This window comes from Phoenix dactylifera, chromosome 4 (assembly GCF_009389715.1).
Source record: "Phoenix dactylifera cultivar Barhee BC4 chromosome 4, palm_55x_up_171113_PBpolish2nd_filt_p, whole genome shotgun sequence".
Lineage (NCBI taxonomy): Eukaryota > Viridiplantae > Streptophyta > Magnoliopsida > Arecales > Arecaceae > Phoenix > Phoenix dactylifera.
Window position 1 is genome coordinate 1,342,719 of NC_052395.1, and position 144,179 is coordinate 1,486,897.

The following is a 144,179-nucleotide window of genomic DNA, read 5'->3' on the forward strand; positions in this document are numbered from 1 at the left end:
AAAGAAGCAGCATCGGTCTAAAAAGTAGCCAAGTGCTGACAACTCCCAGCTGGTTTCTTCCTTTGAGGACCCTTGGGTTGCATATCCACCTACAGCTCTTGCAATTCTCGTGCATCAGATTGTAGCATACTGAACGTCTTCCGTTTGCTGGGTGCAAAAATTGGCGAAGAAAGTTTCAGGGATCCTTTTTCATGTTTACGCCTCTCTCTCTATATATATCTGAAAGATAAAATATATCTGGTGGTTTCTTCACAGTTCCTTTTAACTAGAATACGTTATTGCGGTATATGTTTGGCGACCGTGCTTCATGCCTCCAGTCAAAAAAGAAATTCTTCTTTATTGATCCAAATTTCATGCCACGTCACTCTATATGCATGACAGGGTGCCAACCGGTCCAACCCACTCCACAACGTTGGCTCCTTGCTGTAGGCTTGCGGTCCGACGATGTAATGTGTGCCTTTTATCTTAATATTATTGCATATTGAAAGATTTTTTCGAGCGGAGCTCAATGGAATTTGGGTGGACTTCGGGCCCTTTTAAGCAGACTTAGGCCCGGCCCAGCCCTACCTAGATCCACCTGGCCCAGCGCGGACGACCGATTCGCCCCTTCGGGCCTCTCATCGATTCACTGCTGGACTCAGGCTGCTCACCTGGTTGGCTCAGCCCTTCGTCCATCTCCTCAGTCGAGCCACCCACAACCGTCTTCTCCGGCGACTTTCGTCTAGCCATCTTGGCTTTTGCCAACCTTCCAAGTTCGTTGGAGACACAGACAGTCGTGACCCTCCTTCTCCATCGCCTGGAGCCACGACCACCGGTGCCAAGTCCGTACTGTTGCTCGTCTTGGTTGACTTCATCTTCCCACTCCCCCCTCTGGGAGCCCCGATGCCAGTTCATGGGAGCCAAGGTCCATGGATCAATGGCTCCTCCGATTCCCTTGGTGCCTTCCCTTTGTTTGGGTGTTGAGCGTTGCTTCTCGCTCCCACCTCCATTCCTATCGTCGCTGGGGAAGAAAACACACAGGCCGCCTCCCTGTGATCGATACGGCTGCATCATAAAGACCTTCCTCTCCAATCCCTCCTTAGCTCCCTTCATAAAGATTCCCGGTTTTAGAGGAATTCTTATATCGAGCTCCACTTTCACCCTTGCAAAGCCCCTCTTTCTCCCTTGGTCAGTGCCTGTGTCCAAAGCCAAAGGTTTCCCAGCCGTCGCTGCAATTTGGAGTAGTGTCTCCTTTGCCCAGAAGTCCAACGACAGTCGTGGGAGGCGCAACCAAACTACCACCCGTCCAGTACCATCGGAGTCGGTAATGAAATTCGGCCTCCAGCGTTCCATTGTGAAGTGCTAACCGGCCACTAAGCACGATCCTCTCAACAACATTTCCTCTCGATTTTTCTCACAGGCGAAGCGGACCACCAGTACCTCATCAGCCATGATAACGACCTCAATATTATAGTCTAGGTTCCCCATCCGTCGCAGCTCCCGCCCTACCCACTTCGCCAGCACCTTCCGCCCCACGCTCTGCATAAACACAGAGGTACTCCGCCACTCCTTCTTGGTCATCTCCAACGTCTCCTCTGGGACCTCCAGGACCTCCGTGATGTGATTCTGTAAAGCTCCCAGCTCCCGCTCCGAGATTTGGTGGCGAGTCCATCTCCTCTGACGAGCCCCTAGCCCCTAGCCACCGCCAGCTCCCGCTCCGAGATTTGGTGCCCCAGCCCATCGGATTTCCCTACCTTCCTAGTCCCCCTCTCTTGAGCACCCGTGTCGGCCATTGATCCCCCAACAACCGTTCCTAAACAGGGGAGTCGGGACTTCGTCCGTCAACGGCCCGCCTGCGACATCCGAAGCGGGATCTCCCTCCTCGGGGAGATGGGTTCCGCTTGGTCGAAGGAGCCCACAGGTGCAGCAAAAGTTCGCTGCCACCCCTTGTGGCGGCGGACACGTCCACGCTGGGGCAGGTGGAGGAAGGAGGTGGCCGGCAGTCTGGGGCAAACACCATATCTCGGCGGGGGCTGGCAAGAGCGGCGTCGGTTGCGGCGGAGTTGTTGGCGGCGGTGACCGGTACGCCGGCGGCAGGTGAAGCTGGGCCGACGATGCCGGCGGAAGCGGGGGAAGCTGGCGAACATGAGGAGGTGAGCCGAGTCGATGAGGGAAGCACCATCCTCACGGTGAGCTCAGTGGGAGGGGACAGTGACAAGGCGTGCCGGTTGGCATGCCAACACAGTAATAGGACCTGTGCTGGGGGCTTTCTCTCTTCCGATTCGGCTCTAGTGGGTAGCATGGCTGATGGCCCAGGTAGGAAGGATATGGTACACCATGGTGATGGCCATGAGGAAGGATCACAGCATAATCGGGTTATGAATTCAGAGGAGGCAGTGTGCCAAATGGCATAATTGCAAAGTGGGTCACACAAGGATGTTCTGCAGCGACTCATGGCTTCTGCTAAGGGGGTGAAGCACAGTGAGTTGGAGAAGGAAGGAGATTTGGGGAGCGGTGAGGAGTTGGAATTGGAATCAAGATGCGGCAGCGGCCCGAAGGATGTGAGTTGTGCCGACGCCCCATGTGCATCATGAGAGCCCTCCTTTGAAATTGTCGGGGTGCAGTGAAGCCCTCTTTTGCCCCAGCTTTTCGTAGGTTGGTGCACTTGCACAAACCTGATATTTGTGTTTTGTTTGAGACCCGGCTATCCGGGCGGAGCCTTCAGAAGGCTAGAGCGGCAGTTCCGAGTTCTTGGGGGTTCCATGCAGTGGAATCTCAAGAATTATCCGGTGGTATTATTGTGACTTGGGCACAGGGGGACTATGAACTTGATGTCTTCAATGTTTGCAAACAAGAGGTCATCCTAGTGATATCGGAGGTTAATCGAAGCCTGTGGGTACTAGCAGTTGTGTATGCCAGTACAGATTATAGAGAGTGAAGGCGGTTGTGGGCGGAGGCGACTCAGCTTATCAATCAGGGCTATCCTATGTTGGTGGCAAGTGATTTCAATTATATTGTTGATCCCTAGGAGAAGATGGAGGGGAGGGCCTTTACTTATAAAAGGGAAATCAGGGAGTTCCAGGAATTTATTATGTCAAATGGATTGATAGATTTGAGGTTTTCGGGCCCAAAATTCACATGGTGCAACAATCAGCAGGGGCAAGCCCGGGTTTGGGAGAGATTGGATAGAGTCTATGCCACACCTGGGTGGGTTCAGTGTTCCTCTGACTATCAGGTCCGTCACTTGCCGAGGGTTGCGTCCGACCACTGCCCCTTACTGGTTAATACTGATGCAGTTGTCTCATTTCGCTCCCCCTTTAGATTTGAGAAGTTTTGGACATGTTATCCACGGTCTTGGAAGATTGTGAGGGAGGCATGGGGCGTACCGGTGAGAGGGGATGCTATGTATCGTGTGTCTTGCTGACTGGAGCTGACGAAAAGAAGGTTGCGAAGGTGGAACCGTGAGGAGGTAGGGAATATTTTCAGGAGGATTGAGGAGTCTGAGGAGGCCATTGCCAAGTTATAGGCTCAGGAGGCCGTGGAGGGAGGTTTGGCAGATGAGGAGATGGGGGAGCTTAGGTCACTCCTAGCCCTGCATGATTCCCTTTTGAGACAGCAGGAGATCTTGTGGAGACAGAAATCGAAGGTACAGTGGATCCAGGAGGGGGACCACCAGGCGGCAGTGATCAAGAGGCATCAGAGCAGGATCAGGGCGATCATGGATGAGGATGGGCAGTTAGTGGAGGACCCAGATATGATTCGGAGGGTGTTGGAGGGCTTTTTCAGGGCCAGATGGTCTGAGCAGACGGGCACCGTGACTTCAGAGGGTATTGTACCACCACTAATACGGGTGGCGGAGGAGGATATTGCAGCACTGATTAGGCCGATATCGGAGAGGGAGATTCAGGAGGTGATGTGGTCCCTTGAGGGGGACAAGGCGCCGGATCCAGATGGCTTTCCACCGTTATTTTTTCGGAGGTACTGGATGATTGTGGGACAGAGTGTGACGGCTACCATACAGCAGTATTTCAGCACAGTCGTGATGTCTACAGGTTGGCAGAGGACCCTAGTCACCCTGATACCGAAGCGACAGGATGCTTCCGAGCCTAGTCACTTTCGTCCGATCAGTCTGTGTACTACCTTATACAAGGCGACGGTGAAGTTACTAGCCTTGAGATTGAGGGATATTCTACCGAGACTGATCAGCCCGGAGTAGGGGGCTTTTGTGGGAGGGCGGAGTATTACAGATAATGTCCTTATTGCCCAGAAATTTATGTTTGATCTTGGTAGGGCCTCGAGTAGGAGGAGTTTAATGGGAATCAAGTTTGACATGGAAGGGCCTATAATAGGATGAGATGGGATTTTGTGCAGCAGTCTTTGCAGGGGTTTGGATTTCCTGAGGTATGGATCAGATGGGTTATGGGATGTATCAGATCCCCCTCCTTTGCTATCCTGGTAAATGGAACGCCATCATGGTATTTTGTGCCTTCTGGTAGATTGCGTCAGGGCTGCCCCCTCTCTCCATTACTATTTATTATATGTGCAGATGCACTTTTCCAGGCCCTTCGGCATGCAGTGATCTCCCAGGAGCTGGAGGTTTATAGGCCGGTGTCGGAGGCCACACCGATTTCTCATTTGCTCTTCGCCAATGATTGCCTCTTGTTAGCCCGAGCGACTAGGCAGGCTGCATGGATTATTTGGAGGATTCTTCAAGACTATTGTTCTATGTCTGGTCAACGGGTCAACTTATCTAAGTCAGCAATTATTTTTAGCCCGAAGTCCAAACTGGCTGTGAAGACCTCCATATTGGAGATTCTGGGAGTGGGCGAGCAGGAGGGCACGTTGAGGTATTTGGGAGTGCCGATCTCCGGTCAGCGTCTATGCAGCAGTGATTGCTCTTCCCTCGAGATCAGTATCAGACACAGGCTGGAGGGCTGACAGATACATTCACTCTCCATGATGGGCAGGATTATTCTGGTACGGTCAGTTCTTTCCTCGATCCCTGTCTACCTACTATCTAATTTCCTTATCCCAGTAGCGACAGTAAGGAAAATTGAATAGATCTACAAGAACTTTATTTGGGGGAGGAACGGAGGCAGGGGGCATTCCTCTTATGGCATGGGAGGTTGTATGTCAGCCAACGAGATATGGTGGTTTGGGGGTGCAGTCCTTGGTGGTGAGACGGGAGGTCCTAGCGGCACGGCATACCGCTAGAGTTGTGTTGAAGCCTAGTGGCATGTAGTCCTCACTGATGAAGGCTAAGTATGGCGTCCTAGTGCCTGGGGCCCATGCTAGACGTCGTCATTCACCAGTCTGGAGGGAGATTTGTGCTAGAGCAGGGTTGGTGCTTCCCGCGATTAGATGGGCTATTGGTGATGGTCGGTCCATTGATGTGTTGGAGGATTGCTGGGTGACGGAGCAGCCTATCAGTAGATTATCGGTTATGGCGGATACGTCGAGGTTAGCCGGCCTCAGGGTCAGAGATTTGATGGGGCCCGGGGGCGATCGTTGGAGGGTGGAGTTGATCAGAGAGACTTTTGAGGAGCAGTTGGCAGAGATGATCCTGGCCCTACATGTCCCTGCCTGAGAGGGGCCGGATAGACTAGTCTGGATGCTGTCAGGGCGATTGCAGGTGCGAGTCAGGGATATTCACACGTTCTTGAGCCAAGAGCCAGCCCGACAGATAGAAGAGGGATGGATTTGGAGGATGCGGATTCACCCGAGGGTGGCGCTCTTCATCTGGAAGGTGGCATGGGGCTGCCTACCGACCAGGAGCTTGCTAGTACGGCGAGGCATGAGGATCACTCAGTGTTGTGAGGAGTGTACGGAGATCGAGGAGACGATTGATCATGCTCTTTTGCAGTGTCCCAGAGCTAGGAAGATTTGGCGCCTATCACCATCCTTATTACCCAACTCAGTTGAGTCGACACAGGATTTGATTCACTGGCTGAGGGTTTCCATGAGGAGGCCTAGCACTGTTGAGGCCGGCATTTGCTGGGTATACTTGGCTTATTCTATTTGGTTGGATATGAATGCTGGCCTCTTTGAGGGCAGGCGGTTACCCCTGCGGAGGGTGGTGGACAGAGCCATGCTTTATGCGAGGGAGGTTACTACAACTGCCATTAGTTTCTCTTCTGAGATAGCCAGGGACACCTGGGGTACTCTTTCCGCTGTCACAGCGCCCAGGTTCTCTCTAGTTTCTTGGGTACCCTCACCCCTTGGTCATCTTAAAGTGAATTTTGATGGTAGTATGTCGGTGGACGGGGTGTCAGGAGGAGCTGACTTTGTCATCAGAGACCATCTGGGTAGGCTGATAGCTGCTGGTGGGCGCTGTACGCCGGGACTTACTGCAGTTGGGGCAGGGTTGCAGGCAGCCTAGGAGGGTATAGCCTATGCGAGGCGGGTACTCCGTGCTGAGCATATATGTCTTGAGGGAGATTCCTCTGTGGTGATCGATTGGATTCGGGGAGTGGAGAGATATGGTGATGGTCACCCCCTCATTCGTGAGATTCGGCGATTGGCTCAGGAGCTGAGCGATTTACAGGTTTCACATGTTTTTCGAGAGGCGAACAGTGTGGCAGACTGGGTTGCCTCATTTGTTGCCGGCACTCCAGGGAGATCATATGGACATCTGTAGGAGATATTCCTCCCACCTTTTACTCTTTGCTTTTTTTTGATATGGCTGGATGTATTCAGGTTAGAGCTATATGAAATGCCGTTTTCATCAAAAAAAAAAAAAAAAAAAGAAAAAAAAGAAAAGAAAAAGATTTTTTCGAGCTAAATTGTGGATTTGCTGCTGCTGCGGACTGCGGTCTATATCTAATTTGCTGCTGTTTATGCCCGTTCTCAAAATGTCGTGGCCCCATGTAGGAATAAATTCCGTGCAATCCTAGCTGGTGGACAGGCCCGACATTTGGACCGCATAACGCACACCGGCGCGAGTTCAAGGCATGTCCGGATTGAACTTTATTTATACGTGTCTCTGGACCGCTGGAAATTTGAGTCCCAACTCAAGTCGATATACTCCTGATGGTTCTCTAGCCTATTTGTACTGATTTCTCTTTTTCCAAATGATTTCTCATTTCTTCATCTTGTTATTCTTATGGTTAACTTCAGCCATGAGGAGGTTTAATTAAACAGTAAGCCGGAAATAATGAATGTGGCTGCATGTTGCTTCTCTGGTTTACAAAAGCCCACTCAAAAAAACATCGTTTGGTATCACTTTTTGTTTTTTATTTTAAGAAAGTAAAAAATATTTTTAAATTTAAAAATATTAATATGTTTGCCGTAGCTGATTATTCTAAGAAAATGTAAATATTGTGATGGTAGTAGTAATAAAGATGGTGGAGGTGCAACTGGTGTTGGTAGCGGTTGAGAGAGGGAGGAGATGGGTGGGGCATTATGCTAACGGTGATGGAGGTTGGTGACAACGATGGTGATGAAGGCACCATTGACGTCATAGAGATAATAATAATGAAGGCAATTGGTGTGGGGTGAAGATGGTAGTGATGGTGAAAGTATCGGCGATGTGATAAAGGTGACGGTGATGATAGCAAGATGATGGTGGCAAGGTGTAGTGGATGGTGGTGAAGGCAGCATTGATGGAGGCAATAAATAATTGGCGATGAGATGCTAATTGTAGCGGCGGAGATGGTATTAGTGATTGTGGTAAAAAATATTATTTTTAAAAAATATTAAGGATAAAACTTTCTTATTTTTATCTTTGAATCATAAAAAATTTAAAAATCAATAATAATAATAATAATAATAATAATTATTATTATTTATAAAAACCCACTCAAAATAGAAAAAAATCACTTGGTATCACTTTTTGTTTTTTATTTTTAAAAAGTAAAAAATATTTTTTTAAATTTAGAAATATAAATATGTTTGTTGTAACTGATTATTCTAAGAAAATGCTAATATTGTGATGGTAGTAGTAATAAAGATAGTGGACGTGCTATTGGTATTGATAGCGGCTGAGAGAGGGAGAGGATGGGTGGGGCAGTATGGTGAAGGTAACGGTGATGGAAGTAGCAACAACGATGGTAGTGAGGACATTGTTGATGTCATAAAGATAACAATAATGAAGGCGGTGGCCATGATGGTAAAAATATTAGTTATGTGATAAAGGTGATAGCAAAATGGTCGTGGCAATAGTGGTGAAGATAGCGTTGATGGAGATGATAAGTGCTTGGTGATGAGACGTCGATTATAGTGGCAGAGATGGTGTCAGCGATTATGGTAAAAAATATTATTCTTTAAAAAATATTAAGGATAAGACTATCTTATTTTTATCTTTGAATTATAAAAAAATCAATAATAATAATAGTAATATCAAAATTTTTGTTTTGATTTTACAATTTTATTTTAAATTTTCGACAACCGAGTTGTCATTACGGCACCTTTTGACTGTTCATACGAAATGCAAGCCGCCAGCATTGCATTCCTTCCAAAGAAAAAGACATGGATCCCTGGTGGGCTCAGCTTCGATGGACTCGTACTGTTGGTGAAGGCCATGAGACAGCACAGCACCGCACAGTCCAGCTCAAATAGCTGAGGTGTCCACGGATATTGATTCACCGACCGTGGAGATCTGGTGTCGTGAGCGAGAGTGACAGGGCCAGGCCAAAAGACAACGCTGTTGGCAGTCTCGTGGCATAGTGCACACCTCATATCCCTGTACTCGCAAGAAATAAATAATAAAAAAAAATTGATGTCCCCTGTGGCTTCTAAACCGTCCGTTTCGGACTCCAGGCCCCCAGCCAAGCCATAGAAAACGAAACCTCACGATTCATGATCATCACGCATCACCTCACGTGTGTGTGCGTGTGCAATAATTATGTGGTGTAAATGAATGAATAATGAAAAGAGTACCGAGTTGCAGGTCTGGTGGTGACAGCTGCTGATCACATCCTTGGGGCGACGAGCCATGAATAAAAAGATCAGAGAGCTTTCAGTGTATGGTCCACATATCTTGGACGAGTACGGGTCGAAGACAAACGCCATCTATCTATCTACAGGAGGAGGCAGCTTTTCTGTGGGTGGGGGGGGCGAAACGCGGCTTCGAGGCCAAAATCCCCATCGTCTTCGTTCGCTCCTTAAAGCGCACCACCTCAGAATATCTCAAGAAAATCTCCCGTCCGCCGACCAAAATCTTTTCCACGAGGAGATCCAAAGGTAATCTTGCAACAATCGCACCATCACGGCAAATCCGGGTGGCATTAGATACCTTCTTCTTTTCTCTTTTCTCTTTTTTGTTTTGATAAAAGAGCCCTATGGACAATAGATTAGTAAATAATCGAGATGTCGTGATGCATGTGACTCTCCATATACTAGTGAGGATAGGTTATTTGAATCAAAGTCTATAGTACAGTCACGTAGAGGCTCCGTTAGCTTGGTAAATTGGTAATTTCACATGACATAAAATATCAGATCGCATTATAGATCTAAATTTGATGATCACAAAGAGTATACATGGAATCGAATTCTAGTTTTGGTTCCAAAAAATTTCAACTATGATGCCTGCTGTCTTAAGAACAACTTCATTTTATAGTTCTTAAATTATGGAAGAGAACTTTTCTTTCTTTTTTTTTTTAATATAATAAATACGGCATTTCAATAGCTTTCAAATGGGTGCAGCCAGCCAAGTCATAAGAAAGAGAGTGGTACAAGAAAAAAAAAATATCAGCAGCTCTAGTCCAGATAACCTCTCCAAAGTGACGAGCAATAAAGGAGGCAATCTAATCTATAGCTCTGTTTGTCTTCCAAAATATATGTGTTGCCTGAAAGAACTCTATCTTTCTAACTAGTCAGTGAGCCTTGTAAATCAACAAGTGTTCATTTCCGTAACGATCCACTCTCTATATACAATCAATTACTGTGGAGGGCGAGTCTTGCTGTCTGATTGCTTCGCAAGCCTTCCAATACATCCAAAGGTCAATTCCGCCAGCAGACGAAAGCGTTTGGGAGGGGGCGCCTGGGGGTGGGGGGTCCGGCTCGTTAGGCCTCCCTCAGCTCCCAAAAGGAGAGGGAATCGGGCATAGGAAAACGGGAGCCCTTTTTAATAATGCTTAGTGGCTCAAGAAGCCCTACACCTTAAATTTAATCATCTCCCCACCTAATAATTGCAGGTGAGTGGGCAAGTCAAAAACGCGGCAGGGTGCTGAGAAACCTAGGCTATACTTGATATGGCCCTTTTCATATGGCTGGCATCATCCACAAGAAGGTCGCCCGAACTAGGCTATACTTGCATAGCATATCCTACTTCATCGCCAGAAAATAGAACGGAGGACCTCCGAGAAGATTGGATATACACAGTCTAATCTTCCATGCATAAGGATTATTTGGAACATACGATTTATAGATTATAATAGAGAAATCTTACTGTTGCATCAAAATTCATTTTTATAGTTCGACAATACCTCATATTTTATGATCGACCCATGATAATCCAATAATAAACAAAATGATATTTAAAAGTACATATTGTATGGAAGATTGTTAGTATATAATAGAAGTTGAATTGGACTAGGGTTATTGATAGATAATATCGGTTGGATTTGTCCGCACCTTGAATTTTAGCTTTCTGCCTAGGTTGCTGAAGAACTTGCATGCCAGCCATGAAAATTGAGATATCATGTATGCTGGCAATTGTATGTAACAATATCTGCTGCTCCGCAGCTTGTATTCCAGATATAAGAATTTAAAAGGGCCATGCTATTCTCCACTTAACATTGGATTCCAATGATCACTTAAAACTAAACGATCGACCAAGTAATTGAGCACCACTGTCTTTGTGTACTCACCCTGTTACGATAAACTCATCCACTCATTAATTTTACCATCCTAGAATAAGAAGTTATATATCATATAGGATTTGCGAAAACCAACTAAAACCTTCATTAGAAAAACGATCTGTCATTGGTTAACCAAAAATTGACAATTCATACTCAAGAAGAGAATAAAAAGTTTTGAGATAACATAAAAAAAAGAAACTTCGATCAACATACAAGTTGCCAAATGCTGTGTAAAATAGTTAGTTTCTAATGAATGAACAGATAGTATTCCCATGAGGAAATATAGAGAAAGAGAAGGATTAGTTGGACCACGTGGGTTGGATTCCTCTACAATAGGATTAGGGAGCGCGTACTATCACATCGCAAAAGAAGAGAATATTAAATTTCTTAGTGTCACTTTGCAATAAAGAAAGGAGAATCCCAACTCACGATTCCAGTTGTCAGCTTATTCAAGAAGTTGGACTTACATGTCGAGCAGGTCAATGTATTTAAAAAAGTAAATACAACCATGCTAGGTGTACTATCTTCTTAGAGAAACTCCTGCTCTACCAACTTTTAAAATCATTATTGGAGAGCAGGAGGTTTTAGAAAAAAAAAATGCTTCATCTCCTCCAAACCCTCTTTACACATATATGATCACTGGGGAGCCCTAGCGGTATTCAAGAAGGAAAATGCTTTCATGACACTTTCAGAGTCCCAGGGAGAAAGGGAGAGAGAGATGTGGGCAATTTAACTTGAATGACCATTTGTATACTTTCCTACCAAGATTGATTCTCCTGTAGTATATGGAATGAAACTATATATATATATTGCAATTCTAGATGAGTTTCTTGAATTTCGCCATGTTTAACACATGGCATGCTCGGGTCCAAAATCCAAAAGGATATATATATATATATATATATATATATATATATATATATATATATATATATATATATATATATATGCATCATTCCAGAGAGGAAAGTGCAATTCTAGATGAGTTTCTTGAATTTAGCCATGTTTAACACATGACATGCTTGGGGCCAAAAATCCAGGAGCAACTGCAAAGAAAGCACCAAAATATAACAACAGCATGAAACATGTTTTTCTTGCCACGCTCATCCCATGAGACCAACCATTGGGCTCCGCGATCCACTGACCGCGTGGTAGGCTTACCATCCTTCCACCAAAGGCCTACCCTGTGCTTGAATTGAATAGGTGGCATCTCGAGTCTGGGCCTACTCCAAATAAAAAATATGAGAGAGTGAAGTGAGGCACCAAGTGTCAAAAAGGAGAAAGAAGACATGGGTCCAATAGTAGGGCGCCAAACTGAACGCAGTCCGTGCTTAGAATCAGATACTCATGTGAGCATTAAAAGTGAAAAACAAGTGAAAAAGGAAGGAAATGGAGAGATGAGGTGGGCCCTAGGACTCAGCATCCGACCCTGAAAGAAGTAAAGGAAGGAAAAGAAGAATGAAAAAAATTAGAAAGGTTTACATTTAGTGGTGGAGAGAGAGACAGAGGACACCCTGCATATCTATCTACCTACTATTTGTCTATACTCTATTAGTTGTTTTTTCTTCTTTTTTATAAAGCAAAAGATCGTACTATCCTAGTGCGAGTACATCTCACAAAATAAATAAAAAATTATGATGCACCTAAATAACTACACCCTACTGCTCCACCAGGCGATCCGATTTACAGTACTATTCATCTTCTGATAGACAAAAGAAGATGCAGCTCCTAATCATACTTTAAATGTTCTGTAGTAATAGACATCCATCTACAACCGATGAGTGTCTTATGATCCATTCAATCATCGTTGTCCAGTGATCCTCGAGAAAAATACAGTCCGCCTTACTTGAAAAGTAATACTACAACTAATTCAGTATCATCCTGTGCCAAAGCACATAATAGATGATCGAAGTTAAACAATCCATATTGTACATCAAATTATACAGAACATTTTAAGAAACATATGGATTAAATTTAATTTGTTGAATATCAGCAATCATCGATCCAAAGAAAATTTAATCAATCCATTTACTAAATGACCATTAACACATAAACAATAAGTTTTCAAGAGGTAACATAATATGCTATGCTGTTAGCACAAATTTTGCCAATGATGCTTTAGTAATTCAAAAATCTTGGTCAACAAAAAAATTTCCACTACCGGCAATCCTTTTGCTTTGTCTGAAGCAGCCCAACAAAGTTCGCTGCATATATTTTTTAAAAAATATTTATAAAATAACCGACACATTATTTTAGATTTTTCATTGGTATGACACCATCAACGAGGTTTAAACCTTTTTTTTTAAATAGCATGATATTAACTTAGAGTGATATCATATTGATGATGTTAGCCAAAAAAAAGAAAAAAAAATGTAATGAAAGTTAATGACATCTGAGTTCTTAACTTCATGATAGAGCCCTAAAATCCATTATCTCTATTTATATAATCTGTAAGAGTATAAATAGTATGTATGACTATGTATGTAATGTAGAGACTTGTCTCCCTTCTTTCTTTCTTTCTTTTTTTTTTTTCTAAACCAAAAGAGATAGGGGGGAGGAAAGGACAGGCCTACCCCTGCATAGCAGTCCTTACTGGCCCCCGCCCCTCAGAAGAATGTTCGATACAGATAGATACTGTTTTACTCATACCCTCTCCATTCGAAGGTAAGTACATCATGGCACTATTAAAGCTACCAGTGGATCAATAAGCGCTTCTAGATATCAAGTCCAAGCAGTGTTACTATATTTTAATCGACGCATGGGATGATTCAAACTTGGAATCCTACTATTAGAAGATTATGTCTAATTTTGCTGGGCTATCATCTTGGTGGCATGTAGAGCCTGCAGGAGAAGAAAATACAGGGACACTATCAGCTGTTTCCATTATATTTAACAAAATGGTAAGCCCAAAACGAAGGAAAAGGAAGGACCCGTCCTTATTCGATTCCCCAGAATTATTTGACCCCCCGCCCCGCTCTCTCTCTCTCTCTCTCTCCCCTTCCTTTCTCCTTCTAGTCTCTGTCTTGTCTCCGTCTTCCTCCCTATACGACTATTACTTCGGTCCCCATCACCGTCTCTCATCACTCCCTTTTATTAGCCTTCCTCGTCTTCCCCTCTAAAATCTCTTCTTATCCGGTATCTGAAATCTTATTCCCTTGAGCTCTCACCACCGGAGAGAGAAGAAGAATAATGGTGGCTAAGAAGCCGAGAATAGTGATCGTGGGGGCGGGGGTGGCGGGGCTCACCGCCGCCCACCGCCTGTACACCTCCTCTGGCGACCTCTTCGACCTCTGCGTCGTCGAGGGCGGCGACCGGATCGGCGGTCGGATCCTTACGGCCGAGTTCGCAGGCGACCGCGTCGAGATGGGCGCCACCTGGATCCACGGCATTGGCGGCAGCCCCATCTACGCCATGGCCCAGGACCTCCAGGCCCTCACCGACCCCCGTCCCTGGGAGCGCATGGACGGCTTCCCCGCCGACCCCCTCACCGTCGCTGAGGGCGGCGTTGTCGTCGATCCAGCCCGCGTCGTCTCCCCCGTCACCGCCCTCTACCGCCACCTCATGGACTCCGCCCGCGCCGGCGACGCACCCGTCGACCCCAAGGACCCCAGCGTCGGCTCCTTCCTCCGCCGCGGGCTCGAAAGGTACCGAGCCTCCCGCGGCGACGCTGGCGGCGAGGGTGACTGGACCCTGGAGGCGCTGGAGGACGCCGTCTTCGCGATCCACGAGAATACGGAGCGGACCTGCACCTCGGCCGACGACCTCAGGGGGCTGGACCTCGCCGCGGAGGGCGAGTACCGGGACTTCCCCGGCGACCAGATCACGATCGCCAAGGGGTACTCGCGGATCGTGGAGGCCCTCGCCGCCGCCATCCCCCCGGGCGCGATCCGGCTGGGGCGGCGGCTCCGCCGCATCGAGTGGTGCCCCGATGGAGGCGGGAGCGGCGGCCCCGTGAGGCTCCACTTCGAGGGGGATTACACCCCGATGGCCGCGGATCACGTGATCGTGACGGTGTCGCTGGGGGTCCTCAAGGCGGGGATGGGGCTGGGGAAGGAGGTCGGCTTGGGGTCGCCGCCCGGTCCCGGCGTGGTGTTCTCCCCTGCTCTCCCGGATTTCAAGCGGGGCGCCATCGGACGGCTGGGATTCGGCGTGGTGGACAAGCTCTTCATGGAGATGGACGATGATCCTGAGCGGTTCTTCCCGTTCCTCCAGATGGCGTTCGACCAGGCGTCGTCGTCGTCGGCGAGACACGTGGCGAAGATCCCGGTGTGGATGAGGAGGACGCACTCCATCTGCCCGATCTACGGCGGTTCGAGGGTGCTCCTGGCGTGGTTTGCGGGGGAGGAGGCGATGGAGCTGGAATCGCTGGGCGACGAGGATATCATCCGCGGGGCCCACGCCACGCTGGACGCCTTCCTGCCTACCGTCCACCGGCGGATCGCCAGGGTGAAGCGGAGCTGCTGGGCGAGGGATCCGCTCTTTCTGGGCTCCTACAGCTACGTGGCCGTCGGATCCAGCGGCGGCGACCTCGATCTCATGGCGGAGCCGCTGCCGCGTGAAACCGGCGGCGGAGACGGTGCTCCGCCGCCGCTGCAGATATTATTCGCCGGGGAGGCCACGCACAGGACGCACTATTCTACCACGCACGGGGCGTATTTTAGCGGAATCAGGGAGGCTAACCGGCTACTCCAGCACTATCGCTATACCAGCAGCTTCGTACAATAATAGTCATCATTAAATTTAATCAATTAGATAGTTATCACCCCAGTATTCTTAATTAAAGCTTATGTAATAGAGGGAAGGGAGGCAGGGGGCGGGGGGTGGGCTTGGTCGGGTGGGTACGTCTATGAGAAGATTTTTTTTTTTTTTTTTTAATTTTGGGCTCGCTGTTTTTCTTGAATTTTAAATTACCCCATATTTCTGTTGCGTCTTCATCTCTCTTGTTTTTATCTTGTTCTTTTGATCAGTGACTGGTTCGGACGCTGAGCTTATTGAGCTTCAGGGGCTTGTTTGGATGCGCCAACAGGATAAGTACTGGTCATGATCTACTCGGAGAGAAATGGAGAAAACAGAATCAGGATTCTAAGTTAGGTCGCTGCAGAAGGGCGTTGTTCCTTTGGGCGGTCATTTTTAGGGGCGGAACTAAGAGCAGCATGAAAGAGATTCTTCTACGCGAGACAATTGCTTAAGGTGAAGTGTATTATTTTCAAGGGAGACTCAACTGGGCGAATGGCTAAGCATTTGCTTCTGCGCGACATCTGGCGGCTGCAGAAAAAATGTTGTGCCTTTCAGGTCGTGCACGTGTTTTGTGAGACGAACAAAAGTGCTGATTAAGTCGCCTCTTTTGCTGCCCATTATTCTGGAAAGATCTTTTGGATTGGGCATATTTCTATTTCTTCGCTATTATTTAGTCTACGTTTTAGTGATTCAACTGTCTGTGCTAATGTGAAATTAGTGTGAGTCGCTGATGTATGAAAAAAAATTCTCTATTTTAAAAAATAATTTATAATGTCTCTGTTTTAGGAATTTTTATTTCTCAATTGATCTAGTAACATAAATTTTGATTCCTGCAGCCATTTATCTTTTGGTCAGTGTTGTGGTTCAAATTTGGCCCGAGGGTGACCACATTGGAAGAGTCGAGGGAGCTGCCGGCCGGAGCGGAAGAAAGAGACCACCTTTCGTGCGACGACGTATCTGCATAAAGCCTTATCGGTGGTTCTGGCGAAGGCCCTCCGACGCTCTAAGTTAGAGTGGATCTTAGTTGGTCCCCAAAGTTCCTGCTGTATTACCTGATGGGGCTATTTATAGTCCCTGTAGAGGTGTCCAAGTGGCAGAGGTATGACCTGTCCTCATCATGGGAGAAAATGGGTTTTAGACAAATGGCGCGTAGTTGGAGCTTGCTGGGGGTGCACGGCGTAGACCGTTTCTATAAACGGTAAGGCGTTGATAGGTGTGACAGGGTATGGTTGGAGCAGCATGGCGTTGTCCTTGCCTGTCGTTGGCCAGCAAGCACAGCATGATGCAGTGAGGTTGTAATGTACGACCACATAGGTAGGTGTGGGCGCGCACGCGGATGCGGTCGCGAGCAAGGTCGTATCATATATTCGGCGAGGTCAGCTTGGCGGGTGCCGAGGTCGGCCTAGCTTCCCCGATTCCGAGGTTTGCTAGGTAGGGTGCCCCGAGCTCAAGGGTCGGGGCACGTTGTTAGATCGGGCGCCCCGAACTTGTCTGGGGCGTATCGTCGAATATTAAGGGCGCCCGAGCTCGGATTGGAGCATACCAGTGAATATAAAGGCGCTCCGAGCTCAATCAGGGCGCATCGGCGAATATAAGGGGCGCCTCAAGCTCGAATTGGAGCGTGTCGGTGAATATAAAGGCGCTCCGAGCTCGGTCAGTACGCATCGGCGAATATAAGGGGCGCCCCAAGCTCGGGTCGGGGCGTGTCGGTGAATATAAAGGCGCTTCGAGCTCGGCTACGGTACGTCGGCAAATATAAAAGGGCGCCTTGAGCTTGGTAGGGCGCGTCCGTGAATAGTCCCGCGGTCGAAGGGGCTCTTTGGCTCGCAGCTAACTCAGCAGGATGTTTCGAGCTCGGGCTCGGGACGTCATTATAGGCATTAGAAGAGGTTACGGTAGGTCGTAGTAGCGGATGGATCCAGCCGAGGTCAACTAAGCCTTCGGTGAAGTCTGAGATTTGGCCGTTTCTGAGCAGAGTTGAGGTCCTACGTGGTCGGTGTTGTGGTTTTCCCGGCTAGGATGTGACAGTCCCCTGCTCTGGGCAGGACGATCTATTTCATCCCTCATCAGTCACCACCTCCTTTATTAGGTTAATTCCATGGATAGAACCTAATCAGACAGCCAACCAGACTCTAAAGCTTTGTTCTAACAAATTTCCTCAAACGGATCTCTCCCATCCTAGGCAGTCCTCGACCACAATTACCCGTTTTGAACCGGGCAAGGACCGCACCCGGCGACACAATTCTCCACGCCAGCATCATGACCACTTGCAGACTCAGGACCGCACGCTGAAACAAACATGCTGAATCAGATCAAGAACTTTATGAATGCCAGATCAGTTCAAACCAGATCAAACCATGCCCGTGAATCCCGAATATTAAAACCACCAAAGAGTCATAAATAATACAACTTGGACTTTCGATCTCCTCAAATTTAAGAGCAACTTGACGATATACCACGCACATGTACCAGTAGAGTGTATGGTTATACATATCACAGGACGTTTCCAAGTAAACCCTCACATACTTCACAAACCTCACAGACCAAAATGCCCAAAGCAAACACAAGCTCACAGAATGCCCAAAGCAAGTCCTCCTTTCCTGACTACAAGGTATACCCTGAATGGTTAGCTATATAAGAAGCCACCCAGTCAGGAGCCCCGTTGGTTCTTCTAAATACATGTGTCCGGCCCTGTTCCATAATCTTGTTCCATGATATGAGAAGTGGCCGGAATCACTTATTTGAGAGCAAATGCTAAGCTAAGCGCCCACAGATAAGCAGCCAGATCCGTTCCGGCCACTGATCTGAATGACGGATGACGAACTTGTTTCCTTGCGGCTTTGTTGGGTTATATAGGTAGGAGGCATCTCTACATGGAGGTCAACATTATTGGTGTCAGCTTTGTTTCCCAGCAAGCCACGTGAAGTGGGGCGGATATTACCCAATTCCGAAACCGAGTTGGCCCATCTTCCAGGGATGTGAGTTAAGCCATCTTCCAATGCTGTACCACTTGCACATCCCTTTTGGGGACAATTCTGTGCTCCTGGCCGGAGTATACCTCTCAGCATGTTGATATACAAGTTCAATTGCAAGCTATTTGAGTTTGTAGATGTAAACTATATATATAAGGAAGTACAGCAAATATAATAAAGAGGGTACCATTAAACCGAGCTAAAGTTGGGCTGGCCGGCTTTGGGCCCAGAGTCGGCATAGAGACATGTGGGCTTAAAATTTTCTGACATATGCGAAAACTTATACGGCGGAGGACGAAATGGCACATGTGCCAAAAAATAAAAAGATAGCAGGCCACACGGCCAGAGCTATCCATAAACGTCAAAGGAGCATAGGCTTGTCTTGCTGCAGATACAAACACCATCCACCTCTAAAGATTTGTCCGTATTTATAGACAATCTAGCATAACGCCCCTTTCTTGGTCCCCACTCCACGTAATCAACCGCGCCAAAACTAAAACCAAGCGTCTCTAAGTTCCAACCACGCAGCCGTGGGTTTTGGTTTTTCTTTCTTTCTTTCTTTCTTTCTTTCCCTTTTTTTTAATGCAGAATGCGCAACTATGAATCTTTGGTTATCAACTCCTGGGAAATTTACGCTTATAATAATAGGAGTTAAAGTGATATGGCAGAGAACCTCTCACGGCTTAATTCCGTCACTATGTTCTTGTATTATATGTTTGTGCGTGTCAAAGTTGAAGATTCCTATCATCATGAGAAGCGAGAAGACTTTTGAGGCGCTCAAAATTTATAGGGAGCTCAGCATCCGGTGCCCAATCAATTAGGGAGGAAAGGTTTTGATTGTCGGGTCCACCATATGCATGATAATGTCGGATTTATAGGTCCCACTGTGACGGCCATCTGATCCCATCTGTTGCTGGACAGCCAGCTCAAGGAACGAGGTCCCATTCTAATTTTTAAGCTGGCGAACTTCTTCCAGCCTATGACAATGATCATACGGCACAGTGGATTACATTAATTAAGCAACCTGTTACATTCTGCTTTAGTAAATTGAAATTGGCAAAAAAAAAAAGACAAATGGTATACTGTGTTTTGATGGATTTCAAATACCATAGCAAATCGAAACGACGAAGTTTCTTTTCAACCCCACTTTAACATGCTTGCCTTCGTCTCTGGATTCTTGAACAGTAAATAGTGTCTCACTTGCCAGGGTAAGGCTTGGTCCCTACGCATTTATGATACCAGCCATGCCTATATCAAAAAAAATAGTACGTGGACATGTCTCATGTCGGCGATTATCGGTGAGCATCAAAGTAACAGGCACTGATACGGACCAATGTACAGTGTTATGAGCCCATATCTTTCCTTTTTTTTTTAAAAAAAAAACTCGTGACTCAGCATTTTGAATGACAGTTTGCCAGTCGACCAGGCAAGATGGAATAGGGGCGATGTCACTGGTGGCGAGGTGAGAGGCCCTGATGGTGCGACACGCAACTAGATTTCTACTGGAGCCGGATTGCTTGTAGTTCTCTTTACTAAGGGTCAAGTACGGTGCCCCACTGGTCGGAGGTCGAGCAGGTCGCCACCAGTCACCTATCTGGAGGGAGATATGCGCCAGAGCCCAACTGGTGCTTCCATCAGTCAGATGGGCTGTTGGCGATGGGCGTTCTATAGATGTACTCAAGGATAGCTGGTGACCGAGCTTTCGATCAGTCGGTTGCCGACTATGGTGGACATAGCCAGACTAGCGGGACACCGGGTTAGCGACTTGTTTATGGATGGAGGGAGGCGATGGAGTGAGGGGTTTATTCGGGAAACTTTTGGTGAGTAGCTAGCAGAGAGGATCATGATCCTACCTATCCCGGCTGGAGAGGAGTCAGATAGATTAGTCTGGGTGCCGATAGGGCGGTCGAGGATACAGGCTAAAGATATTCAGACACTAATCAGTAGGGAGCCTGTGCGGCGGATTGATGGGGGGTGGATCTGGAGATTGAGGATTCACCCTCATGTGGCGCTCTTCATCTGGAAGTTGGCTTGGGGATATCTACCGATCAGGAGTTTAATAACCAGGTGAGGCGTGCGGACTATCCAGTGTTGCAAGTGGTGCCCGGAAATTAAGGAGACCATCGGCCAGATTTGGAGGTGTTCACCTACCCCCTCCCTCCGAGGTGTGACTCGGCAGAGGATCTATTACATCTCTTGAGGAGCTCTATGCGGAGTCCTAGCTCTGTAGAGAAGGGGATTATGAGAGCATATCCGGCCTACCACATCTGGTTGAACATAAATACCTACCTATTTGAGGGCAGGAGGATGTCAGCGAGGACAGTGGTGGAGAGAGCTTTGATCCATGTTGCGAAGGCTTCCACCGTGACCATATCGACTTCCTGTGAGATGACTGGGGCATCTAGGGTGCCCGTACTGCTTTTACAGCGCCCAGATTTGCCTTTTTTTCTTAGATACCCCCATCTCAGGTTATCTCAAAGTGAACTTTGATGGTGGTATGTCAGTGGATGGAGTCGTGGGAGGAGTAGGGTTTGTTATTAGAGACCATCTTGGCACGCTGATTGCAGCTGGGGGTCGGCGCACCCCAGGGTTGATCGTTGTTGGGGCAGAGTTGCGGGTAGCCTGGGAGGGCATCTCCTATGCGAGGCACATCCTCGGCACCGACAGGGTGTGCCTTGAGAGGGGGACTCTTCCACGGTGATTGATTAGATGCGGGGAGTGGACAGGTATGGGGTTGACTACCCACTACTTGGTGAGATTCGCAGATTGGCCCGGGAGTTTACCTCCTTCCAGGCAGCGCATATGTTTCAGGAGGCGAACAAACCAGCAGACTGGGTTGCCTCTTTTGTAGACCGGCACTCCGAAGAGTTTATCTGGATGACATTGACAGTTGTACTCCTTTCTTTGTATTTTTTTACTTTTCTTTGGCAAGATGTACTCACGTTAGAGCTATATGAAATACCCTTTTTTTCAAAAAAAAAAAAAAAAAAAAAAGACAGTTTGAGAACATTTTCCATTAATTTTTTTCTTTGGTTAACTTGATTTTAAGGTGCATTCTACATAATGGATGTGGTAAATGATTTTTTTTAAAAAAAGTTGCTGTTTCACAAACCAAGTCAAATGTCAGGAATCAAAATGCACATAACATATAATTTCTTCCAGATTCTATTACTATCCGACTTTCCCAGAGCACAAGCAACATACCAAATGCATATATAAATACCTTAGTTTTTACCATAAATGGCGACTTTATGTGCGTCGTACAACCTTAGTTTTTCTGATAAGTAAAATTCAAAACAATGACTGCTCAGTAAACAGCAATCAATCCTTATCTGAAATGGTTTATAATTTGAATTCTAATAATATTAATAATAATTACGAGATATTTATTTACTTAAATGTGCTCGCTCTAGTGTCCCCGTGTCAAACAATTTTAACTCGTTTTAACTTGGAGAGGAGGTTTCTCAGGTGGTGCGGGGGACCAAAAACGTTGCCTAATCAGGGAACTGATGGTGGGGAGGCACCCATTACCGTATATCCACGGAAAAACCAGGCATAAAAATATCCAAACTGGAAACATATACAGATAGCACGGGCTGTAAAGGTTTAGATGGGTGCTGCGGCCGCAAAAATATTTCTGAGGCAAAAGAATGGAACTCTAAAAGTCAATGAAGCTGCTGATTGGATGACTGCCTACACAACCCACCACTCAGGGTATACCTTTGATCAGAGAAGGAAGAGCTGCCATTGGCACTCCGCGAGCTGTTGTATTTTAATTTTATTGGATGTATTCGTACATACACTGTATGAAGCACCCGTTTAAGCGCCCCCCCCAAAAAAAAAACCTATCATGAAGGCCTTAGGCTTGTATGCTTCTTACTCCCTCCCATACTGATCACTGGACACCATAAAACCGCTCTTCTTGCTGTCCTCTTTGCGACGAGACACCGTCCAACCAAGGAAGCAACACAACCGCCTAACAAGTTCGGCTATAAACAGCCAAATCCCAAGGTACGTGTATTTAGGTCTACCAAACACTGTAAGTGTGCGTCCCTCACACATGATCCCCACCAAGCAGACAAATGATCCTGTGCGAGTGGAAGGAGGATCAGGACTCAAGAAAGTGTTTGTCATCACTGTATCCAAAAAAAGAAAGAAAGAGCTTGTCATTTTAACAAATTGACCGGAGGTCTTTTGAAAGATTAGACGATGACGCAGGAACAGATGGTCAAATGCTTTCCTTTATCTTGTTTGTACTGCAACAGCTCCTAATAGAGATTGTGCAGATGGGATAACTTCTAAGATATGAATAGAATCAACCGCCCGCACTTTTATCAATGAGGGGAGATGTGAATGTTGGAGAGCATAAGGATGTTAAAGCATGTAGAGAAAGCTATCATGTCATTTCCCATGTGCAACCTAACATCAATTATTTTTGCTAATTCATTGATAAATTGTTTATCAACTATATACGATTCAAAGTTTTCAGCAAGGTTGGATGTTTCAACACAAGCCTTGCGGCTCTCAACTCTGTAAAATATTATTATACTATTCATATACACAAGAACAAATGACAGAATGATCGACCAAAATTGAGTGCATGTATCAAACTTCAGGAAAAGAAAATCAGCATAAAAGATTGTGTTTTCGGATAGTATCACGGCCACCCATTAGGCACTCATCTCCAAGCATCCTGTGTGGGATAAATTCTTCCTGACAGGCAGGTGCATTACTTGCACCTCAGTGGCCAAGATGAGTTAATTGTGGGGAACCATTTGAGTACCATACTTCCTAGATACTTACCTCCGTATCTACCTCTGCAACAGATACCCTAACAGTCTTTACCCAAAGAAGAAGATATCAATCTATCCCGTGCATGAAATGTCTAATGCATCCACAAACATATAGATCCTGATAGCATTGCAGTATGTGCAAAACTTCCTATATAATAAAATTGCCTTTTGCTGTTATTTGTCCTACTAGCAAGTTAACAGGTTAGCTGCCCTAATAAGGTGGGTGCAAACTAATATATAAATGAACAATGAATTGTTGGTTTAATGATTACACTGTTATGCTCCAATCAGAATTGTTTTCCAGTGCTGCTCCTGACAAGAAAAACTTTAAATATCATATAGATTTTTATCTGAAGATAGGAAAAACAAGCACAGTAAAAACAAACAAATAAATAGATCATCATAATTCATAAAGATGAAAATCATAATTAAATCATAATAGAGCACTTACAGTAGCTCCTAGGGCAGTCTCTTGCGTATCAGTTATGCGTTAGAGCTGTTTGCACCTACTTCTAATATTAAGCCAGGCTTGCATCAGAGACCTTCCAGCTGATTCTGTCCAAGAATGAACAATCCATCACAGCTAACCCATCTTATAAACACCTGAACCTATCATGCAATATATTGAAATAATTTCAGGCAGTGACATCTTATGTCGACAGAAGTGACTATTGCTATCTGTAGAATATAAATAACTTCCTACAAGCAGTTGATTTTCCTTCAAATCAAAGAAATAGCCTCTACTTACAACTTCATCTTTTTCATATCTTATATGATAAAACCATATTTGGATATAAATCAAATAATCTTTCAAATACATGGCACACATGTTGATATGCAGCTTTCTTCTCCAGAAAACCACATGCTGTGACAAACCTGAGGGTCATTATCAAATGCAATACCAGATTACAATCAAGTAGGGAATAAGAGACAACACACTCAAAAACTGGCGTTAAAATTGCCAGTCCCATCTAATCTAGGCCATGACAGGTTTGCTTACAGTGTAGCAGCACATTACCTCCTATAGTTTACCTGACCAAGTCCAGTGAATTTGTTGCCCCGTTATATCTGCTTAAGTTACTTATTTCAACATATTTTAAATGAACAGAAATGATGTGGTTGGAAACACATTATAAAAGCATGTGATAAACATCTGTAGTAGTGGAGCTCGGTAAAGAAAATCATATAATGAGAAAAGATGAGAGTGGGGCGTGCACGTTTTTGTTTTGGGGTTGGGGGTTGTTGTGGGGGTGAACTTCATTACATTCTGTTAAGAATCTGATTCAATTAAATACAAAAAGTTTGGTAGCAAATCCGCCGGCTGATTTGTCTCTTAGCCCGCGGGGCGTTGCGGTCCCAAACCCCGCGCCAAGGTTCAATCGAGGGAGTTGTTGATGATGATTGTGGGACTGTCTTTGGGGGGGTAACGTGTTATCTCTTGCTGCTTTTGGAACCTTGCCTATACTACTCCAATGATGGTGCTCGGCCAAGAGAAAGAATCAAAGTATGGGGCCGAAAATGATGACTCTATTTCAAAAGACAACGATGAAAAGAACTCTAGCAAGATCGGGAAGGAATTATGCTAGCCTAATACAATCTAAGGGGAGTTGATTTACCCACCCCTAGCCCAAGCCTTACGATCGAAAACCCACCTAAGGGACCTAAGGGATAACCCTTTACAATGCAGAAATTGGATACTCAATGGAAGCCTTGGAAGGGCTCTAATGGCTCCTTTATATAGGCCTAATGCCCATATGCCGATTTGGCTCATTGGCGGAAACAAATTTGAAATCCAAATGTCTTCCTATTCAGCTGCAAAGGGAACCAAACTAAGTCTGATCCTTTGCGGCCATGTGCTAAAAATGCTGGGTACTTGGACGCCCGAGATGCATTGCCCGGTTGGCAGGGGCGCGTGTCCCGTGCGGGTGCTACCACTTGTCCGCGGATTCCAGATTAGGCATCTTTGTATGGCTGGCTAGGTCGCGCTCTCTGGCTAGCTAGGACATGGGTCTTAGCTGGCTGGATGCGGATCCAGCTGCCCCTCCTTCCGCGGGTTGCTGACTTGTCTTCTTGTGCTTCTTTGATCATACGGCCTGATGCATCTTGGCCGCTGTTGCTACTGCTCGCCTAGCCTCTATGGAAGAGTCTGCAGACTCCTCCATGGATTCTGCACGTGTTCCTTCCTTCTTTGCCCTCTTGCTTGCATTCAGATGCTTGCCATGTGGCTCGGCCTGCTATCCATGGGGCTGGCCGAGTGCTGCCTTTGGAAGTCTTTTCATGTTTGCTCTTGCGTGTGGATGCATGACACTTGTCTCGGCCTGCTAGCCGAGTGCTGCCTTTGGAGGCCTTCCCATATTTGCTCCCTTGCTTGCGCGCGGATGCTTGCCACTTGTCTTGGCCGGCTGTTGACCGAGTCCATCGTTTGGCTTGCGGGCGCGCTCATGCTTGCTGATGCGTGGCCCTTTGGATTGCGCTCGGTCAGCCATGATCCAATGTGGTCGGGCTTGGCCTGATGTTGCTTGCTTTGCCTTGGCTTAGCCCGTACGCATGCTTCTGAACTGATTAGCCTGATTGTGCTTGGCCGGGCACAGTGTTGGCCGAGCTCTGTGCTTGCCGTGCCATGCCTTGTGCTCGGTCTTTCCTTTGTGCGCGCGCGCTCAGGTGCGCGCACATGGGCTAGTGCCCTTTGTTGTCGCCTATGATCATGCCCACTCTTGGCGTGCGCGCAACGTGTTGTTGCGCGTGTGCCGGGTGCTGGTGAGGCGTGGGATGGCGGCCTGGCTGTGCATCGGCCCCTTCTGTCCGTGGCGAGGTTCGAGCGCGGGCACGGAGTGCCGTGCGTGCGCTGGTGTGCGGAGTGTTGGGTCGGCCCGACGCTTGGGCGTTGGCTGGCCCGAGTGCTGGACATGCATGCAGATGACCGCGCGCTGGAGCTGGCCGTGCGGAAGGTTGCGCGCTGCTGGTCGGGCGCGCGGAGGGCTACGTTGTTGAAGACCCCGCTCCGCCAAGCCAAATTTCTTGGATGCACGATGACTCAGCGGAGCATAGCATCGACTTCAGGCATGATCCGGGCCAGATCAGCAGCTTAGAGGCAAGTCTTCAGCTTGTCGGCCAAGCAGACTAGCAGCCAACCGAGCCATGCACAGACCTAGACCAACGCCCGTGCAGGGTTCTCGGCCTGCCAGCAGCATTCGTGTGTGCCCAGCACTTTGAGCTCGTGCGCGCCCAACGCTCTGTGCCCGCGCATGTTTGGCGTCCAATATCCAAACGTGCCCAGCGCTCAGCAATGGGCAGCAGCTAGCTTAAGCCCGTTCACACCGGAGCGCGCCCGGCAAAGCCCGTTCACACCCGAGCACGACCTGAGGGCCCCGACAAGCGGGGCCGAGCAGTAGCAGGCGCGCCCATGCGCGCCACCTGGCCTCGGCCAGCCATGCAGAAGCCGAGTCCAATGAGGACTCTACCTCGGCCACACGCCTAGCAGAGTCCTAATTTCGGCAAGACTTTTCCAAGCAATCAGAGGGTCAAGGGAGATCTCCAATGGGTGCCATGCAGGGAGGCACCAAGGGCCAAGATCGCAGCAGAGTACACCACGCCAAGGAGTCTTCCATGCAGGCCATATCCAGCCCAAGTCCGAGCCAAGGGGACTTCTCATTCATCCAACTGAGCCACATGAAAACCGTCAAAGGGAGCCACATGGGACAGCGCCACAAACAGCAAGTTCAATCCTCATGGCAAAACCAGCAAGTTCACTATACCAAAGATCAGCGGACCATGCGCGCGCCACATCACCCATCTGCGCACATGGGGAAATACTTTTATGGAAGAAAATCGAGCGCCAACTAGAGGGGCGCCAAGAGGCAGCAGTGCGCGCACATGGGGAAATCCTTTTATGGAAGGAAATCGAGCGCTAACTAAAGGGGCGCCAAGAGGCGGCAGTGCAGCCAAAGGACTCTTCGGGTGTGACACCTCAGCGATCCAAGGGCCCAAAGATCCAGCACGAGTAATGACTGAGAGAAGTCCCATTGCAGAAAGAACTCTTCATCCAACGGACACACGTCCTGACCAGTCGGGTCTCGCATCCCAGCGAACCAGGACTTGCGTCCTGGCCAACCAGGTGGTGGGGTCTAGCGTCGGTCACTCGCCAACCACACTAAGTGTTCCCCTATGCAACTTTGGCGTTGGCCCTTTTGCTTCTTTGGCGTTGGCCCTTTGCTTATTTGGTGTTGGCCCTTTGATGTTGTGCCTTGACCAAATTAAGGTAATGCCGGGCTGATTTGGCAATTTGGCACTTGTGACTCCTTCTAACTCCAAGTTCTACTTGGGCAAGAATGGATGATGAAACCTTCCTTGGAATCTTAGGCAATCTCGGCAATTGGTGACAACTCAATGTGATAAAGAAGGCAACAATTGGTTGCTTTTGATTCCATTAATAGAAAGGATTACAAATGAATCTAAGGAGGGAATGGTGTCCCAACCTTAGCCTAATCTAAGGAGGATTGATTTACCCAACCTTAGCCCAAGTCCCATAGGACCGAATTAGGCACTATGCTTACCGAAGCCTATGCGGCCGAACACACTTAAAAGTGGCTAATACAATGGCTGATAAAAGACCCCTAAATTTTTCTAACTTAGGCCTTTATATAGGCCTTTACAATGCCTAAGAAGGCGCCATGTGTTGCTGCAGTTTTATCCCCTCCTTGGCTTGATAACTTCACGGCAACCGCAGGGCACTTACATTTGGGCTGGCTGAAGAGAGGACATGGCTGCTTTCCGGTTGCCAAGTGGTTTGGCTGGTGGTTCTTGATGGTTTCCTGTGGTTGGCTGGCTGTGGCACTGCAGCAGCCCTTTGGGCGTTGGTTTCTTGCTGCTGGCTGGCGCTGCACCCTGCTGTGGCCTGCGGTTTGTGGTTGTTGGCTGGCGCTGCACCCTGCTGTGGCCTGCGGTTTGTGGTTGTTGGCTGGCGCTGCACCCTGCTGTGGCCTGCGGTTGTTGGCTGGCGCTGGCGCTGGCACTTGGGCGCTGGACACCTCGGCACGGGGAGCTGGACACTAGGGCGCGCTTGGTCGGGTGGGCTGCGCGCGCAGTCTAGAACCTCGCGCGTGCCAGCTTACCGCGTGCCCGTTCCTTGGCGCGTGCGCGCACCAGCTTGGCCTAATGGCGTCAAGGCTGCGCGCGCAGGGCTGCCTACCGTGCATTCTTTCCTTGCGCGCGCGCGCCGGCCAAAGCATGAGGCGCCCTGGCCGTACGCGCGTGGGCTGCTTGTTGCGCGCCTCTTCCATGCATGCGCGCGCGGACCGCGCGCCTGGTTCTGGTGCGCGCGCTCGGTCTGTCGGCCGCGCGCCTAGTCCTGATGCGTGCGTTCGATCTGCTGGCTGTGCGCCTGCTTCATGCGTGGGCGCGCGGTATGGTGGCCGTGCGCCGGTTGCCTTCATGTGCACTCGGTCTTCTGGCCGAGCGCCTGCTCCTTGCTTGGGCACGTGCTAGCTTTGGCCTGAATCGCCAAGGCTGTGCGCGCTGTGTGGTGGCCTGTGATGCTCGACTGGCTTGGGCGCCCATGGCATTGGGCATGGCCGTGCCAAGCCCCTGCGCGCGGCCTTTGGCCGGGTGCGCAGGGCTGGCGCATGCTGAGCCCCATGCTAAAGAATCCGAATGGCTGGCGCGTGCCGAGCCCCATGCTAAAGAATCCGAATGGTTTGCGCCAAGCCTAACATGAGGTTTGGCTTAGCGTTGCAACAAAGAAAATTGGCTAACCTCAATTGACATCAAGTTGGCACTTGGGGAGGTTGGTTGAGCACTTGGCGAGGTTGGGCTTGGCTTGGCCTCCACCTTGGCTTCATGACTTTGCTTGCTCTCCATGGTTTGGTCGCCAATTAGAGATGAATTTGAGGGAACTTCACCATTCCCCCCCTCTTGAAGAACACCCTTGTCCTCAAGGGTGATTGTGGAATATGCTTCCAATGCTAACATAGGGCTTCCTTCTTTTCTTGATAAGGCATTCACAACTTTGTTGTCTTTGCCAGGTTGATAAAGAATTGTATACTCAAAACCCAACAATTTAACTAGAAATTTTTGTTGCTCCGGAGTAGCGATCTTTTGCTCAAGGAGATGTCGGATGGCTTGTTGATCGGTGACAATGATAAACCTTCTTCCTAATAGATATGGCCTCCAAATTTTGATTGCATGAACAACCGCCATCAATTCCCGGGCATATGTGCTACTTGCCTTCTTTTGGGGACCCAAAGCCTTGGACATGTAAGCAATTGGCCTTCTTTCTTGCACTAGAACGGCCCCAATTCCTTCACCACTAGCGTCAGTGTAGATCTCAAAAGGCTTGCTAAAATTTGGCAATGCTAGGACCGGAGTTTGTGTCATGGTCCTCTTCAAGTCTTCAAAAGCCTTTCTTGCTGGTTCGGTCCATTCAAACGCCCTTTTTCAGCATAGTGGTTAGAGGTTTTGCAATAAGACCCTAGTTTTTGACAAACCTTCGGTGGTAGCCTGTTAAGCCAAGGAATCCTCTCATGGCCGCCATATTTTGGGGTAGTGGCCAATCGGTCATTGCTTCAATTTTTCTTTGATCCACTTTGACTCCTCCCGAAATGATGTGGCCCAAGTACTCCAATTCTTGTTGTACAAAGGCACACTTTGATGCTTTGATGTAGAATTGATGCTCTTCAAGGATGCGTAGCACCAAATCTAGATGTTCCACATGCTCTTCCATTGTTTTGAAGTAAATCAAAATATCATCAAAGAACACAATTACAAACCTTCTCAAGTAGGGCCGAAAGATGTCATTCATGGCGGCTTGGAAGGTGGAAGGAGCATTGCACAATCCAAAAGGCATGACTAGATATTCATAATGATCGAAATGTGTTCTAAATGCTGTTTTATGAACGTCTTCTTGCCTCATTCTGATTTGGTGATATCCAGCTCTCAAATCCAATCGGGAGAAGATCTTGGCTGCATGTAGTTCATCTAACATTTCATCCACTGTTGGAATTGGGAAGGGATCTTTGATAGTTGCTTCATTTAGTGCCCTATAATCTGTACAAAACCTTCATGTACCATCTTTTTTCCTAACCAAAAGCACCGGTGAAGAGAAAGGACTAGAACTCCTTATCAACCCTTGCTTCATCATTTCATCAACTTGCTTCTCAATCTCCTCTTTTTGAAAATGGGCATATCTATAAAGGGGTACATCGATGGCCTTGGTTTCATCCTTAAGTCAGATGGGATGGTCATACATTCTTTGAGGGGGTAAGGTTTTAGGCACTTCAAGCACCATCTTGTGGCTTTCCAACAATTGCCTAACTTGCTTAGGCAATCCCTCAAACCCATCTTGGATAAGGCCTTCTTCGGTTTGACCTTGAGTGGCCAATATTATTGCCACACAAGTGGTGCCCCCTTTGCACAATTTTTCAAGGGTATAGGCTTCACATGGTTTCACTTCTTGGCTCCTAATTGCTGTCCATTTTTTCTTTTGATTACCAATCTTGAATTCCATAGTCATGGACCCAAAATTGGTAATCACTCTTCCAACACTTCGAAGTCAAACATTCCTAAGAACTATGTCAAGTCCTACTAATTGAAGAACATGCAAATCGGCCTTGATATGTACCCCTTGGATGTTCATTTTCACATCATAGATGACCTCCTTGCAATTGAGCCTTTCTCCACTTGCAACTTTGACTTCAAATGGCCGAATTTGGGTAGGATGAAGACCCAACTTTGGCACAATGTTGGTGTTGATGAAGTTGTGAGATGACCCACTATCCACTAACAATGAAACCTCATTCCTTCCGATCCATGCAAGGAGCTTCATGGTGCAAGGTTTGGGAATGCCGGTGAGTGCATGAAGAGAGAGTTCAGCATCATCATGATCATCCCCGAAATGTTCTTCCTTGGTTGGCGCCGAGTCCTCTTCATTGCCACTTGAATTGTTGGCTTCCCCTTCATCAAAATCTGCATCAAGAACATCTATAAGAAAGGCTTGGCCCGGCTTGCACTTGTGCTCCCGGTTCCATCTTTCTCCGCACTCGAAACACAATCCCTTCTTGATGAAATCTTGGACTTCCTCCCGGGACAATTTCTTGACTTGAGGTTGCAGATTTTTGGAGTTGATGTTGCTTGATTCCTTGCCCTTCCAACTGATTTTTGGTGGGATGAGTTTGGCCTCCCGATTGATGGTATCTTTGATCATCCTTCTTTCGGATTGGTAGCCCTTCTCTAAAATTTCAGCCACCCGCATGGCTTCTTGCAATGTTGTAGGTTGCTTCAATTTGAGTTCCTTGGCAAGCCAAGGCCTTAAGTTATCCACAAAGGTACCTAGTAGAGCCTCCTCGGACCATCCCGTCAACAATGTTTGTAATTGACGGAATTCTTCAATATAGGCTCTTACCTTGCCTTCTCGCTTGATCTCTGCTAGTTGCCCATGGTGGTTACCATTTGGTGAAGGACCCTATTGGATCATGAATTTCCTGATGAAGGCCGACCATCCTAGCCTTCTTCCTTCCTTTTCATAGATGGATCTAAGCCACCTCCATCATTTGCTTGCCTTGTCTTCCAAATGAAAACTTGCAAGTGTAACCTTCTCCCTATGAGGAATTTCATAGACATAAAAGTATTGTTCTACTTTATCAATCCATTCAAAGGGGTCACCTCCATTAAACCTTGGAAAATCTATCCTAGGTTTCCTCATCCCCTTCTCTTGGACTCTTGGACCTTCTTCCTCATTCATGACACCATAATATTCTTCATGTTCAACTCCCTTTCCAAACCTATCAACACATACTCCATATCCTTCAACTCTACCTCTTCTTTTGTATTTTTCTTCACTCTTTCCCTCACATGAAACTCCCTCTCATTATTGGCCGACTCATCTTCACTTTCATCTCCCCCTTGGTAGGGCTGTTAATGAGCCGAGCTGCTCGGGCTCGGCTCGGTAAAAGCTCGGCTCGGGCTCGGCTCGGTAGTCAAACGAGCCCGAGCCCGAGCCCGAGCCCAATATGAGGCTCGTTTACACTCGAGCCCGAGCAGCTCACGAGCCCAAACGAGCTCTAGTCTTCCACTGAAAAATCTTATTTCAGCACCATAATTCATAAAAATCTAATCACATAGAGAAAAGTAGCTTGTTATCGAGCCCGAGCCTGAGCTCGAGCCCGATTACGAGCCCGAGCTCGGGCTCGTTCTAGAGCTCGTAATTGAAACGAGCTTTACGAGCTCAAGCCCGAGCCTTTACTTTGCCAAGCAAGCCCGAGCTCGAGCCCAAAATAGAGCTCGTTACCGAGCCCGAGCCCGAGCCCGAGCCTGAGCTTCTGTGAAACGAGCCGAGCCGAGCTCTCCCAGGCTCAGGCTCGGCTTGGCTCGTTGACAACCCTACCCCTTGGTCATGCCTAGATGCATTCGGCCAAGGTTCTTCCCTCACTTTTTTTCCTTTTTCTTCACTCCCAATCCTTCTTTCCAATCTTTCCAAACTCCTATTGGTTTCCCTCCTCATTTTGGCCATGGTATTGGAGAGTTCCTTAAGGAATTTGCTAACTTGGTAAGAGTGGGTTTCTAAGGCCTCTAACCTTTGATTGTTCTCTCCGGAATCCATAGAAATTTTGCTATGATTTCAGAATAATCCTTCAAAGGCACTCACGGGGTACAAGTAGTGGTGTCCTCACAACCCTTACAAGATGCTCATAAGGGTCGCTTCCCTCATTTTCCACTCAAGGAAAGGACTTAAGCAATAGGTAAGGATGTAGAATTGTTAAGGACTCTACTTGCTTCAAATGTAAATTTGATAATTAAAGACGTTACCTCCAATGAGAAAATATCTCTCAACCAAAGCACCAATTTGGTGGGGTCTAGCGTCGGTCACTCGCCAACCACACCAAGTGTTCCCCTATGCTCCTTTGGCGTTGGCCCCATGGTCTGCCGTACCGGTCCGAACTGGGACCGGTACCGGATCGGCGTGAAATCCGATACCGGTAGTTTATTGTTGAAGAACCGGTACGGAGCCGGTACGAGGCCGGTTCGGACCGATACGAGACCGGTACGGGGCCGGTTTGGACCGATACGAGACCGGTACGGGCCGGTTCGGACCGATACGCCACCGGTACGGACCGGTACGGGACCGGTTTCGTACCGGTCCGGGCCGCCACCAGTACGCCGACCGGTACCGGTACGGCGGACCTTGGTTGGCCCTTTTGCTTCTTTGGTGTTGGCCCTTTGATGTTGTACCTTGATCGAATTAAGGTAACGCCGGGCTGATTTGGCAATTTGGCACTTGTGACTCCTTCTAACTCCAAGTTCTACTTGGGTAAGAATGGAGGATGAAACCTTCCTTGGAAGTTGGAACCTTAGGCAATCTCGGCAATTGGTGACAACTCAATGTGATAAAGAAGGCAACAATTGGTTGCTTTTGATTCCACTAATAGAAAGGATTAAAAATGAATCTAAGGAGGGAATGGTGTCCCAACCTTAGCATAATCTAAGGAGGGTTGATTTACCCAACCTTAGCCCAAGTCCCTTAGGACCGAATTAGGCACTATGCCTACCCAAGCCTATGCGGCCAAACACACTTAAAAGTGGCTAATACAATGGGTGATAAAAGACCCCTAAATCTTCCTAACTTGGGCCTTTATAATACCTAAGAAGGCGCCATGTGTTGCTGCAGTTTTATCCCCTCCTTGGCTTGATAACTTCATGGCAACCGCCGGGCACTTGCATTTGGGCTGGCTGAAGAGAGGACATGGTTGCTTTCCGGTTGCCAAGTGGTTTGGCCGGTGGTTCTTGATGGTTTCATGCGGTTGGCTGGCTGTAGCACTGCAGCAGCCCTTTGGACATTGGTTTCTCGCTATTGGCTGGCGCTATGGCCTGCAGTTTGTGGTTGTTGGCTGGTGCTGGCATTTGGGCGCTGGACACTTGGGCATTGGGTGCTAGGCGCCTGGGCGCCGGACACTTGGGTGCGCCTGGTCGAGCGGGCTGCGCGCGCGATCAAGAACCTCGTGAGTGCGTCTGCTTGCCGCGCTCCCGTTCTTTGGCGCGTGCGTGCGCGTTGGCCTAGCCTGATGGCGCCAAGGCCGCGTGAGTGGGGCCGCCTGCCGTGCGTTCCTTCTTTGCATGCGCGCGCCGGCCGAGGCCTGAGGCGCCCTGGCCGCACGCGCGGGCTGCTTGCTACGCACTTCTTCCATGCATGCGCGTGCGGTCTGCTGGCCGCGCGCGCTTGGTCTGCCGGCCGCACGCTGTTAAGTGCTAAATAATGAATAAACTTAACTATTTTACATAGCACTTATTATTATTTTTATGCACATATTTTAAATTTAAACATAAGAAAATTCATTTCCCTTCATCATTGCATTTTAATAAATTATTAGAAGTAATTCAAGTTTGCTTGATTTTATTGGTTGAGTCTAATGTATGCAGGTCGAGTCAAACTCATTCGGGATGATCCCTGAACCCAAATCAGATCCTCTCAGATTTCTGATTTAGCCTAACTCCCCTGTTTCTTTCGCATCCAATCGAGTTCAACCTTTCGTTCATGTTCCAAAACCTCCTACGTTGTACTATTTGAGTCTTTATCACATCCGCGATTAGCCATTCAAAGTCCTCCTAAAATTTCACGTGCAAGCCATCCACATGTCAAGTCTTACACATCATCTCCTCGTGTCCAAGATTCTTCCACCGCGACTCAGCTAAGTCATGATGTCTTCCACGCATCTTCAGCCATTCCCAATCTCCCCTATTCCACGTCATTCCTTCCCTCCCATGTCCAAAGAACAGATTCCTTCTTCCAAATTTCTCCGCGTCAACATCCCAACGTCCCATGCTCATTCCGAGTTTCTTCCTCACATCCCGTTCGAACTAACTCCATGGATAAGTCTCTGCTTCGGAACCAGGTATCAAGATCCCATCTTCTCCAGGATCCTCTTCCTCCGAGATCCTCTCAAACGCCCGCGTCCTGCAACCTAGAACAGAGTCTATCGCTATCCTCTCCAAAAATCAAGCATCTCATGTTCATCTTCATCCCATGAGCCATATCCTCCCTCCGGATCACATCTTCCAGCTTGCTCCCAACCATTTCCATCCAGCAACGTCCCACGCAGCTAACCCGGATAAGTTCCAACCTCAAATCACAGCTTCCGAGATCTTCCCTCAGCGAAACAAATCTTGGGAGCTCGTCTTCATCACCCATCGAACTCAAGATCATCCTTCCAGCATTCCGGATCGCTTCCCCTGCATCCTAGCAGAACAGAGTTCAGCCACTCCGCGATTGAAGGCTCCATCGTCCGCAGAATCCTTCCACTTCTTCCAAACCAGCCAGTGTTCCGGATTGATCCCAGCCAACCGCAAATCAAATTCATAGTCTTCCTTATCCCCTGTTTCAGAACAGACTCCCAGCGTCCCATGCTCGCCATCCGCGATGGTCCAACGCGTCCAAGCTCATCTCCCAGTAAATCTCGGCATCCCAGCTGCCATCCGAATCCCCTGTTTCTCCGCGCCCTCTTCCCGTTCCTTCCCGAGCTTATCCTCCCAAGATAGAGCCAAATCCAAGCTTCCCAGCGTCCGGATAGACTTCATCTCCCTTTGATTCAAGCATCCACGTCTCCTCTGCGTTGAAGCAAGTCGTCAACTCCTTCCGTGCGATCAGCTCCCAGCTCAGCCTCTTCCCAACGCCCGGATCAGCTCACGTCTTTATCCTCTCATTCGGAACAACCACAGAGGGGGAGAGAGAGGGAGGTAGGAAGTCTATATAAAGGAGTCAGGACGTGAAGAGTAAGGCATTTGGGGGAGGCGGAGATCCAGTAACTCATTGATCATTCGGGAAGCTCCACGGAAGCTAGAGAAGGGAGGAGAGAACCAGGGAAGGAAGGAAAGAAGAGATGGAAGCTTCGGGAAGCTCCACGGAAGCTAGAGAAGGGAGGAGAGAACCAGGGAAGGAAGGAAAGAAGAGATGGAAGCTCTCGAAGCTGCCACTGTTCAATTCTTCATGGAAGGCTGAGCTCTTCACTAGGGCTAGATGCAGCCCTAACAACAAGCCAAGGGTTTTGTATTTTTAATTTCTATTCTTGGAGTTGTATAAACTTTATTTTGTTCTCAATGAATATTTTATTTCATCTCATATTTAATTTCTGTGATTTTAAGTATGACATTTATACAACTGTTCTTCACGATCACTAAGTTAATAAAAGATCACCCATGCTTAGGGAAGATGCAGTGTCCTGCCACATTAGTTTAGGGTAGATATTTCATGCCAACCGAAGATGGATGTTTCTAAATTACTTTTGTGAAACTTTGTTTGAATGCTTATTAGGCTTGTAGCCAATTTGCATGTTAATCCAAGAATAAATTAAAATACAATTAATCTTTGTTGCTTTGTTAGTGGTGAATTTCTTGCCCTAGGTTTCCTCATCTGATATCATTTTAATTGCATTTCCTATTACATTATTTAGTTCAATAGTTTTCACAAATTCTCTTTTTTCAAATATTTTTAAGAAAACAACTGTACCCCAATCCTTGTGGATCGATACCCGTAATTACTATCCTACCAGATACGTGCTATTGCGTGGTCTTTAAAACTATCACGCGCCTGGTCCTGATGCGTGCGCTTGATCTGCTGGCTATGCGCCTGCTCCATGCGTGGCGCACGGGTTGGTGGCCGTGCGCCGGTTGCCTTCATGTGCGCTCGGTCTTCTAGCCGAACGCTCGCTCCTTGCTTGGGCGCGCGCTGGCTTTGGCCTGAATGGCCAAGGCCACGAGCGCTGTGCAGTGGCCTGTGATGCCTGATTGGCTTGGGCGCCCATGGCATTGGGCATGGCCGTGCCAAGCCCCTACGTGCGCCCTTTGGCCGGGCGCGCAGGGCTGGCGTGTGCCGAGCCCCATGCTAAAGAATCTGAATGGTTTGCGCCAAGCCTAACATGAGGTTTGGCTTGGCGCTACAATAAAGGAAATTGGCTAGCCTCAATTGACATCAAGTTGGCACTTGGCGAGGTTGGGCTTGGCTTGGCCTCCGCCTTGGCTTCATGACTTTGCTTGCTCTCCATGGTTTGGTCGCCAATTAGGGATGAATTTGAGGGAACCTCATCACCAGGATGCGCGTCCCGGGAGAATAGCTTACCAAGTTGGGAAGATTTGCAAGAATCTTCAAAGGAAAACCAACAAATCTATGGAGGAGTCCATGCCAAGCAAAGACTCTTCCATAGCCATCCGTTTGGGGAGATTCAGTGGCCTAGATTCATTAGGCCTTGGCGATCGATGACCCAGACCCAGACCCATGCGCGCAAGCCACGTCACCAATCTGCAGCATGGGAACTTCCATATGCAGAGGGACACTACAAATGGCAGCATACGGCAGAATTGGCAGCAATCCTAGGTGCAATTCAGCATATGTTTCGTGCCATTTTGGACTCCTTTGGACGTCATTCATAAGCACCAACCAGCAGTTCAGATTTGCGCCACTTGCATCCTTCAAGGGTGGTTGCAGAATTTAGTGATGTTTTACCATTTTAGGTTTCGTCATGAGTCATAAGAATATTTTCCTTTCTTAGGAGTCTTAGGTCTATATAAAGATGTATTAGGGCTTTTTGTGAGGCATCTTCGCGTAGAAATCTGATTATTGTCCTTCTCTTTGTAAGAGTCGGCCGTAAGGCTTGGGAGGTGCTTGGGCCTATGTTTCTTTGGTCTTAGATCTATGTTCTAGGACTTGGGCTAGTATGGGATACATCAATCCCTACTAGATTATGGGCTATTGAGGGATCCTTATGATTCTTCATTAGATTGGGCTAGTAGAGTGTTGGGATTTGTATCCTAAATGTCAATCGTCAGCATATTGATGATTGAATTTTGTAAATGAATTGACAAATTAATAAAGTGTTATTTGGTATTATTCATCATTTCATCTTCAAATGAACTCTTATATGATGAAGTCCTTAGGACTTATGTTATGATAAAGGAGGATTTATCTTTGAGTTCTTAAACTTGTTCACGACCAAATGATATGTTGTTACTAGGACGACAGCATTATCGAGATTAGGTCGTTGTATGACATATACGTTGGTTGTCCTCTTAACCAAGGAGTGTGGAGACACTGGTATGCCACACAGGTGAAGTGTAGGAGTACATTTCACTGAACGTGACCAATTCCGGAACGCTCTACTGTTAAGAGATATTCCGAGTGGATATGGGTATAAGTTTGGCCCTCTGACCTGAGACCGCAACCTGTGACTAGCAAGCAACTCACTGTACTTTGGTACCGGACTACCTGAATTTCTAATTCAGTGACGGAAAGTCACTGGGTGCAGTCAAGTACTTGCGTAGTCAGTTGTGAGTCAAAATGGAATTGACCCCTCCTGAAAACAGAAGATAATGTCTTGTGATTAATGTAGCAAAATCTTGGCCAGGGTAATCCCAGTGAGGAGTCACGGGATATCTAAAGTTAATCACATAATGGATGTACTAATTATAGGGTTGACAGTGAGCTCTAAGTCATCCTGGCATTAGGAGTCAAAGGGATTGAATTATACAGTAACCATAGTTCAGGGTTCCAGAATATTTGCTTCGCATATATTCGGCCTATCCGGACATCGGATACCATTACTAGATGGTCACATCGATTAGTGTAGAAAATTATTCCTATACTACCGGCTTAGGTTCGAACCTATGAGGTCACACGCATAGAAGATTCCTGATTGATCAAGAAAGCTGATGAATGATTAAGAATTATTCAGGGATAATTTGGTCAATTTGATTGGCAAATTATCTTATAAAATAATTAAAGTAAGTATTGAAGGATTAATTAGTAATTAAATTACTAATAAACTAAATTTGATTGAGTAATTGTGCTAAGGATGAGCCAAATTGAATTGGATTCAAGTTTGGGCTCAATCAGGGATTTGACCTGATTGGATTAAGTCAGAACCAAAAAGGACTTAAGCTGATCAAATTAATTTTAAATTAATTTGTTCTTAATTGGGGATTGACCTAATTGGATTAGGTCCAACACAAAGTAATTAATTCAATTTGATTGAGTTTGGATGAGCCAAAAATTGAATTGGATTCAATTTGAGCTCAATCAGGGTCTGACCTGATTAGATTGGGTTCAACCAAATTGCTTTGTTTTAATTCGGGTTTGACCAAATTTGATTAGGTGCAACCCAAGAGGATTAGGCTCAGATGATGTGGCAATTAGTGGTGACATGGAATTGGATTTCATGAATTTTAAATAAACCAAAATTATTGCATGGCGCATGGACCCATTGCTTGACACATGGCGACATTATTTGTTGTTTGAATTTGAATTCAAACATTAAGCAATATATTAAATGATTTCATACATCAAATAACTTCCCTAGCTGGCGTGTGAACCTCTGAATCATTTAAATTCGAATTTCAAATGAAATATATGCGACAAGAGGTAGGAAAATTCTGCTGCATGGATTTCAAATTCCTCCCCTCTTGCACGTGTTTAAAATTTGAATTTAAATCAGATTTGGTTGAGATCTGATTTGGGTTGTTCCTATTCCTTTGCATGCGCCAACTAAAGGAGGTTTTCTGAAAATAAATTTCGAATTTTGAATGAAAATTCGGAGGCCATTAAAAGGGGTCAAATATGGGCACCGAAAACACATCCATTGCAGCCTTCTTCCTCACCCGCCTCCTCCTCTTCTTCTCCATTTTAGATAGAGTTTTCAGGATGAATATCTAGAAAATTCAAGATCAGATCTGAGTCCTCTACTTCCCTTACAAACCTCATCTCTATCTGCTTCAAGACGATTAATCAAGAGTTGATTGAATCCCGGCGGGCAGATTTCAGCTTTCAAGTGTTCTGCAGCTGCTAGCACTGTTGCGGAAGAAGATCCTTCAGGACTTCGCGTGTACTTCTCGTAGAGGCCATTCGTGTGTGTGGCTGCGAAGTCAAGAATCAGATTCACAACTTTCATCCATCATAAAAGGTATTAATCTAGCATTAATCATTTATTATGGTGTCAAGGTCTAGGTCCGTTTTCCCGAGGTTTTACCCTCTTTTGGGGCTCCTCACGGAGATATCTCCAGAATCCATTCGATGGATATTCGGAGATTAATTGGAATAGAGTTCTTAAGTTTCAGATCTGATAGTTAATCATGCATAAAAGTTTTAGCATAATTGTTTAAACGATTCCGGCATAATTCTATGTGTTCTTAATGTGCTGATTTCTAGATTTGATCTTGTAAGCATGCATGAATTAAATTGTTTGATTCATTTTTCCGCTGTATTTTTGAAGCTTTAAAAGAACTACGTGTGGCTTGATTCCCCTTGTGAAGGGGTACGTAGGCAACCCGATCAGGTTCAGCCATGGTTTTCAAAAAAAAAAAATTCAGCATGCTAAACACCGAAGAACCTAGGAATAACTTTCAGTGGTATCAGAGCCAGGTTTATGTTTAAACTTTTATATTTTAATTCTTGCAATTAAATCTGAAATCATTAACATGTTTAGATTAGATCTAAAGTGCTTTTTATGATTAATTTAATTGCTGATTATGCATGATTAAGTAGATCTGAAATTTTGGATGCATATGATGCATGTTTGTGTTAGGATTAGTAACATGAATAAATCTGAAATCATAATATTGTTTAGATTAGATCTAAATAAAGTTTATGATTCATATGATATATGATTTTAATGAACAAATCAGATCTGAAAATAAAAGTGAAAAAACAAATACATAAGATATATGTTGTTTGTATTAATTCATATTGTTATGTATATGTGATGCACGAACATAAAACATAATGACTTAAACATGAATTAAATCTGATTACATATGATTAATTACAAAAACTCAGATCTGAAAATGTGTTTTAAGAACTGAAAGATTGTAATTAATATGTAATTAAAAAAAATATGCAATGATCAAAACTTTCATAAGTCTAAACTTAATTGAGAATTAAGTGTTATGAAATAGAATTGTAACTCAATTAATTGACATTGCATAATTTTTTGGGCATATGGGTTAGCTTGAATCAAGTTCTTAGGATTGGGTTAGACCTAAGGTTAGAATCAAACATGGTCTAATTAGAGTTAATTGATCAAATCTAATTAAGTAGTAACTAGATTAGGTCAAGGAAACTCTAGGTTAAATACAATAGTTGTAGATTGATCAATTCCATGTCTTTGATTAGACCAAGATGGAACTTGATTTAGGCTTAGAGGTATAGCCCGAGTCATTTGAGAATCAAATTGAAATTGATTAACCAGTCGGTGTCTAAGATAAGTTTGGCAGTTTTGACCGGTAGTTTTTAATTGGGAGCTACTCGCACTGATTCGTCTTTGTCGAGTTAATGACATATTCCTTCCACCGATCTCACTTACCTAGCCGACATGGTCAATCACATTTTGATTGGATCACTTAATGATTCGAGTTAGCCCATGCCTTAAGGAAAATCAGTATGATTGATTTAGGTGTCTTCTTAACCGGTTTGAGTCTAATCTGATTTGGTGAAATCAGTGGGAGAAATTAGACTAACCGGATCTTCTCATCTATCCTAATTATGAACTTCTCTAAAATTATTAGGTCCTTAAAATGAAATGGTTATGGGGATAACTAGGTCATTGCCTCCCATTAAGTTGGGTGATAATGGGTCCAATGTTTTGATAATTATTGGAGGCGCCACACGCCTGGTACTTATCAAGCATTAGAACTGTCATTCAATATATGATGAGTTAAATGTACCTTCAATAGGCGGTCAGGTGAGCCGAGCCACACTCGGGCTTGGTCGTCCATTAGTTGATTAGACTTAACCCTATCATTTAATGGTTGGACCTGACTAGGGTATTCGGTGGAGGCGCCACACGCTTGCCGGAAAACCTAGGGCAAAATCATCACTAGAAGTTGCTTAGTGAAGCAATTGGTTAAGAACCTACCAATAGGTGCATATGGGTTGGCCGAGCCACACTCGGGTCTATATGTAATCTATTGGGTTCTAGTGCCCACGAAAGAATTAGGAGTAATTTTTCGAATTAGAGGTAGAGGCTACCAATTTGTATAAAATAGTGGGAATACTTTTAGACTAAAGTCCAAGTCTATTAAGTTTAGTCAATTAATATACTAATAGCCAATTTTTTTTTTTTGCAGAAATGGCCACTAATTTGTCACTTCGCTCATTATTGGACAATGACAAGTTGACTGATCCAAATTTCAATAATTAGCATAGAAAACTGAAAATAGTGCTAGAGCATGAGAGGATCCTTTATATGATAACGGATCAAGCACCTGAGCAGCCCGCTGCTAATGCATCAAGATCGGCCAGAGACACTTATCAGAAGTGGCTCAGTGACCGAATCACTGTTCGATGCATCATGTTGGCAGCAATGAGTGATGAGTTTAGTAGGCGTTTTAAGAATACGCAGCCGGAAGATATCACTCAAGTGTTGAATGAATCATTCGGCGTTCCTGACGACGTTGAGAGGCACAAAACTAGTTGTGCCATCTTCAGCGCCCGAATGAAAGATGGGACCTCGGTAACTGATCATGTACTGTACATGATTGAGTTGATCGAACGTCTAAGCTCTCTTGGCTTTCCCCTTCATGATCAATTGGGGAAGGATGCCATACTAAACTCATTGCCTGGATCATACCGTCCTTTTCTCACTCATTTTCGTATGACGAAACCTGTAGTGAATTATCACCAATTGTTGGGGTTACTACAGACGTTTGAGAATGATCACCAACTTCTTAAGAAGACGGTGAACTTAGTGGAAGGTTCATCCAAGGGTCGCTCCTTTAAGAAAGGGAAAAAGAAAAATAAAATCCAAAAGAAATAGGTGCACCATGCTCAGCCTAGTTAGAAAAAGAATAAAAAGACTGATCAGAGCAAGGCGGAGTGCTTCTTCTGCAAGAAGCAAAGACATTGGAAGAGGAACTGTCCTCTTTACATTGCATCCCTCGATCCGAACCGACCTAAGAAAAGTGGGCAATCAATTGTCAATCAAGGTACTTATATGATAACACCTTGCAATTTTTCTATTTGTGATAATTCGACCTGGATATTGGATACCGGTAGTCCTTTTAATATTTGTAATTCGTTACAGGGGCTACAAGTCAGTAAGAGGTTTGAAGAAGGAGAAAGGTTCCTGAATGTTGGAGATGGAAGACCAGTTCCAGTTCTAGCTTTAGGAATTCTTAAACTTGAATTCAGCTCTTATGTAAATGTCCTTAGTGATTGTCACTATTGTCCAAGTTTTCTATTGAATATCATTTCTGTAGGCCTTTTGGCCAAAAATGGTTATGAAATATCAATAAAAAAGGATTATTGCAATGTCATTTGGAATGGTGTTGTTGTAATAAATGGAATTCTGAGTAATAGCATTTACATTTTGTCACAGCCTGTTCATGTAATGTATAAATCCAATAAGCGCCCTAGAATAGATAATACTACGGATGTCTACCTTTGGCATCATAGGCTAGGTCATATTAACAAGAACAGGATGAACAGGTTAAGTAAAGAGGGAATCCTTGATGTTAATGATTGTGAATCATTGACAACCTGTGAATCATGTCTTCTTGGTAAAATGACCAAATCACCTTTTACCGGAAAAGGTGAACGAGCCAGTGATTTATTGACCCTTGTACATTCTGATGTATGTGGGCCAATGAGCACAGATGCTAGAGGTGGGTATTCATATTTCATTACGTTTACAGACGACCTTTCTAGGTATGGTTATGTCTATTTAATGAGACATAAATCTGAATCATTTGAAATGTTCAAATTATATCGTAATGAAGTAGAAAAACAAACTGAAAAGAGTAAAAACTCTTCGATCAGATCGAGGAGGTGAATACCTCACCAGTGAATTTTTGACATATCTAGGAGAAAATGGGATTCTCTCCCAATGGACTCCTCCTGGTACACCACAATATAATGGTGTGTCAGAAAGGAGAAATCGAACTCTGTTAGACATGGTTCGATCCATGATGGGGTTTGCTAATCTGCCCATATCCTTTTGGAGATATGCTCTTGAGTCAGCCTGCTATATTCTAAATAAGGTTCCAAGTAAGTCTGTAAATAAAATACCACATGAGATGTGGACTGGACGCAAGCCGATGCTCTCTCACCTTAGGATTTGGGGGTGTCCGGCATACGTCAAACGTTTGAAGACAGACAAACTTGAACCCAAGTCTGACAAATGTTTCTTTGTTGGTTATCCTAAAGAAACTAAAGGATATTACTTCTACTTTGCTGAAGAACAAAAGTTGTTCGTAAGCAATAGAGCAATTTTCTTAGAAAAAGAATTCCTTGGTGAAGAAACAAATAGCTCTAATATTGAGCTTAGAGAAGTTCAACATGTAGAAGATCCGACACCATCTACTGAACCAGTTGAGTCGGATTTGATTAAATCAGATCCAGAACCCATATTAGATGCACCATTAAGGCGATCGGGTAGAGTACCACGTCAGCCGGACAGATACTACGGTTTCTTGGTCCGGGATGGGGATCCTATCGAACTTGATGAAAACGATGAGAATCCGATCACATATATGGATGCAATGCAGAGGTATGACTTTGATAAATGGCTTGGAGCCATGCAATCCGAAATGGAATCCATGAAGGTCAATGATGTTTGGACATTAGTTGACCCACCCGAAGAAATTAAACCCATAGGGTGTAAGTGGATATTCAAAAGGAAACGGGACGCAGACGGAAAAGTAGAGACCTATAAAGCCCGTCTGGTTGCCAAGGGTTATCGTCAACGTTATGGTATTGACTATGACGAGACGTTTTCTCCTGTGGCAATGCTCAAGTCCATTCGGATTGTGCTTGCGATAGCAGCACATTTAGACTATGAAATCTGGCAAATGGATGTAAAGACCGCATTTATAAATGAAGATTTAGAAGAGAAAGTGTATATGATACAACCTGAAAGTTTTACATCTGCGGATGAGTCTAAAGTGTGCAAGCTTCAAAAATCCATTTATGGATTAAAGCAAGCTTCACGGAGTTGGAATATACGTTTTGATAAGGTAATCAAAACATATGGCTTCATTAAGAATGAAGTGGAACCTTGCATTTATAAATGGGCAAATGGTTCAGTTATTATATTCCTTATTTTGTATGTGGATGACATTCTTTTAATCGGAAATGACATTCCTGCATTACAAGGAATAAAGGTTTGGCTATCATCTCAATTTGCCATGAAGGATTTGGGAGAAGCATCTTACATCCTAGGGATGAAGATCTATAGAGATAGATCTAGAAGATTGCTTGGATTATCTCAATCCACATACATTGATACTATACTGAAGAGGTTCAGTATGATTAATTCCAAGAAAAGTTATCTTCCGATGGGCCATAGAATTAACCTCTCTAACAGGGATTGTCCGACAACCCCTCAAGAAAGAGAGAGTATGGATAGAATTCCATATGCTTCGGCAGTGGGATCTATAATGTATGCCATGACATGTACTAGACCAGACGTGGCATACTCACTAGGAGTAGTGAGCAGATACTAGTCTGATCCAGGTAGCAACCACTGGAAGGTTGTAAAAACCATCCTTAAGTATTTGAGAAATACTAAACATCAGTGGCTTGTCTATGGTGATTCTGACTTAAAACTTAAGGGATATACTGATTCAAGTTTTCAGTCAGATCAAGATGATAGCAAGAGCGTGTCAGGATATATCTTCACTCTTAAGGGTGGGGCCATCTGCTGGAAGAGTTCCAAGCAGCATACAGTGGCAGATTCTACATGTGAAGCAGAATATATCGCAGCATCTGATGCCTCCAAGGAAGCTGTATGGTTGCGGAAGTTCATCACCGAGCTTGGAGTGACACCCTCCATTGATGGTCCAGTGCCTGTATTTTGTGACAATACTGGGGCCATAGCTCAAGCAAGAGAACCCAAAGCACATCAACGGACCAAGCATATTCTACGTCGCTACCACCTGGTTCGAGAGATCATCGATCGAGGTGATATTGATCTTCAGAAGATTGACACAAAAGAAAATTTGGCTGACCCATTTACCAAAGTCCTCGGCATCAAAGAGTTCGACGAACACAAGTCGAAGATGGGTATTAGATACTGTGCCGATTGGCATTAGGCTAAGTGGGAGTTGTTGGGATTTGTATCCTAAATATCAATCGTCAGCATATTGATGATTGAATTTTGTAAATGAATTGACAAATTAATAAAGTGTTATTTGGCATTATTCATCATTTCATCTTCAAATGAATTCTTATATGATGAAGTCCTTAGAACTTATGTTATGATAAAGGAGGATTTATCTTTGAGTCCTTAAACTTGTTCGCGATCAAATGATATGTTGTTACTAGGACGACAGCATTATCGAATTAGGTCGTTGTGTGACATATACGTTGGTTGTCCTCTTAACCAAGGAGTGTGGAGACACTGGTATGCCACACAGGTGAAGTGTAGGAGTACATTTCACTGAACGTGACCAATTTCGGAACGCTCTACTGTCGAGAGATATTCCGAGTGGATATGGGTATAAGTTTGGCCCTCTGACCTGAGACCGCAACCTGTGACTAGCAAGCAACTCACTGTACTTTGGTACCGGACTACCTGAATTTCTAATTCAGTGACGGAAGGTCACTGGGTGCAGTCAAGTACTTGCGTAGTCAGTTGTGAGTCAAGATGGAATTGACCCCTCCTGAAAACAGGAGATAATGTCTTGTGATTAATTTAGCAAAACCTTGGCCAGGGTAATCCCAGTGAGGAGTCACGGGATATCTAAAGTTAATCATATAATGGATGTACTAATTATAGGGTTGACAGTGAGCTCTAAGTCATCCTGGCATTAGGAGTCAAAGGGATTGAATTATACAGTAACCATAGTTCAGGGTTCCAGAATATTTGCTTCGCATATATTCAGCCTATCCAGACGTCGGGTACCATTGCTAGATGGTCACATCGATTAGTGTAGGAAATTGTTCCTATACTACCGGCTTAGGTTCGAACCTATGAGGTCACACGCATAGAAGATTCCTGATTGATCAAGAAACCTGATGAATGATTAAGAATTATTCAGGGGTAATTTGGTCAATTTGATTGGCAAATTATCTTATAAAATAATTAAAGTAATTATTGAAGGACTAATTAGTAATTAAATTACTAATAAACTCAATTTGATTGAGTAATTGTGCTAAGGATGAGCCAAATTGAATTGGATTCAAGTTTGGGCTCAATCAGGGATTTGACCTGATAGGATTAGGTCAGAACCAAAAAGGACTTAAGCTGATCAAATTAATTTTAAATTAATTTGTTCTTAATTGGGGATTGACCTAATTGCATTAGGTCCAACACAGTAATTAATTCAATTTGATTGAGTTTGGATGAGCCAAAAATTGAATTGGATTCAATTTGAGCTCAATCAGGGTCTGACCTGATTAGATTGGGTTCAACCAAATTGCTTTGTTTTAATTCGGGTTTGACCAAATTTGATTAGGTGCAACCCAAGAGGATTAGGCTCAGATGATGTGGCAATTAGTGGTGACATGGAATTAGATTTCATGAATTTTAAATAAACCAAAATTATTGCATGGCGCATGGACCCATTGCTTGACACATGGCGACATTGTTTGTTGTTTGAATTTGAATTCAAACATTAAGCAATATATTAAATGATTTCATACATCAAATAACTTCCCTAGCTGGCGTGTGAACCTCTGAATCATTTAAATTCGAATTTCAAATGAAATATATGCGACAAGAGGTAGGAAAATTCTGCTGCATGGATTTCAAATTCCTCCTCTCTTGCACATGTGTTTAAAATTTGAATTTAAATCAGATTTGGTTGAGATCTGATTTGGGTTGTTCCTATTCCTTTGCATGCGCCAACTAAAGGAGGTTTTCTGAAAATAAATTTCGAATTTTGAATGAAAATTCGGAGGCCATTAAAAGGGGTCAAACATGGGCACCGAAAACACATCCATTGCAGCCTTCTTCCTCACCCGCCTCCTCCTCTTCTTCTCCATTTTAGATAGGGTTTTCAGGGTGAATATCTAGAAGATTCAAGATCAAATCTAAGTCCTCTACTTCCCTTACAAACCTCATCTCTATCTGCTTCAAGACGATTGATCAAGAGTTGATTGAATCCCGGCGGGCAGATTTCAGCTTTCAAGTGTTCTGCAGCTGCTAGCACTGTTGTGGAAGAAGATCCTTCAGGACTTCGCGTGTACTTCTCGTAGAGGCCATTCGTGTGCGTGGCTGCGAAGTCAAGAATCAGATTCACAACTTTCATCCATCATATAAGGTATTAATCTAGCATTAATCATTTATTATGGTGTCAAGGTCTAGGTCCGATTCCTCGAGGTTTTACCCTCTTTTGGGGCTCCTCACGAAGATATCTCCAGAATCCATTCGATGGATATTCGGAGATTAATTGGAATAGAGTTCTTAAGTTTCAGATCTGATAGTTAATTATGCATAAAAGTTTTAGCATAATTGTTTAAACGATTCCGACATAATCCTATGTGTTCTTAATGTGCTGATTTCTAGATTTGATCTTGTAAGCATGCATGAATTAAATTGTTTGATTCATTTTTCCGCTGTATTTTTGAAGCTTTAAAAGAACTACGTGTGGCTTGATTCCCCTTGTGAAGGGGTACGTAGGCAACCCGATCAGGTTCAGCCATGGTTTTCAAAAAAAAAAATTCAGCATGCTAAACACCGAAGAACCTAGGAATAACTTTTATAGAGATCCTTGAATGCTCTACTAGATTTTTCTTTTCATTGTTTGTTCTTTGTTCTTTGTTCATCAATTTGAGAGTTGAATCCATCAGTTTGCTTTATTGATTGTCTTTGTAATTGTGTGATTCAACGAATGTTACCTACAAATCAGTCCAAACCATCCACCATCGCAAAGGTGGATGCCAAAGAGCGACAACAAGGGCTTGGTGTGGGGCTTAGGACCGTGAGCCCTCCATCACGCGCGTTGCTGGGTGCGCACGTGGAGGGTCGAGCGCTGCTGTTAGGCGCGCGGAGGGCCGCGCGCTATCGAGCGTGCGCGCTGCTGGGCGTGCGCGCGGAGGGCCGCGCGCTGCGGGGCGCGCGCGTGGTTGTCCATACGCTGCGATGCGGGCGTGCGGAGGGCCGCGATGTTGGGGCGCGCATGCAGAGGGTCGCGCTGTTGGGGGGCGGCTTTCGGCCCCAAGCCACTACACCAATCTCCTTGGCTTGCACCTCTTGCGGATGCTTCAAAGTGTACGGATGCGGGCCGAATGGGTAACGCCGGATGTGTGCCAACCTCCAAGAAGCCAAGAAAATCAAGACAAGGGACGGGTCTACTGGTTGCAGCTTGGCCTGTCCCTTGGCTTGAAGAAGAATAATCAACACAAGAGATGATGTAGAGGAAAGCTTGTTGGATTGATTCTATTCCCAAAATGAAGTTATAAGAACAATCTAACAAGAACTATGATTGGCTCTTGCTAGCCCAATCTAGTGAGGATTGATTTATCTTACACTAGCCCAAGTCCTAGACAATGATCGAAGGACCAAAAGAATGAGGCAAAGCCTCCCCAAAGCCTTGGCGGCTGAACAAGATGAAAATTCTGGATTCTCTCAAAAGATGCCCTAATCTTCCTCTCAACATTCTTTATATACCCCCCTTTACAACCCTAAGAAGGGCCAATTACATAGTTTGCCCATGGAGGGCCCTAGGTGGATGGATCAAGTGGCTAGGTGTCAGCATGGCTGTCTTGGCCGAGCTTGACCCAGGGTGACGGGGCTTTGGCCTAGGCTCGGCCATGAGTGAATGGGCTATGACCAAGGCTCGGCCAACCCTCCAAGCAAAGAAGTTGGCCCGAGCCTTGCTCTTGCTCTTAGCATGATCCTCCTTCGGCTTCTTCCGGGCCCGGATTCTTCTTTGGTTGAGGGCCCCGACAGCGGCGTTTGCGGGGGTCCTCAACAGCCGAGCACGGGCGTTGTCGGGGCCGCTTCTCCTCATGGCCTTCTAGGCCATAGAGGGCTTTCCTCCATGCTAGGCGTCTTCCGTCGGCCTCCGCATGCCCGAAAATAATAAGATGACAGTGCATCAGGCTCGGGTCCTCAACATTTCTCCTCCCTTGAAAAATATTGTTGACCTCAAGGATCAAGTTTGGGCACCGCCAACCCACATCAACATTGGCCTCCCATGCGTCTTCTTCTTTAGGCTTTCTACCCCAATATATCAGCCCATGTCGTGTCTTCCTTCTCTTTCTATGCTGCCTCCAATGAAATGAATACTGCACATGGATGTTGCAACCCAAATAACCATTACCATTGCTGTTGTAGAAGTGCCCATACACATTCCCCATGTAGAAAATCAAATCATGCCTCAAGCTATATAGTGCAAGTCCATCATCCGCTGCCTCACATCTTTCATAAATTCTTTGTGCCCGGACATCACACCGTGCTGCTTTCCGAGTTTTGTCCCATATCAGTCCTTTGGCACTATTAAGTGCCCCATAAGAGTCCTCCTCAGCCCCTTCGGCTTCCCTACTTGGTTGGTACCCTGAATTTTTGCTTCTGAGGAGTCACCATCTGCTGCTCACTCAAAGTAGGGTCATCCGCCCCATTCTTCAGCCATGTGACATGATATTCCGGTTGTAATTGCGAAGTAGATGGCCACTCCAACCGGTAAGCAACTCCCAGGACACCTTGATGTGTCTCTAGAAATTTTTGGGCTGACAATGGCAGCCCCTCAAGTTTAATTTGCTGCTGTGGCTGACACAGTTTCCCTTATGCCTCACACCTTGATGTGTCTCTAGAAATTTTTCGGGTTCCGTCTCACTATCATAGTTTCCCTTATGCCTCACATCATCCCGGGCCTCCTCTAACCACCTTTCTAACACAACTCTTCGGCCCTCTATTCTTCCTCCTCTCCTCATGTTCTCCCTCATATTTTTCCTCTTGTCTTGCCCCGGGTCATCACCATCATGGCCGGCTGCCCCAATGTTAGCATCACTCACCCTCTCATCCCTTACCCGGTCCCGCCATGAGGCATGCGACCTAGGTACTTCTCCATGGGTTCTCCTATGCTCCCTCAACAGCCGAGCACGAGCATTGTCGGGGTCGCTTCTCCTCATGGCCTCCTAGGCCATGAAGGGCTTTCCTCCATGCTAGGCATCTTCTGTCGGCATCCGCATGCCCGAAAATAATGAGATGGTGTGGCAGGCATGGGTCCTCAACACGCGCGCTGCTGGTTGGGAGTGCGCGCCTAGGGCGTGCGCGCGTGGTTGGTCGCGCGCCGGTGTGGTCGTGGCTAAGGGCTCCGAACCTCGTGTGGGCATTGTGGAGGGCCTGCACGAGGTCGGGCCGGCTGTTGCAATGCTTGGCCAAGGCAGGACCAAGCCTTCAAGCAATGGAGTTGGCCATGGGCGAGGTTGGCCTTGCTTGTGCCGGCTAAAATTTGGCTCAGCAGAGCGGGGGTCTCAACAATATCCCACGACTCCCAAAGGTAAGGCAAGCTAGGGGAACCATCCCCATTTATGCAATAAACAACAATGCTAGAGTCCCTCTCCATGATAATTCTGTTGGCCAGTCAGGAACATGCATGATATCATAGTCCATTAATGGCAGCAGTGAGCTCAACAATGGGAATTCAAGTTGTCAAGTTGACTCAATAGGTACTGCGTCCAATGCTAGCTCCATGCTGATGAACTGAACCTTCAAAGTTAACCTTCACCTATCTGTCTCTCTGTTTTTTTTTGTGTGTGTGTGTGTGGTTGGTGGGGGGGGGGGGGGGGCAAGAGACCTGTTGGACCTTGTTCAGAAATTCATCAGCATGCGCCATACCTGATCTCAGAATGCCGATTAGATTGGTTTGAGTACCTTGGAAGATCTCCATGTTTCTGACTCCATATGCTCCTTAACAAACAAACAATGACAGTTTTCCTTCTGCTATCAGCTGCTGCATCACCTTAAGAGGCAAGGATGGCAATTGCCTCAGCCCATAAGTTTATAGCCAATAAAGGTGGCAAGAGGGGGTGAGACCAAATTCAGCAACTTTAGGGCAGGTGAAGACCAAATGATCCATTTCAGTGTCACCATGGCGTCTATTGCCAGTAGCATAACTTGGAAGAGGAAGAATATTAACTAACAAGACCAGTATTAACTACCATGGTCCTTTCATCATAACTTGGAAGAAAAAGAATTATGATTGAGAAAATGGAAAAAATGTTAGCAGAGTGAAGATTATATAAACTAGGCAGCTCAAACATTGGCGACTTTGGTGACAAGAAGGACTGACATGTTAGTTAATATTCTTCCTCAGCCCATAAATTTATAGCCAATAAAGGTGGCAAGAGGGGGTGAGACCAGATTCAGCAACTTTAGGGCAGGTGAAGACCAAATAATCCATTTCAGTGTCACCATGGCGTCTATTGCCAGTAGCATAACTTGGAAGAGGAAGAATATTAACTAACAAGACCAGTATTAACTACCATGGTCCTTTCATCATAACTTGGAAGAAAAAGAATTATGATTGAGAAAATGGAAAAATGTTAGCAGAGTGAAGATTATATAAACTAGGCAGCTCAAACATTGGCGACTTTGGTGACAAGGAGGCTGACCATGCAGAATAGTGTATTGTATCATTTCTGGAAGGTGATAATATTAATGACACAAACCTAAAAGGAGAATTTCTGCAAACCTTTAGTAGCATACTTCAGTACTGTAATTTCTTTTCTGGAACTAATAATTCCTATATTATTAGCATATACCTATATTATTTGTATATCATTTGGAGTCAAGCTCAGGCCAATGATTTTCCAGCAGAGTACAGCCTACAAATGTATCTAATACCTCACCAAGGGCAATATATGGCTCACGACATATGAGTATAAAATATAGTTGCAACTTCCTACCTATTTTTGATGTTCTGCAATCCCTATCACTGCAGCACCCCTCAAAGATTGGATACATATTAAGCAATCTTATTGACATTAATATATGGCATTCTTCCCCATGAAACCATGATGAGACAAATTTGAAGGACAACATTGAGAGGAACAACAAAATTTCAGACTAAGGCATGTCAGGTTTATGTCAACACTCTAATTGCACGTGCCCTTCTTTGATTTGGCCCAACTGGAGCTCACTGAGTTTGTTGCCCATTTACCCCCTTGCAAAGCATACTTATTTGAGCATATTTCAATTGGCAAGGAATGGCATGGTTGGAAACTGAAACCCGGGAGGAGACGATGGAATAGAAACACTACACTCGGACGAACAAAGGTCCGAATACTTGTTCTATTATTCCTCTTTGATAATACAAATATTTATAGAATCTGATCATAAAATAGATCCCTTTATTCTTGGAAACTACAAGCTAAATTAAAGGAATAAAAGATAGAAACAAATAAATTTAAACTAGCTAAAAAACAGCAATCATAACCGATCAAATCTGAAAATTATCTCTTCAACAGATTCGGTGTTAAACCGAGATTGAATCATATCAAATCTGATTCCACTAATCACGGAAGGATTCGTGATTTCAACACTCCCCCTCAAGCTGGGCTATATACATCAAACAAACCCAGCTTGTCAACCAATTTCTCGAATGCAGGTTTTAAGAGTCCCTCTATTAGTAAATCTGCAGCTTGTTCAGACGAAGGTATATAAACCATACAAATCATTCCTCCTATTTTTTCTTTGATAAAGTGATGATCCACCTGAACATGTTTTGTCCTATCACGATGAACTGGATTGTGTGATATTGCAATTGCTGCCTTATTATCACAGTAGACTTTCATGGGTTCATTCTTCTCAATTCTGAGTTCCTTTAATAATAGTTTCAGCCACATTATTTCACAAATCCCATGGGCTACAACCCTGAATTCTGCCTTCGCATTGCTTCTTGCTACAACTGCTTGCTTCTTACTCCTCCAGGTTCCTAGGTTACCCCATACAAAAGTACAATATCCAGTGGTTGATCGTCTATCTTTTACCGAACCAGCCCAGTCTGCATCTGTAAATGTTTCAACAGTCCTTTCCTCATTCTTTCTGAAAAATAGACCACGTCCTGGAGTTCCTTTCAAGTATCTCAAAATCTGGTAGACAACATCCATATGTTCCACAAAAGGTGCATGCATAAACTGACTTACCACACTTACAGCGAAGGCGATGTCAGGTCTAGTATGAGAAAGATAAATGAGCTTCCCTACTAGACGTTGATACCTTCCTTTCTCAACAGGTGTGCTACCTAGGCAGTCGCCCAACTTCTGATTTGGATTTATAGGAGTATCAGCAGGTTTACTTCCAAGCATGCCTGTCTCTCCTAAAAGATCCAACACATATTTTCTCTGTGATACTGAGATGCCACTTCTGTTTCTAGCTATCTCCATTCCAAGAAAATATCGTAAAGAACCCAGATCCTTTATTTCAAACTTGGTTGCAAGAGTTCTCTTTAACCTTTCCATTTCTTCACAGTCATCCTCTGTTAAGATTATATCATCCGCATAAACAATCAAAATAGTGATCTTATCCCCTACAGGGGCGGCCCAATACATTTGGGGGCCTAAGGCGAACTCAGTGAAGGAGGCCTTTTTTTATAATAATTTTTTTAATAAGTATAAAATATTTAAAAAAATGATATGAAAATAGATAGGTACACCATTTCAACAAAGATGCATGAATCTAACAAAGATAGACAAGAAGCCTCTTCAGTTTAATATAATTCTTGAATGGAAGCATGTAAAAGTAATGACTCTAAAAGAAGAGCCCATGAAACTGATTAAATAACTGAGATAATGCTTGGCAATACTGTTTATGTACCTTTCTTAAAAAAAAAAAGCGTATGTAGCTCAATGTTTTCCTCCGCCAATGAAGGAAGAAGGGAAAAAAAACACAGCAAAAGGCCAAAGATTCCTTCCAAATTTCTCTTTGCCCTATTTCAGATTTCTCCTCATATAAGCCCATGGAAAAGAGTAACTTGGACAAATCATTAGCAACCAAATTTTTTAAAAAATGGGTATACAAGAAAGTGATCTCAACATGGAGTCCATCGATAAAAAATAATCCACAGAACAAAGCAAGGCAATTCGAGAACCAGTTGATAGGCAACAAAAAACGATTAATATACCACAAAAGAGAGGCAGCGATGGAGAGGGAGGTAAGCCGTTGGTTTCCTACTTGGAAGAAGAATGGAGCGAGAGCTCTGCTGGGTCCTCCAGCCTCGTCGGTGCGAGCCTGTGGTCCGCCACCATCTCCTCCCATAGCGCTTCTGAGGATGATAATGTTATTTCGATGATTAACACAATAATTGAGAAAATATCAAATTAATAATACAGTTTAACTTGATACATCACCAATGAATACCACACCCTCGATACATTCACGATACATTGAGAAAATGAGATCAAGACGACTCTCAATGATTAACAACGAGATAAAATATGTAGTAGAAAATGATAGAGAGCTTTTAAATCTATTTCAGCAAAGTTTCAAGTCAAGTATACTCTTAAGGGCAAAACTGTAATTTTCATTGTTAAGGGTATGAAACTCTATCGTGCCATAGACTCAAAATTATTTGAAATATGTTCTATTAATCCTATGAATTAGTCTAACCTTAAGATGCAGGAAATTGTGAGTTGAGTCGATCCCAAAGAGGTTTAGAGTCGATCCTGATACATACGGCACGCACTGGCACGGAGTAACACACTTGGCCAAGAGAGGAGCCGACCCCAAAGAACCAGGAGCCGACCCCAACTTGGAACCTCAAAGAAAACAACTCTCTGAAATTTACTGAGAGGGCTGACCTCAAGTTTTCTTGAGCCGACCTCAGGTGGAGCCGACCCCAGGAAGACTTGAGCCGACCCCAGTGAAGCCGACCCAAGAGAACATGAGCCGACCCCAGGATGAGTGTTCAAAAACCATGTCTCTGGAATCCCTGAGAGGGCCGACCCCAATGGAGCTTGGATCGACCCCAATGGAGCATGGGTCGACCCCAAGAAAGCATGAGTCGACCCCAGTGAAAACAGTCAGAAAAACAAGGTTCTGTGGTTCCTGAGAAGGCCGACCCCACTGTAGCAGGGGCCGACCCCAGAGAAGTTTGAGTCGACCCCAAGGCTGATGAACAGTAACTTAAGCCGACCCCAGAAAAGCTTGGGCCGACCTCAGCACGGGTGACAGCCCAACGGCTAGATCTGCAGAAGTGCTCTTTGAGCTCCCAACGGCTAGAAACGGCTAGTTTTTCAATTCAAACAGTTGGGAAATGACTAATAGAGGTTGGAGAGATATTTAAGAGACACTATTCATCAGAGAAAGATATCTTTTAACATTAAAGAAGAATATTCAAGAGCAAACTCTATAAAAGAAAGCTTCATTCAATTGTTTCATCAAAAGAGCCAAAAGAAAGTTGTTGAGCAGTTTCAAAGAGTTATCAATAGCGCCACCAATCCTTGTGAAGTGAAGCAAGCCTGACAAAGAAGAGAATAGGTCCTCCAAAGCGATAAACATTCTCTAAACTCTTCTTTGTAGTTTATAATTGCTTTATTTGCTCTCTTAGGAGCTCTCTTTTGTTACTTATCAATCTTGTTGTAAGGTTAGTTGGTAAGCCCGTAAAACTAACATTATAGGTTGTTGGTGAGCCCGCAAAACCAACGTAGGTTATTGGTGATCCCGGAAAACCAAAGTGTAAAAATTTTTGGATTGTGAGCCTGGATAACAATCCAACTGTAATCCGCGGGATTATAGTGAATTTCCAAGGGGACGCTTGGGGAGTGGATGTAGGTGCTTAGGAGAGCACCGAACCACTATATTTCTTGTGTGTTTGTATTGTGTGCCTTTCTAATTTCACTACACACACTTAACTAATATTAACTAAACTACCCATTCATCTATCAATTTGATTAAGGGATTAAAAATTTAGAAAATCTAATTCATTCCCCTCTTGGCTTGTCACCTAGGGCAACAAGTGGTATCAGAGCAGGTGCTCTCATAGTATTTGTTGATCTCACAATGAAGAGCCAAAGATCATGGCAACCCAAATAGGATGTTCTATAAGCGAGGGGCAATCCACTAATAGACTTTCCTTGTTTAATGGCACAAACTACACATATTGGAAAGCTAGGATGAGGGTATTTATTCAAGCTCTAGATTATAATTTGTGGAATATCATAACTAGAGGACCACACATACCCACAATTAGCATAGAGGGCACAATCATTCCTAAACCTGAAATAGATTGGGATGACAGTGATAAGAGACTAGCGCAACTAAATGCTAAAGCCATTAATGTACTTTACTGCTCTCTAGATGTAAATGAATTCAATAGAATATCTACGTGTACCTCAGCCAAAGAAATTTGGGATAGACTAGAAGTCACACATGAAGAAACTAATCAAGTTAAAGAGTCAAAAATAAATATGTTAGTACATAGATATGAACTGTTTAAAATGGAGTCCACTGAGTCCATAACTGGACTAAGAGTTTAAGCAAATCTTATACTAACTTTGAATTGGTGCGAAAAATTCTCAGGTCTCTACCAAGAGTTTGGAAGGCCAAGGTAACCGCAATTCAAGAGGCAAAGGACATCAACACACTACAGTTGGAAGAGCTTCTAGGATCACTCATGACCCATTAGTTGACCATGAAGCAAAATTTAGAAGAAGAGGTCAAGAAAAAGAAAACCATTGCCCTGAAGTCCACGACTCCAAAACAAGACATTGAATTAGAGGAGTCTGATGAAGAGGAGGAATATGACGAAGAAGGAATGGTTATGCTCGCGAGAAAATTCAAAAAATTCATAAGAGGGAAGGAGTTTCACAAAAGGAAGCCCTTCCTCAAAGGCAGCTCAAGCAAAGAAAAAAGAAAGGACAAAGAGAGAAAAAGAAGTGCCAATTTGCTATGAGTGTAACAAGTCCGGGCATTTCAAGATAGATTGCACAAAATTGAAATGGATGGCAAGAAAACTCAAAAAGAAGATTCTCATGGCTGAATGGAGTGAAAGTGAGGAGTCAAGTTTGGAAGATGAAGATCAGCAAGACACGGCTCAAATCTGCTACATGGCCAATGAAGATGAGGTAGATTTTGAACTTGAGTGTGATTTTACAGTAGAAAAATTACATGATGCATTTTTAGATCTTATGGAAGAGCACAAGAAGCTAATTAATAAAAATAAAATTTTAAAAGATGAAAATCAATCTCTTATGAAAGATAAGCTGAAACTATCTAATGGCTATGAAACATTAAGTAAGAAGTTTACTAATGAAACTAAAAATCTAATTACTGAAAATTTTAAACTAAAAGAAGATGCAGAAAAATATAAATCCTTAGTGGACAAGTTTACACTTAGCTCGACTAAATTAAATATGATTTCTTGATAGTCAAAAAGCTGTATATGATAAAGCAGGATTAGGATATAAAACAAATAGAAAGCAAAAATACTTAAAGAATATATTTGTGAAAGCCAAAAATGAAAATACAACTTGTCATTGCTGCAATAAAGTAGGACACAAAGCATACGAATGTAATTTTAGAAAATTCAGCTATAACAAATTGAGTGAAAAGAGCAAGCTAAAATACAAAAAAATTTGGATTCCAAAAGAAATATCAAACACTAACCCTAAAGGATCCAACATAGTTTAGGTACTTAAAGTACATCCTTGATTTTGATTGCAGGTGTATCTTACAGCCAATGACAAGAATAGACGTTGGTATCTAGATAGCGGTTGTTCAAAACACATGACAGGTGACATAGAGCAATTTGTCACCTTGGAATCTAAGGATGGTGGAGTGGTAACCTATGGAGACAATGGAAAAGGACATATCATTGGAAAGGGTAAAATTCATATCACTCCATCTACTTTTATAGAAAATATTTTATTAATGGTTTGAAACATAACTTACTTAGCATAAGTCAATTTTGTGAAAAAGATCTTAAAGTTTTATTTGAAGCTTCAGTATGCATAATCACAAATCCTAGAGATAATAGCATAGTACTTATGGGACATAGGCATGGAAACATTTATATGGTAGATTTTGATGACTTAGCCAAGAAAAATAGGTTATGCTTAATCACTAATGAAGAGAAGAAAAATGAAACAAGTTGGCTATGGCATCGTAGACTAGGACATGCTAGTATGGACTTAATATCAAAACTAGTCAAAAAGAATTTTGATAAGAGATGTACCAAAATTAATTTTTAAAAAAGATAAAATCTGTGGACCATGTCAATTAGGAAAGCAAACAAGATCATTTTTCAAATCAAAGAACGTAGTGTCAACCACTAGGCCTTTTGAACTCATTCACATGGATTTATTTGGACCTACTAGAACTACAAGTCTAGAAGAAAAAAAGTATGGACTAGTAATAGTGGATAATTTCTCAAAATATACATGGATTTCATTTCTTGCACATAAGAATGAAGCATTTTCAGCATTTTTGAAATATTATAAAAATGTTATAACTGAAAAGAATTTCACCTTAATTGCTATTCGAAGTGATCATGGAACTGAATTTGAAAATCAACACTTTAAAGAATTATGTAATGAGAACGGTATTTCTCATCAATTTTCAACACCTAGAACGCCTCAACAAAATGGGGTTGTTGAAAGAAAAAATAGAACCTTCGCAGAAATGGCTCACACTATGTTATGTGAGTCAAATCTCCCAAAGTACTTTTGAGCTGAAGCTATAAATACTGCTTGCCATATTTTAAATCATGTTTTAATTCATCCGATTACAAAGAAAACTCCCTATAAACTTTGGAAGAATAAGAAACCAACTGCTAAATATTTTAGAGTATTTGGATGTCGATGTTTTATTTTAAACAATGACAAGGAGGATCTAAGCAAATTTGATGCCAAGTCAGATGAGGGTATCTTCTTAGGATACTCTACTTCTAGCAGGGTATACAGAGTCTTCAACAAGAGAACTCTTGTAGTTGAAGAGTCAATAAATGTTATTTTTAATGAGTCTGATAGTGAGTCCCCTAGGAGAGAAAGTATTCTTGATGATGATGCAGGAATTATTGAGTTTGAAAAGCTGAACCTTAATGACGTGCCAAATCAAGAAAAGAAAGATGAAAAGAAAAAGGAAGATGATCATGTTCCACCACAATCTCAAGACTTGCCAAAGCAATGGAGGTACGCACATGGACATCCCAAAGATTTAATTATTGGTGATCCATCACAAGGGGTAAGAGCTCGATCATCTCTAAGAAATTTGAATGATTATCTTGCTTTGTTTCACAAATAGAACCTAAAACTTATGAAGAAGCTGAGCATGATATAAATTGGATTAATGCTATGCAAGAAAAAATAAATCAATTTAAAAGGAGTAATGTATGGACATTAACTGAAAGACCAAAGCATAATTTGTAATTGGAATAAAATGGATCTTTAGAAATAAGTTAGAGAAAATGGAGTAGTTACAAGAAATAAAGCTAGACTTGTAGCTAAGGGATACAATCAAGAAGAAGGGATAGATTTTGAAGAAACATTTGCTTCCGCAGCTAGATTAGAAGCTATTAGACAACTTCTAGCATTTGCATGCTTTATGGATTTCAAACTATCTAAAATGGATATAAAAAGTGCCTTCTTAAATGGTTATATAGAAGAGGAAGTGTATGTAGAGCAATCTCCTAGTTTTGAAAGTCATGAATTTCCTAATCATGTGTTTAGATTACATAAGGCACTATACGGATTAAAACAAGCACCTAGGGCATGGTATCACCAACTAAGTAAATTTCTATTAAATAATAATTTTAGTAGAGGAAATGTAGATAAAAACACTTTTCCTTAAGAGAAAAGACAAAAATCTGCTAGTGGTACAAATATATGTAGATGACATCATATTCGGTGCCACTAATGATAGTCTTTGTAAAGAGTTTGCTGAATTAATGCAAGAAGAATTCGAGATGAGTATGATGAGAGAACTTAATTTCTTTCTCGGATTACAAATCAAGCAAACTAAGGAAGGAATTTTCATTCATCAAACTAAGTATACAAAGAAAATACTAAAGAAGTTTGGAAATGAAAATCACAAGAAAATAGGCACTCCAATGAACCCCACTAGTAAGCTAGACAAAGATGAGAAAGGAAAAAGTATAGATATGAAACTCTATAGAGGCTTAATTGGATCTTTGCTTTACCTTACTGCTAGTAGGCCTGACATAGTGTTTAGTGTAGGAATATGTGCTAGATACTAGTCACACTCTAAGGAATCACATCTAAGTGCTGTCAAAAGAATTCTTAGATATCTAAGAGGAACCACAAACATAGGGTTATGGTACTCTAGAGATTCCTGTCTTGATTTGCTTGCATACTCTGATGCGGATTTTGTTGGATGCAAATTAGATAGGAAGAGCACTAGTGGGACATGTCAATTCGTAGGAAACAATTTAGTATCATGGTTTAGTAAAAAGCAGAATTCAGTAGCATTATCGACGGCTGAGGCCGAATACATCGCTGCCGGAAGTTGTGCCCAAATACTATGGCTCAAGCAACAACTAGAGGACTATGAAATCAAACTTGACAAAATCCCTATAAAATGTGATAACACTAGTGCCATCAATCTCACTACAAATTCGGTTCAGCACTCTAAGGCAAAGCACATTGAAATTAGGTGTCACTTCATTAGAGATCATGTGCAAAATGGAAATGTATGTATTGAGCATGTGTGTACCGAAAAACAATTAACTGATATATTTACAAAATCTCTAAGTGAAGATAGATTCTGCATGCTTAGAAGAGAATTAGGCATATGTGATCCCTTTGATTAAAAAAAAAAAAAAAAGTTGTTTCATGATACGCTCCTCCCATTTTGTAAATCCCATGAAACATTGATAAAATTATTAATTTATAGATTCCTTACATATATATCAATGTCTCATAAAGATTTGGTAAGGATCAGAAAGAAGAAAGAATAAAAAAAAATTGAGCCTGAACCGGGGCCGACCCGAGCCTAGAGTGGGGTCGACCCCTCCTTGAGTCGACCCAAGAAAAACTTGGGGTCAACCCAATGGCGGGACCTCCATTTTTAAAGGGGAGCTGTGAGCTACATTAGGGCATCACTGTTCTTTGTACCCTTCCAGAAACCAAATTTTTACTCTCCAATACCCTCCAATCACTTCCAAACAGTGGTAGATCGTTCTCCCAAACCGTAAGATCAAGTTCTAAGGAAGGGTTTTGGTGAAAATGGGACTCAAACGAGCGGTGACCAAAGCGAGCCGGGAGAGTATCACGCCCAACCATTGTAGGGGAGCATCCTAGAGAGTCTTCTACAGTGCCTCCACGATTTGAGCCACGTGCGGAGCCTCCTCCACCTCCTTCCCCTTCAGTTCAACTTGCTAAGTATGCAATGAGACCGGTTACTACGGGTAGGAGGATTCACTCCGAATTTTTGGATCAAGAAGGGTTTCGATTGGGTGGTTGGATCCGACGACAAGGATGGAAGTATCTTTGCTCTTTAGATTTAAAGACCTACCCGGGTTTAGTTCATGAGTTTTATGCCTTTTTACGGGTCGGTCCAGAAGGGCTTGTGTCCGAGGTTCGTGGAGCTCGAGTTCATGTTTCTGAGGAAAGCCTAGGACAGCTGCTTCATCTCCCCTGTGAGGGTGCCACACCAGACAAACCAGAGCACAAGATTAGAGCTCTACAGCTGATTTTAGAGAGAGATGACATTGATTACTCAGACAATTTGATAGCTAGCTCTTTATCAGTTGAAATGAGGTAGTTGCATAACTTCATAGGTCGGATATTGTTTCCGAAGAGCGGAAGATTTGACCATGTATCTGAGCATGATCTGGCTATTATGGAGCATGTTATTCAGGGTATTCCCCTGAATCTTCCAGCAATGATGATCAGACAGATGTGTGAGGCCGTATCAAGGTTGAGAGTCTCCTTGCCATACGGTATGGTACTCACCTTGATATTCAGTCATCATGACATATATGTAGAGGGAGAGATATCCAGGGACTTGTTATTTACCGACACCTACACTGCACGATCCCTTGTGCACATGGGTTATGAGAAGGTGAACGGTCAGTGGGTGCGTGGAGGTGCAGGGGCACATGCATCAGAGCCCTGATGCACCAAAGCTTGGAGACTCCATTCCTGAGCTTGAGGTACCTATAGACCATCCTTCAACACATGCAGAGGCACATGCAGAGGCAGGACCTTCATCATCCACACCTATGGGAATTACAGAGGAATATTGGAGTAGGATGACGAAACTTGTATCAGTTCAGGTAAGGGTCTCTCCAATAGCATGATGAGTAGGATGGACAGTATGACGGCTGAGATCAGAGGATTATTTGCTCAGATGACAGGTCTCACGAACCGGATGACAGCTTTAGAGAGAGAGTTTCATGGTCCTCTGGGAGCTCGAGCAGCTGAGTCAGAGATCTCGGCATAAAGCCAGCCAGCTCATAGGGCTCACAGATCCTCACAGTCATATCAACCCAGATCCCAGCCCTTGGATGCCTCTAGGCCTACTGATAGCACTGCAGGGACTCCTCTAGATTAGTGCCTAGAGACACTCTAGTTATCTATGTATCTTGCTTTCTATTGTTTGAAAATGATGTTATCTTATTTGGCTCATTAGAACCTTATAATTTTGACTCTTATGAAATGCAATGTCTTATTATGTTTTATGATTTTTGTCATTGAAATTACTTTTCACCCATGTATTACATATTCTTTGATGATTGATTAAAAAGGAGGAGAAGTAAGAGAAGAGAGAAGTTGCAATATGGGGAGAAGTAAGAGAAGTTGGAATTATGCATCCTTAACCAAAGCTAAATTGGAAGAAAATATTACGTAAAGGGAAGAGATATATAACAATAAAAAAAAAAATCTCCAAATCTGCACTCTAGAATCTCTAAGTAAGAAAATCTGAAATTTAATCAAGATTCTAAATTAATGTCACATACGTCACTTGCTTCGATACATAACTTGAAACTCTTGCATTGGTACAAATTCTTGAAGTCCTAACTTCAATAAAACACAAGAGTAAGGGGGAGCAAAACTAAACTTAAATTGGCATAAATTTAGATTAGAAAGGGGGAGCTTTTGGTTGGCACATCCTATAACTCAAAAATTCTGAATTTTCAGCCTTTAAACCATTTTCTAAACTTTAAACCTTAATTCATATATAAATGCCAACTTAAGGATACTCAATGCTTTGTAATCATCAAAAAGGAGAAGATTGAGGATGATAATGTTATTTTTGATGATTAACACAACAATTGAGGAAATATCAAATTAATAATACAGTTTAACTTGATACATCACCAATGAATACCACACCCTCGATACATTCACGATACATTGAGAAAATGAAATCAAGACGACTCTCAATGATTAACAACGAGATAAAATATGTACTAGAAAATGATAGAGAGCTTTTAAATCTATTTCAGCAAAGTTTCAAGTCAAGTATACTCTTAAAAGCAAAACTGTAATTTTAATTGTTAAGGGCATGAAACTCTATCGTGCCATATACTCAAAATTATTTGAAATATATTCTATTGATCCTATGAATTAGTATAACCTTAAGATGCAGAAAATTGTGAGTTGAGTCGACCCCAAAGAGGTTTTGAAGTTGATTCTGATACATATGGCACGCACTAGCACGGAGTGACACACTTGGCCTAGAGAGGAGCCAACCCCAAAGAACCATGAGCCGACCCCAACTTGTAACCTCAGAAAAAAACTCTCTAGAATTTACTGAGAGGGCCGACCCCAAGTTTTCTTAAGCCGACCCCAGTGGAGCCGACCCAAGAGAACATGAGCTGACCCCAGGATGAGTGTTCAAAAACCATATCTCTGGAATTCCTAAGAGGGCCGACCCCAATGGAGCTTAGGTCGACCCTACTGTAGCATGGGTCGACCCCAAGAAAGCACGGTCGACCCCAGTGAAAACAGTCAGAAAATAAGGTTCTGTGATTCCTGAGAAGGCCGACCCCACTGTAGCAAGGGCCGACCCCAGAGAAGTTTGAGTCGACCCCAAGGCTGATGAACAGTAACTGAGCCCGACCCCAGAAAAGCTTAGGTCGACCCCAGCATGGGTGACAGCCCAATGGCTAGTTCTGCAGAAGTGTTTTTTGAGCTCCCAACGGCTAGAAACGGCTAGTTTTTCAATTCAAATAGTTGGGAAGTGACTGATAGAAGTTTGGAGAGGTATTTTAAAAGATACTATTCATCAGAGAAAGATATCTTTTAACATTAAAGAAGAATTATTCAAGAGCAAAACCCTAGAAAAGAAAGCCTCATTCAATTGCTTCATCAAAAGGGCCAAAAAGAAAGTTGTTGAGCAGTTTCAAAAGAGTCATCAATAGCTCCACCAATCCTTGTGAAGTGAAACAAGCTTGATAAAGAAGAGAATAGCTCCTCCAAAGCGATAAACATTCTCTAAACTCTTCTTTGTAGTTTATAATTGCTTTATTTTGCTTCTCTTAGGAGCTCTCTTTTGGTTACTTTATCAATCTTGTTGTAAGGTTAGTTGGTAAGCCCCCGTAAACCCAACATTGTAGGTTGTTGGTGAGCCCGCAAAACCAACGTAGGTTCTATGGTGATCCCGAAAACCAAAAGTGTAAGATTTTTTGATTGTGAGCCCGGAAAACAATCAAACTGTAATCCGCGGGATTATATGAATTCCCAAGGGACGCTTGGAGAGTGGACGTAGGTGCTTAGGAGACGCACCGAACCACTATATTCTTGTATGTTTGTATTGTGTGCCTTTCTAATTTCACTACACGCACTTAATTAATATTAGCTTAACTACCCATTCATCTATCAATTTGATTAAGGGATTAAAAATTTAGAAAACCCAATTCACCCCCCTTTTGGCTTGTTACCTAGGGCAATAGCTTCTTTCCCCTTCATGGCATCCACCAACTTGAATCGAGCCTCCTCCCCCCGGTATCCGACCCACTCCACTCCAAACGCCTTCACCAGCAACGGCCACAAGTGCTTCCACTTGAACACATCCCCAGTGCTACATTGAAGGCCTCATTCTTGGCATATTGATCGACCACCGCCCAGATCTACTGCTCGGCGATAAGGTCGGCATCGGAGGCATTGCTGAACCCCTCCCAAGCCACCCGACTCCATGGCCATAGGAGAGGAAACCCCTCTTGTCGGCAAATGCCGGCGTAGACGCTGAGAGTCTCCACCAAATTCATGAGGCTCGATGGGGAGAAGCCGAAGATGGTCGTCGGCTGATGGATCGACCATGTCACGGTGCCTTTCCTCTTCGCCACCTCCTCGAAGAGGATGTCCTCAAAGTTACAGCGAAGGACCTAAGGAAGAAGACCAGAAGAGTCGATGGAGTTTCTCTTTCCTGGCTGCAAGTCTGCAACAGTGCGACGGGACCTCTGCTTTTCACTCTATTTCCATGCTTTTCAGACTGGTTTCTACATCTTTTCAGCCTTTGGTGCCTTTGGTGCGATGGGAAGTAGCCCCTGGTGTAATGGAGAGTAGCCCCTGGTGCGACGGGAAGTAGCCATAGCACTGTAGTAGCGAAGAAAATTTAAATTTTCACTGTAGCTCTTCTTTGAGCCTATGCCTTGCGGGGCCTTCCTTTAGGCCGAGGCCTTAGGCGACCGCCTAGGTCGCCTAAGGGTCGGGCCGGCCCTGATCCCCTATATATCTATAGAACATAGTATGATCATATTGAGCTTGTTTGTATCCCTGTTGACATATAGTTTTCATAAATCTACCAAACCATGCCCGTGGGGATTGCTTCAATCCATACAGAGATTTCCTGAGTTTGCAAACTTTTTCTTGAACTGTAGCTTCATCAAAACCTGGTGGCAACTCCATATACACTTCTACCTCTAAGTCTCCATTTAGGAAAGCATTCTTCACATCAAGTTTTTGAAGCTTCCAATCTAAATTTGCAGCAAGTGATAGGAGAACCCTTACGGTGTTTAACTTTGCTACTGGTGCAAAGGTCTCCTGATAATCTACGCCATATGTTTGAGAAAAACCTTTTGCCACAAATCTTGCTTTGTAGCGCTCAACCGAACCATCTGACTTGTATTTGATGGTAAACACCCATTTGCAGCCAACTTGAGGATCCTAGCGTGATTTTGATGTTTACAAAACCATTGAGGTCATACGGGAGTACTAATGCTTTCAATTCAATTGATCTAGTACATAAATAGTTAAGGAAGAAAGAAATGATGCATTCTTGATACGCTCGATACATACTCGATATATTCACAAGACATTATGAATACAAGGTCAAAACAACTCTCAAGAGTTAATTTCGAGATAAGGTTTATAGTAGAGCAAGAGAGAAAACTTAGAAATTCATTATAACAAAGTTTCAAGTTAAGATAACCTTAAAGGGCAATTCTGTAAGTTTCACTATCAAGAGAATAAAATCTTATTGTGCCGAGCATCCCAATTTACTTGGAATATATTTCATGCACCCTATATGCAAGACTAACTTTAAGATGCAGGAAATTATGGGTTGAGTCGACCCTAAAGAGGTTTGGGTCGACTCTGATACATATGGCACGCATTGACACGGAGTAGCACACTTGGCACAAGGCTAGAGTCAATCCTGGCACGATTTGACACATTCTGGCACATATGGCACAGAGGTGAAGCCGACCCCAGATGGAGCCGACCCCAAGAATAGATGAGCCGACCCCAGCTTCAACCATTACAAAAATAGCTTTCTAGAAATTGATTGAGGGCCGACTATTGGGAATTGTATCCTAAATGTCAATCGTCAGCATGTTAATGATTGAATTTTGTAAATGAATTGACAAATCAATAAAGTTTTTTGGCATTATTCATCATTTCATCTTCAAATGAACTCTTATATGATGAAGTCCTTAGGACTTGTTATGATAAAGGAGGATTTATCTTTGAGTCCTTAAACTTGTTTCGCGACCAAATGATATGTTACTAGGACGACAACATTATCGAGATTAGGTCGTTGTGTGACATATACGTTGGTTGTCCTCTTAACCAAGGAGTGTGGAGACACTGGTATGCCACAGGTGAAGTGTAGGAGTACATTTCACTGAACGTGACCAATTCCGGAACGCTCTACTGTCGAGAGATGTTCCGAGTGGATATGGGTATAAGTTTGGCCCTCTGACCTGAGACCGCAACCTGTGACTAGCAAGCAACTCACTGTACTTTGGTACCGGACTACCTGAATTTCTAATTCAGTGACGGAAGGTCACTGGGTGCAGTCAAGTACTTGCGTAGTCAGTTGTGAGTCAAGATGGAATTGACCCCTCCTGAAACAGGAGATAATGTCTTGTGATTAATTTAGCAAAACCTTGGCCAGGGTAATCCAGTGAGGAGTCACGGGATATCTAAAGTCACATAATGGATGTACTAATTATAGGGTTGACAGTGAGCTCTAAGTCATCCTGGCATTAGAGTCAAAGGGATTGAATTATACAGTAACCATAGTTCAGGGTTCCAGAATATTTGCTTCGCATATATTCGGCCTATTCGGACGTCGGGTACCATTGCTAGATGGTCACATCGATTAGTGTTGAAAGTCGTTCCTATACTACCGGCTTAGGTTAGAACCTATGAGGTCACACGCATAGAAGATTCCTGATTGATCAAGAAGGCTGATGAATGATTAAGAATCATTCAGGGGTAATTTGGTCAATTCGATTGGCAAATTATCTTATAAAATAAAAAGTAATTATCGGAGGATTAATTAGTAATTAGATTGACTAATGAACTCAATTGGATTGAGTAATTAGACTAAGGATGAGCCAAATTGAATTAGATTCAATTCTGGGCTCAATCAGGGTTTTTGACCTGATTGGATTAGGTCTGAATCAAGAGGACTTAGGTTGACCAAATTAAATTAGATTAAATTTGTGCTTAATTAGGGATTGACCTAATTGGATTAGGTTCAACCCATGGTAATTGAATCATTCTAATTGTTAGGATTTAATTAAATTAAATGGGTTTGATCTGAAACTATTCGGATCTTGAAATCCACTTGTCACATATCCATGCATGGCGCCATAAATTGATTTTTAATATGATTAAAAATTAATTTAATTTATTTAATGGTGCCATGGGACACTTGGCAACATCAGGGACCTCTTTCATCATTAGATGGGTCGAAATGGAGAGATAAATTCATGAAAAGAATTGGATAAGATCAAATTCTCTCTCTTCATGACATATGCCATCCTTATCTTTATCTCACTTCTAATTAAGGTTGAATTTCGAATTTAATCACCACAAAATCACCACGTGACCCTCTAATCTGATTAGGGGCATGGGAATTTCGAAATTGAAAGAGGAAGTGGCAACATGATGAATGGTTTAGATTAGATCAAGCTTCATCATGTAATGGCACATGAACTTGAATTTTGAATTCAAAATTCAAAACCCCACAAAATCCTCCACAAATATGGGATGGTTGGCATGAAGTTAGGGGAGAGCAACATTAAAAGGACCTCCATCATCTGGTGGTCGAATTCAAGGAAAAAAGAGAGAAAAAGAAGAAAAAAGGGAAAAGAAAAGAGAGGAACCCTAGTTCATGCATGGAAAAATTCTGCATTCAATCTAGCTGACTTCTTCCTCCTCTAAGTCCATCGCGCCATTAGTGTTAGGGGTCCCTGATAAGAGTCTTTAGATCAGATCTAAGTCCTCTTCAATCCCTTTAAACCTTTCCTCCAAGTTCTTCCAAGAAGGCGGATCAAAAGTTGATAGCGTTTGGAAGATCAAATTTCAGCCTCAAGAAATTCTGCGCAAGCTAGCACTTCCGCAGGATTGGATCTCTTCAGGAACTTCGCGTGGACTTCTCGTAGAGGCCATTCGTGTGCGTGGCTGCGAAGTCGAGGATCAGATCCACAAGTTTCATCCATCATAAAAGGTATTAATCCTACATTAATCTTTTATTATGGTGTCAAGATCTAGGTCTGATTCCCCGAGGTTTTACCCTCTTTTGGGGCTCCTCACGGAGATATCTCCAGAATCCATTCAATGGATATTCGGAGATTAATCGGAATAGAGTTCTTAAGTTTCAGATCTGATAGTTAATCATGCATGAAAGTTTTAGCATAATTGTTTAAACGATTCCGGCATAATCCTATGTGTTCTTAAGGTGCTGATTTCTAGATTTGATCTTGTAAGCATGCATGAATTAAATTGTTTGATTCGATTTTTGCTGCGTTTTAAAACTTAAAAAGAACTACGTATGGCTTGATCCCCCTTATGAAGGGGTACGTAGGCAACCCGATCAGGTTCAGCCATGGTTTTAAAAAAAAAAAAATCGCATGCTTAACACCGAAGAACCTAGGATTCACTTTCAGTGGTATCAGAGCAAAGGTCCAAGAGTTGTGACCGATCTCCGGAAACTCTCACGCGTGATCGTGTGACGAAGCGTGGCTCTCCGTCCGGAGGCGTATAGAGATGCGTGCTCTGATAGGTATACATGGGTGTCACCCTATTTTTAATAGGACCGAACCCATGTAGGAGTGGAGACTCCCCCTTTCAGTGGTATCAGAGCCAGGTTCATGTTTAAACTTTTATGTTTTAATTCTTGTAATTAAATCTGAAATCATGAGCATGCTTAGATTAGATCTAAAGTATTTTTTATGATTGATTTAATTGCTGATTATGCATGATTAACTAGATCTGAAATTTTGAATGCATATGATGCATGTTTGTGTTAAGATTTGTAACATAAATAAATCTGAAATCATAATATTGTTTAGATTAGATCTAAATAAAATTTATGATTCATATGATCTCTGATTTTAATGAACAAATCAGATCTGAAAATAAAAGTGAAAAAACAAATACATAAGATGTATGTTGTTTGTATTAATTCATGTTGTTATGTATATGTGATGCATGAACATTAAATATAATGACTTAAACATGAATTTAATCTGATTACATGTGATTAATTACAAAAACTCAGATCTGAAAATATGTTTTAAGAACTGAAAGATTGTAATTAATATGTAATTAAAAAGAAATATGCAATGATCAAAACTTTCATAAGTCTAAACTTAATTGAGAATTAAGTGTTATGAAATAGAATTGTAACTCAATTAATTGACATTGCATAATTCTTTGGGCATATGGGTTAGCTTGAATCAAGTTCCTAGGATTGGGTTAGACCTAAGGTTAGAATCATACATGGACAAATAGAATTAATTGATCAAATCTAATTAAGTAGTAACTAGATTAGGTCAAGAAAATTCTAGATCAATTTACAATAGTTGTAGATGGATCAAGTCCATGTCTTTGATTAGACCAAGATGGAACTTGATTTAGGCTCAGAGGTGTAGCCCGAGTCATTTGAGTAATCAAATCGAAATTGATTAACCAGTCGGTGTCTAAGGTAAGTTTGGCAGTTTTGACCGGTGGTTTTTAATTGGGAGCTACTCGCACTGATTCGTCTTTGCCGAGTTAATGGCATATCCCTTCCACCGATCTCACTTACCTGGCCGACATGGTCAATCACATTTTGATTGGATCACTTAATGATTCGAGTTAGCCCATGCCTATAAGGAAAATCAGTTTGACTGATTTAGGTGTCTCCTTAACCGGTTTGAGTCTAATCTGATTTGGTGAAGTCAGTGGGAGAAATTAGACTAACCGGATCTTCTTATCTATCCTAATTAAGAAATCCTCTAAAATTATTAGGTCCTTAAAATGAAATGATTATGGGGATAACTAGGTCATAGCCTCCCATTAAGTTGGGTGATAATGGGTCCAATATTTTGATAATTATTGGAGGCGCGACACGCCTGGTACTTATCAAGCATTGGAATTGTCATTCAATATATGATGAGTTAAGTGTACCTTCAATAGGCGGTCAGGTGAGCCGAGCCACACTCGGGCTTAGTCGTCTATTAGTTGATTAGACTTAACCCTATCATTTAATGGTTGGACCTGACTAGGGTATTCGGTGGAGGCGCCACACGCCTGCCGAAGAACCTAGGACAAAATTATCACTAGAAGTTGCTTGGTGAAGCAACTGGTTTAGAACCTACCAATAGGTGCATATGGGTTAGCCGAGCCACACTCGGGCCTATATGCGATCTATTGGGTTCTAGTGCCCACTAAAGAATTAGGAGTAATTTTTCGAATTGGAGGTAGAGGCTACCAATTTGTATAAAATAGTGGGAGTATCTTTAGACTAAAGTCCAAGTCTACTGTGTTTAGTCAATTCATATACTAATAGCCAAATTTTCTTTTATGTAGAAATGGCCACAAGTTTGTCACTTCGCTCATTATTGGATAATGACAAGTTGACTGGTCCCAACTTCAATAATTGGTATAGAAAGTTGAAAACTCAGCATAGTCAGACCAAAAGGATTAAGGATGACCAAAGTCAGGCAGAATGCTTCTATTGTAAGAAGCAGGGGTATTGGAAGAGAAATTATCCTCAGTACCTTACCTCACTTGACCCGAACAGGCTAAGCAAGAGAAAAGGGCAATCAGTTGCTGATCAAGGTATTTATATGATAACACCTTGTATCTCTATATGTGATAATTCAACCTGGGTATTAGATACTAGAAGTCCGTTTAATATATGCAATTCGTTGCAAGGACTTCAGGTCAATGAGAGATTTGAAAACAGCGAGAGATTCCTGAATGTTGGAGATGGAAGATCTGTTCCAGTTCTAGCTTTAGGAAATCTCAAACTTGTTTTCAATTCTCATGTAGTTATCTTGAGTGATTGTCACTATTGTCCTACATTCTTATTGAATGTAATTTCCGTAGGCCTTTTGGCCATGAACGGTTATGAAATTTCATTAAAGAAATATTCTTGTGATATCATTATGAATGGTGTTACTGTAATGAATGGACAATTGAGCAATGGCATCTACTTGTTATCACAACCTGTTAAAGTAATGTACACGTCAAGTAAGCATCCTAGAATAGATAATATCACGGATGTCTACCTTTGGTATCATAGGCTAGGTCATATTAACAAGAACAGGATGAACATGTTAAGTAAAGAGGGAATCCTCAATGTTAATGATTGTGAATCATTGACAACCTGTGAGTCATGTCTTCTTGGTAAGATGACCAAATCACCTTTTATCGGAAAAGGTGAACGAGCCAGTGATTTATTGATCCTTGTACATTCTGATGTATGTGGGCCAATGAGCACAGATGCTAGAGGTGGGTATTCATATTTCATTACGTTTACAGACGACCTTTCTAGGTATGGTTATGTCTATTTAATGAGACATAAATCTGAAGCATTTGAAATGTTCAAATTGTATCGTAATGAAGTAGAAAAACAAACTGGAAAGAGTATTAAAACTCTTCGATCAGATCGAGGAGGCGAATACCTTTCCAATGAGTTTTTGACATATTTAGGAGAGAATGGGATTCTCTCCCAATGGACTCCTCCTGGTACACCACAGTATAATGGTGTATCAGAAAGAAGAAATCGAACTCTGTTAGACATGGTTCGATCCATGATGGGGTTTGCGAGTCTGCCCATATCCTTTTGGGGATATGCACTTGAGTCGGCCTGCTACATTCTAAATAAGGTTCTAAGTAAGTCTGTAAATAAAACACCACATGAGATGTGGACTGGACGTAAGCCAATGCTCTCTCACCTTAGGGTTTGGGGGTGTCCGGCATATGTCAAACGTTTGAAAACAGACAAACTTGAACCCAAGTCTGACAGATGTTTCTTTATTGGTTATCCTAAAGAAACTAAAGGATATTACTTCTACTTTGCTGAAGAACAAAAATTGTTCGTAAGTAATAGAGCTGTTTTCTTAGAGAAAGAATTCCTTAGTGAAGGAACTAAAAGCTCTAATGTTGAGCTTAGGGAAGTTCAACATGTAGAAGATCCGACACCATCCACTAAACCAATTGAGTCGGATTTGATTAGATCAGATCCAGAACCCATCTTAGATGCACCATTAAGGCGATCAGGTAGAGTACCACGTCAGCCGGACAGATACTACGGTTTCTTGGTCCGGGATGGGGATCCTGTCGAACTTGATGAAAATGATGAGGATCTGATCACCTATATGGATGCTATGCAGAGGCATGACTCTGATGCATGGCTTGGAGCCATGCAATCCGAAATGGAATCCATGAAGGTCAATGATGTATGCACATTAGTTGACGCACCCGAAGGGATTAAACCCATAGGGTGTAAGTGGATTTTCAAAAAAAAATGGGGCGCAGACGGAAAAGTAGAGACTTATAAAGCCCGTCTGATTGCCAAGGGATATCGTCAACGTTATGGTATTGACTATGACGAGACATTTTCTCCTGTGGCAATGCTCAAATCCATTCGGATTATGCTTGCAATAGCAGCACACTTAGATTATGAGATCTGGCAGATGGATGTTAAAACCGCTTTTCTAAATGGAGATTTAGAAGAGGAGGTGTATATGATGCAACCTGAAGGTTTTATATCTGCAGATGAGTCTAAGGTGTGCAAGCTTCAAAAATTCATTTATGGATTAAAGCAAGCTTCACGGAGTTGGAACATACGATTTGATAAGATGATCAAATCATATGGCTTCATTAAGAATGAAGAGGAACCTTGCATTTATAAATGGGCAAATGGTTCAGTTATCATATTTCTTGTTTTGTATGTGGATGACATTCTTTTAATCGGGAATAACATTCCTGCATTACAAGGAATAAAGTTTGGCTATCATCTCAATTTGCCATGAAGGATTTGGGAGAAGCATCTTACATCCTAGGGATGAAGATCTATAGAGATAGATCTAGAAGATTGCTTAGATTATCCCAATCCACATACATTGATACTATACTGAAGAGGTTCAGTATGATTAATTCTAAGAAAGGCTATCTTTCGATGGGCCATGGAATTAATCTCTCTAAAAGGGATTGTCCGACAACCCCTCAAGAAGAGAGAGTATGGATAGAATTCCATATGCTTCGGCAGTGAGATCTATAATGTATGCCATGACATGTACTAGACCAGACGTGGCATACTCACTAGGAGTAGTGAACAGATACCAGTCTGATCCAGTAGCAACCACTGGAAGGTTGTAAAAACCATCCTTAAGTATTTGAGAAATACTAAAGATCAGTGGCTGGTCTACGGTGATTCTGACTTAAAACTTGAGGGATATACCGACTCAAGTTTTCAGTCAGATCAAGATGATAGCAAGAGCGTGTCGGGATATATCTTTACTCTTAAGGGTGGGCCATCTGCTGGAAGAGTTCCACGCAGCATACAGTGGCAGATTCTACATGTGAAGCAGAATAATATCGCAGCATCTGATGCAGCCAAGGAAGCCGTATGGTTGCGCAAGTTCATCACCGAGCTGGGAGTGGCACCTTCCATTGATGGTCCAGTTCCTATATTTTGTGATAACACTGGAGCCATAGCTCAGGCAAAGGAACCTAAAGCACATCAGCGGACCAAGCATATTCTGCGACTATCACCTGGTTCGAGAGATTATAGAACGAGGTGATATTGATCTTCAGAAGATTGACACAAAAGAAAATCTGGCTGACCCATTTACCAAAGTCCTCGGCATCAAAGAGTTCAACGAACACAAGTCGAAGATGGGTATTAGATACTGTGCCGATTGGCTTTAGGCTAAGTGGGAGTTGTTGGGAATTGTATCCTAAATGTCAATCGTCAGCATATTGATGATTGAATTTGTAAATAAATTGACAAATTAATAAAGTATTATTTGGCATTATTCATCATTTCATCTTCAAATGAACTCTTATATGATGAAGTCCTTAGGACTTATGTTATGATAAAGGAGGATTTATCTTTGAGTCCTTAAACTTGTTCGCGACCAAATGATATGTTGTTACTAGGACGACAACATTATCGAGATTAGGTCGTTGTGTGACATATACGTTGGTTGTCCTCTTAACCAAGGAGTGTGGAGACACTGGTATGCCATACAGGTGAAGTGTAGGAGTACATTTCACTGAACGTGACCAATTCCGGAACGCTCTACTGTCGAGAGATGTTCCGAGTGGATATGGGTATAAGTTTGGCCCTCTGACCTGAGACCGCAACCTGTGACTAGCAAGCAACTCACTGTACTTTGGTACCGGACTACCTGAATTTCTAATTCAGTGACGGAAGGTCACTGGGTGCAGTCAAGTACTTGCGTAGTCAGTTGTGAGTCAAGATGGAATTGACCCCTCCTGAAACAGGAGATAATGTCTTGTGATTAATTTAGCAAAACCTTGGCCAGGGTAATCCAGTGAGGAGTCACGGGATATCTAAAGTTAATCACATAATGGATGTACTAATTATAGGGTTGACAGTGAGCTCTAAGTCATCCTGGCATTAAGAGTCAAAGGGATTGAATTATACAGTAACCATAGTTCAGGGTTCCAGAATATTTGCTTCGCATATATTCGGCCTATTCGGACGTCGGGTACCATTGCTAGATGGTCACATCGATTAGTGTAGGAAGTCGTTCCTATACTACCGGCTTAGGTTCGAACCTATGAGGTCACACGCATAGAAGATTCCTGATTGATCAAGAAGGCTGATGAATGATTAAGAATCATTCAGGGGTAATTTGGTCAATTCGATTGGCAAATTATCTTATAAAATAATTAAAGTAATTATCGGAGGATTAATTAGTAATTAGATTGCTAATGAACTCAATTGGATTGAGTAATTAGACTAAGGATGAGCCAAATTGAATTAGATTCAATTCTGGGCTCAATCAGGGTTTTTGACCTGATTGGATTAGGTCTGAATCAAGAGGACTTAGGTTGACCAAATTAAATTAGATTAAATTTGTGCTTAATTAGGGATTGACCTAATTGGATTAGGTTCAACCCATGGTAATTGAATCATTCTAATTGTTAGGATTTAATTAAATTAAATGGGTTTGATCTGAAACTATTCGGATCTTGAAATCCACTTGTCACATATCCATGCATGGCGCCATAAATTGATTTTTAATATGATTAAAAATTAATTTAATTTATTTAATGGTGCCATGGGACACTTGGCAACATCAGGGACCTCTTTCATCATTAGATGGGTCGAAATGGAGAGATAAATTCATGAAAAGAATTGGATAAGATCAAATTCTCTCTCTTCATGACATATGCCATCCTTATCTTTATCTCACTTCTAATTAAGGTTGAATTTCGAATTTAATCACCACAAAATCACCACGTGACCCTCTAATCTGATTAGGGGCATGGGAATTTCGAAATTGAAAGAGGGAAGTGGCAACATGATGAATGGTTTAGATTAGATCAAGCTTCATCATGTAATGGCACATGAACTTGAATTTTGAATTCAAAATTCAAAACCCCACAAAATCCTCCACAAATATGGGATGGTTGGCATGAAGTTAGGTAGGAGAGCAACATTAAAAGGACCTCCATCATCTGGTGGTCGAATTCAAGGAAAAAAGAGAGAAAAAGAAGAAAAAAAAGGGAAAAGAAAAGAGAGGAACCCTAGTTCATGCATGGAAAAATTCTGCATTCAATCTAGCTGACTTCTTCCTCCTCTAAGTCCATCGCGCCATTAGTGTTAGGGGTCCCTGATAAGAGTCTTTAGATCAGATCTAAGTCCTCTTCAATCCCTTTAAACCTTTCCTCCAAGTTCTTCCAAGAAGGCGGATCAAAAGTTGATAGTGTTTGGAAGATCAAATTTCAGCCTCAAGAAATTCTGCGCAAGCTAGCACTTCCGCAGGATTGGATCTCTTCAGGAACTTCGCGTGGACTTCTCGTAGAGGCCATTCGTGTGCGTGGCTGCGAAGTCGAGGATCAGATCCACAAGTTTCATCCATCATAAAAGGTATTAATCCTACATTAATCTTTTATTATGGTGTCAAGATCTAGGTCTGATTCCCCGAGGTTTTACCCTCTTTTGGGGCTCCTCACGGAGATATCTCCAGAATCCATTCAATGGATATTCGGAGATTAATCGGAATAGAGTTCTTAAGTTTCAGATCTGATAGTTAATCATGCATGAAAGTTTTAGCATAATTGTTTAAACGATTCCGGCATAATCCTATGTGTTCTTAAGGTGCTGATTTCTAGATTTGATCTTGTAAGCATGCATGAATTAAATTGTTTGATTCGATTTTTCCGCTGCGTTTTAAAACTTAAAAAGAACTACGTATGGCTTGATCCCCCTTATGAAGGGGTACGTAGGCAACCCGATCAGGTTCAGCCATGGTTTTAAAAAAAAAAAAAATCCGCATGCTTAACACCGAAGAACCTAGGGATTCACTTTCACCGACCTCAAGTAATCTTGAGTTGACCCCACTGTAGCACGGATCAACCCCAAGAAAGCTTGAGTCGACCCCAGTCTGAAAAGTTAGAAAAACAAGGTTCTTAAATTTCTGAGAGGGCCGACCCTAGAAAGCTTAAGCCGACCCCACTGTAGCTGGAGCTGACCCAGCCTGTGAACAGTAACTCGGGTCGACCCCAGATTTGTTCGGGTCGACCCCAGCACGGACTGACAGTAACGGCTAGTTCTTGCAGAATACTTTTTAAGCTCCCAACGGCTATACACGGCTAGTTTCTTCATTCCAACGGCTAGAAGTGATCTTTGAGTTGGAGAAGTATGTAAGAGCTATATTCATCAAAGGGGGGTCTGGGTGAGGATCTAAGTGTGTATTCAAGAGAAAAGAAAAATCCAAAAAAGTTCAATTTATTGCTTCAAGTTCAAACCCAAAAGACGTGGTGTTGAGCAGAATTTAAGTACCTTCAAGAGCTCAACCAATCCATTGAAAAATGAAATATCTCAGCGAAGAAAAGAAAAGCGCCTTCAAAGAGATAACATTTTTCTTTTCTTCTCCTTAGTGCATATTTGTTTTATTTGCTCATTAAGGAGCTTTATACTTTGATTCACTTTTCTGTTTGTAAGGTTTGTTGTGAGCCAGTAAAATCAACTATATAGGTTTGTTGTGAGCTCGTAAAACCAACGGTGTAGGTTTGTTGGTGAGCCCTAAAACCAACAGTGTAGGTTGTTGGTGAGCCCGTAAAACCAGGTTAGATTAATTGGTGATCCCATAAAACCAATTGTAAGAATTTTTGGATTGTGAGCGCGGAAAAAACAATCCAACTGTAACCGAAGGATTATAGTGAATTCCCAAAAGAACGTTTGGAGAGTAGACGTAGTCTTTGGGGTGCACCGAACCACTATACTTGATTGTGTTTACATTGTGTGCTCTGGTTTATTTTCTTTACTTAAGCAAATTGCTCTAGCTTAAATTCTAAAGTGACTTAATCATAATTGTTTAGAGTTTACTACTATTGCTTCCACTACACCTATATTATCACATAGGCTAAACCACATTCACTTAAAAATTAATTTGAGGCCTTAAAATTTAGAAAACCCAATTCATCCTCCCCTCTTGGTGTCACCTTGGGCAACACAACTGGTGATTTTTTCTTTTAATTTTTTCACAACTTGCCAAGTCCCCTTTTTTCTAGTGCAAATATCTCTTCCTCAACTGCCTTTTTCCACTCTGGAATTGACAAGCCTCTTAAATAGACTTAGGTATTTCTGAGGATGATAAATTTGCAACAAGAGTCCTGACTGGTTTGGATAAGTGGCTGTAGGCAATGAAATTGAAGATCGGATGTTGTGCGCAAGACCGAACACCTTTCCTGAGAGCTATAGGAACATCCAAATTCATTACTAGTAGAATCAAAGTGTGGAGTAGCGTGATTATCATTACCTGATACCGGTTCAGATTCATGACTTTGCAGTTGGTCCGTAAGGTGTTCACTATCCGAGGATTCTTCCTCCTTGAATAAACACGGAGCTCTGGTGGTGCTTGGAGTTGCTCATCTCCCCTTATCATTGAACTTTCCTGATTTGTTGAAGGTTTAAGTAGGAGTAACTGGAGTTCTAGACTCGAATTCAGAAACAGGGAGAAGAGGAGAGGAGGCGGTTGTTTCCCAAAAATTCCCATCACTATGATGCTCCACCTGAGGAGAATTTTGTAAAAAAGGTTGATTTTCGAAAAATGTTAACATCCATTTGAGGTATAATACTTATCAGTTTCTGGAAAGCAACACTTATAGCCCTTCTGAGTAGGTGAACAGTCTAAGAAAATACACTTTCTAGCTTTAGGATCTAATTTGGTTCTTGCATGATCATGAATGTGAGTAAATAAAGTACAGCCAAACACTTTAAAGGTAATGACACGACATCTCTATTTTTCGGGTAAGTTTAGGAAGACATTAGAGGGATTTCATATTATGAACTCTAGTTGGCATCCTGTTATTAGGTAGACAAGCAGTAAGTACTGCATCCCCCTAGAAAATATTTGGAACGTTGCTTGTAAACATAAAGGCTCTAGCTATTTCAAGAAGGTGGCGTTTTTCCTTTCGGCAATTCCATTTTATTGTGGGGTTATAATACATGAGCTTTGATGAATAATCCCATTTTCTAGAAGAAATTTTCCTAAGATAAGATTAAAATACTCACCCAGTGTCTGTTTGAAGGATTTTTTATACTCGTATCATATTGGATTTTTATCATGGAGTGAAAGTTTTTAAAAAACATCATCAGCTTCTGACTTTCCTTTTAAAAGACAAACCCAACATAATCTTGTATGATCAACAGTAAATGTTATGAACCACATTTTTTCCATTATGTGTTTAATCTTAGACGGACCCCGAATGTCACTATGAATCAAGGTAAACGGAGAAGATGCCTTATAGTTATGAGATGGAAATGAAGAATGTGAATGTTTAGCAATTTGACAAATGTCACACTGAAATAAATCTGTATACGAAACAAGTTGGAAACAAATTCTTTAAATATGAAAATTTGAATGACCTAGTCTACGATGCCATACATTATTTGTTGTTCTCTAGGAATAGACTCACAACTCGTGGTTTGAGCTTGTTTATTCAAGATGGCTTCTTCTTCAAAATAGTCCTCACAATCTTTAGCATTGCCAATCCTCTTCCCCGAAAATCAGGTCCTGAAAAAAATGCACATAGACTCAGTAAAATGAACACCACACTTTAAATCTCTAGTCAATTTACTAATGGAAAGAAGATTGCAAGTTAAATTAGGGACATGTAAATTAAAGCGCAGATCAATAGATGACTAATCTTAATAGTCCCAACTCCGGCAACAGTTGAAAGAGCATCATCTGCAATTTTTACTTTGAAATTTTCTGAACTTGGTGAATAGGAACAAAACAATCTTTCACAACCCAGTCATGTGATCCGTGACCCCTGAGTCAATAACCCAAGGTTCAATTTTGCTGCTCTTACATGCTGAAATAAAATTACCTCGTTGAGCAAGCAAAGAACCCGAAGAAGTGGCGGGCAGGAGTGCAGCAGTTTTTACAACTGTCTAATTCATCCTTGGTAAGGGAAAGCTGCATGTTTTCAACAGGAGGTCTAGGCAGTGAACCCTCGGCTGAACTCTGATAGCTAGCAGTGTCTCGAGGATTTGGTCGTGTCCTCTCAATACCCTGTCTGCTGTCTTCTCGGTTACCCTGCCTTGCAGGCCGTCCATGCAGTTTCCAGCACTTGTCCTTAGTGTGACTTAGTTTCTTACAATAATTACACCAAACATTGCTTCTCTTATTCGGTCGAAATGTCTCATGCTGAAGTTTCAGTCAACATGTTCTTTGATCCCCCGAGCATGACTCATTTTCGTCTAGCCTCCCTGCGAACTTCAGCAAAGATCTCAGCAATCAATGGTGGGGCTTTATACAAGCAGGCAACCTCATACCTCATCTAACTCCGGATTCAACCCAGCCAAGAAGTCATAAATCCTCTCCTTCTCGATCTGTTTTCTGTATTTCTCAACATCTCCAGGTGTTTCCAATCAATTTGAGCAAACAAATCAATTTTCTTCCACAGCCTTGTAATACTGGATAACATCTTGTTCTCCTTGTCGTAAATCACGTGCTCTATTCCGAAGCTCAAACAATTGAGCCGAATTCTCAAGATCGAAGAATGTCATAGTTAGGGCATCCCAAAGCTCCTTGGCTGTAGTATAGTATAGGTAAGATTCCTTAATGTCTCTCCTCCATAGAATTAACAATCCATGCCAATACCATGGAATTTTGAGCATTCCAGGATGCGTAGGTTGCATCTCCTTCAGCCGGTTGCTTTTGTAGCTCCCGTAATGTAGCCAAGCCGTCCACGTCCTCGGATAACCATCAAAGCGAAATGGGACCATTGGAGAAAGTTGGTGCTATTGAGATGGGTTGTGGTGATCTGCAGAGACGAGTTTTCTGAGATATTTGTAGACGACATATTGATGGTGGTTGTAGCGGGTGCGCTTGTAGGGTTGGGTCCAGAAGTCTCCGTAGAGCCTCCGGACTCCTCATCCGCGCGCACCGATCATGGTTGTTTTAGCCATTCCTCCGTCTCAAACAACCCTCGGCTCTGATACCATGAAACCGGGAGGAGACGATGGAATAGAAACACTACACTCAGACGAACAAAGGTCAGAATACTTGTTCTATTATTCCTCTTTGATAATAAAATATTTATAGCATCTGATCATAAAACAGATCCCTTTATTCTCAGAACTACAAGCTAAATTAAAGGAATAAAAGATAGAAACAAATAAATTTAAACTAGCTAAAAAACAGCAATCATAACCGATCAAATTCAAAAATTATCTCTTAACAGATTCGGTTTTAAACCGAGATTGAATCAGATTAAATCTGATCCCACTGATCATGGAAGGATTCGTGATTTCAACAGAAACAAATTTAAAAAACATGTAACAAATATTGTGATGCATATCTTAGTACTTCAAAAATTGTATACTGTGAAAAGATGATGATACAACATTCAGCGTTGGAACCAGTTTGAATTAGCCAAACACCTTTTTTTCATATGAGGAAGAAATAGAATTTAGGATGTTGGAAAAATAGAAAAGCAATTATAGTCATTGGTCATTGAACAACACTGGGATGCAGAGCAGGGTCTGTCGTGCCGGAACCAAGGCCCGAACCTGTTGCCGGCGGCACAAAATAGTACGCCCCATACCATTCTATGCCGGCCCTGTACCGACATAGTAGAGGAGGCGGGGGAGAGGGCGAATGGGAGAGAGAGAAAGGGAGAGAAGGAGCGAGAGAACGAGGATGGCGGAGGCCGGCGAAAGGCAGGCGACTCGGGCGGAGGAGGGCTCCGTGGCTGGGTCCCCTGTTTCGAACGAAACAGGGATCCGACCCTTTTTTTTTTTTGCAATTTTTAAGTAAAGTCAGTAGCAAATCGCTTGCCGACTTCTTAAAAGTCACGAAATTAAAAAAAAGCCCGACTTGCTAGCCTCCGTGGGGCTCGCCGGTCTCTGTCGGCCTCCGCCGACCGGCCTCCACCTCCTTTCTTCCTTCCTCTCCTTCCTCCCCGCTCGCTCTCTTTTCCTCTTTTTCTTTCTTCTTCTACTCTTCCAGCGACGGATTTCGGTTCCGTTGGCGGAACCGTCACAGTTCGCCGCCAGGATGGCTTGGTAAACCGAAACCGTCCAGTTCGAAACGGTTCTGCTGACCTTAATGTAGAGTGTATCAAATCCAAAGATTTTATCATTAAACCTCAAAAAGAAGCATTTCTTTAAACTAACTCCTTAGATTAATGCTTTCCAATCCATCTGCTTGGTTCAGATACAATTTACATTAATAACTTTTACTAGGCATAAAACAAAGGCACTTCTCAATCAAATGTCAGAAACACAAGAGATTTCAAAGTATCTTAAAGATGCTTCCATTTTATACCATTTTGGCCACTAAACTAGTAAAATACCTTGATCATACTTCTACTATGACACCTAATGCCTCCATTCTGTCTCTTAGCTCAAAAAACCATAAGCAGAAGATGAAAATTCAAAACCAAATGGGCTCTAAACCTGTAAAGTTTTACCCAACTCAAAATTAAGATGATGAAGACATCAAGTTTGCAAACAATTGAACCATTCGCATCCAGCATTACACCTTGTATTCTCTAGCACACAATCATTAAAATCGATGCACTCACATGAAAACTATATGCAGAAAGCCACAAAATGTAGTGGAATACAAAAGTTATAATAGCATATGCCAAGGAAAAAAGTTGAGAGAAGCCACAAACTGAAGAGAAGGGAAGGAACTAGTTATCTTCAAACTTCAAAGGAAACCCAACTGAGAAAACACAAAAGCAAGGTCTTTCTAAAGAGAAGTAGCTGAGTCCCATGACTCAGATCTTACTAATGATCCTGTGACATATAGGAAGTTTCCCTAACCAAAAATGGTAGAAAGGTACTGGATTATTTTTTTTAATTTCAATTCGATATGATTCGACTTCCCTTTAAAAATGGAAAGAATTTTACAAGAATCCTTTGGTAGTAAGATTTGCAACATTTGAAAGGAAATCAACATTTCACTAATGTCTGGTGGACCTTTTAGACCTAACCATGTCAAATAAGTTTGCAAACAATTCTAATAGCCGTTGTTCTCAGCATCTAAAAAAAAAATTACAGTCCAGTGCATGAAGCTCCTGCCACTACGGGGTCTAGGGAGGGTTAGATGTATGCAGCTTTATCCCCATGTGTGGCAAAGGTGTTTCTATGTTTCGAACCGGTGATACCCAAGTCACAATCGAGCTACCTTACCATTACGCCAAGGCTCGCCCTCTATTCTTAGCATATAAATAGCAAATAAAAATCGCATGCTTATAATTCAGCAACATCTCCAGTCTTTTTCTTTTTCTCAAAGCCAATCAGGTAATTTATCCCACACCTTTGGTTATCTTCTCTCTCGGCTCGAAACATGAAATGAGCCATCATTTCAAAATTTGGTTTTTACTCTTTCTTTTGCTCTACATTCCACCCTAACTACCATATTGACAGCAGGTTTGACGACATATATCCAACCTCAGCAAAAGAAGCCCAACTAATAGCTTTTAAAGTCTAGGTTGTTTCTCCCATATTTGGTCTTCCAAGGAGATCCCCCATCTATAAACATATCATAAGAAGGTCCATGCCACAAGATTCAAACATATCAACTCAAAGATGGTCTTCACAAAATGCATATTACTTGTTTCATTTCTAAAAATAAATTAGACTTGATTCAAGAGCATGACTCCTGCTACCTCCCCCAAAGGCAGCTGATGTTTTCCTTGTTCCAACTACAAGAGAAGCTAGAGCAGATAGATAGAAAAGGAAATTGTATAGGAGACTTTGATCCCCATACGTATCATGTGTGGGTCAGCCTAGACCAAAGAAATCCCTTTTGATCTACTAATCGAGCTTAAAATATTCGTAGCAGCCTACCTGTTGGGCTTGCTGAGATTTGATAATCATGCCAGGTTCATGATTACTAGTGACCACGTCTTTTTGATCTCACTGTCCTGAACAATACATAGGCATGAATGTGTTCAGCAACCTGCCATTAGTCCATAGTCAAAAAAAGCTACTTTGGTGGAATGTCAATAGAAGAGTGTAAAAAGCAAATTTTCGAGTGATGACTAATATCATGTTTAAGTGGAGAGAAGATTGAATGAGGGATTGGATCAACAAGTTTAATTTTGAAAGAAATAGAAAAGTGGAGGTGTTGATGAATTACAAGCCCTTGATTTCATGAGCGCCATATCCGACATTTACAGCATACACTCTCAGAATGCTTTTGAGATTTAGTGGATATGGGGTTAGCACTTGAAGGTCCTCCAAATGCACCAGTAGACATGTATTTCTCTTCAAACAGTGCAAGTTATAGGTTCTGATTTTGGACAAGGATGCAGAGGTAGTGGAAAAGGAGTATTGATTCTCGTTACTCTCTACCATCATAGAGAAAGAGGCAAGGATGGCAATCAAACTAACACTGTTGTGCCACACCATCTTCAAACTTGAGATCAATATGGAATAAATTCCTCTCCCTTGGTCCCATTTTTAACAAATCAATAGTTGTTCGCCTTCCATATATGCAAGTATATTAGATCAAGTTTTCATGCAGATCTTGAGGGTAGTTGTTTTTGCCATGCATTTTCCAAGTATGAGCCAATTGCCTTATGGGCATTAGTGGGATACACCTTTGCCTCTTCCTTTATTTGGTCAAGTAATGTATGAGCCATTATACCTGCCCATGTTTGAGGGCATGTCACTAGGCTTGCCAAAAGAGTCATGTTGGTGTTTGAAGGGTTGGGCATGATTGTCGCACCATCTTTTATGGAGTGTGAAATCCACATTGGGACTCGATCTTCATGTAGAAGCCCAACCTATGTCTATAAAATCCAGGATACTGCACAAATTGCATGTTAATATAGCGGAACCGATCTTCGTGCAGAAGCCCAGCATGCATCCATAAATCCAGGTGAAAGTTGAGATGTACATCACCGCCATGAGGATAGCATGCCTCTAGCACAATTTTCTTTCCACTTTTGAGGGGGAAGGCAATCATACCAAATTGGAAGGAAAATTCCATCACATATCTATCTTGTTCAAAGGGAACTTCCATCCCTCAAAGGATCCTCGGTAGAATCCCTCATAAGACTCAGTCCATGATGATTCTTTCTTTCGCAGGTCACTAGCTATAGGTTGGTGCTTGCCTTTTTGCAACATGGCTAGCCATCCATTTAGCTTATGAATGGAGCAAATTTTGCCACATGCCCTTGATTTGCTGATGTTTTCATTTCACTTAATATTTTATAGACGACAGCCAGAGATTCTTGTGCCCTTAGCCATCTTATTAGGAGCTTGGTACTATAACTGGCTTAAGGCTCAATAATCCCCATTGACCAAAATCAGCCTAGGTCAACATATGCATAGGAGTTTGAAGATATATTAGAATTGTCGAGATGCTAGGGTCATGCTCGAAAAAAAAAAAGAGCAAGCCTAGTGCACGAGACTCTGCTCAGAATTGGATCTTCATTTTTAAATGAGTTGTTAGCCATGTACAGGAAAGGCTTGTCCCAATCTACAGGTCGTGATCAACTAAGGGAAGAATTATCTTCTCCGATTGAAGTGGCAGACCAAGAGTTTCGGGTTTGACGATTCTGAATAGACAATCACCTGTTTTTAATGAATAAAAACATAATTGTAGCTGCTGAAGAGGAGGAGGAGGAGGAGGAGCTACTCTTCCTTCAACAGAATTGGACAATGATCTAAATCATAGATTGCTTGTACATGTTGGTACAAGCTTTAGGTAAACAAAGCTTGTAAAGAGCATTAACTAGATAGAGTAGTAGAAAAACACCTACAAACTGTCATATTATTATAAATAACTATTGTAGGATGGATTTTAATTTCAATAAGAATTCGGATGTTCAATGCACTTGTGGAGGGAACATCTGATGTTAACACTTGTCATTGCACGAAACGAAAAGAAAAACATAATACTCCAAGTTGTCAGCACCTTAGTCAAAGCAAGCATGACATACGCATGATGCAGTAACACAAAGTGTAGTATCACATCCAGCTGTCCCAAGTGTCATAAGTTTCAAAGCTCCATATTCAGAAAAACTCACATTCTGAAGTTAACACTTATATCCTTTAAAGTACATATCATCCATTCAAAGTGATACAAAGGGATAATCATTTTATGTTGTAAAATCATATACCAAAGAATAAGCCAATCCTAAATTAATTAAATGAGAGAAAGCATCCATAAAGCAGGCACTAAGTAGATAGAGCCATATTTATCTTCATTAAGTCAATGCATATTTTGTTTAATAAAAAGACATATCTCTCACCATAATTTTTAGAGTTGCATATCCCAAACTCATGACAGCTACATGCAGAAATAGGCAGTAATTGATGGTCCTAATATTCAGAGTACTCATTGCACAAAAGAGTTTCATGCAATATGACGAAAGATTATGTGAAGCAATTAGCCAAAATAGATTATTATCTAAATTCCAGTCTGATTAATAGAAAGGCTAATTTGAATTCTGTATGGAATATTTAATGCCTAAGGGCTACTAGTTACAGGTTCAGAAATGAAGTTGGGATATATCCATTTTGCAATCATATAAGCACCAAGAGGGAAAACATGCAGAGTGGGAATATGGTTTGCAAGCACTGAAATGGTCTTTTGGATCATTCACAATTCAAATCATCGATTTCATTAAAAATTTCAAGAAAATCCAAAAGAAATCATCAGAAAGCCACTAGCTTTAATATGACAATATCACATGACTTGGAAAAACCGAAGTAATTGCAAATATCTGCGTTGAAGTAAGGCAATTTCAAGAAAACCCAAAAGCAATTATCATATAGATGCTAGCTTTGAGATGGAAACATCAATTGACTTACAGGAATGAAATGGTTGAAAATGTCTGTCTTTGAAGTTAGGAAATCATAGAAATTTTCAAAGAAATCCCGAAAACGAATCATCTGAGAGATATTTGTTTTAAGATTACAATATCAATGACTTGTAGGATGAAGACTGAAGTAGTAACAAATAACTGTGTTGGAAGTTTAGGAACTCATAGAAAATTCAAGAAAACCCAAAAGAAATTATCAGAGAGATACTAGCTTTAAGATGACAATATTAATGACTTTAGAGGACCCAAGTAAATGCAAAATACGTGTCATGGCTTAGGAAATTGTAGAAAATTCAATGAAAATCCTTACTAGCTCAAAGATAACAATGTCGATTACTAATAGCATTAAAGTAATTCAAGAAACCAAAACAACTGTGGAACTTCATTGACCTCCAATTGGAAGATCCAAGAAGCATCGGAACGACAAAAAGAAGGGAAGAAAATTAAACGAGGAGACGGAAACACAAAAGGCCTAAATTTTAACGAAATAATTACGCTCAGCCTTCTCGAGAATAAATCTAATGTCAGTCGGATTCTTGCAGCAAAGGAGAGAGGAATCTACTTGAAAGAAAACCTAAAATCCAAACAAAGAAATAAAATGAATTCTGCCAGGAATAAAGCCCTAGAGATCTTACTACGGTTCTCGAGGGAGCGAGATCGGGAAAGTTCCAAGCGATGGGGGACGAGAGGATTGGGTTGGCAAGAACAGAGTTCTCGAGGCCGATCAAAGCCACCAAAGAATAGATGACACATTCCTCGATCAAAACCGCCGGAACGGAGAAGAGGCGGACGCCTTCGTCGATCAAAGGCGCCGAGAGAAATAAACGACGCCATCGTCGTCCGACACGGTCCTCCGGGGTATTATCGCGGCCAAGGCGGTTTGCAGTTCGAAGCTAAACGGGGACGAAAGGTTGAACCCGGTTTAAATAACTTGAAATGGACCAAATTGTAGCGGGTCGGGTCGCGTCTAGGGGTAGCAATCGGGTCGGGTCAGGCATAAATAGGTCGGGTCAGATACCAATCGGGTCAAAAAATTATAAACCTGAAACCCGACCTGTTTTATTAAACAGGTCAGGAATTACAATCCTGAACCCGACCTGTTTAATAAACAGGTCACCTGATCCGACCCGTTTAAGACCCGTTTAAGAAAAAAAAAGAAAAAAAAAAGATGGGGGCCGGCGGGATGGGAGGGGAAGAGACGAGAGAGAGAGAGAGAGAGAGAGAGGAGAAACCGAGAGAGAGGAGAGAGAGAGAGAGAGAGGCAGTAGGGTAAAGGAGAAAAAAAAAATCACTGCTCATCTTCTTCCCCGATCGGCCTCCCTCGCCACGGCTGCGCCCGAGCCGCCACCCCGCACCGCCCGCGGCGTCCCCGCTGCGCCCGAGCCGCCGCCCCGCCCCGCACCGCCCGCGGCGTCCCCGCTGCGCCCGAGCCGCCGCCCCGCACCGCCCGCGGCGTCCCCGCTGCGCCCGAGCCGCCGCCCCGCACCGCCCGCGGCGTCCCCGCTGCCGCGTCTCCGACGACCTCGACGCCGTTGGATCTGGAATAAGGCTTCTTCGGAGCCGTCGATTTGGAGGAGGAAAAAGGGTGGAGGAGAGGGAGGAGGAGGAGGAGGAGAAGGGCGAGAACCATCGATTTGGAGGAGGAGGGAAGGGTGGAGGATGAGGAGGAGAGGAGAAGGGCGGAGAACTGTCGATTTGGAAGAGGAGGAGAAAGGATGGAGGAGAAGGAAGAGGAGAGAATAGCCATGGGGAGGTGGACTTGAGGTTCGGAGGAGAGGAGACTCGGGGAAGGGGCTGACTGCTGAGGGAATAGAGCTCGGCGGCGCCATTTCAATGTTTCACAAACCCTAAATCCTAATTCTAAAATCGGGCTAAGTGAATCGGGCCTAGACAGTGAAATCGGGCTATGGAGTGAAATCGGGCCTAGGCGGAGAGTTGGGCCGGCTCTGGACTTTATCTTGTGGGTTATAACTCTCATCTATCAGCCCAATAGTTAAACGGGTTTAAACGGATTAAACGGGTCAGACATCTAAAACCCGTATCCGACTCAATTAATAAACAGGTTAAACGGGTCAACCTGTTTACGACCCGAACCTGTTTAGGCCAAACCCAAACCTGTTTATGGCGGGTCGAACACGGTCGGGTTGGCGGGTCGGGTCCTATTTTGCCACCCCTAGTCGCGTCGCTGCATAATCTGGTTCAGCTTGAACCTTCGGATGCGCCACCAGAGTTTCCAAGTTTGTTTTCTGGTCTGCAGAAAATATACGGACGGTTCAGGTCCGATTATTGGACCCAGGGACGGCCCAAGCCTTAGGCGACCTAGGCGGTCGCTCAAGGCCCCGACTAGAGAGAAGGTCCCGCGCGACGGCATCCTAGGCTCTAGCCTCCCAGCTCCCGCTCCTAGCTAGCTACAGGGTCCGACTGTCCGTAGAGCAGAGGTAAGGCCGCAGGAGCCAACGGCTACCTCGACAAGATGCGGTGCTCCACTGTCCACTCCTCCTCAATGGCTTAATCCTGATCCCATATTCCCATCGGCCATGATGCCATCGCCCATCATTCCTCTCTGGCTCTCTTTAAAATCCTCATCCTGCTCCACTCCTCCTCCACTCCTTAATCCTCTTCTGCTTTGTTCGACTGTTCCGTGAAGGTGTGAGTATGACTGCCTGGGTCGTCTACTCGTCTCCTCCTCGCCTCCCCCTGCGCCTCCGCCCGTCCGCCTCCCCACCTCCTCGGGCCCCGGCATCCCGCGACGGTCCCCGCCTCCCCGGCATCCAGGCGGTCCAGCCACCCGCGACCTCCTCGCCTCCCTTCCGGGCCCCTGGCTCCCGTGAGGCCGTGACCCCGTCGGCCCATCTGGCTCAATCCAGCGAGCCGGCGAGGTCGTTTCCTCCGCCTAAGCGCCTCCCGGTCCCCGGCCCCCGCCTCCCCAGCATCCCGGCGATCCTGCGAGGCTACGACCTCCTCGCCTCCCTCCCGGGCCCCCCGGCCCCGGCTGACCGGCTCCCGCTTCCCGTGACCAGTGAGGCAGTGCCGCAGCCCGCAGTGACTTCCACGGCTCCTCCTCGCCAGTCGCCTCCCTCCCTGGCCCCGGCTCCTGGGACACCGTCAGTCCGTCACTCTCGTGAGCCGTGACCTCCTCCGCTCCTCGCCCGCCCCCGGCCCCGGCTCCCGTGAGGCGTGAGGCTGTGACAGCAGACAGCGTGACCTCCTCGCCTCCCTCCCCGCCCCGGCTCCCATAGTCCCGTGACCCCGGCGGGCCGGCCGTCCCCTCACGTCCATCTCACTGTTTGTGAGACTGAGTCTGTCAGTCTGTGACAATGACTCAGTGAGTCAGTGGCACTGTAGCATGACATACGTGTGATCCTTCTAATCCTCCATTCCTCCTTTTGTTGTTTGATTATATTTCAACATCCAATGTTTAATTTTTCTAATTTTGTTGCAATTTCTATAATTTTGTTACAATTTTTCTCTTCTATTTTTCTCTTTTATATTTTAATTGTTTGTAGTAATTATCTTAATTGCTTTGTTTGGTAATATAATTTTTAGATTCAAATAGTTGCCCAAGGTGACAAGCCACGAGGGGGGGGGGGTGAATTGGTTTTTCTAAATTTTTGCTATCTTACTTTAGTCAATTGATGAGTGAGTGAAATTGAACTAATACACAATACAAACACACAAGAAGTATAGTGGTTCGGTGCTCTCCTAAGCACCTACGTCCACTCCCCAAGCGACCCCTTGGGAATTCACTATAATCCCACGGATTACAGTTGGATTGTTTTCCGGGCTCACAATTCAAAAACCTTTACACTTTGGTTTTTCGGGATCACCAAGAACCTATGTTGGTTTTACGGCCTCACCAACGAACCTTCATAATTGGTTTTACGGGTTCACCAATAAACCTACATCGTTGGTTTTGCAGGCTCACCAACAAACCTTTACAAGGTGATTAACAAAAGAAAGAAGAAAGTTGAAGCTCCTAGATGAGCAAATATAACAATTATAAGCTACAAAGAAGAGTTTAGAATATAGTTATCGCTTGGTGAAACTTCTCTCTTCTTTGTCAAGAATGCTTTACTCTTCAAGGGTGGATAGAGCTCTTAATATCTCTTGGAATCTGCTCAACCACTTCCTTTTGACTCTTTGAATGAAGCAATTGGATGAAGAAGATTAGGGCACTTGTCTTTCTTGTGTAAGCTTTGATATTTTGCAAAAGAATATTTTTCTCTGATGATAGTGTCCCTTTAAATAGTTTTCCTCACCCATTGGATACCCTCCATTGATCAGATTTCAAAAACTAGCCGTTACTTACTGTTGGGAGGACAAAAAGTACTTCTGCAGAACTAGCCGTTATGCTTCTGCCCGTGCTTGGGTCGACTCAACTTTTACTGGGGTCGACCCAACTTACACTTGGGTCGACTCATGCAACATTGGGGTCGACCTTCTCAGGAAACACAGAACCTTGTATTTCAGCCTTCCTTCACTTGGGGTCGACTCAACACTTTTTGGGTCGACTCAAGGTTCAGTTGGGTCGACTCAAATTTTACTTGGGTCGACCCTCTCAGATATTCCAGAGAACTGATTTTGAATGACATAGCCTTTGGGTCGACTCATGTTCAGTTGGGGTCGACTCAAGGTTGGGTCGACTCAAGTTCCATTTGGGTCGACCCTCTCAGGGATTCCAGAGACTTGTTTTTTTGAGGCTTGAAGATGGGGTCGACTCAACTTTCACTTGGGTCGACCCAAGTACTGTTCATGCCGTGCCATTTTGCAGAAGTGTGCCAGATGTTTCCTTGATGTGCCGGGGTCGACTCCACCAATCTTGGGGTCGACTCAACCACACTTTGCTGCAACTTAAGGTTAGATTCATCGATATAATCAATAAGATAAACTTCAAACAATTTTGAATATATGTCATGGTGGTGCTACATACTCTAAACAATGAAAATTACTATTGTCCACTTAAGAGTATGTTTCACTTGAAACATTGCCGAATTGGAATTTTGAATTCACTATCCCTTTTCTATCGCAAATTTTATCTCATTTTTAATCATTAAAATACATCTTGATCTCATTCTACTAATATACCGAGAGTGACGAACTTAGTAATGATGTATCATATTACCTGTAATATTTAATTAGGTATACCCTCAATGGTTGTGTTAATCATCAAAATAACACCATCATCCTCAATCTCCTCCTTTTTGATGATTACAAAATACTGAGTATGAGCAAATTGATTCTTATCTTAAAATTAGTTTTAGAAGGGCTCAAGTTGCTGAATTTCAGCTTTTCACATTTGAGAGTGAAGTCTCCCCCTATTTCATCCAAATATTGCCAATTTGAACTTTTGATTTACTCCCATTTCTTTTATATTTGGTTAAAGATGAAACGTCAAAAATTTGAGATAAAGCAAGAGTTTCAGATTATGTATCGAGGTGTGAGAGGTATGTGTCAAATTCTGAAATTTGATTAAAAGTTTAGATTTTAATACATACCGCTCCCCCTTAAGTGTATATTGTCCTTGTTTGTCAACTTATTACAACTTAATTTTCTTTCCTTGCTTCTCCCCCTTTTTGTTATCATCAAATAGGTGCATGGCAATAGATAAGTAGACACAGTAAATAATAAACATTCAGATTGTGGAGTGATTGATTAAAACCCCATTTGATTTTGATGAGCTCAAAGCATTTGAGTATATCTTTTGATTACTAATGAATTCAATTGAGTGTTTCAGTGAAAATCCTGTCTAAGTGTCCCAAGACTTGGTTCATAATTTTTGGATAAGTTAAGGAGTCTGTTTGAACCAATGTCTGAGACTCGAGTCGACTCCCGAGTATCACGAGTCGACTCCAAGCGTATCAAGTTCACTGGCACGAGCTCGAGTCGACTCCAGATAAGTACGAGTCGACTCCGACTGAGAACAGACAGAAGGATAGAAAGCTTCAACTCAGAACCTGTCAGCGAGTCGACTCCCGAAGTGCGCGAGTCGACTCCGATGTTCACCGAGTCGACTCCAAGGAAGTAAGAGTCGACTCCAAGCAGTCACAGCAGAAAAGTCAGAGAACAGTTTTCGGGTCTGAGATTCGAGTCGACTCCAGTGGAACGCGAGTCGACTCCAATAGGTGGCAAGTCGACTCCAGAGAAAGCAAGAGTCGACTCTCAGCGGTACACAAAGAAAAAGTCAGAGAGCATTTGATGGACTCTGAGATTTGAGTCGACTCCCGCAATACGCGAGTCGACTCCAAGACACCGCGACCCCAAGACAGACAGAAAACCAAGTTACTGCCTCTGAGATTCGAGTCGACTCCCAGACAGCTCGAGTCGACTCCAAGACAACTTCACGTCAAAAGGCAGAAGACCATCTTTCGGAAACTGAGAGCCGAGTCGACTCCAAGGAAGTTCGAGTCGACTCCAAGACTGGACGAGCCAAAAAGACAGAGGATCGGGAGTTCGGGCTCTGAGATTCGAGTCGACTCCCAGGACAGTCGAGTCGACTCCCAGGACAGTCGAGTCGACTCGAGTGGACAAAATTCAAAATTGGATCCACGGACTTCAGTGGATGAGCCGACTCCAAAATTGCCAAGTCAGCTCCAGAAGTTGACGAGTCGACTCCAGGTCAAGACGAGTCGACTCCCAGTCGTGAAGGCAACTTTAATTCAAATTTGGAACAGTTGCCGAGTCGACTCCGGAAAAGCTTGAGTCGACTCCCGCTACAGCCGAGTCGACTCCTGATCGCGCGAGTCGACTCCAACCCACCAACGGTCATATTGTCAGGCTGCGCAGAGTGTTTAGAATGGGCAGAAAAAGCACTCTAACGGCTAGTTTCCGTGGGGGTTGGCTTAAATAGCCACAGAGGACTGTAGCAAGGCAGAGAACAACCATTCCACTCCAACTAATCAAGCATTCAAGCTCTGCAACGTGCTCTTCAACGAAAAGAGGAAGATCTGCATTTACTGCTTCCAAACTACATCTTTCCAGCAATTAAAGCCTCCTTCTCCTGCATTCAAGTCGACTACTCTTTCAAGAGGAGACCAGAAGTTTAAGAAGCCATTCCTCATCTCCAATCTAAAAGCGTTTGAGGCTTCTTAACTTCATTTATTGTTCATATTGTTTTCATCTGCTTTTTGAGAAGCTCATTTTCTGTTTTCTTTCTACAACTTGTATTTACTTGGTTCAATCGGGGATTGAATCAAGGGAATTGTGGTTGGTTGGTGAGCCGAGTTAAAACCAACGTGTGTAAGGGTTTGATTGTGATCCCGAGAAAACAATCGGGGCGGTTCTAGTCGGTGAGCCTGGAAAAACTGACCGAGTTCGTTGTGAGCTCGTAAAACAACAAGTTTGGTTGTGAGCTTGGAAAACAACCGGCTGTAATCCAAGGGGGTTATAGTGAATTCCCAAGTGAGACTTGGGGAGTGGATGTAGGAGCAAGGGTTAGCTCCGAACCACTATAAAACCTTGTGTTTGCGTTGGATTGTCTCTCTTCTTCTTCCCCTCACATCACTCACAGCACTTAGCATTAATTAAATAACTTGCAATAGTTTTTAATTAGTCAACCACATCGTTTTAATTATTCAAATTATTTTAAAACCCAATTCACCCCCTCCCCTCTTGGGTTGTCTATCTGGGCAACAAGTGGTATCAGAGCCTAAACTCTTCCACCCAAGAGTTAAAAGATCAAAATGACAACCCCATTTGGATCTTCCCACATTGAGGGTCAGTCCACCCAAAGACCCCCTTTCTTTAATGGATCCGACTACTCATACTGGAAGGCTAGGATGAGAATATTCATCCAAGCCCAAGACTATGAGATGTGGACCATTGTAGTAAATGGCCCATACATCCCATCCATATATGTAGAGGGTGTCAAGGTACCCAAACTAGAAAAGGATTGGGATGAACATGACATGAGGAAGGCACAACTAAACTCTAAAGCTATGAATGTGTTTTATTGTGCCTTGGATAGAAATGAATTCAATAGGGTCTCTACTTGCAACTCTGCAAAAGAGATTTGGGATAGACTTGAAGTGACCCATGAGGGCACGAATCAAGTTAAAGAATCCAAAATTAATATATTGGTTCATAAGTATGAACTATTTAAAATGGATTCTAATGAGACAATCACTAGCATGTTCACTAGGTTTACTGACATTGTCAATGGCCTAAAAAGCCTTGGCAAGAGCTATACTAACAGTGATCTTGTCAGGAAAATACTTCGCTGCCTACCAAGGTCATGGGAAGCCAAGGTGACGGCAATCCAAGAAGCTAAAGACTTGAACAAGCTTCCACTTGAAGAGCTCCTTGGATCCCTAATGACTCACGAGCTAACCATGAAGCAACACAGCGAAGAGGAGTCCTCCCACAAGAAAAAGGTAATAGCTCTTAAGTCTACTTCATCTAACAAGGACTTGTCTTGCAGTAGCAGCAGTGACGAAGAAGAGAATGAGGAAGATGATGGTGAGGCACTTCTTGTGCGCAAGTTCAAGAAATTTATCAACCACAAGAAGGCGTATCATCAAAGGAGAGGCCCCTCAAATTCCTACCGCAAGGACAAAGGTAAGGAAAGGGAAAATGAGGGGATTGGGTGTTACGAGTGCAAGAAGCCGGGTCACATAAGAGCAGAGTGCCCCCTACTGAAGAAGGGGAGTAAGTACAAGAAGAAGAAGGCTCTTGTCACTACACTATCCGACTCCGACTCATCATCCTCCTCATCAGATGATGAACAAGAAGAGAAGGCCAATTTCTGCTTCATGGCCAACGAAAACGAGGTAACTTCCGATACGCATCTTGATTTTTCTTTTGATGAACTTTATGATGCATTTAATGAATTAATGGTAGAATATAAGGCCATAAATCTTAAGAATAAAGAACTAAAAATAGCTAATCAATCATACCTACATAAATACGATAAATTAGTTAAGGATAAGGATTTAATCATCAAAGAAAATATAGAACTTAAGACAAGCAACCAACTTTTAACTCAAAAGAATAGTACCTTAACTAAAGATAATGAAAAACTAACTAAGGAACTTTCAGAACTTAAAAATCATAAACAAATCTTAAATAAGGATCTCACAAAAGAACTTAATGACCTAAAAGCAGAAAATCAAACTCTAACTAAAGAACTTAACAAATACAAACCCTTAGTTGAAAAATTTACATATAGTTCTGAAAAATTAAACATGATACTTAATAGTCAACGAGCTGTATTTAATAAAGCGGGTTTAGGGTATAAACCAGAAAATAAACAAAAACTTCTTAGTAACTTCTTTGTTAAAGCTGGGGAAACTAAAACTAAGAAAATAACTTGCTTTTGCTGTGGTACTATAGGTCATAAAGCAAATATGTGTAATTTTAGGAAAAATAAAACAAAAAAAAAAAATTAAAAGGGTATGGGTTCCAAAAGGAACCAACTTGACTAACCATGAAGGACCCAAGAAAACTTGGGTACCTAAGATGACATGATTTGCTTGTGTAGGAGTGTCTTGCAGCCAAGGTCAACAAAAACTGCTGGTACTTGGATAGTGGCTGCTCAAGGCACACGACGGGTGACAAAGATCAATTTTTCACCCTTGAAGCTAAGAAGGGAGGTGCTGTGACTTTTGGAGACAACAACCAAGGTCACATCATTGGTATTGGTAAAGTTCAAATCACCCCTTCTACTTTTATTGATAATATTAGATATGTTGATGGTCTTAAGCATAACTTATTAAGCATTAGTCAATTATATGATAAAGGGTATGATGTTATGTTTAAGCCATCACTATGCATTATAACAAACCCTAATGATAATAGTTTAGTTTTTAAAGGGATTAGACGTGGAAATATATATGTTGTAGACCTAGAAGATCTTGCAAAACATAACCAATATTTAGTTGTAAATGAAACTAAAGATAATGATGCTAGTTGGTTATGGCACCGTAAGTTAGGTCATGCAAGCATGGACACAATAACTAAACTAGTTAAAAGAGACTCCGTGATAGGTTTGCCAAAATTAAAATTTGAAAAGAACAAAATATGTGAAGCATGTCAATTTGGCAAACAATTTAGGAACTCTTTTAAATCCATAAAATGTGTCTCTACCTCTAGGCCTCTAGAATTATTACACATGGACCTATTTGGTCCAACTAGAACAACAAGCCTAGGTGGAAATAAATATGGTCTAGTTATAGTAGATGATTACTCTAGGTACACATGGGTCATGTTCCTAGTGCATAAGGATCAAGCATTTTCTATGTTTAAGAAGTTCCATAAGGAAGTAACAAATGCTAGAGAGTCTTCAGTCATAGCCATTAGAAGTGACCATGGTACCGAATTCGAAAATCAGTCATTTAATGAATTTTATAGTAAGAAAGGGATAACCCATAATTTCTCAGCACCTAGGACACCACAACAAAATGGAGTGGTGGAAAGGAAGAATAGAACACTAGAGGAAATGGCTAGAACTATGTTATGTGAAAGTAACCTCCCTAAGTACTTTTGGGGAGAAGCCATTAATACCTCTTGTCACATACTAAATAGAGTTCTATTGAGACCCATTATAAAGAAAACACCTTATGAACTGTGGAAAAACAGAAAACCAAAGGTTAATTATTTTCATGTTTTTGGATGTAGGTGTTTTGTGCATAATAATGGGAAAGATAATCTAGGGAAATTTGACCCTAAATCTGATGAAGGAATATTCTTAGGTTATTCTACAACTAGTAAAGCCTATAGAGTCTTTAATAAAAGAACCTTAGTTATAGAAGAATCTATACATGTTGTTTTTGATGACTCTAGTGACATCTCGTCTAGTAAGAAGGTTAATTTTGATGATGATGTTGAAATACTTGAAGAAAAGATAGATAAGATGGGATTACAAGATGATAATCAAAAGTTGATTGAAGGAGAATCATCAAGCCAAGAGGCTATTATGGATCATGGGCTAACTAAAGCTTGGAGGTATGCTCATGGGCATCCTAAGGAACTAATTCTAGATGATCCATCTCAACCCGTTAGGACTAGAGCATCTCTTAGGAATTTGAATAACCATCTAGCTTTTGTTTCACACTTTGAGCCCAAACATATAGAAGAAGCCGAAAATGATGTAAATTGGATAAATGCAATGCAAGAAGAACTAAACTAATTTACTAGAAACAAAGTGTGGAATCTAGTAGAGAGACCTTCTGAATATCCAATTATTGGTACTAAATGGATTTATAAAAATAAACTTGATGAAAATGGAATTGTTATAAGGAATAAGGCTAGACTAGTAGCAAAGGGGTATAATCAAGAAGAAGGTATAGATTTTGATGAAACCTTTGCTCCCGTAGCTAGACTTGAGGCGATTAGACTACTATTAGCATATGCATGCTCTAAGGACTTCAAACTATTTCAAATGGATGTAAAAAGTGCATTTTTAAATGGGTATATTAATGAGGAGGTATATGTAGAACAACCTCCTGGTTTTGAAAATCATCAATACCCTAATCATGTATATAAACTAAACAAAGCACTTTATGGCTTAAAACAAGCACCTAGAGCATGGTATGAGAGGCTTAGCAAATTTCTATTAGAACATGAATTCTCTAGGAGAAATGTAGACACAACATTATTTCTGAAAAAGCAAAATAAAGATATGTTATTAGTACAGATTTATGTTGATGATATCATTTTCGGTGCTACTAACAATCGCCTCTGCGAAGAGTTTGCTGATTTGATGCAGAGTGAGTTTGAGATGAGCATGATGGGAGAGCTGAACTACTTTCTCGGGCTTCAAATCAAACAGTCTGAAGGAGGCATCTTCATCAATCAAGCCAAATATATCAAGGAGATGCTCAAGAGTTTGACATGGAGGGAAACAAGTCAATCAGCACCCCCATGAGCTCATCATGCAAGTTAGACCAAGATGAATCAGGTAAATCTGTAGATCAAAAACTTTATAGAGGTATGATAGGATTTTTACTGTATCTTACTGCAAGTAGACCTGATATTATGTTTAGTGTGTGCATGTGTGCTAGATATCAGGCTAATCCTAAAGAATCACATCTAGTTGCAGTTAAGAGAATTTTTAAATACTTAATAGGAACTAAGAACATAGGGCTATGGTACTCTAAAGAATCTAGCCTAAACTTAATAGGGTACACAGATTCAGACTTCGCTGGATGTAAGCTTGATAGAAAAAGTACCAGCGGGTCGTGTCAATTTCTAGGAGAAAACCTTATCTCATGGTTTAGCAAGAAACAAAACTCGGTTGCATTATCCACTGCAGAAGCTGAATATGTTGCAGCCGGGAGTTGTTGTGCTCAAATCTTATGGATTAAACAACAATTAGAAGATTATGGCATTAAACAAGATAAAATTCCCATTAATTGTGATAATACAAGTGCCATAAACCTAACTAAAAATCCAATTCAACATTCAAGAACTAAACACATTGAGATAAGACATCACTTCATAAGAGATCATGTATTGAATGGTGATGTGACACTCCAATTTGTTTGTACTGATAATCAATTAGCAGATATTTTTACAAAACCCCTAAGTGAAGAGAGGTTTAGTGTGCTTAGGAGGGGATTAGGAGTGATTGATCCATCCTAGTGGTAGTTTCCACTAGATTCATTGATTTTGATGATTACAATGTGGTTAAAATAGAGTTCCTTTTCAATGATCATCAAATCAGATCTTAATTAGGTAATTTTCTCTCATTTGGCACGATTATAGCATGATTTTTAGGTGCGTGCCAAGGTTAGAGACGACTCGAGTAAGTTTCAGAGCCGGCTCCTAAGGGGGAGTCGACTCGCGCATTGGCGGGAGTCGACTCGCAAAGATGGCAGCAGAGGGGGAGTCGACTCGCATACTGTCGGGAGTCGACTCGAGGTCCACAGGCGCATAAGGAGAGTCGACTCGCGCATATTCTGGAGTCGACTCGAGGTCGAGTCGACTCGCGACTCAGTGGAGTCGACTCGCAGTCGGGATCCGACTTTTTAACCCTAGATTTGTCGTTTCGAAAACACTTTTCTTTCAAGCCGCCACTGTTCAAAAAGCCCTAGAGCCGACTCCTAGGTCGTCCCCGATCGTCTCCAAGCCATTTTCCCGTCGATTCTTCGCCGGACATTGAGTTCTCCTCCCTTCCTAGGTCATTCCCGGTCGGTTCCGAGTCTTTTCCGTCGGTCCTTCACCGTCCTCTAGGTTTTTCCTCTCAGTTTAGGTCAAAATGCCGCGTAAGACCGTAGTTAGGAAGAGGTCCCGACCCGAGGCCGGTCCCGAGCGGCGCTCCAAGGCGCGGCACGATCCCGCGAGGCAACCACCTCCGGCTCGTTCCCCGCCTAGGGCGGTTCCCGCGAGGCCATTGGCCGGGAAGGTCGTCTCCACCGGGAGGTATGTCGATTTCGACTTCCTCTCCCGGGAAGGGTTCACCATAGGTGATAGACTTAGGGCCCAGGGCCTAGAGTACTTCCTTACACTGGACCTCCCCACTTACCCGGGCCTTATTAGAGAGTTCTATGGTACCGTCCATCGGGGAGATGGAGGTATCGAGGGCACAGTAGCCGGTGTCCCTTTGCGTGTCACGGAGGATCTTATTGCCCACATCCTCCACCTTCCATTAGCAGGGGTGGCTCCCGCACACCCTGAGGATAGGGTTGAGGCCCTTACGGCCGTTCTAGGACATCCACCCCAGTCACCTCTAGATGAGGTATCCGCGAGCTCACTACCGATTGAGGTGCGGATCCTCTTGAGTATTTTGTTTAGGTCCATCTTCCCTAAGACAGGGAGATTTGATTTTGTAAATGAGAGAGACCTAGCTCTTATGTTCTATATCCTTCAGGACACCCCAATCAACTTCCCTAAGCTCATCTATAGGTATATGTGTGAGCCCCTATATAGACCTAGGCTCACCCTCCCATACGGCATGATTTTCACCCTTCTTTTTAGGGAGTACGAGGTTCCCATTCCTGAGGGGGAGCCCTTTCGCGCTTTGCGATGGACTGATCGCACGCGTGCGGGGACCCTACACAGGATGGGGTTTCGGAAGAGAGAGGGGGTATGGGTTAGGAAGTCTACCCTCACCGCTCAGACCACCAGACCTTCACCCAGTCCTGAGCCCGATTCAGACTACCCAGACCTTCCAGACCATCCAGACCTTCCATCCACTCCTCCTGCTCCTACCACCTCCGCCGGACCTTCCTCCTCGGCTCCACCATCCATGGAAGTCCGGATTGATCCTGAGCAGCTTCGGGAGCTGCGACAGGAGATAGTCAGAGATGTGAGGGATGAGCTGCTTCGGGAGCTCCGAGGTGCGGTGCCTGCTCCCACTCCTGCACCCGTATCTTCTCAGTTGGTCCCTTCCTTGACAGCCATGACTGACATGACGGCTCATGTACGGGAAGAGATCTACAATGTCCGGAGTTTGGTCCAGGCCCAGTTCCACAGCATGAGTGAGGTCACGAGCACCACTCGACAGATGCGAGAGGACATAGGTCGTGACATGCACACCACCACCGAGGGGGCCGAGCGCTTGTCGAATGTACTCATCGACAAGCTGGACGCACTTCAGACGTCGGTGACTGGGCTTCAGACGTCGGTGACTGAGCTCTCCACTACACATAGCAGAGCCACTACGTCTATTATCACGCAGCTTGGCCATGTTACAGATGCAGTCACCCTCCTCATGGAGCAGAGCCGATTGAGAGGAGGAGCCACATCCACGAGAGGAGGACCCACATCCTCGAGAGGAGGTGCCTCATCCTCGAGGAGGCCATAGATGTTTTTGTGTTTTGTCTTGTTTTACTTTACTTATTGTATTCTCACATGTATTCACATTCATATCAATACAATGAGTAGACATTTTATCTTCAATTATGTGCCATTTGATGATTGGTTGTGCCATTGATTGTGTGTGATTACCTCCTTTTTGATATGATGACAAAAAGGGGGAGAAATAAAATATGTAAAAAAAAAAGGGGAGAAATATGTATAAAGTATGTAAAAGGGGCGAAATATGTAAAAGAAATCAATGGAAATCAATAAAAACATAAAACTCTTAAAAACACACAAATTTGTTCTAAGTGGATTCGGTACCTCGAGGCTCATTATCTCTCTTTTGGGGCTCCTAATGGAGTAATCTCCAGAATCTATTCAAGGGATATTCGGAGATTAGCTGAATCCTACACAAGAACAAATTGACAGATTTTTCCTCTAAATACAAAAAATTCAGTTCAAAAACTTCAAAGCATTAAAAGGAAATTCAGAGAATCAAAACATAGTTGAATGCATATGTTGAGGGGGAGAATCTGAATTTTAATCAAACTAAATCATTAATGACATATAAGCCAAACAATTGATTGCATAATATAAAGGCTTATATAATTCCAAATAAAAGGGGGAGCTTTAACTCCGAAATTTATTGTTTCACTCCTTTCAAGCTTGGATAAATTGAATTACCAGACATTTGAATTCATTTATGGATTTTATTTCATTATTTATTGAGCAATTCATTTTACATATACTCAAAGTTTTGTCATCATCAAAAAGGGGGAGATTGTGGAGTGATTGATTAAAACCCCATTTGATTTTGATGAGCTCAAAGCATTTGAGTATATCTTTTGATTACTAATGAATTCAATTGAGTGTTTCAGTGAAAATCCTGTCTAAGTGTCCCAAGACTTGGTTCATAATTTTTGGATAAGTTAAGGAGTCTGTTTGAACCAATGTCTGAGACTCGAGTCGACTCCCGAGTATCACGAGTCGACTCCAAGCGTATCAAGTTCACTGGCACGAGCTCGAGTCGACTCCAGATAAGTACGAGTCGACTCCGACTGAGAACAGACAGAAGGACAGAAAGCTTCAACTCAGAACCTGTCAGCGAGTCGACTCCCGAAGTGCGCGAGTCGACTCCGATGTTCACCGAGTCGACTCCAAGGAAGTAAGAGTCGACTCCAAGCAGTCACAGGCAGAAAAGTCAGAGAACAGTTTTCGGGTCTGAGATTCGAGTCGACTCCAGTGGAACGCGAGTCGACTCCGATAGGTGGCAAGTCGACTCCAGAGAAAGCAAGAGTCAACTCTCAGCGGTACACAAAGAAAAAGTCAGAGAGCATTTGATGGACTCTGAGATTCGAGTCGACTCCCGCAATATGCAAGTCGACTCCAAGACACCGCGACCCCAAGACAGACAGAAAACCAAGTTACTGCCTCTGAGATTCGAGTCGACTCCCAGACAGCTCGAGTCGACTCCAAGACAGCTTCACGTCAAAAGGCAGAAGACCATCTTTCGGAAACTGAGAGCCGAGTCGACTCCAAGGAAGTTCGAGTCGACTCCAAGACTGGACGAGCCAAAAGACAGAGGATCGGGAGTTCGGGCTCTGAGATTCGAGTCGACTCCCAGGACAGTCGAGTCGACTCGAGTGGACAAAATTCAAAATTGGATCCACGGACTTCAGTGGATGAGCCGACTCCAAAATTGCCAAGTCAGCTCCAGAAGTTGACGAGTCGACTCCAGGTCAAGACGAGTCGACTCCCAGTCGTGAAGGCAACTTTAATTCAAATTTGGAACAGTTGCCGAGTCGACTCCGGAAAAGCTTGAGTCGACTCCCGCTACAGCCGAGTCGACTCCTGATCGCGCGAGTCGACTCCAACCCACCAACGGTCATATTGTCAGGCTGCGCAGAGTGTTCAGAACGGGCAGAAAAAGCACTCTAACGGCTAGTTTCCGTGGGGGTTGGCTTAAATAGCCACATAGGACTGTAGCGAGGCAGAGAACAACCATTCCACTCCAACTAATCAAGCATTCAAGCTCTGCAACGTGCTCTTCAACGAAAAAGAGGAAGATCTGCATTTACTGCTTCCAACTACATCTTCCCAGCAATTAAAGCCTCCTTCTCCTGCATTCAAGTCGACTACTCTTTCAAGAGGAGACCAGAAGTTTAAGAAGCCATTCCTCATCTCCAATCTAAAAGCGTTTGAGGCTTCTTAACTTCATTTATTGTTCATATTGTTTTCATCTGCTTTTTGAGAAGCTCATTTTCTGTTTTCTTTCTACAACTTGTATTTACTTGGTTCAATCGGGGATTGAATCAAGGGGATTGTGGTTGGTTGGTGAGCCGAGTTAAAACCAACGTGTGTAAGGGTTTGATTGTGATCCCGGGAAAACAATCGGGGCGGTTCTAGTCGGTGAGCCTGGAAAAACCGACCGAGTTCGTTGTGAGCTCGTAAAACAACAAGTTTGGTTGTGAGCTTGGAAAACAACCGGCTGTAATCCAAGGGGGTTATAGTGAATTCCCAAGTGAGACTTGGAGAGTGGATGTAGGAGCAAGGGTTAGCTCCGAACCACTATAAAACCTTGTGTTTGCGTTGGATTGTCTCTCTTCTTCTTCCCCTCACATCACTCACAGCACTTAGCATTAATTAAATAACTTGCAATAGTTTTTAATTAGTCAACCACATCGTTTTAATTATTCAAATTATTTTAAAACCCAATTCACCCCCCCCTCTTGGGTTATCTATCTAGGCAACACAGATTTTACTGATCAAACATGAAACATTGTAGTACATTAACACAAAAATACAATGTTCTTCAATCAAAGTGCAAAGTACATGATCAACACAAAATACATATGAGAACTAGATAAATCTTAGGCACTAATACCAAAAGTGCTAACATCAGCCTAGGGGGTATCTAATGGCTGTGATCTAGTCCTCATCCTCCTAGCATAAGTGGCGAGGGGAGGTCGAGCCTGATGGGACTGAGTCTGGCGTGGACCTCGCTGAGCTGGATGACTCTGTGCCGAAACCTCTGACTCAGCTGCTCAAGGCACAGATGGACCATGAGCCTCTCTCTCTCTCCGTAATGCTCCGACCTCCTCTCTGAGATCGCTAATCTCAGCAATCATGATATCCAACCTGCTCGTCAATCCATCAGTGATAGTCCTCGCCTGAGCTGACATAAGCTCAGTCATCCTACTCCAAAACTTATCTGTGCACCCCGTGGGAACAGATGACGATGGGCGAGCCTCTGAAGGTGCCGTAGGATGCTCCTCAGGTACCTCAGCCTCAGGGATGGGGTCTCCAACCTCTGGTGCATCACCCTCCGGTGCATGTATCCCTGCTCCTATACGCACCCACTACCTGTTCACCTTCTCATAACCCATGCGAATGAGGGATCGTGCAGTGTAAGTGTCAGTGTATAGAAGGTGCCTGGAGATCTCTCCCTCTACTGATATGTCATGCTGTTGGAAGACCACGGTGAGTATCATACCATAAGGCAGGGAGACTCTTGAATTGCATATGACCTTTCTCATCTGCCTAAGCATCATAGCTGGGAGGTTCAGGGGAATGCCCTGAATAATGTACTCCATGATGACCAGGTCTCGCTCAGAAATGAGATCAAATCTTCCGCTTTTCGGAAACAAAATCCGACCTATGAAGTTGTGCAACAACCTCATCTCAGCTGAAAGAGAGCTTGCTATTATATTTTCGGAATAGTCGAAATCATCATTCTCAAGAATCAACTGTAGAGCTCTCAACTTGTTTTCAGGCTTTTCTGGAGTTGCACCTTCGCAGGAGAGATGAAGCAACTCACTCAAACTTTCTTCTGAAACCCTAACCCTTACTCCTCGGACTTCAGATATAAGCCCTCCCATTCCAACTTTCAGGAAGGCATAGAACTCACGAACCAACCCTGGGTAGATCACATCTAGGGAGCAAAGATACTCCCATCCTTGCCTTCGGATCCAATCACCCAACCGGAACCCTTCTTGATCCAAAAACTCAGAGTGGATCCTTTTTTCCGTGGTAACCGGTCTCCCCGCAAATTTTGCAAGTTGGACTGAAGGGGAGGGAGGAGAGGAGGCTCTACACGTGTCTCACCTTGTGGAGGCACTGTAGAAGAATTTGTAGCATTTCTATCAACATGGGTTGTCCGTGAAACTCTCCCGGATCGCTTAGCCACGGCTCGCTTGGGTCCCATTCCTTCAAGATCTTGATCTAACGGCTTGGGGAAGCTTCCTTCTACTGTTTGGAAATGATTGGAAGAGATTTGAGAGTGGGAAATAGGATTTTTGGAAGAGGACAAGATGAAACAGTGCCCTAGAATGCTCACGGGTCCCCCTTTTAAAAATGGGGTCCCGTCGTTGGGTCGACCCTAGATTTTTCTTGGGTCGACTCAATGTTGGGTCGACCCCATTCTGGCTTGGGTCGACCCTAGTTCAAAAATTTTTCTTTTTCTTCCTTTTCTTTTTTAAAAATTCTTCCTTTCCTCCAAACCTTACAAATTCTTACTGGGACAATGATACATTAGTAAGGAATCTATAGATGACTAGATTGACTAATGTTTCATGAGTTTTTTCGAAATGGGAGGAGAGTATCATGAGACAACTTGCTCCTTTTTATATCTCCTTAATCAAAAGGATCACATATGCCTAAATCCCTCCTAAGCATACAGAATTTATTTTCACTCAAAGGTTTTGTGAATATGTCAGCTAATTGTTTTTAGTACAAACATGCTCAATACATATGTTCCCATTTTGCACACGATCTCTAATGAAATGATATCTTATTTCAATGTGTTTGGCCTTAGAGTGCTGAACTGAATTTTTAGTAAGGTTGATGGCACTAGTATTATCACACTTTATAGGAATATTATCCAGTTTAACTCCATAGTTCTCTAGTTGTTGCTTAAGCCATAGTACTTGAGCACAGCTATATATTCGGCTTCAGCCGTTGACAATGCTACTGAATTCTGCTTTTTGCTAAACCATGATACTAAGTTGTTTCCTAAAAATTGATATGTTCCACTAGTGCTCTTCCTATCTAATTTGCATCCAGCAAAATCTGTATCAGAGGATGCAAGCAAATCTAGACAGGAGTCTCTCGAGTACCATAATTCTATGTTTGTAGTTCCTCTCAAATATCTAAGGATTCTTTTAACAGCACTTAGATATGACTCCTTAGGATCTGATTGGTATCTAGCACATATTCCCACACTAAACACTATGTCTGGCCTACTAGCAGTAAGGTAAAGCAAAGATCCAATTAAACCTCTATAAAGCTTCATATCTATACTTTTTTCTTTTTCATCTTTGTCTAGCTTACTAGTGGAATTCATTGGGGTTCCTATTCTCTTGTGATTTTCATTCCCAAACTTCTTTAATATTTCCTTTGTGTACTTAGTTTGATGAATGAAGATACCTTCTTTAGTTTGCTTGATTTGTAATCCGAGAAAAAAATTTAGTTCTCCCATCATACTCATCTCAAATTCTCCTTGCATTAAATTAGCAAACTCTTTGCAAAGATTATCATTTGTGGCACCAAAGATTATGTCATTTACATATATTTGTACCACTAGCAGATTTTTGTCTTTCCTTTTGAGAAAAAGTATTTTATCTACATTTCCTTTTCTGAAATCATTATTCAGTAAAAATTTGCTTAGTCGATCATACCAAGCCCTAGGTGCTTGTTTTAATCCATATAATGCCTTATGTAATTTAAACACATGATTTGGCAATTCATGATTCTCAAAACCAGGAGGTTGCTCCACATATACTTCTTCCTCTATAAAACCATTTAAGAAGGCACTTTTCACATCCATTTGATATAATTTGAAATCCATGAAACATGCAAAAGCTAGAAGTAATCTAATGGCTTCTAATCTGGCCACGGGAGCAAATGTTTCTTCAAAATCTATCTCTTCTTCTTGATTGTATCCCTTAGCCACAAGTCTAGCTTTATTACTTATAACTACCCTATTTTCATCTAATTTATTTCTAAAAATCCATTTTATTCCAATTACAGAGTTATGCTTTGGTCTCTCAGTTAATGTCCATACATTACTTCTTTTGAATTGATTTAATTCTTCTTGCATAGCATTTATCCAATTGATATCTTTTTCAGCTTCTTCATAAGTCTTAGGTTCTAATTGTGAAACAAAAGCAAGATAATCATTTAAATTTCTAAGAGAGGATCGAGTTCTTACCCCTTGAGATGGATCACCAATAATTAAGTCTTTGGGGTGTCCATGTGCATACCTCCATTCCTTTGGCAAGTCTTGAGATTGTGGTGACACGCAATCATTTTCTTTATCTTGATTTGGCACGTCATCAAGATTCAATTTTTCAAAGTCAATAATTCCTGCATCATCATCAAGAATATTTTCTCTCCTAGGAGAATCACTATCAGACTCATCAAAAATGATATTAACTGACTCTTCAACTACAAGAGTTATTTTATTGAACACTCTGTATGCCCTGCTAGATATAGAGTATCCTAAGAAGATACATTCATCTGACTTGGCATCAAATTTACTTAGATCCTTCTTGCCATTGTTTAAAATGAAACATCTACATCTAAATACTCTAAGATATTTAGCAGTTGGTTTCTTATTCTTCCAAAGTTCATAAGGAGTTTTCTTGGTTATTGGTCGTATTAAAATCCGATTTAGAATATGGCAAGCGGTACTTATAGCTTCAGCCAAAAAGTACTTTGGAAGATTTGACTCGCACAACATTGTGCGTGCCATTTCTGCAAGGTCCTATTTTTTCTTTCAACAATCCCATTTTGTTGAGGCATTCTAGGTGCTGAAAATTGATGTGATATACCATTTTCATTACAAAATTCTTCAAAGTGTTGATTTTCAAATTCAGTTCCATGATCATTTCGAATTGCTATTAAGATGAGCTTCTTTTCATTTATGATATTTTTATAATATTTAAAAAATGCTGAAAATGCTTCATTCTTATGTGCAAGAAATGAAACGCATGTATACCTTGAAAAATCATCTACTATGACTAGTCCATACTTCTTCCCTCCTAGACTCGCGGTTCTAGTGGGTCCAAATAGATCCATTTGTATGAGTTCAAAGTGCTTAGTGGTCGATACTATATTCTTTGATTTGAAGGATGATTTTGTTTGCTTTCCTAATGAGCATGGTCCACAGATTTTGTCCTTTTCAAAAGTCAATTTTGGCACATCTTTTATTAATTTCTTTTTTACTAGTTTTGATATTAAATCCATACTCGCATGTCCTAGTCTACGATGCCAAAGCCAACTTGTTTCATTTTTCTTTTCTTCATTAGTAATTACACATAATCCATTTTTCTTGCCTAATTCATGAAGATCTACCATGTAAATATTTCTTTGCCTTTGTCCTATAAGTACAATGCTATTATCTTTAGGATTTGTGATTATGCATACTGAGGCTTCAAATGTGACTTTAAAACCTTTATCACAAAATTGACTTATGCTAAGTAGGTTATGTTTCAAACCATTAACTAATAAGACATTTTTTATAAAGATAGATGGAGTAATAAAAATTTTGCCCTTTCCAATGATATACCCTTTTCCATAGTCTCCATAGGTTACTACTCCACCCTTCTTAGATTCCAAGGTGACAAATTGTTCAACGTCACCTATCATGTGTCTTGAACAGCCGCTGTCTAGATACCATCGTTTATCCACCTTATTAGCTGCAAGACACCCCTACAATCAAGATCAAGAATAAGCTTTAAGTACCCAAACTATGTTGGGTCCTTTAGGGTTAGTACTTGATATTCCTTTTGGAACCCAAACTTTCTTGAATTTAAGCTTATAATTATTACTCAATTTGTTGTTGCTAGACTTTCTATAGTTACATTCATATGCTTTATGTCCTAATTTATTGCAGCAATGACAAGTTATATTTTCATTTTTGGCTTTCACAAATATGTTCTTTAAGTATTTTTGTTTCCTATTTGTTTTATATCCTAATCTAGCTTTATCATATACGGCTTTTTGACTATCAAGAATCATATTTAATTTGGTTGAGCTAAGTGTAAACTTGTCTACTAAAAATTTGTATTTTTCAGCATCTTCTTTTAACTTGACATTTTCAGCAATTAGATTCTCGGTTTCATTTGTGAATCTCCTACTTAATGTTTCATAGTTATTAGATAGTTTCAGCTTATCTTTGATAAGAGACTGATTTTCATCTTTTAGAGCTTTATTTTTATTTATTAGTTTTTTGTGTTCTTCCATGAGTTCTAAAAATGCATCATGTAATTCTTCAACAGTAAAATCACATTCAAGTTCAGAATCTACCTCATCGTCATTAGCCATATAGCAGATTTGGGCCATCTCTTGTTGATCTTCCTCTTCCGAACTTGACGCCTCACTTTCACTCCATTCAGCCATGAAGTTCTTCTTCTTAAGTTTTCTTGCCATCCACTTCAATTCCGGATAATCTATCTTGAAATGCCCGGGCTTGTTACACTCATAACAAATTGGTGTTTCCTTTTCCTTTTCTTTGTCCTTATCCTTTTCTTTGTTTGAGCTATATTTGAAGAAGGGCTTCTTTTTATGAAATTTCTTCTTTTCTCTCATAAATTTTCTGAATTTTCTTCTAAGCATGGCCATTCCTTCTTCATCAAATTCCTCCTCATCATCAGATTCTTCCGATTCAGTTTCGTATTTTGGAGTGGTAGTTTTTAATGCAATGGTCTTTCTTCTCTTGACCTCATCTTCTGAATTTTGCCTCATGGTCAACTCATGGGTCATGAGTGATCCTAGAAGCTCCTCCAATTGCAGTGTATTGAGGTCCTTTGCTTCCTGAATTGCTGTTATCTTGGCCTCCCAAACTCTTGGTAGAGACCTGAGAATTTTTCGCACCAATTCAGAGTTAGTATAAGACTTTCCTAAACTCTTTAGCCCATTTATGATTTCCGTGAAACGAGTAAACATTTCAGTTATGGACTCAGTGGATTCCATTTTAAACAACTCATACTTATGTACTAATATGTTTATTTTTGACTCCTTAACTTGATTAGTTTCTTCATGTGTGACCTCCAGTTTATCCCAAATTTCTTTCGCGGAGATGCATGTAGATATTCTATTGAATTCACTTACATCTAGTGAACAGTAAAGCACATTAATTGCTTTAATATTTAGTTGTGCTAGTCTTCTATCACTCTCATTCCAATCCATTTCTGGTTTGGAAATGATAGTGCCTTTTATACTAATTGTGGGTGTGTGAGGTCCTCTAGTTATAATATACCACAATTCATAGTCTAGAACTTGAATGAATATCCTCATCCTAGCTTTTCAGTATGTGTAATTAGTGCCATTAAATAGAGGAGGTCTATTTGTGGATTGACCCTCACTCATAGAGCATCCTACTTGGGTTGTCATGATCTTTGTCTCTTGATTGTGAGATCAACAAAATACTATATGAGCACCTTGCTCTGATACCACTTGTTGCCCAAGGTGACAAGCCAAGAGGGGGGTGAATTGGTTTTTCTAAATTTTTGCTATCTTACTTTAGTCAATTGATGAGTGAGTGAAATTGAACTAATACACAATACAAACACACAAGAAGTATAGTGGTTCGATGCTCTCCAAAGCACCTACGTCCACTCCCCAAGCGACCCCTTGGGAATTCACTATAATCCCACGGATTACAGTTGGATTGTTTTCTGAGCTCACAATCCAAAAACCTTTACACTTTGGTTTTTCGGGATCACCAAGAACCTATGTTGGCTTTACGGGCTCACCAACGAACCTTCACAATTGGTTTTACGGGTTCACCAATAAACTTACACCGTTTGTTTTGCGGGCTCACCAACAAACCTTTACAAGGTGATTAACAAAAGAAAGAAGAAAGTTGAAGCTCCTAGATGAGCAAATATAACAATTATAAGCTACAAAGAAGAGTTTAGAATATAGTTATCACTTGATGAAACTTCTCTCTTCTTTGTCAAAAATGCTTTACTCTTCAAGGGTGGATGGAGCTCTTAATATCTCTTGGAATCTGCTCAACCACTTCCTTTTGACTTTTTGAATGAAGCACTTAGATGAAGAAGATTAGGGCACTTATCTTTCTTGTGTAAGCTTTGATATTTTGCAAAAGGATATTTTTCTCTGACGAATAGTGTCCCTTTAAATAGTTTTCCTCACCCATTGGACACCCCCCATTGGTCAGATTTCAAAAACTAGCCGTTACTTACTGTTGGGAGGACAAAAAGTACTTCTGCAGAACTAGCCGTTATGCTTCTGCCCGTGCTTGCGTCGACTCAACTTTTACTGGGGTCGACCCAACTTACACTTGGGTCGACTCATGCAACATTGGGGTCGACCCTCTCAGGAAACGCAGAACCTTGTATTTCAGCCTTCCTTCACTTGGGTCGACTCAACACTTTTTGGGTCGACTCAAGGTTCAGTTGGGTCGACTCAAATTTCACTTGGGTCGACCCTCTTATAGATTCCAGAGAACTGATTTTTGAATGACATAGCCTTTGGGTCGACTCATGTTCAGTTGGGGTCGACTCAAGGTTGGGTCGACTCAAGTTCCATTTGGATCGACTCTCTCAGGGATTGCAGAGACTTGTTTTCTTGAGGCTTGAAGATGGGGTTGTTGGGAATTGTATCCTAAATGTCAATCATCAGCATGTTGATGATTAAATGAATTGACAAATTAATAAAGTATTTTTTGGCATTATTCATCATTTTACATCTTTAAATGAACTCTTATATGATGAAGTCCTTAGGACTTATTAATGATAAAGGAGGATTTATCTTCGAGTCCTTAAACTAGTTCGCGACCAAATGATATGTTGTTACAAGGACGACAGCATTATCAAGATTAGGTCGTTGTGTGACATATACGTTGGTTGTCCTCTTAACCAAGGAGTGTGGAGACACTGGTATGCCACACAGGTGAAGTGTAGGAGTACATTTCACTGAACGTGACCAATTCCGGAATGCTCTACTGCCAAGAGATGTTCCGAGTGGATATGGGTATAAGTTTGGCCCTCTGACCTGAGACCGCAACTTGTGACTAGCAAGCAACTCATTATACTTTAGTACCGAAGTACCTGAATTTCTAATTCAGTGACGGAAGGTCACTGGGTGCAGTCAAGTACTTGCGTAGTCAGTTGTGAGTCGAGATGAAATTGACCCCTCCTGGAAACAGGAAATAATGTCTGTGATTAATTTAGCAAAACCTTGGCCAGGGTAATCCCAGTAAGGAGTCACGGGATATCTAAAGTTAATTACATAATGGATGTACTAATTATAGGGTTCACAGTGAGCTCTAAGTCATCCTGGCATTAGGAGTCAAAAGGATTGAATTATACAGTAACCATAGTTCAGGGTTCCAGAATATTTGCTTCGCATATATTCGGCCTATCCGGACGTCGGGTACCATTGCTAGATGGTCACATCGATTAGTGTAGGAAGTCGTTCCTATACTACCGGCTTAGGTTCGAACCTATGAGGTCACACGCATAGAAGATTCCTGATTGATCAAGAAGGTTGATGAATGATTAAGAATCATTCAGGGGTAATTTGGTCAATTCGATTGGCAAATTATCTTATAAAATAATTAAAGTAATTATCGAAGGATTAATTAGTACTTAGATTGCTAATGAACTCAATTGGATTGAGTAATTAGACTAAAGATGAGCCAAATTGAATTAGATTCAATTCTGGGCTCAATCAGGGTTTTTGACCTGATTGGATTAGGTCTGAATCAAGAGGACTTAGGTTGACCAAATTAAATTAGATTAAATTTATGCTTAATTAAGGATTGACCTAATTGGATTAGGTTCAACCTATGGTAATTAGATCATTCTAATTGTTAGGATTTAATTAAATTAAATAGGTTTGATCTGAAACTGTTCGGATCTTGAAATCCACTTGTCACATATCCATGCATGGTGCCATAAATTAATTTTTAATATGATTAAAAATTAATTTAATTTATTTAATGGTGCCATGGGACACTTGGCAACATCAGAGATCTCTTTCTTCATTAGATGGGTCGAAATGGAGAGATAAATTCATGAAAAGAATTGGATAAGATCAAATTCTCTCTCTTCATGGCATATGTCATTCTTATTTTTATCTCACTTCTAATTAAGGTTGAATTTCGAATTTAATCACCACAAAATCACCACGTGACCCTCTAATCTGATTGGGGGCATGGGAATTTCGAAATTGAAAGAGAAAAGTGGCAACATGATGAATGGTTTAGATTAGATCAAGCTTCATCATGTAATGGCACATGAACTTGAATTTTGAATTCAAAATTCAAAATCCCACAAAATCCTCCACAAATATGGGATGGTTGGCATGAAGTTAGAGGGGATAGCAACAATAAAAGGACCTCCATCAGCTGGTGGTGGAATTCAAGAAAAAAGGAGAGAAAAAGAAGGAGAAAAAAGGGAAAAGAAAAGAGAGGAACCCTAGTTCATGCATGGAAAATTCTGCATTCAATCTAACTGACTTCTTCCTTCTCTAAGTCCATCGCGCCATTAGTTTTACGCGTCCCTGATAAGAGTCTTTAGATCAGATCTAAGTCCTCTTCAATCCCTTTAAACCTTTCCTCCAAGTTCTTCCAATAAGGCGGATCAAAAATTGATAGCGTTGGGAAGATCAAATTTCAGCCTCAAGAAATTCTGCGCAAGTTAGCACTTCCGCAGGATTGGATCTCTTTAGGAACTTCGCGTGGACTTCTCGTAGAGGCCATTCGTGTGCGTGGCTGCGAATTCGAGGATCAGATCCACAAGTTTCATCCATCTTAAAAGGTATTAATCCTACATCAATATTTTATTTTGGAGTCAGGGTCTAGGTCTGATTTTCCGAGGTTTTACCCTCTTTTGGGGCTCCTCACGGAGTTATCTCGAGAATCCATTCGATGGATATTCGAAGATTAATCGGAATAGAGTGTTTACCTTTCAGATCTGATAGTTAATCATGCATGAATGTTTTATCATAATTGTTTAAACGATTCCGGCATAATCCTATGTGTTCTTAAGGTGCTGATTTCTAGATTTGATCTTGTAAGCATGCATGAATTAAATTGTTTGATTCAGTTTTCCGCTGCGTTTTAAAACTTAAAAAGAACTACGTATGGCTTGATCCCCCTTATGAAGGGGTACGTAGGCAACCCGATCAGGTTCAGCCATGGTTTTTTTAAAAAATAAAAAAATAAATTTCAGCATGCTTAACACCGAAGAACCTAGGATTCACTTTCAGGGGTCGACTCAACTTTCACTTGGGTCGACCCAAGTACTGTTCATCCGTGCCATTTTTGCAGAAGTGTGCCAGATGTTTTCTTGATGTGCCGGGGTCGACTCCACCAATCTTGGGGTCGACTCAATCCACACTTTGCTGCAACTTAAGGTTAGATTCATCCATATAATCAATGAAATAAACTTCAAACAATTTTGAATATATGTCATGGTGGTGCTACATACTCTAAACAATGAAAATTACTATTGTCTACTTAAGAGTACGTTTCACTTGAAACTTTGCCGAATTGGAATTTTGAATTCACTATCCCTTTTCTATCGTAAATTTTATCTCATTTTTAATCATTAAAATACATCTTAATCTCATTCTACTAATGTACCGAGAGTGACGAACTTAGTAATGATGTATCATATTATCTTGTAATATTTAATTAGGTATACCCTCAATGGTTGTGTTAATCATCAAAATAACACTATCATCCTCACAAATGTCTAATAGAAAATATGAATGTGGATATGAAAAACTTTAAAAAAAAGAAAAATCGAAAAACTCGTTTAATCTCAAAAAGGAGCTCTAGATAGATTTGTTATGACAAACAAACAAAACACTACATCAAGTTCAACTCAGGAATTAGCAACATAACAAGCACCTGAAATAGAGCTAAAAGATGACATGAAAAGAATGAAACAAAATGAGATTGACAACCATATTCATGGTAAAGAACATAATGAGAAATTAGATGGAGATAGGATAAATAAGGATAGTATAGAGCTTAATGAAATTAGTTCTATTTCTACAAATATATACGATCCTGGTCAATAGAAGCAAATTGATACAAGGTTGAGAGATCTATTAGCAGAAAGAGGTCCAATTAGAGATTATTCCTAGGGATGAAAATAATAGGCATTTCTCTACGCTACATTACATTCGTAAATTACTTAATGATGAAAAATATGATAGAAGATGGTTAGTGTATTCGAAGAATTTGGATAGGGTATATTATTTTTGTTGTAAATTATTTGATTCAACACCTAACACGAGTCACTTAGTCAATGAAGAAACTAGGAATTGGAAAAATCTAGGTATTATGATCAAAAGTCATGAAATAACTAATGAACATATTACTAGCATGAATAAGTGGATTAATTTAGAAGTGAGATTGTTGAAAAATAAGATAATTGACAAAAGTCTCCAAAAATAAATAAACCAAGAGAAAGATCATTGGAAAAAAGTATTATTGAGAATTATTGCCGTCGTAAAAAATCTTGCAAAAAATAATTTAGCATTTCGGATAAAGAATGAAAAGATCTATCAAAGCAATAATGAAAATTTTTTAAGTCTTATTGAAATGATTGCAAAATTTGATCCAGTAATGCAAGAACATATTCGACGTATTCAACATGGTGAAATTCACAATCATTATTTAGGTCATAAGATTCAAAATGAATTGATTCAAACGTTAGCATCTGAAATTAAAACTATAGTAATTAAAAAGATTAAAGAAATAAAATACTTTTCTGTAATACTTGATTGCACTCCTGATGCAAGCCATCAAGAACAAATGACCCTAATTTTAAGATGTGTAGATACTTCAACAAGTCCAGTAAAAATAAAAAAATATTTTTTAGAATTTTTAAAAGTAGATGATACCTCTGGAAAAGGCCTTTTTGTTGCACTTATAAATATAATAGAAAAATATAAACTTGAGGTTAATGATATAAGAGGACAAGGGTATGACAACGGGTCTAATATGAAAGGAAAACATCAAGGTGTACAAAGAAGATTATTAGATATAAATCTTAGAGTATTTTACACACCATGTGGATGTCATAACTTAAATTTAGTATTATGTGATACTGCTAACTCATGTCCTAAGGCTATATCTTTTTTTGGAGTAATACAACGAATTTATACCTTATTTTCTTCTTCTACAAAACGATGGAAAATTTTACAAGATAATGTATCTATATTAACTCTTAAACCTTTGTCACAGACACGTTGGGAAAGTCGTATTGAAAGTGTCAATGCAATTAAACATCAAGCTCCTAAAATAAGAGATGCATTAGTTCAATTAGTGGAAACTAGTGAAGATCCTAAAATAAAGAGTGAGGCTATATGTTTAGCTATATATGAGATTGAAAATTTTGAATTCTTGTTAGGCATGAATATATGGTACGATATATTGTTTGCTGTTAATTCAGTTAGTAAGAACTTACAATCTGAAGACATGCATATTGATGTTGCTATAGATCAATTAAAAAATCTTCTTTCTTATTTGAAAAGTTATAGGAAAAATGGATTCATGAATGCTTTGAATTCATCTAAAGAAATTGCAAATGAAATGGAAATAGAACCTATATTTCGTGAAAAACGTGTGTTCCGTAGAAAAAAAATAATTTGATGAAAATAGTAATGATGGAACAACAAGATCAGCTGAAGAATCTTTTAGAATTGATTACTTTTTATATATAGTAGATCAAGCTATTTCTTCAATTCAAAATAGGTTTGAACAATTCACCATATATGAAGATGTTTTTGGTTTTTTGTTTAATTTTAGAAAGTTAAAATCTTTGAATGAAGAGAATTTGAAAAAGTGTTGTCTTAATCTTGAAAACTTTTTAAAGTACGGTGAATATTCTAATATTGATGGTCTTGATCTGTTTTCGGAGTTAAATATTTTAAAATTTTTACAAATAGAAACTAGTACCCCTATTGATACTTTAAGTTTTATTAAAAAAATAGATTCTTTCCCAAATGCATTCATTGCTTATAGGATATTGTTAACAATACTTGTAACAATTGCTTCTGCTGAAAGAAGTTTTTCAAAATTAAAGTTGATAAAAACTTATTTGCGGTCAACTATGTCACAAGAAATATTAAATGAATTAGCTATATTATCGATTGAAAATAGTATTTTAATGAATCTTGAGTATAAAAGTTTGATTAGTAATTTTGCATCTCAAAAAGCTAGACGGATTATTTTTAAATAAATTTTTAAAGTATTTTATACTTATTAAAAAATTATTATTATTATTATTATTATAAAAAAGGCCTCATTTAGTGAGTTCGCCCTAGGCCCCCAAATGCATTGGGCCGCCCCTGTTTGGACCCAAGTATGATCGGACCAGGTTCGGATCAATGACTTGTGATCTGATCCAAATTTTACTACATATGAAGCCAATATGATCCAAGGCATGACCGGATCAAGATAATTGGAGAAAAGAAGAAAAAAAATCGTCGTTGGAAAGAGATAAATATGGCAAAAAAATATTTTTATCTTTTTTTTGAACTTTTATCTAGCCATTTTTTGATGGCGAAATATATCATCCAAGAGTTGTTTTTTTTTTTTTTTGAAGGACAATAATATAAGAAGTGACATGATGAGTGGTTCTCAAGGCTAGGAGGGACAAGGTGTCCATTGTCCAAGTATTATAGATATAATATACCATCTTTTTTGGTCTGAACAAAATATTCTGAAACTATAGTGGTTGTTGCTGTCAAGTGTTTCTATGATCCCTCCTCCACAATTCTCTGGCTTATGTTAGATGTCCAAACAAATAATTATTTTGATGTTGGCTAATTTATCCATTAATATCTTTATATGCCAATGGAAATGATGAGAAGATGAAGAAAAGGAAGTTCGTTCGGATGGAAAAAATTCTGGGGCTTATCATGCCCAAGTTTTTGAAATAATTGGTGTGCATTCAAGCATTTTCGAATGATAAATATCTTAGCTTTGAAGAATCTAATGCCTTCTCAAAAAAACAAAAAAATGTAGACCTCATTATCTGGACCCAATTATAACTGGATTGGGTTCAGATTAATATTTTGTTCAAATCCGACTTGGACCTAATCTGATCCCACCCATGAATGGAACAAGAAAATCGGAGAAAAAAAGATAAATTTAAAAAAACCATTATTTTTGTATTTCTGAACTTCTTATTTTAGTTTGTTTGGATGGTCGAATTATTTTGTTATCGGTGGGTAAAAGAGAGCGACATATGACGGATTTTCGAAAAAGAAAGAGTTAGGAGAGATAATGGAGTCCATTATCTATGTCTTTTGTGGATTTAATAAATGATCTATTGAAGGGAGCAAAATTTTTAAAAATTTTAGGGATTAATAGTGTCCTTAATTTCTATGATCCCTTGAACTCCTTTCCTACACTGATCTTGACCTGCGCAACACCTTGGTCTATAGTTAATAAGTAGATCACGTGTGCAAAAAAAAGTAATTTTGTTTGGATGTCGATTTAAGTTATTTGCCAAATTTTGGTGTGCCAGCAAGAAGGCGAGGCCACAAAGAAGAAGAGAAAAAAAAAAGGAGGGAGGTTCGTGCGATGGGAAAAGTTAGGAAACTCATTAAGCCCCAGTTTTTGGAATAATTAATTTCAATAAAAGGTGTTTCACATATTATTTAGATCTAGGGATGATGAATTCCTTGGCTAATCTAATGCCTCCTTGAATTTGAGCCCCCCACACCTTAGTCCATCTCATCAAATGCACAAATTATCTATAAAGAATTTAGGCCCTGTTCAAACGGCTGAATACATTATACTTGGATAAATAATGCTCTGAAATTAGAGTAATGAACAAACTACATAGTAGGGGATCCAAGGAAGAGACAACTTGAAAACATCGAGATTTCACAAACCCACATTTATCCCTCTCTCAATGTGACTTGATTTTAGGGCTTTGCTATCGTGCTTTTATGTATAAATTTTTGTTGAATATGAATCCTAGCCATTCCTTATTAAGGGGTATAATGGAGAGAAAAGTGGCACCCGGTGCCCTCATTGTCACCATGCTAACAATCCAGAATCTCACCCAAAATGGCTAGCCGAAAGATATTATTTGGATTCTTTGATCCTGTATAAATATCCAAGATCTACACACACGTCCGTACGAGTTCTTACATACTCCTCCCGTTCAAGCCTTGATGTCTTCGTTAGGCTAAAGGTTCAAATCCATTCAAATCTAATCACAATCACCACGATCGGCCCATGGTCAGCCCCAATAGATCCGTATTGCAGTACCTCCTAGTCCACATAGGTTATGGGTCAGGTCCCCTTTGATACCATTTGTAACAACCTAGGACCTTACCTAAAATGGCTAGCCGGAAGGTATTATTTGGGTTCTTTGATCTTGTATAAGTATCCAGACTTACCCAACGAATAACTAATGTCGGACTAAACACACGCCCGCATGTTCCTCACATATGCTCCTTATCGTGGCCTCGCTTACGGTGATGCTACTCCAAGGAATCTAAAACTCTCTCCCATGAAGCCCTTGTCCTGCTGCGACCATAAGGATGAGTTTGGGCACATTTGCTTGGCTACTGCTTCTTTCGCATTAGCTAGAAAATCATCGTCGAGATCATATCTGTTGCTAGCTTCCGGTTATCCAGGAATTGAGCGGGGGCAGGTGGTTAGGGCTTTGGTGTAGGGGTGAACGGACGAGAGAACAAAGGGGTGGTGGTCTTGTGATCAGGGGTGGACGCTGATCAGGTTGTTAATCCTGGGAAAAGAGAGGGAATCAATTAAGACCATTCCATTTTACCTAAATTACTGTACTTGTTGCTCGCACTTGGATTATTCATATATATATATGATAAGGGAAAAAATGGATCGTCCAGTCCACAACTAAAAAGCCAACCAATTTCGGCCCAGTAAATATCAACGACAATCGGCTGAATCTTTACTTCAGCCTAGAGCCAGCTCGTCCTCGAGACTCCGCTGAAAACTCCACCAACTCCAGACATTCGCTGACTCCCCCGACTAAGCTCGGGATACCTCCAGATAATCGTCGACCCGTCCCGACCAAGCTCGGGGCGCCCCCAGCAATACGCTCTGACCCTCGAGCTCGGGGTGCTCCACCGAGCATATCTCGAAATCCAAAAAGCCGAGCTACTTCCAGCACCCGCCAAGCCGACCTCGTCAAACACGTGATGCAACTACTTAACAAGCTCGGCCTCGCCAACGACCGCACCCATGTGCGGGCCTATGCCTACCTACATGGCCGTACTTTACCACACTACCGTGTCATGTCTTCATAACCGACCAACAGCAATCAGACGACACCTTGACTACTCCGGCCATACCCTGCCGTGACTGTCAACACCCTACCATTATCAAGAACGGGTTGTACCGCACATTGTTGGAAATTGTATCCTAAAAGTCAATCGTCAGCCTGTTGATGATTGAATTTGTATATGAATTGATTAATTAATAAAATATTATTTGGAATTATTCATCATTTTGTTTATACATCTTCAAATGAACTCTTATTATGGGATGAAGTCCTTAGGACTCTTTTATGATAAAGAAGGATTTATCTACGAGTCCTTAAAATAGTTCGCGACCAAATAATATGCTGGTACTAGAATGACAACATTATCGAGATTAAGTCGTTGTGTGCCATATACGTTGGATGTCCTCTTAACCAAGAAGTGTAGAGACACTGATATGTCACACAAGTGAAGTATAGGGGTACACTTCACTGAACGTGACCATTCCAGAGCGCTCTGCTGTCGAGAGATGTTCCGAGTAGATATGGGTATATATGTCCCTCAGACCTGAGATCGCCACGGTAATTAGCAAGCAACTCACTGTACTTTGGTACCGGACCAGCTGAATTTCTAATTTAGGAACGGAATGTCACTGGGTGCAGTCAAGTACTTGCAAAGTCGGTGTGTGAGTCAAGATGGAATTAACCCCTCCTGGTGACAGGAGATAATGCCCTTGTGTTCAATTTAGCAAAACTTTGGCCAGAATAATTCTTATGAGGAGTCACAGAATTTCTAAAGTTGAATCACAGAGTAGATGTACTATTACAGAGTTGACAGAACTCTGATGTCATCCTGGCATTAGGAGTCATAGGGATGAATTATACGGTAACCATAGTCCAGAATTCCAAAATATTACTTCGCAATTATTCGGCCTATCCAGACGTCGTGTACCATTGCTAGATGGTCACATCTTTTAGTACAGAAAATCGTTCCTATGCTACCAGCTTAGGTTCAAACCTATGGGGTCACACTCATAGAAGTTTTCTAGGTTGATCACAGTGGCTGATGGATGATTAAGAATCATCCAGAGATAATTTGATCAATTCGATTGATGAATTATCCTAAATAAAAGTTGCATTAAAATAATTAAAGAATTATTGGAGGATTAATTAGCAATTAGATTGCTAATTGACTCATTTGATTGAGTAATTGAGCTTGGGTTGAGCCAAATTGAATTAGATTCAATTTGGGCTATATCAAGCTTTGACCTAATTGGATTGGGTTCAAACCAAGAGGATTGGACTTAAACTAATTAATGGGACCTGACCCAATTAGATTGGGCATGAGCCAAGGTCCTTATCTAATAAGGATTCTAAATTCAAATATTTGAAATTTGAATTAGAGATCAATCCCTAAACTTTAGGAACCCACGTTTGGAAATTAGATGACACATGTCAACCCCTCATGAATGGCGCCATAGATGGGATTTTCTCTCCTTAGATGATGGCGCATGATGACACATGGTAAGGATCCATAGTGTGGCGCCATAAGGAAAATTTATTCTGATTTGATTAGGATTTTAAATCCCTTCATTTGATGGTGCCAAGTGACATGTGGCGAGATCCTAGGAGGGGGTGCCATAAGAGTCCTATTTTGATTAGATCAAAGGGATAAGCCTGATCTCTTGAGATGATAGGCCTAATCCCTTCATGCGCCCAAAAAGGAGAATAAAATCAGGTGGTGGCGAAAAAGGGAAATGATATTCAATGAGATTGAAAGACCATCTATAAGGCTAGCCCTTTTTTCTCCTCTTCCATCTCCAACGCCTAGAGCAAGAAAGGTTCTTCCTTTAGGGTTTTTAGTTGAGATCTGATTTTGTGAAAATCAGAAAGCTCTTCTCCTCCTCTTCATCCTCCATTCACCTCTTGTCTTGTTCCAATCAAAGGTTGATCAATCCAAGAAAAAAAGAAAGATTTCAGCTACAGCAGGGTTCTGCGCAAGCTAGCACTTCTGCGGAATCAAATCAACCCGGAGCTTCGTGTGCACGATCCGTAGAGGCCATACACGTGTGTGGCTATGAGGCTTGAGCTTCAGATCTTCATATCCATCTTCTACTTCATAAAGATATGATTATATATTAATTAAGTTTAGAACTTAACTAGAATTGCTGATTTTTAATTTTTATGATTAATCATGCTCATATTATTTTGCATAAATAGTTTAAAGATCTTGGATAGGTTTATTTTTGAGATATTATCTCTGATGCATGCTTGAAATTAATTAGATTAATTTTATCCTTCCGTTGAATTTTTGACCACGTATGGTTTTGAAGCCGAGCCTTTCCAGCAATGGGGCCTAGGGACCGATATGATGATTGGTTTAGGTAGGGCGGCCTTTTTAAAAAATAACAAGCATGCAAAAATCGGGCCACACTTTCAGTGGTATCAAAGCTTTCAGGTTGAATGTTTAAACATTTTATGCTTAAAATAATTGAATTAATTTGAGTAGTTTAGTAATCTAATTGGGTTAATCACCAGACCGTCCGATCATAGAAGAAAGAAGGGCTCATCACCCTCCTTTTCCATTCGATGGAATCTTCTATGGCGTGTAGGGGTGCCACTATGATTGATCCTTGAAGATGAACAACGAAAGGTAGATTAAAATCTGTTTTAATCTTTATAATTAAATCTGAGATTTATAAATGTGTTTAGATCAGACCTAAAGTAGATTTATGAATGATTTAATTACTATTTTTGCATGATTAATCAGATCTGAAAATCAGTTGCATGTGATGCATGAGATCTAGGTAAATTCGTGACTTTGTATATGTGATATAAAGAACATGAATTAAATATGATTAACTATAAAAAACTCAGATCTAAAAATATATTTTAAAAACTAAAACTTTGTAATTAATATGTAATTAAAAGAATATGCAATGATCTGAAATTTTCATAAGCTTATACTTAATTAAGAATTAAGTGATATGAAAAACCTAGATCTAGAATTGTGAACTCAATTAAATAACATTGCATAATTCTTGGAATTTTAGATTAGCTCAAGTCAAGTTCTATAATTGGGTTAGACCTAAGTTTAGAAACAAACATGGTCTAATTAAAGTTAATTGATCAAATCTAATTAAGTAGTAACTAGATTAGGTCAAGAAAACTCTCGATCAAATACAATAGTTGCAGTTGATCAAATTTCATGTCTTTGATTAGACCAAGAAGGAACTTGATTGAGGCTCAGAGGTTGAGCCCGAGTCATTTGAGTAATCAAATCAAAATTGATTAACCAGTCGGTGTCTAAGATAAGTTTGGCAGTATTGACCGGTGGTTTTTAATTGGGAGCTACTCGCACTGATTCATTTTTGTCGAGTTAATGGCATATCCCTTCTACCGATCTTACTTACCTGACCGACTTGGTTAATTATTTTTGATTAGATCACTTAATGATTCAAGTTGACCCATGCCTTTAAGAAAAATTAGTTTGACTGATTTAGGTGCCTCCTTAACCGGATTGAGTCTAGTTCTTAAACTGACTTGGTGAAGTCAGTGAGAAGATCTAGATTAACCGGTTCTTCTCATCTTTTCTCAATTAAATCAAACCCTCTAAAATTATTAGGTCCTTAAAATGAAATAGTTATTGAGATAACTAGGTCAGAGCCTCCCATTAAGTTGGATGATAGTGGGTCCAATGGTTCGATAATCATTGGAGGCGCCACACGCCTGGTGCTTATCGACTATTGGAATTATCATTCAATATATGATGAGTCGAGTGTACCTTCAATAGGCGATCAGGTGAGCCGAGCCACACTCGGGCTTGGTCATCTATTAGTAGATTACACGGAACCCTATTATGTTAATGGTTGGTTCTAACTAGAAATTTTGGTGGAGGCGCCACACGCCTGCCGAAGAGGTGCCTGGGGCAAAATTAACACTAGAAATTGTTTGGATGAAACAATTGGTTAAGAACCTGCCTATTGATGAACATGGGTTAGCCGAGCCACACTCAGGCCCATATGTGACCAAATGGATTCTAGTGCCCACTAAAAGATTAATAGTAATTCTTCTAATTAGAGGTAGAGGCTACCAATTTGTATAAAAATAGTGGAAGAACCTTTAGACTAAAGTAGTCTTTAGGCTTTGTCAATTCATATACTAATAGCTGATTTTCTTTTTATGCTAAAATGGCCACTAGTTTGTCGCTGCGTTCATTATTGGATAACGACAAGTTGACATGACCTAACTTTAACAATTAGCTTAGAAGCTTAAGATTGTGCTAGAACATGAACAGATCCTTTATGTGATAACGGATCCGGCACCTAAGCAGCCTGTTGCTAATGCACGGGGTACAGTCAGAGATACTTATCAGAAGTGGCTCAGTGACCGTATCACTGTCCGTTGCATTATGCTCGCTATGATGAACGATGAGTTCAGTCGTAGGTTCAAGAATGCACAGCCGGAAGAAATTGTTCAAGTGTTGAATAAATCTTTCGGCATTCCCGATGACGTTGAAAGGCGCAAAATTAGTTGTGCTATTTTTAGCGCCTGAATGAGGGATGGGGCCTCGATGACCGATCATGTATTGTACATGATCGAGTTAATTGAGCGCCTAGGCACTCTCGGATTTTTCCTACATTATCAATTGGGGAAAGATGTGATACTGAATTTCCTACCAGGATTATACCATCATTTTCTTACTCATTTTCATATAATGAAATCTATAGTAAATTATTACCAATTGTTGGGTTTACTACAGATATTTGAGAAGGATCACCAGCTCCTAAAAGAGTCGGTGAATTTAGTGGGAGGTTCTTCCAAAGAGCGTCGCCCCTTTAAGAAAGGGAAGAAAAATAAGAATCAAAAGAAAAAGGTGCAACGTGCTAGGTCATCTCAGCCAAGTCAGACCAAGAAGATGAAGGCTGATCAAAGTAAGGCAGAGTGCTTCTATTGTAAGAAGCAAGGGGCATTGGAAGAGGAACTGTACTCAATACATTGCCTCTCCTGACCCGAACAGGCAAAAGACAAAAATGCAATCAGTTGCTGATCAAGGTACTTATATGATAACACTTTGTAATTTCTCAATTTGTGATAATTCGACCTGGGTATTGGATACTGGAAGTCTATTTAATATTTGCAATTTATTGTTGGGACTTCAGGTCAATAAAAGATTTGAAAAAGGCGAAAGATTCCTAAACATTGAAGATGGAAGATCAGTTCCAGTTCTAGCTTTAGGAAATCTGAAACTTGTATTTAATTCTCAAAAAATTGTCTTAAATGATTGTCATTTTTGTCCTTCTTTTCTATTGAATATAATTTCTGTAGGCATTTTGGCCATGAACGGTTATGAGATTTTAATAAAAAAATTATTGTAATATCATTATGAATGGTGTTACTGTAATGCATGGACAATTAAGTAATGGCATTTACATATTATCACAGTCTGTTAATGTAATGTACAAGTCAAGTAAGCACCCTAAAATAGATAATGTCTTGGATCTCTACCTTTAGCATCATAGGCTAGGTCATATTAACAAGAACAGGATGAATAGGTTAAGTAAAGAGGGCATCCTCAACGTTAATGATTGTGAATCATTGATAACCTGTGAATCATGTCATCTTGGTAAAATGACTAAATCACCTTTTATCGAAAAAGGTGAACGAGTCAGTGCTTTATTAACCCTTGTACATACAGATGTATGTGGGCCAATGAGCACAATAGCTAGAGGTGGATACTCGTATTTCATTACGTTTACAGACTACCTATCAAGATATGGGTATGTCTATCTTATGAAACATAAGTCAGAATCGTTTGAAATGTTCAAACTATTCCGTAATGAAATAGAGAAACAAACTAGAAAGTGTATTAAAACTCTTCAGTCAGACCGAGAGGTGAATACCTCACCAGTAAGTTTTTGATATATCTAGAAGAGAATGGGATCCTTTTCCAATGGACTCCTCCTGGTACACTGCAGTATAACAGAGTATCAGAAAGAAGAAATCGAACTCTGTTAGACATGGTTCGATCCATGATGGGCTATGCAAGTCTGCCGATATCCTTCTGGGGATATGCACTCGAATCAGCATGTTACATGCTTAATAAGATTCCAAGTAAGTCTGTGACTAAAATATTTGAAAGCGGTGCTCACTCACCTTAGGGTTTCGGGGTGTCCGGCCTACGTCAAACATTTGAAAGCGGACAAACTTGAAGCTAGGTCTGATAAGTGTTTCTTTGTTGGTTATCCTAAAGAGACTAAGGGGTATTACTTCTACCTTGTTGAAGAACAAAAGTTGTTCGTCAGCAATAGAGTTGTTTTCTTAGAAAAGGAATTTCTTGGAGAAGGAAGTAGCAGCTCTAATGTTGAACTTAATGAAATTCAACATATAGAAAAATCGACACCACCCACGAAATCTTTAGAACCAAATTTGATTAGGTCTAGCCCAGAACCCATCATTGATGCACCATTAAGGCGATCTGGTAGAGTACCACGTCAGCCAGATAGATACTACGGTTTCTTAGTCCGGGACGGGGATCCTATCGAACTTGATGAAAATGATGAGGATCCAATCACCTATATGGATACAATGCAGAGGTACGATTCTGATAAATGGCTTGGAGCCATGCAATCCGAAATGGAGTCCATGAAGGTCCATGATGTATGGACATTAGTTGACCCACCTGAAGGAATAAAACTAATAGGGTGTAAGTAGATTTTCAAAAGAAAAAGGAGTGTAGACAGAAAGGTAGAGACCTACAAAGTCCGTCTGGTTGCTAAGAGATATCGTCAACGTTATGGTATTGACTATGACAAAACGTTTTCTTCCGTGGCAATGCTCAAGTCCATTCAGATTATGCTTGCAATAGCAGCACATTTGGATTATGAGATCTGGCAGATGGATGTAAAAACCACAATTCTAAATGGAGATTTAGAAAAAGAGGTGTATATGATACAACCTGAAGGTTTTACATCTACAGATGAATCTAAAGTGTGCAAACTTTAGAGATCCATTTATGGATTAAAGCAAGCTTCTCGGAGTTGGAACATACATTTTGATAAGGTGATCAACACGTATGGCTTCATTAAGAATGAAGAAGAACCTTGCATTTATAAATGGGCAAATGGTTTAGTGATTGTATTTCTTATTTTGTATGTGGATGATATTCTCTTAATTGGGAATGACATCCCTGCATTACAAGGAATAAAAGTTTGGCTTTCATCTCAATTTGTCATGAAGAATTTGGGAGAAGCATCTTGCATCCTAGGGATAAAGATCTATGGAGATAGATCTAAAAGATTACTTGGATTGTCCCAATCCACGTACATTGATACTATATTGAAAAGGTTCAGCATGATTAATTTCAAAAAAGACTATCTTCCATGGGTCATGAAATTAACGTCTCTAAGAAGGATTGTCCGACAACTCCTCAAGAAAGAGAGAGTATGGATAGAATTCCATATGCTTCGGCAGTGGGATATATAATGTACGCCATAACATGTACTAGACCAGACGTGGCATATTCATTAGGAGTAGTGAGTAGATACCAGTCTGATCCAGGTAGCAACCACTAGAAGGTTGTAAAAACCATCCTTAAGTATTTGAGAAATACTAAGGACCAGTGGCTTGTTTACGGTGATCTGACTTGAAACTCGTAGGATACACTAATTCTAGTTTCCAATCAGATCGAGATGATAGCAAGAGCGTGTCGGGTTATATTTTTACTCTGAAAAGTGGTGTTGTCTATTGGAAGAGTTCTAAGCAGCATACAGTGGCAGATTCAACATACGAAGCAGAATACATTGCAGCATCTGATGCCGCCAAGGAAGCTATATGGATGCGGAAGTTCATCACCAAGCTTGGAGTGGCACCCTCCATTGATGGTCCAATTCCTATATTCTGTGATAGCACTGAAGCCATAGCTCAAGCGAAGGAACCTAAAACACATCAGCGGACCAAGCATATTCTACAGCACTATCACCTGGTTCGTAAGATTGTAGAACGAGGTGACATTGATCTTCAGAAGATTGATACAAAAAAAAAAATCTGGCTGACCCATTTACTAAAATCCTCAGCATCAAAGAGTTCAACGACTACAAGTCGAAGATGGGTATACGATACTGTACCGATTGGCTTTATTCTAAATGGAAGTTGTTGGGAATTGTATCCTAAAAATCAATTGTCAGCCTATTGATGATTCAATTTGTATATGAATTGATTAATTAATAAAATGTTATGTGGCATTATTCATCATTTTGTTTATACATCTTCAAATGAACTCTTGTTATGTGATGAAGTCCTTAGGACTCTTTTATGATAAAGAAGGATTTATCTACGAGTCCTTAAAATAGTTCGCGACCAAATAATATGCTGGTACTAGAATGACAACATTATCGAGATTAAGTTATTGTGTGCCATATACGTTGGTTGTTCTCTTAATCAAGGAGTGTAGAGACACTGATATGTCACACAAGTGAAGTATAGGAGTACACTTCACTGAACATGACCATTCCAGAATGCTCTGCTGTCGAGAGATGTTCCGAGTGGATATGAATATATATGTCCCTCAGACCTGAGATCGCCACAGTGATTAGCAAACAACTCACTGTACTTTGGTACCAGACCAGCTGAATTTCTAATTCAGAAACGGAATGTCACTGGGTGCAGTCAAGTACTTGCGAAGTCGGTGTGTGAGTCAAAATAGAATTAACCCCTCCTGGTGACAGAAGATAATGCCCTTGTGTTTAATTTAGCAAAATCTTGGCCAGGGTAATCCTTGTGAGGAGTCACAGAATTTCTAAAGTTGAATCACAGAGTGGATGTACTATTACAGAGTTGATAGAACTCTGATGTCATCCTAGCATTAGGAGTCATAGGGATGAATTATACGATAACCATAGTCCAGAATTTTAGAATATTGCTTCGCAATTATTCGGCCTATCCGGACGTCGGATACTATTGCTAGATGGTCACATCTTTTAGTACAGAAAATCGTTCCTGTGCTACCGGCTTAGGTTCAAACCTATGGGGTCACACTCATAGAAGTTTTCTAGGTTGATCACAGTGGCTGATGTTTGATTAAGAATCATCCAGGGATAATTTGGTCAATTCGATTGACGAATTATCCTAAACAAAAGTTGCATTAAAATAATTAAATAATTATTGGAGGATTAATTAGCAATTAGATTGCTAATTGACTCATTTGATTGAGTAATTGAGCTTGGGTTGAGCCAAATTGAATTAGATTCAATTTGGGCTACATCAGGCTTTGACCTAATTAGATTGGGTTCAAACCAAGAGGATTGGACTTGAACTAATTAATGAGACTTGACCCAATTAGATTAGGCATGATCCAAGGTCCTTATCTGATAAGGATTCTAAATTCAAATATTTGAAATTTGAATTAGAGATCAATCCCTAAACTTTAGGAACCCACATTTGGAAATTAGATGACACATGTCAACCCCTCATGAATGGCGCCATAGATGGGATTTTTTCTCCTTAGATGATAGCGCATGATGACATATGACAAGGATCCATGGTGTGGCGCTATAAGGAAAATTTATTCTAATTTGATTAGGATTTTAAATCCCTTCATTTGATGGCGCCAAGTGACGTGTGGCGAGATCCTAGGAGGGGGCGCCATAAGAGTCCTATTTTGATTAGATCAAAGGGATAAGCCTGATCCCTTGAGATGATAGGCCTCATCCCTTCATGCGCCCAAAAAGGAGAATAAAATCAGGTGGTGGCAAAAAAGGGAAATGATATTCAATGAGATTGAAAGACCATCTATAAGGCTAGCCCTTTTTTCTCCTCTTCCATCTCCAATGCCTAGAGCAAGAAAGGTTCTTCCTTTAGGGTTTTTAGTTGAGATCTGATTTTGTGAAAATCAGAAAGCTCTTCTCCTCCTCTTCATCCTCCATTCACCTCTTGTCTTGATCCGATCAAAGGTTGATCAATTCAAGAAAAAAAGAAAGATTTCAACCACAGCAGGGTTCTGCGCAAGCTAGCACTTCTACGGAATCAGATCAACCCGGAGTTTTGCGTGAACGATCCGTAGAGGCCATACACATGTATGGCTGCGAGGCTCGAGCTTCAGATCTTCAGATCCGTCTTCTACTTCATAAAGGTATGATTCTATATTAATTAAGTTTAGAACTTAACTAGAGCTGTTGATTTTTAATTTTTATGATTAATCATGCTCATATTGTTTTACATAAATAATTTAAAGATCCTGGATAGGTTTATTTTTGAGATATGATCTCTGATGCATGCTTAGAATTAATTAGATTAATTCTATCCTTCCGCTGCATTTTTGAAAATTTTAAAAAATAACAAGAATGCAAAAACCAGCCCACACTTTCACACGTCACCAGCTAGCCTGAGCTGCGCGCCATCCGGCTCAGAGCCACAACCCCTCATAATGAGGGCTGACAGTACCTCTGTCACTTGGGCTACTCCGCCGAGGCTATAAATAGCTCGGTTAGGTAATTTCTAAAGGACTTTTGGCTTTGTGCAGGTCCGTGCGGCTCCTGTCTTCTCCTTCCAACCACCGGCGGCTCCTTCAACTCCACAGGCGTGGTCACCCACAGGCCAAATTTGAACCACAACGATATATATATAAGAAATATCGTGGGCCGTTCATTATACAATAAATGATATAGCAAAATTCAAAATGTTATCTTGTATAAATTTTATAAAGAATCGCAGCAAACCCTCTTGATCCTGATAAGGACTTCATCCTGATGGACAAGATACATGATCATCATAAGAAGCCTTTGATACTTGGAATCTCCAGGAATGTCAATCATCCAAAACCATTATATTTTGCTAAAATGAAAATTAGTGATCGTACAATATTGCTTGAGATTTGGCAAGGTCCGTTGGCATCAGGTAACATAACCTATGGTGAGGGGCCGACATAATAGTAGAAATATTATGAGATATCCTGATTTGCTGGAAGATAAGCTCATTGCACGCCACAAGTATAAAAGACCTAGATGGCGCACATATTAGTAGAAAAAAATAGAGGTGACAATTTACACTGCCATGTTGGATACCCAATTCTAATATAATGGGTGTTGCCTGACCCATTTAGAGTCAGAGGTCCAGATATTTAAAATAAAATATATGATGAGTTCGGGATGGAGACCGGCGAACCTAACCTAGGATATGAAATAAATATTTTTTAATTGTTTGCTTTGATTAGTTTAAAGTTATTTAATTTTCTTATGAACAGCATTTCTATTTATTGTTTGCATTATAATTGAACATTTAGTTTGTTGTCTTCTATGTTCCAGAATCTTAGTTTGTTTTATATCATATAAGGTACCGAGGTTTAACATTTTTTTTTGTTTGATTTGTGCGCTAAAAAAAAATAATATTTTACAATTTTATTTTTCCAACGCGTCCCAATCTATCCTACCTAACTTCTAAGCAAAACAAAGTGGATGTAGTGTGCTCGAACCACTTGAGAAGGGTATACATCGGGGATGGGCATGTGGTTCCATCGTAGTAAGTTTCACCAGTAATTTAGGTACATTGACTTCACATTTGGAATTACAAAAAAGAAATTTTTTATTCCAAAAAGATCTACGAATAATCCTGAAAAAATGTAAACAGCTCCTAGCTTATTTGTCAAAAAAAAATAAAGTCCATTATAAGAAATTAATGAATCAGTTGGATAACCCCATCTGATGCATATTTGCTCCGTTGCCATCCCAGAAAAGAAAAAAAAAGAAGCTATGGGCTTAGCTTTTCACACGAGTTACATGTGGGCGATTTGCAATTTACGTTAGCCTCTTTTACCGTGTGAGCGAGTCTTCAGAGTGACTCTATCATGATTGCAAGGGTGAATCCATCAACGAAGAAGAGGACCCTTGAAACACATATTTATCCATGTCATTTTAGAGATCCAATATCCAATGAGGGTTTTTGGCACAATATCTGAACCTAATTATTTTACGTTCCAATCCCCTGTTACAAATGGCCTATGTACAATCTCATTTTCTGACGATCCAAGTGCAAGTTAAAGAACAAGTTGCATAAATGATTCACAACCATTTACATAAAAAAAAAAAAAAAAAATTAAGTGCGTACAAAATAGTATAGGAGCACGTATCTCTATCACAAAATAAAGTACCAACTTGCCTGATGGAAGAATAATGAAACGGCAAAATAGTTGTGGAATTGTTAATTTTCAGTTCTAGTCAAAGTTTGCAGGTCCGTAAACAAACTTGGATAGACAGAGAGTGTTTCGACCATTAGAGGTTGCATCTCTCTATGACTCCAATATTGATGTCCGCATGAACCAAATGCAGTTGGGGAATTGGATTTTTGTCGTTGGAAATTGAATCTACTCGAACAAGGAAGCAATCCCCACTCAAGAGGAAGTCAACGTCCAACAAAGGAAGCAAGCCCTTAAAATGGGTAATTTTGGACAGAAACCACAGCACCCATGCATACAGCATGTGCAGTGCCGGCTAACCAGTTTTAGAGCACTTAAACATGATATAAAATTTTGCCTCCCAAGAACAACACATTCCCAAACATAAAATGATAAAACCTAAAAGATACCAAAGAATATACCCAAGATCTCTCTCGCGCACACACACGTAGTAGTTACGGTAAAAAGCTACATTAATTTGACAGAAAACAAATCAAATAAATGATTCTATTTTCCACGATTGAGCATCTCCTTGTAACTGAGAATAGAATCGAGGCGCTGAAGCTTGAGCTGCTCCTTGAACCGGCTAATGAAGTCGTCTGCCCTGGCGTCCACCCCCTCCTCCTCCTCCACAAGCGCCGCCCGGCCGCGGCTCCTCGCGGCCGCCGGCACCCGCACGATCTCCGCCTCGTCGAGGTGCGCGAACGGGGAATTCTCGCTCGCCGACTTCTTCATCCGCCCCGACAGCTTCTTCTCCTTCTCCTCCCCCGGCGCCTCCTGTGGGTCCGACTGGCACCGGCTGATGTGGTGCTGCTGCTCGCCGCCTGTGGAAGCATCGGGTGCCGCCGGCGGCTCCGATTTGGGGGAGGGAGGGGCGGCGTCGAGGGGGAAATCGCCGGATCGGAAGCGGAAGAGACCGACGGAGCGGAGGCGTTCGAGGACGGCGGAGGGGCCGCGGGAAATCGGACGGGGGTGGTCGTCGTCGTCGTCGTTGTCGCGGTGGCGGTGGGAGCGAAGGGTCTTGGAGGTGAGGGCGATGGTGCCGATGACGATATTGAGGATCACGAAGAGGACGGTAGGGGAGAACCAGCCTCGTACGGAGGACCACATCGACGGCCACGATTCTTCCATCATCGTTGCTGCGAATCGGAGTACCGGAGAGGGGAAGGTGACGACCAGAGGCGATGAGGAGGACGAGCCCGGTGGCTTAACTTTAATACGTGGTGGGGGGGGCACGTGGGTAAGACAGAATGGCGATAAGGCGAAAGAACAAGGAACGGTGCAGGTGAGGTGACGAGAAGGCTCCGTAAACTATTTCTGGGAATACCATATCTTCGGTACTTCACATTGACTTCCTGGGCGGCAGGCCCCAGTACCGCGTGATTTCAGCAAGAGTGCAAAGTTTGGGCGGCGCCGGATATCTTCGATGCCACACCACACCTAGCGTTGGATATTACTGTTAAAATCACAACTTATTTTACAAACTTAAGCCGGAAGGATGAAATAAATTTATTTACATATTTTATTTTTTTATAAGTATTTATATTAATTTTAATTTTTTAAATTTTTTTATTGCAGTATAATTGCATTTATCTATTTTTGGTTCTCAACTTGAACCTAATGCTTAAATTTTTAATAAAAGCATATCTAAATACATTCCTTTTTTTTTTTTTGTTTACAAGGAGAGTAAAATCCCCATTGCTTCCTCTTGCTTTGAGCAGTGATGGGAGGCAAAATGGATCGTCGTGCTTTAGGGTGGAATCACACAATTTCTGTCGAGCAGACCTTAGTCCTGCTGAGAGTCAGGCAGACCTCAGCCCCCGCCGAAGGCTGAGCCGACCTCGCCAAGCACATGTGGCTGAATATTTCAGCCTAGCCAGCCCCTTTCCATGAACCATTGCTTGCTGGCGACGCTATGACATGCCAACCAAGGACCATGCCTTGCTGCCCCAGCCATGTTTGCTGCTAAGAGCCATACCTTGCCATACCTGCCAAGAACCATATCCTACCACACCAGCCAACACCATACCGTGCACAAGGACTGCCCAAACTGTGTGCTTCAAGCGAGCTCTGGTCTCGGCCACACGCCACCTGGTCAAGACCATCTCCTCCCATAATGAGGATGGACCATATCTCAGCCACCTGGGCATCTTTGTGAGGACTATAAATAAGCCACTATCAAAAACACTCAGGAACTTTTTTTCCAAAAAATGCTGAATCAACTCTAACTTAGCTATCGAAGGGCCTTCGCCGGAATTTCCGGCCAAGACTTCGTGCAGGTATCCTGGAGCGCAGAAGGTGGCCCTCTTTCTCCGTCCCGGTCGGCGTCTTCTTGGTTTTCTTCGGCATGGTCATCTTTAGGCCAAATTTCAACCCCAACAAGCAGCACAGATATGTTCAAATACTGTATGCAAGAAACGAGATTGCGAAAAAAATTTCCTCGCATTAATGCCAATTTCATCGCCTCAAACTTTTGTTGCTGGTCTCTCTTGATTTATCGATATGATCGCTTAATTTAATTTCTTGGCTATTCCCTTTGGATTGAAGAAACAGAAACAAACTTCTTCTTCAAGGCTATAATTGTGGAATTGCACATGGGCAGCTCAAGTAATTAAGGTTTTCAATACAATTATTGTCTAGCTTGATCTCAACCTTTCAATTTAATAATTTAAGGTGGATCCCACCCTAGCAGCTACCACGAACCTAGAAGAGTCCAGCTGTATTAGAAGAAAGCAACAAATTAATAATAAAATAATGTATATAAATTCTTCTATGGATTTCAAAGCGAGCGGATATATTGGTCAAATTTGGGGGGAGAAGGCCAGGGCAGGGAAGCAAACAAAGAAGACAACCATTTTCTCTTCCACTTTGATGGAACGGTTGACCGCCGTCATTACATTGTCGGCCTCCACGTAGGAACTATGAGCTCATGCCTCGAAAAATCTAGGAAATACCATGGGGTTCATCAAGGTCCTCATCATAACTCCAGCATGGATGGAGGGTTAGCAGGTGCTCAAAAAGATAATCTTAATGTAGATTCCTATTTGATAAAATTTATTTATATTGTAGCAGATGCTCGACCTAGGAAGTTTCTTTTGCTCTCCAAGCATTAATCCAATCGTAACCATCCGTACAATATGAAATAATAAAAAAATAGACTAGCACCTACTTAAAAGGACAAAAGGGCTACAAGACTAACATAGCATATTGTTTTTGGTGTCTCCTTTTCCATTTTATTTTTTTTTTCTTTTCTTTAACTTTTTTCTTGCATACACATTAATGCTCAAAGCAGGGCTATTTCCTTTCCTTTTTTTTTCTTTTCTTTAGTTTTTTCCTTGCAGACACATTAGTGCTCAAAAGATACAACATATAAAAGAGTTAGATTGTTCTGCATCATCCCATTTCAGTAGTGTTTATACCACCGTTTAACATAACACAGTAAAAAATTGAGGTCATTCCTGCACCCACATAGTAGTTATTTTTATGGAGTGACATAGAAAAGCATGATATGTAACTTTTTTTTTCCTTCTTCTTTTCTTCTAATAGCATGACAGGAGTAATTAATCTAGATTCACTCTCCTAGCTACTTGCGCACGTTATATTTAGCACAAAAAATCAGCAGTTATTGCAGCTAGCATCGGTCAAGGAAGAAGGTTAATTACTATGGAAATTGTTGCTATGAAATGGCATCTTGGTTCCTTTTTTTTTTGTTTTCATGTTTGATGGTAAGACTGAGTTAACAATGTACTTTTCGAAAAAAAGATCGGCAAAAAACTCAACATGTTGACAACATTGCACCATGTCATTGTATCGTAATATCTCATCTTTGGTCACAAATATGGGCAACAATATTCTAGGTCTTTCATGCATGGTTAATAATGAAACAATTTGCAACATAAACTTTCCACTGCAAGAACGATAGCAAGTCCTAATTAACCTCACGATGCTTCTTGTTGCTAGAAATTGGACCCGAGGGCGACCACTGGCTAAAAAGGAGGAGCTCCGAGAAGAGTAGCGGGTGGCGGTACGCTGGTGGGCTGCGTCCTCCGGAGGACCTGCAAGAAGCCGGTGGCCGGGGTTTCCGGCGCCGGCCCTCCGATGCTTAAGTCAGAGAGGACTATTGTGAAGAGAGAGAGAGGTTATCTCCTCAAGTTCTCAAAGTTCGAAGCCCTCTCTAAGAGAGAGAGGTTTTTCTTTTATAGGGGGTACAGGGTTACCTGTGATGTGATGGGATGAATTAAATGAGTTACCGTTATGATTGAGCACGACCGTGATAATTGATGCATTGCCGTGAGAGATCAGGCCGGAGCCAATGAGTCGTCGTGGGTGATCGAACGTAGTCGAGTGAGTCAACTGGTTGCTGTGGAGAGCCTGAGATCCGTGGCATGCACTTGAATTGTTGAGTGAGCCGGAGATCTGCGGAGGCCATGCGCATTAACTGTTGAGTGAGCCGGAGATCTGTGGAGGCCATGCGCATTAATTGTTGACAGCGGTAGCAGGGCACGGTCCCCGGTTGAGCTAGCGAACGGAGCATGGTGCGGTAGAGCTGCAGAAGGGTGCGGCCGCAGCGGGTGGATGATAAGGTCGGGCTTTCGAGGTCAAGAAAGCTGAAGTCGAGTGCCCAGATCGGACGCCTCGAAGTCGAGCGCTTGGTCGGGCGCCAGGTCGGGCGCCCTGAGGTTGAGCATCTGGTCGGGTGCCCTAAGGTCGGGCGTCTCTAAGGTCGGGCGCCTTGAAGTCGAGCGCCAGGTCGGGCATTTCTGAGGTCGGGCGCCTTGAAGTCGAGCGCCTGGTCGGGCGCCCTGAGGTCGCTGCCGCTTTACCCGTCGTCACGTGCCGAAAGCAGCCCGTTTTTTTTCCAACACTACCTCCCGACTTCCGAGTTCGAGTAGCTTACGACCTCAGATGAAGGAAGTAATTTCGAGTTGGTGGGACCGGGCAGCTTTAAATTGCTCCGCCATTTTACGCGCTTCGGAGCGTCTTTAAGGAAAGATGACGCCCCTTCGCTTTTCGAAGCAGTTTGAAGCCGCAGGTTCATAATGAGGTCCCGGGATTCGACGAGATGCCGCTTTGATTTTGCTTTTAAAGCGTCGATCCAGGTTGATACGCCGCTTTGGTTCCCGAGGCTGACACATGACGTAATCCTGGCGGACAGCGAGATTCGGCTCTGTCAATCTGGATCGTCGGAAGGGGCTATATAAACCCTTATTCTGGCCCTAAGGGCTCTTGTTTGGCCGCCGCTATTGTTGTTTCTTCTTTTGCTTTCTTCCCCCTTGTTCTTCGATCATCATTTAGTTTCTTTCGGCGGCACTCCGAGGTGTTTTCCGGCGATCATCTTAATCTTCCACCTCCGGGTCGTCGGTGCTTTCGGTGGAAATCTCAGTAGGTGCTTCCCCCTCGTTTGCTCGGAGGGTTTTTGTCTTCTTTTCTTCTTCTTTCTTCGTCTTCTTCTCTTCATCTTTGGGAGAGAAGGAGTTGGAAATGATCAGCGAGTGGTTTTTTCCCTCGGCGTGGGTTTCGTCTTGAGCCCGCGGGGTCGGAGGATCGGGTGACGAGGCCTCCCCCAGGTCGGATCGGGGTGTACGTAAAGACACTCTAGGCCTTCCCTTGCATGGGTTCGTGAACAAGTTTCTGGCGACATACCAGCTTGTCCCGGCGCAGCTCGCTCCGAACGCGTGGAGGACCATCGTCGGTTTTCTGTCCCTCTGCCTTGCGCATGGGATACCGACCTCAGTAAATATCTTCCGTCGGTGCTTCATGTTGAAGTCCAATCCAGCGGATGGGGAGTGGCTTTACCTTGCCCTTCTGGGCGGTAGGTCATTCTTCCGGGGTGCTCCTTCCTCCATTCATGGGTGGAAGGAGAGGTTTTTCTTTCTTTCCTCCAAGCGCACGTGGGGATTCGACCCCAGGTGGGGGCAGCCTCAGCTCAAAGCCGCCAACAAGCTTCCCAGACTTTTAGAGAGCGAGCAGAAGACCCTCGACGCTCTTTACATCCTCGAGGAGAACATTCTTCTGAACGACCTCGTGAATGAGGTGGCTTTGGTGAATGTCAGCTTGAGCTCGGCACGCCCTCAGGGTAAGAGCAGTTATATGGCTCTAGTCTTTTGTCTTATTTGTCTTACTTTTTCTTTTTTTCTCTCTTCCCTTTCTTCTTTGGTGACAACCTAACATCCGGGCTTCTCTTTTTTTTTTGTCTTTTTAGATATTCCGGGGATGGTGACCAGTAATGCAGCTCTTTACGCCCGGTACAAGAAAAAGGCGGCCAAGGCTGGCGGGGTTCCACCCGAGCCTAGGAAGAAAGCTAGGTCCTCGACGGCCGCGGCCACCAAAGCGAGTGCCCCCGGGATCGGGACTTCCGACCCTGTCCGGAAGGAGGTTCCGGGCACCGAGCGCGCGGGTTCGAGCTCTGCGAGGACTTCTGCGACCCTCGCTTGTTTGGCCCCTATCTCTCAGCATCCCGGTCGTCAGGTCATCCGGTTGCGGCGCTTGAGCCCCGATCCAGGGAGCGGCCTAGGGGTCCCGAGCTCGTCTCCGCCGAGATCGGCGAGACCCAATCTTCCGGGTCCTTCAAGGGATGAGACCCGTCCGGAGAGGAGGCCCTACAGCCCAGAGTGGGCCGTCTTCGAGGGTGATTCAGCTCTTCACGATGGCCAGATAGTGCGTCAAGTATTCCGTATCGCGCTGCTTCCGGCCGATCGAGCCGAGTTCCAGGGTGCAGACTTTAACAACCTCATTGATGGGGCCTTCTGCTCCGCCATTCGAGTAAGTTAGTTTTTGGCCTTAACTCCCATATTCAACTTTCGGTCTCGGCTCACTCCTTCATTTTTCCATTTATAGCATCTTCACAAGGTCAATATGTTGATCTCTGTGGCAGCCGACTATCGAGATAAGGCTCGGAGGAGCCTGAGGGCGCAGGAGGAGGCCGAGAAGAGGCTTGGAGAAGCTGAGGCCTCGGGGAGGGAGGCCCTTGCAAGGACGGAGGCCGCCGAGGTCGAGCTACGATTGGTGATTGCGAAGCTTGAGGAGGAGAAGGCCGCACACGCTTTGGCCAGGTCAGAGGTGCGCACCTCCGAGGCGCGTCTGGCCGAAGCTCGCTCTACGATCGTTGGCCATCAGCATGAGGCGGGGGTCACCCGGCTGAAGATCGAGCAGCTCGAGGCTTGAGAAAAGAGGACTTTGGAACAAGCCCAAAATGCGGTGCAACTATTCCAAAAATCGGAAAAGTTTCGCGACTTGATGGAGGAAGAGGCCGTGGACGGGCTTATCCGCGGCTTCGAGGACTTTCAGAGGCAAATGCGGCGGATTTGCCCTCAGTACAATCTCGATAGTCTTCAGCCCGGCGGGGGGATCGTCGAGGACGAGGGCGAGCCAGAAGGTCTGGCGGACGGCGGTGCAGCCAGCAAGATGCCTCCAGGCCCTGAGGCCGAGCAGGAAGCGGTCGAGGCCAAGGTCGAAGCGGTCGAGGAGACCGCTCAGGGGGCTTTCCCTGAAGAAGTTGCTGGAGGCGCTTCTGAAGGAGCGTCCGAAGTTGCTCCCGAGGCCGCTGGCGGCGTTCCGACCGAGGCTACTGTGAATGTACCCGGATCGGTGGAGGACCCCGAGGAAGCTCCGGCTGAAAATTCCGATGTGATTGTCATGGACGACCTCGAGGTCGGCGCCGAAGCTGCAACTGCCCCTTAGGACTTAGCCTCCTTTTTCCTCTCTTTTTCTTTGTTCTTTTGTAAACGAGGTCGACCTCTGCGGCCACTGTCCAGCTGGGTGAGCCGACCTCAAGGTCAAGTTTTGTACTCAGCCCTCGGACTTTTATCAATGAAAATATCATCTTTTTAGATTTTGCGAATGTTTGTGCCTGCTTCTGTTTGCATAGTTGATAAACTTTTATTTTGGCTGCTGGAATTGAATTCTTGTCTGGCGCATTTCACCAAGTCTTCGAGCTCGACTAAGCCTTTAGACCTAAGCCCCGGTAGAATTCGCTAAGTCTTCAAACTCCGCTTCTGGAGGAATTACGCTAAGGCTCTAGGCCTAGACTTTAGGAGGACTCGTTAAGTCCTTGTGCTCGGGCTTCGAAGAAGTCCTGCTAAGCCTTTAGTTGAAGCTTTTAGGCCTATCCTCTGGATAGATTTCGCCAAGTCCTTGGGCTCGACTTCCAGAAGAAGCTTGTTGAAGCTTTTAGGCCTACCTTCTGGAAAGATTTCGCCAAATCCTTGGGCTCGGCTTCCAGAAGAAGCTTGCTGAAGCTTCGAGCTCGGGCTCAATGACAACATAGGCCGAGGCTATGCTGTCGTTGGAGCATTCATGCTCTTTGATCTCGAATTCGGTCGAAGTGTCATCAGGCAGAACTTGAGCTCATGGCCAGTGACTCGGCATTTCCGAGCTCGGCTAGGGCATCATCGGGCAGAGCTCGAGGTCGTCGTCGCAGGCCATCTCGGCTTAAGTCGACATTCGGACTTAGTCGGGCCTTCGTCCGGAGGAGTCTGGAGTAGGTGAAGGTCGAGCTGGAGATTGGTGCTAAGGAGCTTCCCGAGCTTAGTCGGGAGATTATGCGCGAGGTCGAGTGAGGCTTGGTCTGCTGTCGACTTGGCGTTGTTCAGCGGTGTTCCCCGGGGTCGAGGGAGCTTGGGCTCGCTATCGACCCGGTAATGCTTTCCGAGGTCGAGGGAGATTGGGCTCGCTGTCGGCTCAGCGGGGCATCCCGACCTTTGTCGGAGGATCGAGCATGAGGTCGAGGAAGCTTGGGCTTGCTGTCGACCCCGCGATACTTTCCGAGGTCGAGGGAGCTTGGGCTCGCTGTCGACTCAGCGGAGCATCCCGACCTTAGTCGGAGGATCGAGCACGAGGTCGAGGGAGCTTAGGCTCGCTGTCGACCCCGCGACGCTTCTCGAAGTCGAGGGAGCTTGGGCTCGCTGTTAACTTAGCGGGGCATCCCGACCTTAGTCGGAGGATCGAGCACGAGGTCGAGGGAGCTTGGGCTCACTGTCGATCCCGCGACGCTTCCCGAGGTCGAGAGAGCTTGGGCTCACTGTCGACTCAGCGGGGCATCCCGATCTTGGTCGGAATCTTTGATGGAGATCGAGATCGAGCTCGACGTCAACGTAGTGAGGTATTCCAAACTTGGCTAGGGCATCCGAGCTTGGTCGGGCACTCGAACTTGTCGGGCATCCGAGCTTAGTCGGGCATCCAAGCTTGGTTGGGTATCCTGAAGTTCACAAGCGTCCCAATATCAGAAAGAGTATGGAATAATTAAGGGAGAGCTGCGAATAGATTAACATAAGAAGGGAACGAGAGTTGTGTTTCCCATCGTCGAGGACCCCTGGGGGCTTTACTGATAATACATCCAAAGATTTTCGGAGTTCCAGCTTCGTGGAATGAGGGTTTCTTCGAGAGACTCCAACTTGTATGCTTTGAGCCGCTGGACTTGAGCAATCCGATATGGCCCTTCCCAGTTCGGGGCGAGCTTTCCCTACTCGGTAGGCTGAGAAGCTTCAGTTCTTCTGAGGACAAGATCTCCCACCTTGAAAAGCTTGGCCTTTACTCTCGAGTTGTAGTACTGTGCCGCTTTCTGTTGGTACCTTGCCATGCGGACTCGGACGGCCTCCCTCGTCTCCTCAATGAAGTTCAAGTTGCTCCTGAGGTAAGAGGAGTTGGAGGCTGCATCATAGTGCTC

The 144,179-nt window shown here is 42.5% G+C and overlaps 3 protein-coding genes and 1 long non-coding RNA gene across 13 annotated transcripts in view; 2 read left to right on the top strand and 2 right to left on the bottom strand.

The window, feature by feature from the left end:
* Positions 1–286, top strand: part of LOC103720534 (SWR1-complex protein 4) — an 11,815-nt gene extending 11,529 nt beyond the window's left edge. For all 3 annotated transcript variants that reach the window (XR_001880166.3, XR_001880167.3, XR_001880168.3), the window contains one exon: positions 1–286. This exon is cut by the window's left edge. The gene's annotated coding sequence lies outside the window, so the exon portion shown is untranslated.
* A 13,375-nt stretch (positions 287–13,661) lies between these two features.
* On the top strand, positions 13,662–16,304 carry LOC103699301 (polyamine oxidase 1). The gene has a single exon (XM_008781336.4). It carries the CDS (start codon positions 13,968–13,970, stop codon positions 15,501–15,503), a length of 1,536 nt encoding a protein of 511 aa, XP_008779558.1. The 5' UTR covers positions 13,662–13,967; the 3' UTR covers positions 15,504–16,304.
* Positions 16,305–23,005: 6,701 nt separating this feature from the next.
* On the bottom strand, positions 23,006–89,231 carry LOC103720533. Of its 8 annotated transcripts, none has more exons than XR_005511324.1 (4): positions 89,008–89,231; positions 55,365–55,455; positions 23,732–23,835; positions 23,006–23,592 (listed from the first exon to the last, which is right to left on the bottom strand). It is a non-coding gene; the product is annotated as an uncharacterized LOC103720533 (long non-coding RNA). The 8 variants fall into 8 exon arrangements; XR_005511323.1 differs by having other exon boundaries at positions 23,006–23,605; XR_005511321.1 differs by having other exon boundaries at positions 23,732–23,889.
* A 45,507-nt stretch (positions 89,232–134,738) lies between these two features.
* On the bottom strand, positions 134,739–135,820 carry LOC103698307 (pathogen-associated molecular patterns-induced protein A70-like). Its single transcript, XM_008780301.4, has one exon. It carries the CDS (start codon positions 135,647–135,649, stop codon positions 135,023–135,025), a length of 627 nt encoding a protein of 208 aa, XP_008778523.2. The 5' UTR covers positions 135,650–135,820; the 3' UTR covers positions 134,739–135,022.
* Between the last annotated feature and the right edge of the window lie 8,359 nt (positions 135,821–144,179).

What these genes read in the sequence shown, in the direction of transcription:
- LOC103699301 (XM_008781336.4), top strand. Translation starts at nt 13,968, where the DNA reads ATGGTGGCTAAGAAGCCGAGAATAGTGATCGTGGGGGCGGGGGTGGCG.
- LOC103698307 (XM_008780301.4), bottom strand. Translation starts at nt 135,649, where the DNA reads ATGATGGAAGAATCGTGGCCGTCGATGTGGTCCTCCGTACGAGGCTGG.